Consider the following 135,844-nt stretch of genomic DNA (forward strand, 5'->3'; position numbering starts at 1 on the left):
CCTATCATGGTACCCAGAGGAAATGCACACCTAGGAGAACCATCCACATTATATATATATATATATATATATATATATATATATATATATATATATATATATATATATATACATATATATATTTAATTCACACAAAAAATACAAAAGTGCAAGGCCTTTTCCTTTTTTTCTCCAAAGTAATTGCCAGCAACCCAATAAAAAGAGACCCATTACCAACTTTTGTGTCCCGAACCAGGAGTGAAGAAGCCCTACTGGGAGGAGGTGGAGATGACTGAAAACATTCTTTTTTTTATTTAAATTTTTTTCTTTGGCACAGTTTAAAATACAACGAAACATAAAAACATCAACAGTGGACACATATGAACAGAATACACTTCAGAGGCATGGTAGGGAAAACCTAAAAATCCCTCAAGGGGCCTGAAGAAGAGGGCTCCTGATAAAACATTTAAACTTTAACTAAAGACAAATAACAATAATAATAATAATCAAATATAATCAAATCAAGACAAAACTAACATATTTGCATTTCCTGAAGAAAATGCAAGTGAGGATGCAGGTGCTGGCCCACCTCGCACTGCAATAGCTTAGCATTAGCATTGGCTTGTATTATATTTAGCGTTATTATTAGCTAGCATTAGCATTGGCTAGCATTAACATTAGAAATAGCATTAGTTTTAGCTAGCATTAACCTAGCATTAACACTAACCAGTAACATCACACACCACAGACGTGTTCACATCATTACTAATGTTGTGTTGATTTATGTTTTTTTTTTTTTGTGTAAACGGTAGTTTTCTTTCTAACATTGTGGATACAGATCATTAAGTGAAAGACACTGAGAGGTTGATCTGCATTAAAACATCTACTGACGTCTGTAGTAAAGTTCACTGAATACAAACCTGTGGATAATTTAAAGGAGGAAATGATAATTTAAATGAATCCACTTTTAAGGCTTGATTGTTGTTTTATATTGTTATACAGTTAAATCTGTAGATCGCGTATCTTTGAAGGAATGGTGGCACAGTGAATTGTGATGCTGCTGTTAGAAGAGATGGTCACGGGTTTGCGTCCCGCTTCAGTGTTTTTTTATGACATTTTTTAGGACGTTGAGATGACTCTGGCAACAATATTACATTAAAAATCAATATAAATGATGCGATATCAAGCGGCATTTACTGTCTTTATATCCAGTGTAACAGGAGGACTCTCTATGCAGACATCCTTTGCTGCTGCCACGTCTTCTCAGACACATTTTATTCATATTATTCACCGCTCGTCACTCACTGAAGCAATAAAATGATGAAGCGACCAAAAAGTGTGACTAATTAGAGGTGATTTAAGCCACTATAGTTACTAAAGACTGAACGCACCTTTAGAACAGGCTCATATTCCTCAAACACCGGCTTATTTCACCCATTACGGTGAATAAATCACTATTTTCCGGGTGGTTGCCATGGCAGCTCGAGTCATCTTCGATCCATTGATGATGGCTTTTTATCGCGCGTGAACGTCAGTAACCCAAGGTTTACACATACTATTTGTTTGCTTTAAGTTGGAAGTAATGATTTATTGATTTTACTGCTTCTTTGAAGGTTTGTTGTAAGCCTTTTCTCCCTTAGTTAAATGATTAGTGTTTAGATTGATTTTGTTTTTATTTTTGTTGTAATAAATAAACAACTTTATATCTGTTTCCTTGTCTTTTATCCTGGTTTCTGTTATTGTTCCTTTGCCATACTCTTTGACACCACCACAAGGAATTTAACACTAAGATTAGCATTAGTCTAGCAATAGAATTAACCAACCATTAGCATTCGCCTAGCAATAGCATTATCCTAGCATTAGGATTAGTCTAGCAAAACCTTTTGCCCAGCATTAGCAGAGATGCCAAGCCTCACCCTTTGAGCGTGACATTCACGCAATTTGACGCATTCTCACACCACACGCCACACTTGATATTTCTCATGCTTATATTTCCCCATTCGATACTCTTCTATATCTTTTTCATGATAATGAACTTTGGTCCTCGCGGCTTGCCGTAGCTCGAGTAACTCTGATTGACTGACCAAGATAACCAATCCATATTTCCTTGTGCCAAAATCTAACCAACCACAACAGTCATCACGCAATAATGAACCAATCAGAAGCAACGTAAGGCGGGTCTTGATGAGCCATCCCAAACAACACCTCACACAACACGCACCGACTCGTCAACATGCTTTCAGAGATGGCTGAGATGGTATGTAACTACCCAATTTTGTTCACTGTTTATATTGCTGTGTGTGTGTCTCTGTGTGTTATAGTGTTAGTTTACTCATTTAAAAAACTAACGCTGCATGTGTTTTCTTCTCGAACTAACTCTCTGTGTAGCAGAGCTGCTGCTGAGACATTCTTAAAGAGACAGTGTCCTGAATGTGATTTACTTTAAAAACTACTTTCAACAACTCAGACTGCCCTGAAAAAAACCAAAGTGACACAAAATGTTGTTATTGTGCTGCTAGTGATTAATAAAAGGGTCTTTGTGGCTCCACTGACTTTGACCCATTATTGTTTTTATTGTAAATCTATTGAAAAAATATAAATGGTTTATATCACCTATTGCCATTTTGAGGAAAAATATGTAGATATGAATATTGGTCCACATCACCCAGGCCTAATGTAACCAAAGCAGTAATGTTTTATCTTGTAAAGGATATGATTGTCTAAACTGTGTGAAATGAGGCGTTCAAACACTGCTTAAAGTAGGATTTTATTAATATGAGTGTGTTACCTCAATAACAAATATAAATCACTAGACTGATATGATGCCTTGTTATGTAGCAAGTGTTGCTAATGCTAATGCTACACCACTTTAGTTAAACAAAGTAAAAAGACTGTGTGTCTATAAGAACATGTCAGCCCTTCTGTTTGATGTTAATTAAAACTCTTATTCAGCTACTAGCAGTGTTATGAACACTGCTAGTAGCTGAATTGCACTTGTAGGTTATATCAGCATAAATGAAACAAATGCCTTGTCTAATCTAATAATCATTTGAACTGTTCTTATTGTAATAGTGTATTCTATGGACATTGAGACATTAATATAAAATCACTTGATGTTTTAATGTTTTTTACATGATTATCTTTTTAATGATCTCTTTCTGTTGCAGATAAGGAGAGCTGAGGTAAAGGTAGCTCTGCCTTGGGCCACAGTGTTTTAAGTGGGAGCCCCCTGCCTCTGTCATCATCAACATCTGTGACACACACCTACAACATGAGACATGTCCCCAGATAAATGATGGACAGTTGGTTGAAATGAAATATTGACAAATAAATGTCTCTTGTCAAAATTCTTGTTTTCGTTTCTAATTTCTGGTTGATTAAAACTAGCATTAGGAGGCCATGTGCAGGGAGAGCCGCTGGCATGGAGGTGATGACATCAGTCTGAAGGTAGAAGTCAATGTTAAAACAGGCCAAAGCCATGTTAAAAAAAACACTTTTTTTTTTCTCGCTGGAACGCATCGTCACTAATGTCTCTCGTCATTTTCTGAAACTTGGCAGCCCTGCATTAGCATTAACCTAGCATTAGCTAAGCATTAACCTAGCAATATATTAACATTAGCAATAAGGTTGAAAAAAGCTGAAAACCTTAAAAAGGTTGAATTGTGCTGAATGTATTATCATGTTAAAGGTTGAATGGTTTATAAATTATTTTTATAGATTTGAAGGTAAAAAGTGCAGCAGCAGCTCTAGTTTAACCAGCTGTCCATGCGAACAATGGGATCAGAGCTGAAAAGTCAATGCAGTTTCACAAAAGAATGAATAACTCAAAAAGTTTAAAAGTTGTACATTGTAAAAGTACAAGCATTGTACTCTGGAGTGTAGGAGGAGTTAAACGGCCAATGGAAGAAAAAAAAAAAAGATTAATAATAGTGAGAATGCCTCCTGAACGTCAAGACAGCATAAAAAAATTTGAAACGTAGCAGAAAACAGGAAGAAGTAAAACAATAAAATCAAAAGACGAGTAAAAAAACAGAACAAAAAGCAATCATTGTTTGGTTATTAATTAAGGAGGAGGTTTTTGATAGAATTTTTAAATGAGCACAGGGAAAGATGAGGAGGAAGTGAATTCCATATTTTGGGACCTCTGGAGCATTACAACCACATGCAAATACGTGTGTGTGTGTGTGTGTGTGTGTGTGTGTGTGTGTGTGTGTGTGTGTGTGTGTGTGTGTGTGTGTGTGTGTGTGTGTGTGTGTGTGTGTGTGTGTGTGTGTGTGTGCGTGCGAGCGTGTGTTGTAACGTGTGGTGATGTTGGTGGTGATGTATCTTGCCATGGACATGTGGTGCTGCATAGCAAAATGAGGAAGACACAGTCTTATTTATTCTATAATGGAAATATGACAGCTTCACCACTCGTAACAATCGGTCCGAGTACACGCGGTTGATGTTCACGACATTAAAGTAAAAGAGGGTGTAAACGAAGAAGAAAAGTGACCATACCAAAATAAAAGAGGCGCCACCTTGCAGTGTTATACACTCAAAAGTGACTGTTACAGTGTGTGTATGTAGACAAGATAAGATAAGATAAAAGATTCTTGATCCCCCAGTGGGGGATATTTAGAAGTTGCAGAAGCTCCAAAAAAACAGGGAAACAAGAACTATAACAGCATCAAACAATATTTAAATAAAGGAAGAAAAAATACAATAGAATTAAATAATACAAGGCATAAGCACTATCTACACTTTCACTTGTGGATCACACACGTACTAGACAACTATAAACACAATGTACTTTATACACTTTCACTTGTGGATAGACAGATCAGAAAGAAACATACAAAGTGAGCAGCATTAATACAATTGATAATTATTTAGTGGTGATGCTGTTGAACAGTCTGACTGCAGATGGAATAAATGACCAGTGGTAGAGCTCAGTCTTGCAGGATGGATGTCTCTGTCTGCTGCTGAAGGAGCTGCTCAGAGCCTCCACAGTGTCATGGAGGGGGTGAGAGGAGCGGTCCATGATGGATGTCAGCTTCACTAACACTTGTGAATGTAAAAGCATTGCTGTGCAGATCTTCCTCCCTCAAATATTGGCACACACACACACACACACACACACACACGCACACACACACACACACACACACGCACACACACGCTCACTGTGAAGAGGACAGACGCTTCTCTTTGTTTAACAATGCAGTGAGAAATGACAGCACACACTCAGAAATTTAGGAGTTTTTCAGAAGATGGGGAGAGGGTCGCAGCCTCCTGAGCTGGTCCTCTACTGGACAAAGATGACATTTGACTTGATGTAGGTTTTTTTTTGCCTTCATCCTCAGCTGAAAAGCTTCTGTGGATCAGTTGACGCATTAATCGCTGGAATGAAACACCCATACATCCTTCCAGCAGAAGAAATATATGAATCTGCTGTATTGTGCAGTGCAATGTTGGCCTCGCGCTTGGTTTGTGCAACAATGTGTGTGTGTGTGTGTGTGTGTGTGTGTGTGTGTGTGTGTGTGTGTGTGTGTGTGTGTGTGTGTGTGTGTGTGTGTGTGTGTGTGTGTGTGTGTGTGTGTGTGTGTGTGTGCATTTTTGGCTGCTATTGCAAGCATCACAGTGAAGAACAGAGATAACTGACCTTCTGATTAGTTTCAGGGATAGACTTTCTTCAGCATGTGTCACTTTGCAGAACATATGGACTAATGGGAAGTCATTACCTGGCCCCAAAGTCTGGAGCGTAGCCACTCACCCAACTATCAGGTTCCCTAAGAAGCAGGAATGTGGATGAATTAGATTAAGAGAAACTGGGATTATTTCAGGTCAGGAAACTAGAACCCACAAATCCATTGAAAAAAAGGTCAAATATGTTACTTTATTGTAAAAGTAATGATATGGATGGAGTGAAAGGACAATAAAAGAAGTTATTCGCTGCTAAGACTGATGCCAACATGTGTGACATCTTCAGTGTTTCAGGTCACAGCTGATAATAAATCCTTACGACCCATAAATCCTGATCGGTCTTTGGTGGATCAGTTTCCAACTTCAGTCATAAATTGTCCTCTTTGTGCTTTTTCTCTGTATCGGGCATCATTAACCAAGCAGAAATGAGCCGACAGGGCTGAACTAGCTTGATGGAGTGATGGCAGCTCAAAGATCTGTCAGCAGCAGCTAAGGCCAGAAAGAGATTGACTGAGGAATTATTGGAATGCACTCCAATGAAAAAAAAAACAGTACTGAAAGCATTTCAATCTAAAAAAGGAAATTTAAAGAATGAGCTTGTGCTTCTTGGGTGGAATCTGTGACTCAAACTTCAATCAGAAAATGTATGTATTGTCTAAAACACATGCCTGTAACTTAACAGGTGAGTTTTTTTAAACACGCAGAACTTTGATAAAAGTTTAAATACATTTTATGCAGGGAATGGAGTTTTGTGTATAGAATGGAGCCATACATTAAAACATCCTTTATCATGTGAATATTAAAGGTCCTATATCATGCAAATCAACTTTTTTGAGCTTTTAATCTTATTACAATGTTAATTACTTATCAAAAACACCCCCAAAGTATTATTGGGCTTCCTTCCTCTGCATCTCTGAGAAATCCTCAATAATCCTGCTCTCTGAGCTGCTACTCTGCCCTCTTCTGAAAAACGAGCAGTTCAAATGCAAAATTATGAACCACCCCCTCCATGAAATGCCTGCTGCCGGTGCCACGCCTTCACAGTGAACACTGCAGTGTAGGCACCCAGGGAGCAGACATCGTATCTCCTTTCACTTGATCTAACATGCTTTTGACCCAATGCAACGCAACGGTTGAGGTGATGAACAAATGATTATCACATTAAATGCACTATTCCTGTATTTAATAAAGATGAGGAGGAGAAGAAAGTGAATTAGCAGCTTTAAACTTTGAGTGTTTGACGCTACTGCTGCTGCTGGATGAACACACACAGCGTGAAGACGGACTCACAATCACAATAGCCGCTTAAATATCCATGTGTTTTAATGTAATGTGCAGTTTTTTGGCTGAAAACAATAACAACAGTGTGTGGATAGCAAAAGAAAATTGCTATGGTGATCACCAGTGTTTGGAATAATGGTGTTTAAAATAACGGTGTTAGGTAACAAGGTAATCTAACTAATTACTTTTTACACCGTTACAACACCGTTAACGTTACTGAATGTTAAATGCGATGCGTTACATGTATTGATTGAATAAACTGTTATCTGAAAACATCCCTGTCTTCATATGCAGCTGTAGTGAGGAGGTGGGTTAAAAACAAGGTGAGCGATTATGATTGGCTAAGGTGGCGTCATGTTTCATGGTAGCCAATCAGAGCCAGTGTTTTTACGCATGTACCAGCACACACACACACTACAGATTTGATGAAGCAGCAGAGATGGTGAGCGTGGAGCAGTCTGATGAAAAGTTGTCATTTTTAAGGTGGCGATACAAACACTACTTTAAATTAATTGTGGTCAAAGACAAGAACGTACATGTAAAGTGTTCATTATAACCAGGAGAGAAGACTTTGTCCACATCTGTTGTAAGCAACTCAAATTTAATGAAGCATCTCACAACGACACACACATCTAAAACATCTGAACAAATTTTTTTTTAACAGTAAGACAAATAGTTACTTTCCTTGGTAAGAAGTTACTTTTATTATAGAGTAATTCAATTACTAACTCGGTTATTTTTTGGAACAAGTAGTGAGTAACTATAACGAATTACTATTTTTAAAGTAACGTTCCCAACACTGTTGATCACTGATCTGCCTCAGAGCAAGTCATGCAGGAGCCTTTCAGGCAAGTCAGCGTGTAGACACACCCACTCATGAATATGCATAAGCAGGGAGCAAACAGCCCGTTGGTCAGAAAATCATTTTTTTTTGAAGCTAAAACTCCAGGAAACAGGTGAGTTTGGGAAAGTAAACCTCAAATGCTTTGTTTTTGGGATGCTTTATAACTAATCTGAAGCTTTGAAATAGAAACCACAAGTTAAACTATTTGGCTTTTATTAGATTTATGTTTTATTGTTTTGTTAATTGGCAGATTTCAAAACTTAACGCTGCTGGAGAAGATACAGTGGGGCAAAAAAGTATTTGGCAGCCACGGATTGTGCAAAATGTCCCACTTAAAAAGATGAGAGGTCTGTAATTTTCATCATAGGTAGACTTTAACTAACCTGGCAAGAGCCAGATTGATGTAGCCCCTCCCTCTAACTCGAGTTCTCCACATCAATCTGGGTCTGTATCTGGTGAATGCTTTCGGAACCAGGGAGGGACATGAACAGAATGCTTTAAGCAGATTGGGCGAAGAGCCTGTCCACCGTGATTTGTTTTAGCCAATCACACGGTAACAAATTATGATGTCGTCATTGGCAGAGACACTGCTACAACAACAACGCTCCGCTTTGCCGTCTTTACGGTCCAAAAATGCACAAAGCGCTTCTCGCTGTTGCTCATTCAAAAATGAAATGCTGGATTCTTCTAAAACTGAGTTTATAGCAGCTTTCACACGTTCATCCTCCTGCGTCGACATCTTTCTGTTTTGATTCGGAGCTATGCTAATAGTGATAGCCCAGCTAGTTCCTCTCCCCGTAAACTGCGTGTAAAACTAGTGAATGTATAATGCTGATGGATAAGGTCAAACCACTGTGGTGAGTCCGGTCAGAACTCAAAAAGCAGTCCGTAGTTGATTTAGATGGGTTTTAATGCAGACTTGAATTTGTAGTTTGTCCTTTACACTTTGATGCTAATGTGTGGTTCTAAAACAGAAATAATAATGTCAATCTCTAATGAATACAGATACTACTGCAATAAACTTACTGGTACAGCAATATTCACACTTTAAATAAACAACAGCAGAAGTAACTCCTCATTAAATGTTCATGTGAACTGAGAATAGCACCAACTAACAGTGGAAACGCTACATTTCACTACAAACTCGGTTTATAGCAATAAACACAACTTACTTGTAGTTCACGCACGAACACCATCAAAGTAGGGGGACTGACAAACAAACAAACTATGAACTAAACTCAAAGTACTTAAGAACTAAGAACTGTAAACTCTGATGTGTCTCCTTCCTCGTTTCTCCTTCTTTTCTCTCTCTTCCTGCATCCTACACACTGGTGGGCTAGGCTCCGTCCCTTAAAGGGCCAGCATGCCAGTCTTTAGACTGCCTTTTCTACACTGCGTATGCGCCAGTTTTGCTTCGGTGCTTCTGCCTTCGTCACACTCGGATATCCTGCCCTAAACCACAACACTGCATCATGATTGGTTCGAACCTTTTCAGTTCGGATTGGAAAGGCAAGGGTGGGAGCAGTACAAGATGGATTCTGGTGTTTGTGAACACCAGGAGAATCCATCTTGAAGGCAAGGTTATACTTTGAGACTGTGAGAGACGGAATGTGAAAAAAATCCAGGTAATCACATTGTATGATTTTTAAATAATATATGTATTCAATGGTGCAGAAAATAAAGATTTGGCCAATAACAAAAGTTCCACTCAATACTTTATAATGTAATCTTTGTTGGCAATGATAGAGGTCAAAGGTTACCTGTAGGTTTTCATGCACTAACACTGTAGCTGGTATTTTCTTTTTTTTTTTTCTTCTTCTCTTGTCTGCACATGCTGTCAAAGGTTAACACTACAAGAAGTGCAATCATTATGAGACAGCAATGCATGTTGGTATTGCAATAAAATAGATTGATTTATTTTATTGCTTAATTGTGACCATCACCAGCCCTCCCTAAGGAAGGGTAAGAAATCTTTTATTATAGGGAGGATATAAAAAGGGAGAGCAGTGTTACACCTAAGTGGAGAGGGAGGGGGAGGGGAAAGGGAGCAGGGAGGAGAGAGTCAAGGTAGGAAATAGAAAGTGTGGGGAAGAATAGATTGTTTTACAGTGAGGGTGAGATGTGAAGTTGTAGAATATATTGTGCTTGTTATGTTGTGTAATCAAGCCAGTATAGTGACAAGTGTGAAGCTTAGCTATATTGGTGGTGGCTATGGACAGGGGGAATGAGTTAGTGGTAGTACCTGTAGCTGGTATTTTGGCTCATTCTTCCATGCAGATCTTTTCTAGAGCTGTGATGTTTTGGGGCTGTTTCTGGGCAACACACACTTTCAACTCCCTCCATAGATATTCTATTGGGTTGAGGTCTGTAGACTGGGTAGGCCCCTCCAGGACCTAGAAATGCTTTTTACAGAGCCACTCCTTTGTTCGTGTGTTTGGAATATTGTGATGTTTCATCTTCAGTGCTCTCACTGATGGAAGGAGGTTTTTGGCCAAAATTTCACAATATAGAAGGACTGATAAGATCAGTCGTCCTGTCCCCTTTGCAGAAAAGCAGCCCCAAAGCATAATGTTTCCACCTCCATGCTTCACAGTGGGTATGATGCGGTGGCCCTAAAAGCTTACAACAAAACAGAAAACGCCTTGAGAGCTCACAACACAAAGCAGAATGACGAACACCACAACGCAACACAAAATGAAAGCGCACACAAATACAAACCCCACAACACAAAAGCAGTTTGGTAAAAATCCAAAAAGAAGAGTGACGGAAAGGATCAGCCACTTGAAAGGATCAGGCACTGACACCAACATTAATGTCACTCTTTTTTGTGGATTTTTTTTTAATGTGCCTTTGTTATTGTCACTCTTCTTTGTGGGTTTTTACCAGACTGCTTTTGTGTTGTGAGCTTTTGTTTTGTGTTGCATTATGATGCTCATCATTTTGTGTTGCATGAGACCTGAGGGCGTTTTGTGTTGTGGGGTTCTCCATGTGTGATTTTACGGCATCCATAGTATGGTGTTCTTCGGATGCAACTCAGCATTCTTCCCCCTCCAAACACGATGTGTGGTGTTTATACCAAAAAGTTCTATTTTTGTCTCATCTGACCACATGCCTCTCTCCCAATCCTCCTCTGGATCATCCAGATGGTCACTGGTAAACCATAGACGGGCCTGGACATGAGCTGGCTTAAGCAGGGGGACTTTTCGGGCGCTGCAAGATTTAAATCCATGAGGACGTAATGTGTTACTAATAGTTACTGTGGTCCCCATTCTCTTCAGGTCATTCACCATTTCCCCCATGTAGTACTGGGCTGATTCCTCACCATTCTCATAATCATTTGTACCCCACGAGGCAAGATTTTGCGTGGAGCCCCAGGTAGAGGGAGATTGTCAGTAATCTTGTAAGACTTCCATTTTATAATAATAGCTCCAACAGTTGATCTCTTCTCACCAAGCTGTTTGCCTGTTGTAGATTGGCTCATCCCGGTCTTGTGCAGGTCTACAGTTTTATCCCTGGTGTCCTTTGGCAGTTCTCTGGTCTCGGCCATGGTGGAGGTTGGAGTGTGACTGTTTGAGGTTGTGGACAGGTGTCTTTTAGGGTGTACTCACACTGGCAACCAGGGCCGTTCCTAAGCAGCTCTGTGCATGTGTGAAACCATTGTCTGGCCTGCGTAGGTGTGAACTGCACCGCAGGGGGGGTAACGGCCCGATGGTCCCGCTGGAAGAGGTGGTACAAACAGCGTGCCAGATTGGCACGCTGTTTGGACCACCTTATATATATATATAAAAAAAAAAAAACTCTTCCTCACCCTCCACGGGCGGTCTCTTTTTTCCTCCAAGCTCGGGTCCTCTACCAGAGGCCTGGGAGCTTGAGGGTTCTGCGCAGTATCTTTGCTGTTCGTAGAACTGCACTTTTCTGGACCGAGATGTCTGATATATTTCCTGGGATCTGCTGGAGCCACTCCTCCAGTTTGGGGGTCACTGCCCAGAGTGCCCCAATGACCACGGGCACCACTGATGCCTTCACCCTCCAAGTTTTCTCCAACTCTTCTCTGAGCCCCTGGTAATTCTCTAGTTTCTCGTGTTCCTTTTTCCTGATGTTGAAGTCGCTTGGTATTGCTATGTCGACCACAACGGCTTTCCTCTGCTCTTTGTCCACCACCACAATGTCTGGTTGGTTCGCCATTACCATTCTGTCTGTTTGTATCTGGAAGTCCCACAGGATCTTAGCTCGGTCATTTTATACCACCTTTGGAGGTGTTTCCCACTTTGACCTTGGGGTTTCCAGCCCATACTCTGCACAGATGTTTCTGTACACTATGCCAGCCACTTGGTTATGGCGCTCCATGTAAGCTTTCCCTGCCAGCATCTTACACTCTGCAGTTATGTGCTGGATTGTCTCATTGGCCTCTTTGCTCAGTCTACACCTGGGGTCTTGTCTGGTGTGATAGATCTGGGCCTCTATTGCTCTGGTGCTCAAGGCCTGCTCCTGTGCAGCCATGATGATTGCCTCTGTGCTGTCCTTTAGTCCGGCTCTGTCTAGCCATTGGTAGGATTTCTTGATATCCGCCACTTCAGTTATGTTTCGGTGGTACATCCCGTGGAGGAGCTTGTCCTCCCATGACAGAACCTCCAGCACCTCATCTTCTGTTCCCCATTGTCTGAGACATTCACTGAGCACGTCATCTGTTGGAGACTTGTTCTTGATGTACTTATGGATCTTGGATGTTTCATCCTGGATAGTGTCTCTCACACTCACTAGTCCTCGGCTTCCTTCCTTCTGGCTAGCATACAGTCTCAGGGTGCTGGATTTGGGGTGGAATCCTCCGTGCATGGTTAGGAGCTTTCGTGTCTTAACATCTGTGGTCTGTATCTCATCCTTTGGCCAGCTTATTATTCCTGCAGGGTATCTGATTACTGGCAGGGCGTAGCTGTTTATTGCCCGGGACTTGTTCTTTCTGGGAGTGAGACCCCTTCTGTGTGGACTACCTTCCCTCTCTTAGTCACCATCCGACCACATTTCTCGAGTCCGAATGACATCCCAATGTTTGCACTGGATATTTGGGTGGTATGGATCAGTGAGTCGATGTCTCGCTCATTGTTAGCGTACAGCTTGATGTCATCCATGTAGAGGAGGTGACTGATGGTGGCCCCGTTCCTGAGTCGGTATCCATAGCCAGTCTTGTTGATTATTTGGCTGAGGGGGTTCAGAACTATGCAGAATAGCAGTGGGGACAGGGCATCTCCTTGGAATATGCCACATTTGATGGAGACTTGTGCAAGCGGTTTGCCATTGGCTTCAAGGGTGGTTTTCCACAGCCTCATCGAGTTTGCAATGAAGGCTCTTAGAGTCCTGTTGATGTTGTATAGCTCCAGGCATTCAATGATCCAAGTATGTGGCATTGAGTCGTAGGCCTTCTTGTAATCAATCCAGGCTGTGCTCAGGTTAGTATGTCGGGTTCTGCAGTCTCGAGCGACTGTTCTGTCTACCAGGAGCTGGTGTTTGGCACCGCTGGTATCTTTACCGATTCCCTTCTGAGCTGTGCTCATGTATTGATCCATGTGCCCACTAATCTTAGACGCTATGGTGCCAGACATGAGCTTCCACATTGTAGAGAGGTAGGTTATTGGGCGATGGGACTGTACCCTTTGAGGGATCCTTCAGGATCAGGATTGTGCGCCCTTCGGTTAACCATTCAGGGTGGTTCCCATCTCTCAGCAGCTGGTTCATTTGTGCTGCCAAGAGCTCATGGAGTGACGTGAGTTTCTTTACCCAGTAGGCGTGTATCATGTCAGGGCCTGGTGCTTCAGTTTTTCATACCTGAGGCTCTTTCTTGGACGTCTGCCACTGTGATGGTAACTGGATTCTGTTCAGGGAGGTTGCTGTGGTCCTCTCTCAGAGCCACCAGCCACTGTGCATCACTGTTGTGTGCTGCCTCCTTCTCCCATATGCCTTTTCAGTACTGTTCAGTTTCCAGCCTTGGTGGGTCTGCTCTGTTATTGTTACCCTGCCACTGAGCGTACACTTTCGCTGGTTGAGTTGCAAACAGACGATTTACTCGTCTGGCTTCGTTGTCTCTCGTGTATCTCTTTAGGCGGCTGACCAAGGCTTGGAGCCTTTGTTTGGCAGTTTCCAATGCTTCAGGTATGGGCATCTGGCTCTACCTTTTGAGTACTTGCTTTTTCATTGCACCTTTCAAGGCCTCTGTCAACTGACTCACTTCTCTCCGTGCTGCCTTGATGGTAGCCTCCAGCCTTCTTTTCCATGGTGGGTATTTCATCTCATGGTCTTACGATAGCCAAGCGTCTCTAGGATCACTGGTGCTGTGGAGTATATCAGCTCATTGGTTTCAGTGATGGTTGATGTAGGAATTGCTCTCAGAGCTGCATTCACATCTTCTAGGAGACTTTCTGACAGTACTTCTCTTAGTCTTTGGACATTTTTGACATGATCTTATTTTTCAGGTCAGTCGCTGCCTTGTTCAGCGTGATTGCACTTATTGGGGCTTCGTATCTAATCTCCATTGGGGGGGCTGGTGTTAACTCCCCTCTGACCTGGTGTCCTGGCTCCCCATTGCCGGAGCATTGGTGTTGTACCTCGTCAATCTCAAGTTGTGATAGCAGTTGCCGTTTGTGGATGTTGGAACACTGAGCTACTAGTTGTTTCGCCGTGAGTTTGGACTGTGGGTTTCGAAGTAACCATTTTTCCCACATCCTCTGCATATAGCCCCTCTGACTCTATTGACAGTGCTGTATTTTCCAATGTTAGATTTAACCCTTTCTTGTATAAACACATTACTATGTCTTAGTTCATAAGCAGTTTGTTTGTATGTGAAACGTTTTTGTATTTGATACGGGAGTGTTTTAAGTGAGGCCCTAAATGCTAGAATTTGTGTGTTGTAGTGTATTATTTCTTGCAGTTTTAGGTATTTGGCCTTTTCAAATAGTTCGTTTGTGTGTGCATTGTGTGGTGCTTTATATAAAATTCTAATTGCTTTTTTTTAAGTTTAAATAAAGGTTCAAGATACGTTTTGTAGGTGTTTCCCCATATTTCTGAGCAGTAATTTAAATGTGACCCAACAAGGGAAGAATAGATTGTCTTCAGTGATTTGGTATGTAGTATTTGTTGTAATTTCCATAGGATGTAACTGCTTTTGGCAACTTTGTTTTTAACTAATTGTATGTGCTTTTTCCAGGTCAGTTTCTCATCTATCCACACTTCTAGTGCTCTATATTCTTTTACTTGTTCAATTATGTCCGTGTCTAGTTTCAGTATGTTTTCTTTTATTTTTTTATTTCCAAAACTGATGAAATTTGTTTTGCTGACATTTAGGGCTACTTTATTTACATTGAGCCTTGTTTGGATTTTTGATAGATCCTCATTCGTCGTTTCTATTAGAGTTTTAATGTCTTTACCTGAACATAGGATGGTTGTGTCGTCTGCAAACAGCGTTAGTTTGAGGCAATTTGAGACTTTGAAAATGTCGTTTATATATAGAATAAACAGTTTTGGCCCTAAAATCGAACCCTGTGGCACACCACATTGTATGATTTGGCATATTGATATGTTTTGTTCAAAGTCAACATATTGTCTCCTATTTCTCATATAACTTTTAATCCAGTTTAGGGCATTGTGCCTAATGCCGTAGTTTTGAAGTTTTTCTTCCAGAATGCCATGGTTTATTGTGTCAAATGCTTTTTTAGGGTCCAAAAAAATGCCGAATACAAATAAATTATTTTCGAGTGCATCTCTTATATTTTCCGTGATGTCAGTTATAGCCATTGCTGTTGAACGTCCTTTTCTGAACCCATATTGGCCTTCATGTAATATATTATTCTCTTCTATGAATTTGTCCAGCCTTTTCATGAACAGTTTTTCTAGAATTTTCGATAATTGCTGTAATATTAAAATAGGTCGATAATTATAACAAACAAAATAACAAATTTTATATCTTTGTCACACAATATCTAAGCTTCCGGTGAATAATTTGGAAATAAATAAAAAGTTCATAGTGAATTTTTTTTTGTATATTATTCACTGGAAGCTTCTCTGGTGGCGTGTGCAGTGGTTGTTGTTGTTGTTGTTATTATTATTATTGTATGAGGCCAACATTACTGCAGCCCTGCACATCATTGTTGTCCTGTTCCTGATGTGAGCTTGGAATGGCCCGAGCTGGCAGTATGAGTACACCCTACAGATAATGAGTTCAAACAGGTGTCATTAATACAGGTAACAGGTGAAGAATAGAAGAACTTCCTAAAGAAGAAGTAACAGGTCTGTGAGAGCCATAAATCTTGCTTGTTTATGGGTCTTACTTTACCGAAGAATTTACAAATACATTCTTTAAAAATCCTGGATTTTATTCTCACATTCTATCTCTCACAGTTGAAGTGTACCTACTATGAAAATAACAGACGTCTCTCATCTATTTAAGATAATTGACAGAGTATTAGGGCCACAGAAGAAAAAAATAATTCTGAGGCTAAAAAAAAACCTCATGTGCTTCAGAAAAAAAGTCAAAAATCAAAGTTCAGATTTTTTTAGGGTCATGGATGAAAAAAAAATATCAGAGGGAAAAAAAAAAATTGTCATGCACTTTGAAAAAATTCGAAAATCAATGTTGACATTTTTTTTTCAACGGAGAATGCAAAGCAACTGCACACTGCTGTAAGTTTCTGAAGTTATGCAAATGCATACTGAATTGATATGTGTTTCCAATCGTAAGTGTTATTAGTTACTAAAGCCAATTCTAAAATATAGTTTAACCAGTTCCTGAAACCGCCTACCAGGCATTTTGTAAAAAAGTCAGCATAATGAAAAAAAATAAGTTGACATTGATTTTAGACTACTTTCTTGAAGTGCATGATTTTTTTTTTTTACTTCCAACAATTTTTTTTCTTCTTCTCGAAATTCTTGACATTGTTTACAACTTTTTTTTAATTTTTTTTTTATTTTTACATTCGACATTTTTTTGCGTCCAATTTTTTTTTCTTCTGTGGCCCGAATACTCTTCCGTACCCTGGACAACTTTTTTTGCCCCACTATTATTTTTTTTTTCATCAGATAAAGACATACTGTAGACGTCATAGATTAATAAATCAAAAAAAATGAAAAAGATGTAAAAGGTTGAAATTCCTGCACAAACGTTTGTTTTGATCTCCACTGTAAACACTCCAATTGACAATGTCAGAAAAGTTCCTTGCATTGCATTGTGGGACACGGAGTCTGGTATAGAGATGCAAAGAAGTGATTTTACTCTATTGTTACTGTAATTTATTGTGGCCAAAGTGACTTCCCAATGGACTTGAAGTAAAGGCAAAAAAAAAAAATGGAGATGTTTATTGTGGGGCTTACATGGAAAGATCCGAATCAAGCAGGAATTGAACATCCCTATGAGTGAGGTCATATCAAATAATGGGAAAAAACTAGAACAAACACTGTATCATGTGAATCACTGTCCTCTTTGTCTGGTACAGAAATGCATCTGTATACAGGACTCCACATCCCACAATGCAATGCTCAAAATCTTTCTGACAATAGCTGTGTTTCCAATACCTTTTGGAAATGAGCAAAATCTAAATAGTGCAATAAAAACTGGTAATGGAAACACCTGCATTTCAAAAAATACTCAAATATTATGGAATCAGCATCATAGTGAATGAACTCTTGCAGGGTTTTTCACGAATGCACATGCTTTGTTTTGCAGTTGTATTTCAGATTCACAAATGCACATGATCTGTTTTGCAAATATATACACTATTTTATGCAAACTTGTAATATACATTTTTTTTTTTTTCTGTTGTCTGCACATGCTGTCAAAGGTCAAAACTACAAGAAGTGCAATCTTTTTTAGACAGCAATGCATGTTTTGTTATTGCAATTAATTAAATAAATGTATTTTATTGCATAATTGTGACCATCACCAGCCCTCCCTAAGGAAGGGTAAGAAACATTTTATTAAAGGGAAAATATAAAAAGAGAGGGCAGTGTTACACCTAGGTGAGGGGGTGGGGGGAGGTGGAAGGGGAAGAGAGGAGCGATTCAAGGTAGAAAAATGGAAGGGTGGGGAAGAGTTGATTATTGTAAAGTGAGAGAGAGATGTGAAGTTGTAGACGTGAGGCTTAACTATAATGGTGGTGGCTGTGGTCAGAGGGAAGGAGTGAGTGGTAATACTTAAAACAGGTATAAGGGATGAACGTGTCTAAAGTTAAGCCCACTACAAGTTTTATCCCACAGTCCAAGGCATGCCAGTGCATTGTTGACCAATGTATGTGCAAGAAACCGCTACTGCAAACCCAAGCGCTGCCCCAGACCCAAAGACGCAGCCAGGCTAGCAGAAAGAGCGGGGGCCAGGGAGCCCAGGGAACCCCCCCCCGGCCGAGCAGCCCTCCAGACGCCCCCAAGACACCAAGCCGAGAGGCAGCCACTGCCCCCCACATACACACCCGAGAAAGCACCAAGGAGCCATGGACCCAGTGCACCCCGCCACCGACCCCAGCCCCCAACCCCAAGGCCTCCCACCGACATGTGTGTGCATTTCAGAATTTATATTACAAGTTTGCATAAAATATATATTTGCGAAACAGATCATGTGCATTTGTGAATCTGAAATACAACTGTGAAACAAAGCATGTGCATTCGTGAAAAACCCTGCAAGAGTTCATTCATTATGATTCATGAGGAGGAATTTCAGGCGTTTCGATATTGAAATGTGTTGCAAAAAAAGCGATGAAAACACTTTTTTTGCAAATACACATCACAGAATGTGACCAGGACATTTCTTAGCATTAGACTTAAAAATTATTACTGCCACATTAGACATGAAACAACAAAGGAATACAGACTGTTCTAAAGAGGTTCTGAGCGTCCGTCTTTCTGTACCAAAGTTTCGCGGGAGGAAATTTCACGGGAGTTACGAGGCTACTGCCCAAAACAAGGTTCAATGGAAACACGTTCAAATTGCAATTATAATTTGTCAATATTTAGAAATATCGCTTTTATCTTGCAAAAATCTGTAATGGAAATCTATTAATAAGAGAGTGTGTTTACAGTGGAGCTCAATACACGCTTTTGACCTTTTACATGTTTGGTTCTCGAGCAAATGATCTTTGATGTATTGATCCATGTGGCCTACACTTTGTCTTTATCTGATAAAAAACATTTTAATCTCCAGCAGCGTTAAACAAGTTTAAATGTGATTGGACCTGAAGCTGATTGATCCTTTCTTATTCTATACTACAATTATGTTTTGCTTACCACGTTATAATTCCCCTTAATGCTGTTGGATGAGTGTGTAGGTGAAAACACTGACACATGCGGTGAGGGGGAAACCACACTGTGCTGTCGAGCATAAACACCTCCATGAGGAATTCCTGCTTTTGTTTAGCTCCTTCTGCCAATACTCCAGGTTTTTACTCAAAAAGCACATAAAATACAACACTTAAAACCATGTAATGCATTAATTGTTAGGTCATTTGTGATAATGTGAATCCTAATGTTTCACACATCTATCCAGCCAATGTACACCATTTGTGTCCCGTTTACCTCTTTGCAATTTTGTCAAATCAGGTGTACCCCCTTATATATCATAAGTACCCCCCTCCATAATTTAATATATGTTGTTTCATTTGTGCATCAGGGGTTTTCTTGAACTCTTTACTCGGATTAATACATGGTTCCCTTAGAGACTTAATCCACAAACTCATAATATTATCTTTCACGTGATTACTTCATTAGTGAATAAATATTGTCTTCTTTGTAAAATGTAACTGAGTAATTATTGTCTCTTAATGTCCTAAAATAAATAAATTAAATTAATAAAGTGTCCTTAAATGGCCTCTAGAGCATAAATTAATCCTGTTTTGATAAATTGAAAGAAAATACATATTTATTGAGCAATTTTATTGTTAGTTTGTGGTAAATTTGTTTTACTTTTTTTTATTTAAATTAAGTGTCTGTTTTTCTGTCAGCATTAACTCTTCCTACATGGTTTGTCCGATTTTGACAAATAAGCTCTAAAAACGTTCAGATTATTCCCAAGATTTATGTTTGTACTTTAAGAATTTGTAACTTTAATATAATTTTTGTGAAGCTGTATTGATTTTTCAGCTCTAATCCCATTGTTAGAGTGGACAGCTGTTAAACTAGAATGGAGCTGCTCCACTTTTTTACCTTCAAATCTTTACAAACAAATTACAAACCATTCAAACTTTAACGTGTTCAGATAATACATTCAACACATTTCAACTTTTTTTTTTTTTTTAACCTTTTTCAGCCTTATTGCTAATGTTAAGCTAATGCTAGGTTAATGTTCAGTTAATGCTTGGTTAGTGCTATTGCTTGGCTAATGCTAAAAAGCATTAAAAGCATTAACACATCAAGTGATTCTTGATTGAATGAATGTCTTAGCAGCAGACTCAAGGTCCATAGAAATACACTATTACAAAAATAATCATAACAGTTCAAATGAACATTCGATTAGACAAGGCATTTGTTTAATTTACTATGTATTTATGCTGATATAACCTACAAGTGGAATTCAGCTACTCGCAGTGTTCACAACACTGGTAGTAGATGAATAAGAGTTTTAATTAATCTACCAATAAAAGCAAGGAATGTCTGTGTGCGTGTGTGTGTGTGTGTGTGTGTGTGTGCGTGTGTGTGGAGCGAATATCTCCCTGACGCGGTTTGAGTTTGACCTGAAACTTAGTCGATGGCTTCCAAATACCCCAAGTGTGTGCATCTGTTATTTTGGAGTAATTTGGTGAAGCAAAACGGTCAAAACATTAATTTTATAATTACAGCTCCCTCGGTAAGAGCACAGTATTGAGCGCGCTACTTCTGGTTCTGGGTTCATGACAACACTGTGTCACAGTTTGTTTGGGTTAAAAAAAAAGGTCAATATTGAAAATGTTTTTGTACCGCTAAAAGTCATTTAAATGGACTTGGACTTGATTTTTGGACTTGATTTTATATAGCGCTTTATCACCACACTGAAACAGTCTCAAAGCGCTTTACATAACAGCTCATTCACCCAATCACTCTCACATTCACACACCAGTGGGACAGGACTGCCGTGCAAGGCACTAGTTGACCACTGGGAGCAACTTAGGGTTCAGTGTCTTGCCCAAGGACACTTCGACACATAGTCAGGTACTGGGATCGAACCCCCAACCTCTCGACCCACTACCACCTGAGCCACGGTCGTTAATATTTCATGGTTATTTAATAGTATTCCCGTGATTCCAAACTTACTTTAAATCTCGGGTCACGGACTTCACTTCCTCCTTCGTCTCCATGACTGTGGGCAGCGGCTGTGCTGACGGTCGTTAGCCGACTTTATCACAAACATTCTGCTTCTTCAAACAGAGGAATGTAATGTTTTTGTGAGCGGATGGATACACAACACGGCTCTACTATGATTATTGTTTGTTCTGCGCAACGGTGAGTGTTTATTTTTATATTATTCTATGTTGTTACAAGGCAAAGGGGTTGTGTCATGGCAAGCTTTGGTAGTGATGTTCTGAAATGTGTCGAGGCTACGAAGCGTGTGTCGAGTAATGGAGGGGGCGGTTCCACAAAGGGCGCATCGAGGCTTGCTTCATTTGGGGGAGGAGCCAAAATGAAAAATAGCGAGGCCTTGCTGCTGGCTGTACCATGTGACTGCATTAGGAAGCGGTTCAGAGTTTGTCGGATGGTCTAACAGCATTATAAGTTTTTGTTTTGATGGTTCAAATATAGTTTATAAAGCTTAGAAGGAGAAAGAGAGAGACTGAATATTTTTGATAGTGAGGAGAGTGTAGATGCATGCAGAAAATGAGAGATTAGTTTAATATATCTCATTATACGTCTCATTTAGCACTGCTATTTTTGAAATATGAAATCTCCATCTTTCCAAAGTGAAACAGAAGACATTACAAAACCACACTTTGTGGTTAAACTGTGGTCTGGGGCAGCGATTCTCAACTGGTGGGTCAGGACCCAAAAGCGGGTCGTGAACTTGTACTGGGTGGGTCACGAACAGCTGGTCAAAAATAAATAAATACTTAATGTCACTCTTGTTGGACTTGTCTTTTATTTTGAAAGAACCTTTTTTTTTTTAAAGGCATGCTGTGAAATGCATGTTGCACAGTAAAATATATAAATTTATGTTTTTAAAAAGATTACAGTATCTATGTGTGTGCCTTCTATTGCTATTTTTGATTAAAAAAAATCATGACCCAGTTTTTTCTAAACTTTTAATGACCGTGACAAAATGTGGGGCCCAGGGTCAGAACAGTTGAGAACCCCTGGTCTAGGGGTCAGAGAACAGGGCTGTAGAACTGGAGGGGTAGGGTTGAAATCCAGTGGGAGATTTGGGAAAGTGTATACACTCAGAAAAATTCTAAATTAATTTCATTTACATGTATTATTTATGTAGATACATATATTGTAAATATTATAAATATATTATTTATAAATGTGTAGTAATTCATAGTCATTCGCAAGAGCCAAACATTTACTTTTAATGGCCAGTAGGTGGTTTTGTGTGTATATGAAGCATCAAAAAATGAACCATTGCTCGAACCTATTGGCCAAAGTGTCATGATGCCTCACGAGGCTTTGTCTGACCATCACTAGGCTTTGGACAAAAACACTGTGAGCAATTCAGGTTCCAAAAATCAGTCAATTTATTTTCTGTTTTCAGTCCAAAACAGCATTTGTTCTTCGAACAACAGGAAAAAGAAGAGAATCTTTCAAAAACAAATAATCCAACAAAGTGTTCATCTCAGACCTGCTCAAAGATCTCCACTCCATGCATGCTGCAGGAGCCATTTTGGCTTTCTCTCCCCTTCACTTCCTGCTCAGTTTTATAGGCCTGAGGCTCCTCCTCCTCAATCTCTGCATTTCATTTTTCACTAACCAAAACTGAACCCTTTATAATTACAATAAAACAAGAATTTCAATAAAACAAGAATTTAACAAAATACATTAAACATAATTTTTCCTCTTGCAAAACAAATTAAATACATGTTTGATTTCTACATATAAAAGATTTTTTTTTTTTTTTTTTTTTTTTTGTGAGGGAGCTTTTGCTTCCTAACATATGTGCTAAGAAAGATGCTAGCAGCTACAATGCACACACACACACATGGCTGATGCACATGCACGGAGTAGGTTGATGCAGACACACACACACACACACACACACAAGCACACAAAACAACAACAAAAATATGAAAAATATTTATACAAAAAGTACACAAAATGACAACAGAAATGCGTAAAATTATACAAAAAGGCCCCAAAAACACACAAAATTACTCCAAAAAACATACATTACAGAAAAACACACCAAACAACAACAAAAATATGAAAATGACAAAATACACAAAACTAAATACTTATACAAAAAAATACACAAAATAACAACAATGTTTCCTTCATTAAGGCTGAAATGTGATTAAATTATGTAGTGTTGCTTCTTTTAGGGCAGCTCTGAGTTGTTAAAAGTAGTTTTTAAAGTAAATCACATTCAGGACACTGTCCCTTTAAGAATGTGGAAACAGCCCCGTTAGCTGCAGCAGCAGCATATCTCTGCTGAGGAGCGACATAGAGTTAGTTAGAGAAGAGAAACACATGCAGTGCTAGTTTTTTTTACACAAGTAAACTAACGCTATACACACACAGCAATATAAACAGTGAAAAAAATTGGGTAGTTACATGCCATCTCAGATGGTGTATGTTCTCTAGACACTTTCTTTCTGAAAGCATGTCGAAGAGTTGATGCGTGTTGTTAGGGATGGCTCATCAAGACCCGCCTTACGTTGCTTCTGATTGGTTTATTATTGTGTGATGCACGCCGTGGTTGGTTAGATTTAGGCACAAGGAGACATGGATTGGTCTGGGATTGGTTATCTTGGTCAGTCAATCAGAGTTACTCGAGCTACGGCAAGCTGCGAGGACCAAAGTTCATTATCATGAAAAAAATAGAGTATTGAATGGGGAAATATCAGAGTGAGAAATGTCAAATGTGGCATGTGGTGTGAAAATGCGTCAAATTGCGTGACTGTCACGCTCAAAGAGTGAGGCTTGGCAGCTCTGTGCTAGGTTCATGCTAATGCTATTACTTGGCTAATGCTAAGTTATTGTTCATGCTAGGTTAGTGCTAATGATAGGTTAATGCTATTGCTAGGTTCATGTTAATGCTATTACTTGGCTAATGCTAAGTTAATGCTAATACGAGGTTAGTGTTAATGCTATGTTAATGCTAATATTAGGCTAATGCTATTGCTTAGTTAGTGCTAATGCTAGGTCAGTGCTAATGCTAGGCTATTGCTATTATTCGAATAATGTTAGGCTAATGTTATTGCTAGGCTAATGCTAATGCTAGGTTAGTGCCAATGGTAGGCTATTGCAAGGTTAGTGCTAATACTAGGCTAATGCTATTGTTAGGCTAATGCTACATTAATGCTAATGCTATTGCTAAGCTGATGCTAATTCTAGGTTAGTTTTAATGCTAGGTTAATGCTATTGCTAGGTTAATGCTTTCGCTAGGATAATGCTTGGCTAGTCAACTCTCACATATTGTTTTCTGATTTCTTTTCTAATTGAAAAGCTCACAACAACCCCCCAGATCAGATAGCCCCTTAAATACTGTCAACTGGAATCAAACATCAGAACAAACCAGCAACACAACAAAACGCTTGAACAGCTTCAACCACTGAGGGATGAGTCAACTACAATGTTAGAGTTTATTAGTGAACCCAAAAACAATAGAGGAAACTGTTCAGCAGCTGAATCCATCAACGTGTTGCCTTGACACAATACCCTCAAACTTCTTTAAAACTGTTGTAAAGTCAATTGTCACTGATTTGTGTCAGATAATTAACTGCTCATTCCAATCAGGCACCGTACCAAAATCCCTGAAAGTAGCTGCTGTGAAACCTCTGTTAAAAAAGAGAACACTGGATGCCTCTATACTGGCTAACTATAGACCAATCAGCAACCTTCCATTCACGGCCAAGATCATTGAGAAGGTGGTCTTCAACCAACTGAGTCAATTCTTAACATTTAACAAAATATTTGATAAATTTCAGTCAGGTTTTCATTCTCATTACAGCACTGAAACTGCTCTGATCAAAGTGATCAATGACATAAGGTTGAACACTGATTCAGGAAAAGTATCTGTTCTCATTCTATTGGATCTAAGTGCTGCATTTGACACTGTAGATCATACAGTTTTGTTGCACAGATTGCAAACATGGGTTGGCCCTAAATGGAACAGTAATGCAATGGTTTAAGTCCTACTTGGAGGAGCAACGTTATTTTATAAGCATTGGAAACTTTAATCTGACAAATTACCAATGCCCTGTGGGGTTCCTCAGGGCTCTGTTCTTATACCTCTTCTGTTTAGCCTTTATATGCTTCCATTAGGCCACATTTTACAGAACTGTAAAGTTGATTATCAGAGCTACGCAGATGACGCACAACTATATCTATCGATGAACCCAGATGACCATGGTCCCATTGAGGTGTTGTGTGACTGTTTAGAAAAAGTAAACTGCTGGATGAGTGACAACTTCCTTCAACTAAACCATGACAAGATGGAGGTGATTGTCTTTGATAACAAGGAAAAGAGGACCGCTGTCAGCAAGTATCTTGAGTCTCGATCTTTAAAAGCTAAAGACCAAGTCAAAAACCTTGGTGTTCTGATTGACTCAGATCTTACATTCAGCAGTCAGATCAAATCTATCACAAAAACATCTTCTACCACCTAAAGAACATCTCCAGAGTGAAAGGTTTAATGGCTCAGAAAGATCAGGAGAAACTGGTCCATGCTTTTATATCCAGCAGACTGGACTATTGTAATGGTCTTCTGACAGGAATCCCCCAAAAGAGCATCAAACAGCGACAGCTGGTTCAGAACGCTGCAGCTCAGGTCTGAACCAGAACAAAGAGGTCCGAACACATTACTCCAGTTTTAAGTCTTTACACTGGCTCCCAGTCAGCCTCAGAATAGACTTTAAAGTTCTGCTGCTGGTGTATAAATCTGTGAATGGGTTTGGTCCAGAATACATCAGTGACATGTTAGTCAGGTATGAACCCAGCAGGTCTCTCAGATCTATGGACACAGGTCAGATAGTGGAGCCCAGAGCTCACAGTAAACATGGTGATGTTGCGTTTAGTTGTTATGCTGCAAAGAAGTGGAACAAACTGCCAGCAGAGCTGAAGTCAGCATCACATGTGAACATTTTTAAATCAAAGTTAAAGGAACTTTTTTTCTCTACTGCGTATGATTGAGAGAGTGATTTTGGTCATGTTGTTGATGTCATGTGTTTGTTGGTGATTTTAAATTATTTTACTGATAATTTTAAATTTTTGTTTTTGTTTTTGTGTTTCCAACTTTAATGTTCTTATAGATTTTAAGCTGTTGAATGGTTTCTGTTGCACTTTTTCATCATGTAAAGCACATTGTGTTGCCTTGTGTATGAAATGCGCTATACAAATACATTTGCTTTGTCTTGTGTTAAGGCTAGGCCAATGCTAGGTTAAAGGTAAAGCAAGCTAATAGTATGATAATGTTAGGTTAATACTAATGCTAATGCTATGGCAATGCTAGCTAATGCTATTGCTGGCTAATGCTAAGTTAATGCAGTGTGACGCGGGCCAGCACCTGCATACTCACTTGCATTTGCTTCAAGAAATGCAAATATTGTAGTTGATAAATATTTCCAAGTATCCCCTGCAATGTGCTCCTGTGTCCCTAGGGGTACACAAACCCCTGGTTGGGAATCACTAACTTAGAGTATGAAGCCACTTTTCCAGGTAAGAGACAGGGATAGAAGAAGGAAAAACAGGTTGGATTACATGTGCATCTTTTAACAGTGAAACTAAAACTGAATCCCACATATCAACTCCTATTTGTGCTTTCACTGAACCAAAAAAGTTGTCTCTCCTCCCAGTTGTTCCTGTTTACAAGGTTGTTTCCTCTGATGACGTTGCACTGACTATGTCACAGTTTCTTGTCTACTCACAGAATAACATAGTCTATGTGATGATGAGCACATATTTGCCATTTTGTGTGCTATTGCAAAGATCAAATAAAGTAAAAGTATTTTTGGTAAAAAAAATTGCATTGATGCATTTTCTTCACACCCTTTAAAAGTGAAATATGCGACTTTGAGTCTCACTGTACAGTACGGTGGAAAGCTAAAGCTGAAGAGCCTGTAATCAGAGCAAACAATCAGACAGGCTCAGACTGCACAGGAGTAAAGCAGAGTAGAACTCAACAAATACCACCATGCATCTGAGGATGGTTTGGATAATTCTGCTGTGCCTACTCATTATATTACAGCAATAAGTGCTTATCCCAGGCCCAAATCCCAGGGTGACAAGACAAGCCAGGAGAAGAGAAAGTTATGAATAGACAGTGCTGATAATTTCTGTGAATGTTTGAAGGAAATATGGCAAATGAAATAGAAACTAATACTCAAACTATGTGAGGATAGCTTGTCAGGTAGGCACAACGGTAAATGGGAGGAGGAGGAGTCCTGTTGAATGAACAGGTCTAATGGTTTAACAGGGGAGGAGAGGAAATGAGAGGATTGGAGTTAAATGAGAGGGTGAGAACATAGCATGAGCAGTTAAAGAGTCAGGGAGAATGGGAACGGGGAAATCCAGGCTTTACCTCCCAGGAGACAGAAGTAGGAGGGGAGGTGCCAAGACACGGGAAGTTGGCATTCAACAGCACCAGCAGCTGACTCTCCACTGCCGACAAGGGTCGCTGGGGACAAAACTCATTGGCGTCTGCAGTCGCTGTGATTTCCATTCCCTCCTACTCCAGATACAATGAAAATGGTGTCTGGAAACAATGCCATCTACTGAGACAGAGTGGGAAGAAACTTAGGAGAGGCCTGCACGTCGGCAGTGGAACTGTCTCAAGGATGTGATTTTCTGAACAACTTAACTTTTCTAGAGACACTTATCCTTTTGTTCTGCAGTTAGTTTTGGCTGAAGGTTATAAAAAATCATGACAATATTTGGAGAGGTAAAAAAGCTACAAAGTGTTTTGGCTGAAAAAATATATATACAGTATATATATATATATATGTACAGTATATTTATATATTGATGCAATGCAATAAAGTTTATTTCGAGTTGAGGACCTTTTGTCACTAAAATGCATTTGTTGGTTGGTTGGTTGGGCGGTCGGTTGGGCGGTCGGTTGGTTTGATCAATTGGTTGGTCGGTTGGTCAGTTTGATCAGTTAGTTGATTGGTCGGTCAATTGGATTGGTTGTTTGGTTTCATCTGTTGATTGATTGGGTCGGTCAGTCAGTTGATTGGTTGCATTGGTCGGTTTGATAGGTTGGTTGATTGGGTTGGTCATTTGGGTTGATTGGTTGGTTGTTTGGGTCGGTTGGTCAGTTTGATTGGTTTGGTTTGTGTGGTCAATTGGTCCGTTTAATTAGTTGGTTGGATGGTTGATTGGTTGGTTGGTTGGTCACTATGATCCGTTGGTTGCTTGGGTTGGTCAGTCGGTTTGATTGGTTGGTTAGTTGGGTCGGGAGCGTGCCTATGTTCCCACAGCCCCATTTTCCCACGTTTCTAAGATAATTTTCAAAATTAGGCCCTATATTCCCACAATTTTCACATCTCTACCCCTGGTAGTTAGAGGTTCGCCACTCAATCCCATGACTGGCAATTTGAAGGAGAGAGCAACCTTCTAAAGTCTTTTGAGTTCAACACTGCTACTCCAACATGGAGTTGCTGTGGAGTGACTAACCCTCATACCAAAATGAAACTCACTTCCATAAGTTAGTGCAATTTAGACCCAGCGCACTCTTTATTTCCACAATTCTTAAATTAACAGTACTCATCCTAACCCTAACCCTAACATAGGGCTGTGGGAACATAGGGCCTAATTTTTAAAATATCTTGGAAATGTTGGGGCTATGGGACCAATAGGTTGTGGAACATAGGGCTGTGAGAACATAAGGCCTAATTTTCAAAAATTGGTCAGTTGGTGTGTCAGTCTAATCAGTTAGTTGGTTGGTTAGGTTGGTCAGTTGGTTTGATTGGTTGGTTAGTTATGTCAATCGTTCGGTTGTTTGGTTGGGTCACTTGGTCCGTTTGATCGTTTGCTTGGTTGGTTGGTTCATTCGGTCAGTTTGTTGATCAGTTTAATCAGTTGGTTGGTTAGTTTTTGGTCTGATCGGTTGGTTGGTTGGTTGGTTGGGTGGTTGGTCTCCTTGGTTGGTCACTATTGAAATTAGGGCAGCAGAAATATTCTGGAGTGACCTTAATGTAAACCACACACTGGCTTTATATCTAGAATTCTTCATCTTAATCACATTGATGCTCCAATGACGTACAGTGAGGAAGTCTCCCTTCCTTGCCTCTTCCTGGACTCCACATGACTACAATGACATCTGCTTTGCTTCCCTCTCTCTCTGTTTAATTCACCTCCTCATCCTGCTTCTCCTCTGCCTCATCTTCCTCTTCCCTCCTCTGGGTTTGTTTGTTCTCCCTGTGCTCCCAGGTGTTTTCCTGCTCTGCTTCATGTTCCACTAAAGCTCAGCTTCCGCTCTGACTCAGGTACAATCACGTTGATGACTTCCCCTGACTGCAGCCTTTACATGATGCACAGAAACACAACAAATGCAATAACGCCGACACAAATCACACTCATATTTAACAAGTAGCGTACTTAATGCACAGGCCATATGGTTCACACTTATCCACACACATGTGCACACACACCTCCTCGTTCCAGTTTCCGCACATTTTTTCTGTTGTCCAACAATAGCACAGCAAACCTTGCTTCCTCTGTGTGTGGGAACAATAGTGGGATAGCTTTGATGCTCAGGGGTAGTTTATTGCAAATACTCACTTATCAGCTCTAACATCAACAGGTCAGCTATAGATCCTAAGAGTGAGTGTACCACGAGGCAGTTCTATCCTTAACCCAGACCTGGATCAGGATATGTAACCATCACTAACCCCCCAGCTCACATATTTATTATGTTGTCAGCTTCAAGAAGTTACTCATTACCCCTGTTTGAGTCAGCAAACTTGGCATTTATCAAATCAACAAACTTGAAATTGCTCAGTTTGTATATGGACCATTAAATACCTGAACAGCTCTAAACACCCCCCCCCCCCCCCCCCCCCCACTACCTAATCATGTATCACTAATTACATCCAGAGGTCCCAGAATATGGAAGTCACTTCCTCCTCCTCTCATCAAATTTTCCTCATGCTCAATTAAAAATCCTACCAAAAACCTACTCCTTAATAAATAACTATACGCTGGTTGCTTTTTGTTCAGTTATTTGTAGTTTTTTTGCTTGACTTTTTATTTCGATGTTCTGATTAATTTCAAAGTTTTCCTGTCTTGACGTTCCTTTATTTTGTTTTAACTTTATTATTATTATTATTATTATTATTATTATTATTATTATTATTATTATTATTATTATTATTATTATTATTATTTATTTTTTCTCTTTAGTTAAAGTTTTAATGTTTTATCATGAGCCCTCTTTTTCAAGCCCCTTGAGGGTTTTTTGGGTTTTCCCTACCTCTTTTTTTTTTTTTTTCTCTTGTCTGCACATGCTGTCAAAGGTCAACACCACAAGAAGTGCAATCATTATGAGACAGCAATGCATATTTTGTTATTGCAATAAAATACATTGATTTATTTTATTGCTTAATTGTGACCATCACCAGCCCTCCCTAAGGAAGGGTAAGAAGTCTTTTATTATAGGGAGGATATAAAAAGGGAGAGCAGTGTTACACCTAAGTGGAGGGGGAGGGGAAAGGGAGCAGGGAGGAGAGACTCAAGGCAGGAAATAGAAAAGGTGGGGAAGAATAGACAGTTCTTCGTATACCACCAGTGCAAAAAAAAAACAAAAAAAAAAAAAAAAACCGCCACTGCAAGCCCAGGTACTGCCCTGGGCCCGCAGATGCAGCCAGGCCAGCAGAAAGAGCGGAGGCCATGGAGCCCCAGGCAACCCCCCCGCAGTCGAGCAACCCCCCAGATGCCCCCAAGATCCCAGGCCGAGAGGCAGCCACCGCCCCCCACACACACATCCGAGGAAGCCCTAAGCAGCCGAGCACCCAGCGCGTCCCCCCACCGACCCCAACCCCCAACCCCAAGGCCCCCCGCCAGCATCCAGCCCCCCCCACCCACCCACACCCAAGCACCCAACCCCCCCGAGGGAAGGGCCCAGAGAGCCCCCCGCCCGAGACCCCAGCAGAGGAGCCAAGGCCCCCGCCCAGCAGACGGCCAGAGCCACGCGGAACGGGCAGCCGGCGGGCCCAGAGCCAGCAGGGTCCGGACCCCAGACCAGAAGGACCGAGAGCAGCGCCCCCAGGGACGACAACCACGCCCATAGTCGCCGAGGGCACCAAGGGGATGCTGCAAGCTGCCCCGCCGGCCCCCAGGCGCACCGACCAAGCACCCCAGAGCGCGCCAGATCGCCTTTCCTTGATGCCGCCCGCGCGATGCGCCCCAGACACCCCCCCCCCCCCCCCCCCCCCCCCCCACCAAAGGGCCCAGCCACACCGCAGAGCCCGGCTCACAGGGCGCCGCCCAAGCCGGGGCCGCACCCGCAGGTATGGTAGGGCGCGGCCCGTACCACCCGCCCCGGCAGACCCCCGCCAGGACCGGCCCAGCCAGCCGGCCAGACCTGCCGGACCCAAAGGGCACCACCGCAGGACAGGGAACCCCCAAGGGCGAGACCTCCGTGGGGGGCAACTCCCCACCCCGCAGCCCACGAACAGGCCACAACCCAGCAAGACCGCGCAGCCCCATACGGCACAAAGACAACTGCCCAGGTCCCGCCCCCCACCGGACAGCGCAGGCCACGGGGCAATGCCCCCCCCTGGCGCAAGCGCGACCGGCGGCCGCCACCACAGGAGAGAGGGACCCCAACGGCACACAACCGATGCGGAGCAGCAGCCCCCAGCCAAAGGCGCAGAACCCACCCACCCGCCAGCCCGCAGATAGCAGGACAGACCTACCAAGTGGCCGATACCGACCTCAACCCCCGGAACAGCTAGAGCCACCCCCCAACAAAGAGCACCACCCTGGAGCGCCAAGCAACCCCGCCCCAACCCCGGCGCAGACGCCGGCACCCCCCAGCGCGCCCACCCCCCACACCGGCGCGGCAAGCCTCCCCGGACCCACACGCCGCGAGGCACGCCCCCAAGGCAACCAGGAAACGAGACAAGCGCCAAGCCCCATCCGCAGGGTAGGGGCACCCCCACGCCCCACCAGGCCGGCACCGCCCGGAGAGACCCCGCAAAGGGAACCCCCAGTAACACCCCTCCACACGCCCCAGAGACTCACCGCCCCGCCACGCCCGACCGCACCCCCCGATCCCCACACGGTAGTCCAGCCATCAACAGACGGGCCGGGCCCCCACCCGACAGGCCCAGATGTGTGAATTTACCCACCACCCTGTTATGGTGCCTCTCCATTCCCCAATGGAGAGGCACTTCCCTATCCCCTGAGTGAATGTATGTGTTTAGTAAATGTATGAAGTGCTATTTAAAAAGGGTGGATGGAGGGGAGCGGTGCTCCCCATCCAGCCTATGTGTATATATGTGTATGTGGTGCAATAGCTCCGGAGGGTGGAAGTGATGGTCCCACCCTCCGGGGGGTGGTGTGTTGAGGTGTAATTAAAATTGGAGGGATTAGTTGGGCAGCCAGAGGTGGGAGTGCCGCCCCCGCGCCACTACTTAGTAGCGCAGGCGGCACCCAGAGACCCACCCCCGGGGCATCCCCGCCCAGACACGGCACCCACGGGGCCCCAGCCAGCAGACCAACCACCCCGACGCGGATCCGCCAGGACAGGAGCCACCGGCCGCGCCCCCACACACACCCACCTAGCACGGCCCAGGGGAGGCCCCAGTGTGGGCGAGGCCCCACAACTCACCCTTCCCTCCCCCCGAAGCTACACAAGCCAGCCCCTGCGGTCCCCCAAGTGAGCCCCCGAGGAGGAGGGGGAGGGGGCGGCCCGGCATACCGCACCAGCGGCACGCTCAGCGAAGGCGCGCCCCAGGGAACCAGGCCAAGGCTCCCAGACCGGCCGGCGGAGCAACCCACCGCACCACCCCGCCACCCAACAACCCAGGACGCAAGTGCCGCCCCAAGAGCAGCCGCCCCCAGCGCCACCCCCACCTCTTTCCCTACCTCTAAAGCAGGGGTCACCAACACGGTGCCCGTGGGCACCAGCTGGCCCTCATGTATGGAAGCCCAAAACACTCATAATTAAATAAATACATTTTGAAATAAATACCATTGTGATAAATAACAGACAAATATATAATTTGGTCATTAAATTGTTAAATAAGGTAATATTATGAAATACGTTTTATTATTCTTAAATATCTATTTCCACAATGGCCTTTTTATTTCATAATGTCGTTTTTCAGCAGAATGACTTCGGTCTGTCAATCAAAGAACGTAAGGCGGAGCCAGTGAAGTGATTGGCTGATCCTTTACACAGACATGAGCAGCAGCACTTGCAGTGTCGATTCGTGGAGACTTATCACTAATGCTGACAAGCATGAGCGCCACGAGTGCATCACACGTTAGAGTAACACAGTCTCATCCTCAACTTGTCACATATTGTCCATCAGGACCCCTTAGTGTCAGTGTTCGACGCACTGGGTACCCCTTTGGTGTTTATTTTCAGCGCTGAGGGTCCGTGTTCCACCCACAGGCAATGAAAAACATGGCAGACACGTATATTTTAATATTAAATTGCCTTATTTCAAGATAAATTATTGCTTTAGAAATGTTTTGATGACATTTCCAATGAGAAATGTACCCTTAAATTTCAGAGTATCCATTCGGTTTATGTAAACGATCTGTAATTTTGTCGTTACAACTTACAGTCTTCCAGAGCTGAATGTAGCTCCTCCTCTGGTGTTGAATCCTCAGATAAAAGTGGGACCGCGCAGAAACAACAGCTGTGTGGTGTTGGAGATCCTTACTTTATTAACTACCTGCACTGTAAACATAAACCTCGCTACCTGTCACAATCACCGTGTTGGACTGAACCCAGGTCACGTGCATGCACCCGCTCCCTTACTCAAAATGAACGCATTCAATCTAGACACATCTCACTGCACTTTTCTTGCTTTATTGTTTTTATTATTAATAAAACTTTTATTTATATTCCCTCCCATTGCTACCACTGTGTTGTTCAAAGAACGGCCATGACCAATGTCCAGGAAAACTAATCTATCTTAAAGGATCAAGCCGAGGTCCAACCCACTAGCTTTGATTGACAGACCGAATTCATTCTGCTGAAAAATGACATTATGAAATAAAAAGGCCATTGTGGAAATAGATATTTAAGAATAATAAAACGTATTTCATAATAATATTACCTTATTTAACAATTTAATGGCCATATTATATATTTGTCTGTTATTTATCAAAATGGCATTTGTTTCAAAATGTAGTTTTTATTTATTTAATTATGACTCTTTTGGGCTTCCATACTCATGGGGCCCTCAGGCTTGTTCTAACAGGAGCACTAGTCACCAATGAGCTCCTGCTATAATCTGGCTTCAAACTCAAATACAGATGACAGATGTATAGCAATAGTTGAGTAAAATACGGCTACATTTTGATACATTTTTGAATTGAATTAAACATCTTTAAATGTTTGTTTTCACTGAAAATTTGTGAAAAACTTGACTTTTTTTGTACTAAAAAAAATGGGATTGATATGTTTTTTAAGAAATTGCCAAGTGGATTTTTGAAAAATACACAACTGTTAAATTGTAAAAAAACATATCACATGTTTTATGATTAGTAAAGTTATTAGTTATTGGCTAGAAACATTGAAACATGGATTCCTATGAAATGTAATAAAAACTAGAGCACTTGGAGAGTGCAGACCTCCGCCAAGTACAGCACGAGTACCGGGCGGGACATACACACAATGCACTTCCCTACCACTACTACATTACCCATAAGCCGGAGGCAGAGCTGGAGCTCAAACTATTAAGAATGTGTTTCTTGGTGGTCTCTGCAGCACGGAACACAGAAGATGCTGTACGTTGACGGCTCTAAAAAAAATTGCTCCATCTGTAAATATTTTCTGCTGAAGAATAACAAAGTTTTGAAAACTTTGAGGCTTTTTTTTAACCGGACAGAACCTCATTAATCAGCAGCTGGACGTCAGCACACAGGCCGATCACAGTATGTTGAATAGACTAGTACACTTCACACATTACATTTAAAACTGATGATTATTATGAGTATGGGTTATTACTATGACTGGGCAATATATCGCTATTGAAGATATATCAGATTTTCTATTTTGGCAAGATAGAAAAAGACAATATCACTTATATCGAGATCTATCTATTTTTTATTTTTTTTACTTGTTTTTATGTGTACAATCACACAGTACAAATCACATCACACACGTATTTAATATTATTCAGAGTGTACAGTTAAACAGTGTCCATATTTCTGAGATATATTTGTATAGCTTACTTTGTATTAAAACACTTATTTTAGGAGTCGCTGTTTCTCAGAACAACATGTAAAGCTCCGTTAGATGGATTACTGAGTGCGTCCTAACCCAGACCTTCCCCTAAACAAGACACACTACAGAACTCACTCACATGTCCTGTCCCTTATAAGAGAAAAAGCCAAAAGTGGCAAATATTGTGCAGCTGTTTGTTAATAAATGTGCCTGTGAAACATTTTCCACCAGCAATTAAACCCAGAATTGTCTTTCTGGTAAGACTTTGAGTTAAAAATATGAAGATTAATATTGTGTATCGACATTTTGAGAAAAAAATATTGAGATATGAGTTTTGGCCCAAATCGCCCAGGGCTAGTTAATACTGTGAAGTGTAATGTCACCATTAGCACCAAAAGGATGTTGTATTTACAAAAGTCCTGTTTATTCTTCTCAATGATGGCTGCATTCCTACACTTAAAAAATGCGATTCAAAGTGGAAGTAATCCAAGTAACAGCTTGGCATCTGTGTGTCTGATGCGTGGGAGAAAGAGGAGGCAATGAGTCACTGCACACAACAGCTCCCCCTGTTGCTGGGGCAGGGGAAGCCCCTAAGGTGTGGGTGTATTGTCCCAGAGAACAGAGCTGCTGGTGACATCATAGAACATCTCACTCCCTCACACAAGCTCCTTTCAGAAGGTCTGAGATGAGGAGGCAGCAGGTCCTTCGTTTGGGCAAATTTGGGCTTTCACTCTTTCTCTCTCAAGCTCTTTTCTTTTTTTCAGAGCCTCCCACATCAGACCATCACTCATTCCTGAGATGTAGTTTCAGCTATCGCAGCTTACAGCTTCTATGAATGGGCCTCACTGTAAGAGTATATTTTGCTCTTTGGCATTTAGAGAAATCAGTGACTGAGGTATGAGGCAACAAAAAGTGTGTGTGTGTGTGTGTGTGTGTGTGTGTGTGTGTGTGTGTGTGTGTGTGTGTGTGTGTGTGTGTGTGCGTGTGTGTGTGTGTGTGTGTGTGTGTGTGTGTGTGTGTGTGCACGTGCGTGTGTGTGTGTGTGTGTGTGTGTGTGTGTGTGTGTGTGTGTGTGTGCGCGCGTGTGTTGTTGTTGTTTGGTGTGTGTGTGTTGTTGTTTGGTGTGTTTGTGTGTGTGTGTCTACATCAACCTACTACGTGCACGTGCATCAGCCGTGTGTGTGTGTGTGTGTGTGCAATGTTCTGTGCAGATATAATGCCTATGATTACCTTTTACCAATAGGTGATTCTATGACTATGAATGGCGGTTGGGTTAAACCATAACAAATTTTTTTGGCAAATTCTTAATAACTACTTTAAGGTTCACGCTCTCTCGCACGCCACACGATCCCCATATGCTGTGAAAAAGTCCTGGTGAGAACCCTGTTGTGGTAGAAAAAAATACTTGCCCAGATCAGAGAAATCCTCAGTGTACTGAAGTAATAGTTCTTCAGTACACTAAAGAATTCTGACATCATCACTCTCCACAGTGATGATGTCAGAATTCTACAGAAGTTTGTAGAAGTTCCACAGTGATGATGTCATCAGTCCAAGCTGGGAGCCAATACCATTTCCAAGGGGGCACTATTGAGTCATTTTGCCATTCACAAGTGCAATTCCCCCAAAATACAAAATTTTCCGCCAGTCCTAATGTGCGTTCAAATTTTCATGAGTTTTTGAACGTGTTTAGGCCCTCAAAAATGCAATCATTTCCTCTATAAGAAAAATAATAATTAAAACGAGGTGCATTACAATAGGGTCCTATGCCCCGTTGTGCTCGGGCCCAAGCTGGTAAGGGAACCAATAGGAAGTGAGCTGATTTAAAGAGCTAAGATGATCTTAGAAATTGATCACATGAAACCTCTGTGTATACAAAAATTAATACCATCCCATTTCAGTTTGATTAATGGTAAGTAAATATTAAAAATGTACTCATGATTTGTATTGTATTATATGATTACAGTCGACTAGAATCTTAATTTCCTTAAGTCAACCAAAACTAGACTATAACTAAAATAGTCCTGATGACTAGATTTTGACTTAAACTCAGGGTGCATTCACACTGATGGATCTTAGAGCAGTTAAAACACTCTAAGATTTGTTTGCTTTGATAGTCCACCTTGTTTGGTCGGTGTGAACATGTTAAAGTATAGAGCGGTTCCAACAGGAGGATTCTAGAGCAATCTCTGTGCGTTTCCAAATGAAGCCGAGAGCCTTTGTAAACACAACAGCTCTCGGAGCGGATCAAACACAGGAAGTATTGGCGATGGCGTAGAGCACATGGGGTTGTGGAAAAGACGGTGACGGCGCAAACCAGGGCTTTAAAAACACCAAAAAGCCCAACAACTTGCTGCTCCATTGTTGAATGTTGTGAAAGAACAAATGAAGAAGGAAGACGTTTCTGTGCACTCTTAAAGGGATCCTCCACTGTTTTTACAAATGTGGCCTAAAACCATAGACATTTCCTTATTAGAAGATTTATACCTAACTAAACGCATTATTTTGCATCATATTCATTTTGTTAACTTTTTAAAATGGGACTACTTTACCTTTTTCAGGTCTGTGCACCGCCGTGTTTAAATGATGTCATTGATGACGCCAATCACCCCTTTTAGTCTATTGAGTTCTATAAGAGGTGAAGCATTCAGTTTTTTTACTAACCCTAACTATAACCGTTACCGCCTCCACTTCCTGGCTAAATTCAAGGTTTAACTTCCTGGTTAAATTTGAGGTTTGTCGCAATGAAAAATAGCTTCCGCTGTCACGTCAGGGGCACATCCGCCCAGCCGAGGCTTGTGTCCCGTCAGGGGCTTACACTCCGGGGCTGCAGCTGGATTCTTTTGGGTAAATACAGGCCACCAGGATCGGACTTCTGAGGTCTGAGCAGCAGTCACCTTCCATAGAACTCAATGGGCTGAAAGGGGCGATTGGCGTCATCAGTAACATCATTTCAACATGGCAGTACACAGGGTGAAGTAGTCCCATTTTAAAAAGTTAATGAACCAAATATGGTACAAAATAATGCATTTTGTTAGGCATAGATCTTCTAATGAGGACATTTCAAAGGTTTTAGACCACATTTGTAAAAACAGTGGAAGATCCTTTCAAGTGCTGCTTTGACCCATAGAGGAAAGACTATTCTTCTGCTTTTATTTCTCAGAACAGCATGAAAAGCTCATTTAGATGGATTAATGAGTGCGTCCTAACCCAGACCTTCTCCATAACAAGCTACACAACAGAACTCACTCACACGTGCTGTCCCTTATAGGTGAAAAAGACAAAAGTGGCACATATTGTGCTGCTGTTTGTTAATAAATGAGTGTGTGTAGCATTCTACATCAGCAAATTTAACCGAGAAATGTTTTTCGGGTCAGAATTTATTTAAAATATTATCATATAGATTTATATCGTATATCACCATTTTGAGAAAAAATATTGAGATATGAGTTTTGGTCCATATCGCCCAACCCTAGTAGGAATGTTCACAGCATTTCATAACATAAAAAAGCTAGGCCTACCAGATTCTAATCACCTAATTATGTTCAGCAAGTGGTTGATAAGTGGCTATTTTAGATTTCTGTACACCTATCTTAAAATATAAGAAATACTGGAGCTTGGCTGGGTTGATGGGATGGATGGTAGAGGGCGTGAGAAAATTTACCATTTTTTCAAAACCAAAACTAGACAGGTATGACACATTTTAGTCAAAAGACCGAGACTAAAAGTAAATCAAAACTTGCTGTCAATATTAACACTGGTGCAGGTCCTTGGGTCAACGTTGCCCATGTTGGGGAGTCCCTGCACTAAGTGTGGAGTGTAATTTCCAGCTGGACAGATAGGACCACCTCTGGCCTCCTCACAAGGCAGAATCCACAGTGTCAGACGAGAATCGAGCCAGTGTCCCTAGCGACTGGCTGCAGGCCAACAATCTCCCCTCGCACCACGGCCTTGGCATTGGGTGTGTCTGCAGTTGCACGGGACGGCACAGAATGGACTATTGTTGATCACACAAGACAGAGGGCGAGGGGGAAAGAGGGGTGGAGGCGGCGACGGTGGTGGGAGAAGAAATTAGTTTATAACGAGTGAGTGAAAAGGGAATGGACAATGAAGCGTGGCTTCACTCCCACTCACATGCATGTGCACTGATGCAGAGCTACTGCTCATTTTGCCTCCATTTCACTTCCTCTCTGCAGTATTTCCTAGTATTAGCTTTGACGTTTACAATATGCAACAATCACTATTTTCCTTTAAAATGTGTAGACCTACAAACCATTGTTGAGAGGAAAAAACAAACAGGTAACCAATGAAAGCATTTACCTTCCAACTTGAGAGGATTGCTCATTCTAACCCTTCATGTCTCTCCTGCACGTCCTGAAGGCATTAGCTGCTTTAACATGCATGCTGAAGATCTACAAGACAGCTAAAGTCCTCAGCTAACAATGATTTGGTCAAATAATTATTTACCTTTTTTCACTATATTATTTAAACTTTAACATAAAACAAAGTAAAGACAAGGACTAAATACAAACAAATGCATGGTGACTAACTATGACTTAAATAACACACATAGTTATGTTCAGAGCTAAAAATAGAGTATTACCAGGATATTTACAGAAGCTGTTTGTTTTTAGTTCAGAGGATGGGAACCACAGAAGGACATTTTATTTACAACCTTTAAGCAGATGTGCATTTCTGTTGTTGAGGTCAAAATGTGGTGTTCTTTACACAGTGATATAAAGATCTGTTTGAATGTATTTCAGTTCAAGATAATGAACAAAAAGAGATCAATAAGTCAATATGAACATGGTGTTCAGAGTGTTATTTGTTTTCCTATTTTGATGCTGAAAGTAGGTGTGTAAGTCCTTGAAATTGTTCATGTATTATTTATTTCATTATTATTATTACTATTTTAATAATGCTGTAATATTATTATCTCAGTTAGTGTAAACTTGGCAGACCAATTAATTATATTTTAGATTGAGTAAGGGGCAGGCAATATAAGGTTATTTTCTTCTCCCTGCTCCTTTCTGGACATGGAAAAAATTGTGATTTTTACTATGACAAAATGAAAATAAATGAAGAACCAAAAAAAAAAAAAAAATTGCTCCAAACAAAGACACAGATGAAAGTTTGTCCAACTTTTAATTTTATAGTAGTGACATGCTAGATAAAAGGTGTGAAATTATGTAAAGCCAATTAGAGGTGATCTCTGTAAAGGAAGGTAAGACCATAGTAGTTTTAGTCGACTAAAATAATTTAGATTTTAGTCCACAGAAACTATAAAATCAAAAATAATTCAGATGACTAATCTTTAACTAAATCTTGATTACATTTAAATGTTTTAAACAAAATTTAAAGTGTAATATCAAAGTTGACATTCCATCACATTGATACAGATTTAAAAGGTCAACCAAACAAACGAACAAATGGTCCTTTTACAAACACTGATATTGATGGTTTTTGAAAGTTCTTTTTCTCACGTTTCATCTGTATCATGTGTACAGGCTCAGAGAGTCAACCAGCTCCCTGAAGATATTCACATGAAACCTTCTGACTATATTAGGCTTTAAAAATGGTGAGAAACTACAAGTAGTAAAAATGGCGACCGTTATCAAGGTCTTCTGTTTCTATTCATGCTGTTTTTAAATAGATGTTGGCACCAATTCTTAGCTTTTGTTTATCCCAGGAGGCTCTCATGGCTTTGAATCGACCAGTCCACAGCGAGCGGCTGAGCAGAGGTCAAACTCTCTGGCATTCAATGAGAATTATTAATAAAGAGCTTAATATCAGAAAGAAATTATATGATTGGCACTCAGTGGAGTCACTCGTTAAATCATTCTAACGTATTACTCATACTAAGTCTGACGTCCAAATGAGTATGTAGTGCATTCACATTAGATTGTATAGAAAGATTGAGTATGTGAGAAATAGCCAAATGTGTACTATATGGGGACATTTTTTAATCATTTAAACATTATCCGTACGATTGCCGTATTAATATACCAACATTCTATGTGTACGCAGAGCCCCCATTTGGCCAGTTCAGGTCACGTGATAGGTCAGTCATTGGTCAGTTTAGATCACGTGACTAAGACTAAACTTTACCCTAAACCTAACTCTAACCCTAAAAATTGTTGCGATATTGGGTTATAACCTAAACCTAACCTTAACCCTAAAGGTGCGTCCACACCCAACGCAACTGAAGTGACTGAAGTAACTCGATTACATTAAGATCAACGTAAATGACGCAACCTCAAGTTATCATTTGAAAAATCGGAACTTTTTAAGCGACTTAAAGCGACAGATCCCTCATCCTTCACTGTCTGTAGAGCGGAGGCTGCAGCCCCTCCCTGTTCCCTCCCACTTCAGTGCAGACGGTGCAGTGGAGGGCTTCCTCAATTTATTGGGGCAATTAAATTAAAGCGGTTAACTTCTTGAAAACTACAGTAACTATTGATCATAACACATTCTGAGTGAACTCATCCTTTAATATCTCCGTAAGTTGATCATTTAAACCGTAAAAGTAGAGCAAGAAGGAAAAGAAGTGATCAACCCTCTCACACACACACACACACACACACACACACACATACACACACACACACACACACACACACAAACAAACACACACGCACAGAGTTCCCTGGTGTTCGCGTCACTGGAGCGATGAAGTGATAGAGCGACCAAAAAGCACCACTACGTGCAAGCGACACATCAGGGGAGATGGAAGCTACTGCAGCGCTGCGGTCGCGTTCGGTGTGAACGCACCTTTAGACGCTAAGTACTTGTATTTTGGTAACAGTACCAATAGCACCGGGGATTGTACGTATGGCAACCGTACAAATAGACACTTTCTTTTAAGTATGCAGGGTGGGCACATTAGTAAGACTCATCTGTCCCATGATGCATTGCGAGCGGAATGTGAAATTGTCCTGTCAACAACTTCAAGATAAAAATCAAACATTCCCTTTTCAAAACAAAAGCATCTCTTCTCAGTATTTTTTTTAACACTTTTGTAAATAGGGCTCTTGTTTTGAGGAGAAGTCATTAGCACAATGGAGGGTCTCTGACAATCTCCGAAATGTGTTTCTGCGAGTTTCAGGGATCAAATGAGCACATGTGTATATTCTATTTTCTCGCTACTTTTTTGCTTAAATTGTTTTCAGAACTTTCAAAGGTGAAGAATCAACAGAGATATTTAGCCTCAGTGTGCTTCAGGTTTTTGTTGTTGTGGGATCCAAATGCATCTTGGGAAACTTAGATGCATACTTCAGTGGGAACGCTCATCATCCTAACTATACTTATAGTATATAGTAGACATATTCATTGAGTTTGTAGTGCATAGTACGAAGTATGCCATTTTGAACACAACCTATGTTTAGTGGCAGTTAGCTTGAACCAGAAGTTGTTTTTGATTATTCAAGGTGTGTTTTGGTCTATGGGTTCATACGAGAGGCCAGGGACTCTTACTAAGCACTAAACACCTGCAAGTATGCTGATCTAATCACTTATATGTTTATTGCGGAAGTACGTTTTTGGTAATCTTGTCGAAAACTTGTGAATATCTGGATTGTGCAGGTGGAGTAATAACTTTCACTTATCACATATCATTTTTATAAAACATGTCCTGGAAGACAGATCGGGCCAGAGCTTATTTGAGTTTAGAACATTCCCATCCTGTTCCTTTACTAAGCAAAAAACTCATTGATATTAAAATCTTCTTTTCAAGAGTGTCCCAGAGTGAGAAAAAAAACATAAACCACAAGAAATTACAGATGAGAGAAATCACAAGAAAGAAAAATGAACAAGAGAACTTTTTCTCCATCTACAAATGTAATTTTATTTACCAAAAAGAAAAGTCCGGTGAATCCAGTTACCTAAAAAAAAGTTAATAGTTCCAGCAAGATTAATTTTGTCTTCTTTTTGAATAGTTTGTTAAGTTGAGGTTTTTCAGGAAATTTTTACCTCCTGACATGTTTTGACTGTCAACTGCCAGTCTTTGTCAGAGGCATCTGCTGATCACCTTTCATGGTTCTTTTGAAGTTTCACTGGAATTCCATAGAGTTAATGTCTAAATGCCGCTTATGTACAGTAAAGATACGGTGTATTGACTCTAAATGTCTCTTATTCTTGTGATGGACTGTTTGAAGTGGATGTTGAGTTAGCTCCAATAGACATACTTTACAAATTTGACAAATGACAAAAACACACTTTACACAAACTTCATACACTTCACAAACCTTACACACTTTGGCAAAATCACAAACTTTATGCTCTTTATAAACTTTACACATCACAAACTTTAAAAATTGAAAACTTTACAAACTTTTGAAATGTCACAAACGTTATAAAGTTTACAAATTAAGAATTTTTGTAATTTGAATACTTTAAAAATGCTACAAACTTTATGAATGTTATGAAATGACAACTTTACACACTGGGAACTTTACACACTTCATAAACTTTACAGATGTTGCAAACTTCACACACTTTACAAACTTTGTGAATTTTAAAAACATTATCAACTTCACAAACTTTGCTTTTTTTTACAAAAAATATGAAAATGTTGCAAACATTTACAAACTTAATTAACTACAAATTGCTAACTTTACATAAAATGCATACTTAACAAATGTCAAACTTCACAAATTAAAAACTGTACACACTGTGAACTTTACACACTTACACACGTCATGAACTTTACAAATGTTGCACATGTCACAAACTTTATAAATTTATGAACTGCTAACTTTACATATTTTACAAACATTACAACTTTTTAAAAAAAACTGAAGGCGTGGTGTGGTTAAAACTACATATTGTTTTGACTTAAATGCATAACAACTGAGTAAGTTATCAAAAGTGGATGGGGGAGAGGAATTTGAAAAATAGACCGGCATACCTACTTCTCTCTGGTCTGATTTCACGTTTCAGAGGCATTTCCTGATGTCTCTCACATTTTTGAAATAAAGGCTATCAGAGTGATCCTTATAAAGTTGGACAATGATAAGAAGGGGAACTCAATGAAAGGCTACAGAGTTTTGTTGACCTTTCAGAGCTAAACTGGTCCTGGCTTCGGTCTGTGCACCGCTGAGCCCATTGTGTTCCCAAATCTTATCATTGTGTTGCAGCTTCCTCTCCTTGCTGTGCGTGTGTGCACATGAGCACGAGGGTGAGTGTATGTGTGTGTGTCCATCCTTGTGTATTCATGCATTTGTGTGTATCCTTTTTTTGATGACAGGAGATGCCTCATCTCAATATAGACCCAACAGAGACCGACTGCCTGACTGATAGAAACAGTTTCACACTCCATGGTCACATGCTAACACGCTTCACAGTAACTGGACAGCTTGATTGGCCCGTTTCTCAAACAATGTGTCCGTCTTTATTTATTGAATAAAACCTCACTTATTTTACTATTCAAGCAAAATGTGCCTTCATGTCTGTTAGCAGCATATGTTGCAACAAAACTACTGGTTTAAATGGTGAGTGGATCTCAACTTCAGCCACATGCTGTGATGGTAGAAAAAACCTCTTGAAAATACAGGGAAACCATGCAAACTCTTCAGAGAACGCTCCAGAAGCACATTAAGGCTCAAACATATTGGGATATCCACAAACAGACACCTTTCGTAGCTCGTCTGCCAGTCTCTCCTCTAAGCTTGTGTTTATCTCTCCTGCTCTGTTTCACCAGGTGGTGAAATGCAGGTCCGTGTTACATTTAATGCGGGTCGATACAGTGCTGAACAGTGTTATGTGTGACATCAACTACACAGACAACTCCGCTTGGTCATAAAATCTGAACTTAATTACAATCAATTGGTCAATTGGCAGCTGAGATCGGTAGCCTGTGTTAGCTCATAGCGGGGGAGGAGTTGACAACAGCAGTCACTGCTCAGGGCAGTAAAACTCTTCAATAACACAAGATAATGTCCCTACATTTGTCACTAGTCTATTATATAAAAGCTCCACAGTTGTGAGAATTCATGAGGATACCGGTAAGGGATAATAGGTTTGGAAACAGGGAGGGTAGGGGTAGCGTGGTTGTTTCTATACAAGTTTTGTGATTCTACATACTGCAGCTTTAAAGATTGACCCCAGAGCATTCTTTCTGTAAAGCTTAATATCCCGCCACTAACACACACGGTGGTTAAAAAGTGTCCAAAAAGAAATGCTGTAAACATCAAATTTGATACACTTCACAGCCATGTTGGTTAATTATTTAGGTTCAGCATGTAAAAAGTGTTTTCCTTCATTCTTACCGTGATTTCTTGTGTGTCTTTGCCAGACAAAATGGGGATTTGCTGAATGCCATTTTTGTTCTGGTTTATTTATAATGTTTTGCTTAATAGGTCCAGTATGTGATACATTAAATTTATGCCATATTCAGATGTTTCTTTGGAAAGCTCCAATATCAACATCCGTCATTGTTATGACACAACTTTGTATCTGTGATACCAGTGACACGCACACACGCACACCTTGCATTTATAGAGAGATACATCTTGCATCCAATACTGCACTGTTCATATTTTTTATTTTAAACATACATGTTTATTTGATGGTGTTATAAAACAATCTTGACAATAAAGTTGGATCTTTATAGATTGAAATATTCCTCTTAGAAGCCTGTTCACTAGGATGATGTGCTACACTTATGGTAGTTATTAAGAGTTTGTAAAGCTAAGTAGATGCTAATTAAATATAGCAGCTTTCATTTGTATGCCAAAAAAACGAGTTATGGTTTAACCCAACTGCCATTTATAGTCATAGCGCCACCTATTGGAAATCATAGGTATCATATTTGCACAGGACATTACAGGAAAGTTAGTGATATAATCCTTGAAAATGGTCCGCTACGTCTCAACACTTTAAAATTTCTGCCACGCCCTGACATGCAACACACCTCAACGTGTGCCACGTCCCGACATGCGTGTTGTTGCAAGGGCCCATTTAACGCTGCTTGCAGCTTTAATTTAATATTTTAAAAAAAGCTACTTACAATCCCACTTTTCTATAGCAATACATACTTCCTACTGGCACTGCACTAGTAGATAATAAAACTGATAAAAACAGTTATTATAAAAGACAGCTTCACTAATGTCTCCACAAAGATGACTGGTAACACAGTCTCTTGTAGCTTCTAAAAGGGTCTGAAATTTCCCCGCCTCCTCATTCATCACAAGATGCCTGGATCCGTGGCACATGATGACGCTTCCTCCATTAGCCTATCTATTGTACTATCTACTGTAACAATCTGCTCCTTAGTGCCACCAGCACACCCCCGATAACGCCCAACTCTCCTCATTGTCCCATAACGTAAATCCCTGCCACCAACACATCATCAGAGGCTCTTATAGTGTGCCCCAGCCAGTCGAATTATGTAATTATCCCTTGTCTGATTGTGTCAAATGTAGCTCAGAGGAGGGACAGCCTTTGTGTGGCTGGAGGAATGTGGTGAAAGTTGGCATTTCTCAGCGAAAGGGCAGCCAAAAAGAAAAATTAGAGGGTGAGATCACAGCTGGTGCCCACTCTCTATCACATAGTCAATCTTTTTGGGACTCCCCTATCTGTCTCTTTTGGATAGCATTCAAACCCCCACACCCATAGTACTGTATATAGGCCTTAGAAAGGGGCCGTTTATGCTAGCTCGCAGATAAACTGCTGACTTTTCCATGTGGAATGCACAGGATTTGTCTCTCCTGCTGTGATAAGATCTGACAGGTCGTGCCGGCTGCAGCGCTGCCACTTCTACGTCTGATAGCGCAGTTGGAGGCGACTATACTTGATAGGAAAACTCTGCTTTTGTTTCTGCTCAGAAGCTGTTGAGGGGATAAGAGGTACCAGGGCCCAGGCAGGTGTTAGGAGAGATAACAGTCCTAGAAAGCAAGTGTATATGTCCGTTATATAAACTACGCTCTCCAACTCTAGTGTACAATAGAGTATCCAGACATTTTTCTGACATTTAAGTCAGGGGCCCCACAATATACTGGTGATTTGATGAGGTGCTTTAGTTTATCGGAGGTCTTTTATACTCACTAATGAAAACAGCAGGGTTATGGTTGCTATGGCACCAAAGCTAATGAATTCCTCTGATGTTAATTTCACTTTCTAAACTAAATTAAAAAGTGTGAAAATACCCAAGTAAAAAAAGAAAAGAAAATGATAATCTTTATAGCAAGAACATTGTAAACCTATCATATATGGATAGACTGATATAGTAGAATGGTCAGGGCTCTACACTAACTTTTCCAGTGGTGGCACTGGTGCGACTAACTTTCTCAGTTGGTCGCACCAGCACAGAATTTGGTCGCACCTTTTTTTCCTTTTTTGAGCGGGGGTGGGGAGAGTGTTCATCATAGACATGCATGCTGATGAATAGTTGACTTAACTGGCGTACTGTAGTTTTGTATGAAGTAAAGATTGACAGTGACTCGAGATATTGTTGCTAAATGTTTTAATGTCAATATTAAGTTTTTCTGCAATAAGCAGTGGCTGAAATAATAGCTAATTTATATAATTTTAAAAGAAGACGTAACAATTTTTTAAATAACAGCAAAGCATAACAACAGGTTACATGTATTCTGTTTTTTATTTTACAGAAAGGCTGTACTTGAATTAAGTTAACCGTAGCATAACCAACTTAGCATCTGCATTGTTTCACCATATGGAATTAAATTCAGAGGGTCCAGCTCTGATAGTGGGGTCTCCTAACCCTCTTCCCCTGGTCAGGGGTCTGTAACCTTTACTCTACAAGGAACCATTTAACCTCATCTCACCTGGATTAAAGTCCTCCTGGAGCCATAAATACCTTCTCTATGAAGACAATACAGTGTATTAAATTATATACAGTTATAATTATGTTAATGTATTTGAAAGGCTACAAAAGTAACTTGAATTTGATAACACATGATCATGTGATCAACACATGATAATTACTCATTTCTTGCCACACATAAAACATGCATATTTAACCTGCACATTGGTGGTTAAATGAATCTGTTCCTACATTATTAAAATCTCTATTTTCTTCCAGAATAGTGTTTTTGTTAGTTTAGTTATCTTACCAGGGATTTAAAACTCAGTCATTGCACAATGTAATTTATTTTAGGTTAACAAATTATTATATCTTGATTTTATTTGTCATTAATCATTAATAGCCTCTGTAAAAAAAAAAAAGATTATTTCAGTAGTTTTTTTTAAAGCTATAGGGAGCCATTGCAAAAGAGTCAAAGGGCCACATTAGGCCTCAGAGCCACAGGTTGCAGACCCCTGCTCTGGGAGAACCACAGCTGAACATCTGTCCTGGTATCACAGTTCATCAGTTCTGGGCCCTCCATGATGATTCTGATGAGCGTGTACACTATCGCTGAGCTCAGCACGTTCTTCCTTTTTACTGCTGCCCTCAATGTGAGCACACACTCCTCCCCCGCAGCACTGCGGTTAAGCCAGCCTCCACTCCAAAATCCTCGGTCAATCTAGCTGCTAGCTAATTGAGAGGGGTCCAGCTGCAGAATCTCCATGCCCAGCTCCTCCATGCTCAGCTCCGGAAGCTAACCCTCCATATTTGGGCTCCTGCACAGCAGCTTTTCTACTGAAGGTGGCAGTAATGCAACATTTTGGGTGCCAACTGCCTTCAACAACCAAAGAAGAAGAAGATACTCCTCCTCCTCTTCTTCTTCTTCTTCTTCTTCTTTTTCTTCTTCTTCTGTTAGAAGAGACAGTAGTGGTAACAAGTTTTTTTTTCTTGGATCAGCCTTTCTCAGAACATGGTAGATAAAGAGTTTTGTTTGTGTTAAATTATCGATAAAATTATTAATCCTCAACGTTCACAGTGTTCAGACGAGAGGGGTCCAGCTGCAGACTATTACTATTTTTTCTTTAAAATGGGTACAATTTTAAAGCTTTCTATTATGTCATGCCATTGACATTAGTCGCAATGGTTCATTTTGATACCAGTTTGTTGTAATAACAGTCGTAATCAAGTGCGTTTTTATAATAACGGTTCCACAGTTTACCCTGGGAAATATAAAAATATCATTTGAGTTATTATTGTCCATTAAAAAAAGATGGCATGGTTTGTCGTATTTAGCAGAGGTTCGTCATAATGTAAATTAAAACTGTACACGTTTTAAATGTAGATTTGAAAGTTTTGTGTCGATTGTTACATAGAAATCATTCTCTGACCAAATTTTGTGTTATTAATCCGTGTATCATTTTTCATTATGTAACAAAAACATGAAAAATGAAAAAAAAAAAAAAAAAAACTCATTATTTGATATTTGTCTCCAAAACCAAAATGAAAAAACGGAAAACGCCTTGTTTTTCAAATTCAAGCTCCTTTGCTTCGGTACAGAAAACGAAAAACGAACACCTTTATTAATTTTCTCAATTACCGATTGGCCAAAGTACGTGACCCGGAAGTGTACTCTCATCCGACGCTAACGACTATGCTAACAACAGTTCGGCATTACAAGATCGCTGCTTCCAACTGTGCATCAAAACGTGTCTTTTTCTCTTTAGCTGGTGTTGGACACAGAACCTCCTCACGGACATTTCAGAGGTTTAGAGACTCCTAAGTGTTGCAGAGCTAAAGATATCTCGGAATGTGTTACGCTTCACTTCCGGGTCACGTACTTTGGCCAATCGGTAATGGAGAAAACGAATAAAGGTGTTTGTTTTTCGTTTTCTGTTTTTTCATTTTCATTTTGGAAACAAATATCAAATAATGTGTGTTTTTTTTTTTCTCGTTTTTCATGTTTTTGTTTCATAATGATGAACGAATGATACACGGATTCGTTCTTTGGTTATTTAGTTTGAAAACCAAATTAAAAATGTTTTTTTTTTTTTAATTGTTTTTCTGTTTTATTAATTTAAAACCGATGTATTTCTGATTTGTTTTAAGTTTAAGATAACTACAGTCATTTAAGTTATATAAGTTGGAGAAGCACTTTGATGCCCATGTGCAAAATACAATAGCATTTAAAGGTAAGATTCACATGGACGCAGACAGCCTATTGTGTAAATACACATCTGATATCAATGCTGATTTAAAAAAAATGCTCCTATTAGTTATACAAGTTATTTTTGTTCTTGTTCTATACTTACTTTGTAGTAATTATTTTATTTTGCTTCCATTTGTTTTAGATATGTTGATTTGCTGTTGTACTTTACGGTGCAGAGATGTGGGTCATATGGAAGTTCACCTCAATATGTGCAGCTGTGCCCAATGTCTACCTAGCTCTACTGAACCTATCCTAGTCACTCCTTCTCCTTCACAACCTGCTTCAACAGCTGCACCAGTTCCCACTCTTTCACCTAAAGTACAGTCTAAAATGGTCAAATATCCTCACTGTAGCCTCTTATTATTCTGAATAAATGTCCCTACACATATCCAAAAGAAACACACAACACCATCACCTTCAGGAGGAACCTGGTAGACTACGCTCTTCTCATCATCAATGGTGACCTGGTGGAGAAAGTATGGTCCTTCAGGTTCCTGGGTGTTCACATCCAGGAGGAGCTCTTCTGGGCCACCATCAGAGCCATCCTCTCTGACCCCTCCCACCCTGCTCCCCTCTGAAGGAGATAGAGATCAATCAAAGCTCCACCTCCAGAATGGCAAACAGTTTGTATCCCTGGGCCATGAGAACCAGGCAGTTTCTTCTCCACTGTAGCTGATGCTTGTTTATGTGGAATTGTTTTTTTATATTATAAATTTTGTTATGAGCACTATGATGTGACTTTTTCTTTTAGTTGTTTTTTTGTAAATAAAGTTGAATTGAAATTATATTAAACAAATACACTAAACAGATGTCTTCCTTAAGTTTAATCATGTTTACAGCCCATTGTATTTGTTTAATATTGTTTTGTGTTGATCTTACATAACTTAATTTGTACTTTTTTTGACATTACTAAATATTGCCTTTTGTCAACCACTTATTTGTGTCTTTAGTTAGCAAAATATTATCATATCACTTGCTTATAACTTAAACAATACTGGTTTGATACTTTTTTGGTACAAAATTGTAGAAGGATTTTTGTAACATTTACTGTTAGTGCTCGCCAAGGTAAGTTCTAGTGGTTCAAATGTATTTGTATCTGGCATTGTATACTTAATAGGTTAATAAACAACTGTAACAAAAAGTACATTTTTGTATATTTTACTGATGTCGCTAATATTAGATTTATGATATATATATATATATATAGCAATAACTATATTCCTTGAGGTCTACTTTGACTAGATCTGTGGTATAAGCTGTGATTTTACTTAAAGACAATATACAGTGATTATCAAGCCACGTGATTCTGCAAATGGTTAATTATTTCTAGTGTAATGTTAATGCAGATGTGAATAAATTATGAGCATGAGACACCATCCGAGTAAAACCTTAAAATCGCAATTTTTTAAAAAAACATTATACGTAAAACATTAACACAAATTGTCTAACGTGAAACCACATCTTGAACGTTTTGATATTGTTTCATAAAACAATTAGCTCTGGGCTGTAAGAATTATTTTAATCACAAAAATTATATATATATATAGAAAGATACTATACATAACTGTGACACAGTTACCATAAAACGGACTTAATGAAATATTTTACCTTCATGTGTTGTACTTAAAGTTTTAAGGTATTACCAATGCTGTAAATCTTTAAACATTGAATCCTACATTTATCCCTGTTTTAAAGTGAAAACAAAGAGGTTGTGATAGGACTGCAGTACAAATAAAACGATTGTGTCTCTAGAAGAAATCCAAATGATGAAAATCATTCACGGAAATGCTGATCAATTTGTATGTTGTGGATGAGGTGCATTATACTTAGTTTTTTCAATGTAACACTGCTGAGGAATCCGGTTAACAAAGGTATTAAAACGCAGAGAAACCTTTGGTTAACAAAGGTATTAAAATGCAGATAAACCTTTGGTTAACAAAGGTATTAAAACGCAGAGAAACCTTTGGTTAACAAAGGTATTAAAATGCAGGGAAACCTTTGGTTAACAAAGGTATTAAAACGCAGATAAACCTTCCGAAAATGCCTAGCTGACATGGCAATGCTATCGGTTTTATTTTGTATTTTTTTCTTCATTTCCTGAAGTCACTTCTGGAGCTGAACGTGGAGGAGCTGGGCATGGAGGTTCTGCAATCTGTAAGTAAGTAAGTAAGTATTTATTTATAAAGCGCTTTTCGCAGATAAAATCACAAAGTGCTGTACACAGAAACAATAAACATACATTTACATCACATGTGTAGCATCATAAAAGGGCAGTAAAAATTAAAAATAAAATCTTGTTAACTAAAAGCTTTTTTGAAAAGCGAAGTCTTCAAATGTTTTTTAAAAGTGTCCACGCAGTTCATCTCCCGGAGAGACTGGGGCAGACCATTCCAGAGTCTGGGGGCTGCAGCCTGGAACGCCAGGTCTCCTCTGGTTTTAAATTTAATTTAAGCTTTTCAGCTGAAAAAAGTGGTTTTAGAATGCACTAACACTTTTAAAGGAGCTTACGGCAGTGACACAACGGCCGTTAGTGTAACAGCAGACATCAGCCAAGCCAGCGCGGGGGCGTGCATCAACTCTTTAGCATCCCAGCTGGGGGTACGCGATGGCACTACAGGGAGTACTAGAGAGAGAGTGTGTGTAAAATTAACAAATAAAATGTCAGTCTTGGTTCCACCCCAGGCGTGATATGACCGGAAATGATGAAACTATAGAAATAAATCTATTCAGGAGCCACTAAATCAGGGTTTTTCAACCTTGGGGTCAGGACCCCATGTGGGGTTTTCTAAAATTTCTGAAAACTGAAAACACATTTTTCAATTTTTCAAAATATTATTAAAGTACAATTTTAAACAAATGTATTGCTATACTTTCACTTTGTATATTATAAATCTAGTTCAATTAAAATGTATTAAAATAAATATATGTGCTCAAACATGATCAAAAACAAATTCAAGAAAAAAAATGTCTTTGGTGTCACCAGAAATTCTTGATATCAAAATGGGGTCACGATCCCAAAAAGTTTGAGAACCACTGGACTAGAGGATGGTTACCAGACTGAAGCCCAATGGGACCCGACGCAACTCGACGGTTCGAATTTGGACAGAAATCTATGTTTGCTGCAGGCAGGACCATGGAGCAGAGGAGGACAACTATTCACTGTTGAAACAATCCTTTTTCTGCACAAGAACATGAAATGACTTTATCTTTGATACATAAATTATGGAAATAGATCCACTGGGTCACTTGCATGCATTGCTCCCCGTTTGTGTTTGACGTTCGCATCTTGCCGCGTGCACTGACCTGATGCTGATACTAACAGTTGTTTATTTATTTATTTTAATAAAAGTGGTGCTTACCACTAAAACAAACCTAAATGTGTCATTAGTGTGAGGAAAAAAAACTAGGTTTTAACTGTCAGGTCAGTCTCGGATGAGAAAATGTGGCCAAATCCACACTTTGACTGTGACACGGTTATTTATTTTTCACCATTCACATGAATGTTTACTGCAAGACCTCTGAGCATGCCTCCACAGAACCAGATGGCAGTTTGGTCCACCATACTTGTCTTCTTTCAGTCTCCAAGCCGTCTTCTCCTTCTTTATTTCCAGTATAGTGGACGCCTTTCCAAGCCGTCAAGAACGCGCATCACGTCACGTCTGCAGAACTGTACGGGAAATTTGGCCCCAGAATTGCAGAACAAAATACATCACAAAGTCTGTTCAAGGCAATAGGGAGAAATGTGTGTGGGCTCGTTCTCTTTGGTTTTCAACGCTTCATCACCCATTCACATTAAAAGACTTAAAGGTCTCATATCATGTTTTTTCTCACACATCTCCATTTGTTCTAAGAACCCCAAAAACATAGTATTTGAGGTTAAATTTCCCAAACGTGTCTGTTTTCCAGAGTTTTAGCCTCTGAAAAGTCACTTTCTGAGCAACTCTGCACAAACAGGCTGATTATAACGTATGAATATTCATGAGTGGCCGTGTCTATAGACGGAACACTGAGTTCCTCCTCCTCGCACGGTGACGTAGGGCCAGAGGACGGCCCGCCCTCCTCCACCCACTCAGTAGCTGAGCTCATGATGCTTTATAAACATGAGACAGAGCGTGGGGGCGGGGCGTTCACAGGTACATACATAGACTGTAGAAAATACATACATAGCACTGCGTGAAGGACACTGAAACGCTCACCTTTGTGGGTGTGTCTGTTTACATGTCAATCACACAGAGAGTTTCCTGGAGGCGCGGCTTCTCCAGCTCAGTGCCGCGTCAAATTTGTCATCAAAGTGGGAACACGTCATCAAATTGTAGCAAGGTGTTTGTGCTCACCCGGCAGTAAGGAAGGAGCAAATCCCCCTCTAACTAACGATTGAGGAAATCAATGAAAATGTGTGTGAAGCCCTAATAGCACTTTATGATGTTTAAAGCACAGAAAAGTTGAATTAGCATAACATGGGCACTTTAAAGTGAATGTTTATTTTTTCACAAATCCTGACCTATGCTCCTTTAAGAAATTGCAGTCCACGAAAACCATGAAGAACATTTTTAGTCAACAAAATGGACAATGGTTTGCATGTTCTCCCTTTGCTTTTGCATGGGTTCCTCTTTGTACAGCAGTTTTCCCCACGTTCAAAACCATACATGATTGGAATTTGATATTGGCAACATCGAGTGCCTGGTAATGATTGATTAACCGTAAATCTGTTGACAGTCACTGCACAGTTTACACAGGAAAAAAATGTACCTAACAGTCCTGGAAATTTTCCCATAGAGATTCCAAGCTGTGCATCTAATCACTCATCAAACTCCATCTGCTAATCACACTGCATGGAGTATGAGAAAGAATGCTGTCAGAACTTTGCAAGACACTGGGGGCCCAGTATTCCCAAAACAAGAGCGTCTCCAGTGAGTCAGGGAAACTTAAAGTATTGAAATACACAAACCATGATAGAGCCAGTAAAGACTGCAAACCAGTAAAAAACACAGAGCTTGAAGAACAGGAGAGAGAACCTGATGCAAGAAGATGTGTTCTCTGCTTTTATTATCACTGATTACACACAGCTGAGGGAGCTGCATTCTATAAATCAGAGCAGAACTCTAGTAAAACTGGAGAATCAGAAAAGAAAAACATGCTGCCACTGCCTCAGAGCTGTTTTTTACATCACTAAAGAAATGAGCAGCCAGCATGGCTCACCAGTGCCCCTAGTGGCTACTCACAAGTCCTCAAATAAAATACACATTTAACAGATCACTTTATCCATCATGTCATGGGAGCCAATCCCAAATATTCTAATATAATCTAACTTCTTTCACTTTTCCTTCCTTGTGTCATCATACTGACGGAGAGACAGACTTTTTTTAAAAAAATACATGAATGCTAAAATTGTAGCTTTGAAAAAAACATGTTCAGGTCTGTGATAATAAAAATAAGCAGTAGCATTTTTGCATTAGGGCCAGTGGGCCACGCCCCCACCAGATGTCGCTGTTGTGCAGAATTATGCTCATCTGTGTTCGACACAATTATGTTGTTCAGCGAAACCTAAAGAAAACCCCACACCCACTTTTTTTCTGCTGAATACATATGTATTTGTGTATTAAGTAGTGCTGTTGATTGATTCTAGTCCAACTTTTAACATTTTAAGTATTTTAATTTAGCATATTTTGTTGTCAAATGTCAGATATACCGGCCTCTAAGGGTACAATTACATTTTACAATTAGTTGAGACGGATTATTTGGACCATCATGCATCACCAACTGTAACTGTTGGCCCCGCCCCTCCTATAAAAGCTGCAAGGAGGGAGAAGGATTTCCTCCAATCACAGCCCTCAGTGAACATTGATTGACAGCCTCAATGAGGAAGTCCACTGTGTTCTGTGTGAAACAGCCGCTATATGTACAGTGTATGTATGGATGTTTTGATTCTGAGTTTCTATAAAGAGCAGATTATGCGCTAATCAGACGATTCATTAAGCTATGTGTGTATGTACAGACATCATGTGTGTATTCCCGTCTGTCTGCGTGTGCACAAACGTGTGTGTGTATGTGTGCGCGCTTATGGGCTGTGCTGTGTGTAATAGTTGAACAGGTAGCGCTCCGTCACTGCCAGCACTGACCAGCTGTCTGAGTGGGCGTGTCTTAACTGCTCCAGAAGTAACAATACACTGCTGCGCGTGCTCAGCGCACATTTAAACTTGTCCAGTGGGGCCTGACATCCAGGGCCCCAGACACTTTCCTATTGGTCCATTTGATGTAAGGCGGGTACTAGTCATCTCGAGCTTGTCATATATTGACTGTGTTGTTTACCCTGTGAGTTCTACATTGTGTTGGTATTGTCATGATGTTTGACTATTAAGTATTTGATGTTGGGAGAGCTTTACCACTGTTCTTTGGTGGTGGTGTTGATATGGTAATAGACCGTTATTAGGTCGGATTGTTGTGTGATTCTTGACGGTGTTATTGAGCTTGGATTTTGCCATCAAATGTATTGTGATCTCCTCGTCACATAACATTTAACTATCTACTCATATATCCCTGTTTCCTGCCTTTTTTTTTTTTTTTTTTTACTGATGTTCTTTCTTTTTTCTGATTTATATTTCTTTGTTTTCAACACTTTATTTGCTGTTGTTGTTTTAACCTGTAAAGTGTCTAGTTCTAGAAAAGAACTTTTGTTATTATTATATAGAATGATATGTTTGGATTGCACCAGATTTTCTTCCGTTAACCTAGTAAGGCCCCACCAGAATGGCCATAGCAAAAACAGCACTGAAAAATCAGAGTAATTATTCTGGGTAAGATAATAAAGGAAAAACACACCAAATATTTGAATAACTGATGAATTCTTAAGTTACTCCAAAGGGAGAATTAACAGATGTCTAATCAAATCAAAGCCACCATGTGTTTGTAAATTCATATTGATCTTCAGTGACCATCAGAGGTGAAAGTAATGGATTACAAGTACTCACGTTACTGTAATGAAGTTGCTTTTATGGGTACTTGCACTTTTTTGATATATTTTGATTTTTTTTTTATATATATTTCTAAATCAGTGATTTTACTTGTACTTAAGTACGTTTTAAAATAATTATTTCATTACATTTATAGACCCGACCATTACTGAGTAAATATATTTTTTTTGTTTTAAAATGATCAACGGACATTGTGAAATTTACAAAAAAAAAATGACATGACCAGACATCAAATACATCACATGATAGCTGACCAATCAGATTAAACATAATGCACCGCATTGAATGCTGGTTATTTTACCACTTTCTGTGGTTCAGGTTGTGGTTTCTACCCGTTATGTTGTTATGTTATACTTAGAGCCTGAGAATTTTTGCATTTTGAATTTGATTTGTTATTCTTTTTAGAATTGTACATTTTGCTAAACTTTATTTTATACAGATGTCTTTGTGGGAAATTAATTAAGTTCCAATTGCACAAGATTTTGTCTCTTCCTTTTAAGTTTATGCATGAGATTAAATCTATTACCAAAAATAAAAGTGGGGAGTGAAAGGAAAGAGTAACTTTTACTTTAGGTATTTTATGAATGATTTGCTTGTACTTAAGTAAAAAGAACACTGTGCACCAACATGCTTTTACATAATAGACCCAGTCTCTCAAATGGTTTACAAACTCACACAGCCAGGGTTGGGATCAATAATATTTTTCAATTATCCATGTTCAATTAAAATTTAATCATGATATCAGTTACCAGCATTTTTTCCAATTACAATTATTTTTTGAATCAGAAAGTCAATTACAATTACATTCTCAATTACTAAAGTTTACAACTACAATTAATCATAATTGCTAAGCCTGAAATAAATAACCTAATAAAAGTTAACCTTCCTCTTGTGTTAGCTTTCTGTTAGCATCTCTAATGATAACTGGTCCTATATCAGCTGTAAAATACACTAAAAACATATATCTATAATATCTATTGGGTACCTTGTTAGGCTTCCTAATGAATGAAAATATAGGTTTTAATATTAATGTGTGGACATCTGGGTCTTTTTTGTGTCAGTGTACATCTAAATTAAAAATAAATGTTAATAGTAAAATGTGGGAAAGCTTGATATGAAACATTTTATTAATTGTTAACTACATATCTGTAGAAACTGTACATAGAACTAGCTCGCATTAAACTGAAATTTTTGTTAATTATTTGTAAAATAAAATACATTTTAATTGTAATTGTAATTATCAATTACAATTAAACCACAAATAAGCACTCAGTAAAAAGCAAATGTTCAGTAGGTTCTTTTTTAAATTTAATTCTGAGGTATGATGTCGCAGGTACCACATCCAAGCACCTTGATGTAACGAGCGCTGTGTGTGTGTGTGTGTGTGTCTGTGTGTGTGTGTGTGTGTCTGTGTGTGTCTGTGTGTGTGTGTGTGTGTGTGTGTGTGTGTGTGTGTGTGTGTGTGTGTGTGTGTGTGTGTGTGTGTGTGTGTTTGTTTGTTTGTTTTACAGCTCCAGGTCGATCTTCACGTTCAACTTGGCCTTGTATGGCTCCAGCAGGGGGTGAACTTCTTCTGACAGGAACCTGGAAACCTGCAGAAAAGCAGCACAGCTGGAGTTAGAGCTTCATTTGTAGAGGAAACAATGCAATTAAATGAATTAATTTATTCTATTGCATAATTGTGACCATAACAGCCCTCCCTAATGAAGGGTAAGAAACACTTTTTTAAATTGAGAGGGCAGTGTTACACCTAGGTGAGGGGGAAGGGAACAGGGAAGAAGGAGTTAGGGTAGGAAAATGGAAGGGGTGGTAAGAGTGAAATGTGATGTAATAGTTGTGTATATTGTGCTTATTGTGTTGTGTAATCAGTTCAGTCAGTCTGGTGATAAGTAGTCCCCCCAGAGAACCCAGGCCAAGAGGCAGCCACTGCCCCTACATACACACCCGAGTAAGCCCCACACACCGCAGGGACCACCCCCAAGACATGAGGCCAGCACCCAACCACACCCGAAGAGGACAGGCACCCCCACACCCCGCAAGACAAACACGGCCTGGAGAGACCCCATGAAGAAGCATCCACCAACACCCCCCGTGGCCTGCCCAGTTACGAGGAGTGACCGCGCAACATTGAAACCCGTGCACATACCAGGACCAGCACAGGCCTGCACAGCCCCACGATACAACACCGTTCACAGCGACAGCCCCGGTAAAGGTGTACCCCATGGAACAAAGCCAAAGCACCCAGACAAGCCGGTGGAGCAACCCACAGCAACCCCCCACTACCCAGCAACCCAGGATGCAGAAGTCGCCCACGAGCAGTATCTACCCCCCGAGCCACCCCTATCCCCGTGTCCCACCTGCTGTGGAGCTCGGCCAATGAAAGTTGTTGGGTCTAGGAGGTCGTCCAGTTGTCCGAGGATAGGTGTGAAGTAGGGGTCTCTCTTCACCCGGGCCAGCAGGTCGTTGTCACCGCCCTCCTGTTTGACCACAGCCGCTGCCTCCTGAGACAGGACTCGGATCTTCTCGTGGCAGTCCTGAAAAGTTTACAATAATCTAAAGATATCAACCTTGTTTTTTGTTTATTTATTTCATTTAAGACATTAAAAGTAATTTTTTTCTCCTCCACATTGAAAAAAAAAAGAAAAGATAAATGAAAAGGAGCAGAAAGAAGTAAAAAACTTTGGGTTTTTTTTGTTTTTCTGTCTGGACATACTGTCAAAGGTCAACACTACAAGTGCAATCTTTTTTAGACAGCAATGCATTTTGTTTTGTTTTTGTAATTAAATAAATTGCATTATTTTATTGCATTATTGTGACCATCACCAGCCCTCCCTAAGGAAGAGTAAGAAACACTTTATTAAAAGGAGAATATAAAAAGGGAGAGCAGGGAGGAGCGATTCAAGGAAGAGAAATAGAAGGGTGGGGAAGAGTTGATTACTGTAAAGTAGGTATTTGGGATCAACGTGTCTAAAGTTAAGCCCACTACAAGTCCAAGGCATGCTAGTGCATCGTAAACCAAAGTATGTGCAAGAAACTGCCACTGTAACCCCAAGCACTGCCCCGGACTCGAGGACGCAGCCAGAATAACAGAAAGAGCGGGGTCCAGGTAGCTCAGGCAAATCCCCCCCGGCCAAGCAGCCCCCCAGACGCCCCCAAGAAACCAAGCCAAGAGACAGCCACCGCTCCCCACATACACACCCGAGAAAGCACCTAGAAGCCAAGGAGCCAGCGCACTCCGCCACCGCCCCCAACCCCCCCCACCGACAAGGGCGAGACCCCGGGTGAAGCCCCCCGGGGAGCACAGCCCCAGACGGCGCAAGGACAGTAGCCCAGGCCCCACCACCCACCGGACAGCGCAAGCCACAAGGCAATGCCACCCACCGGCACGCGAGCGACTGGCGGCCGCCACCGCAGGAAGGAGGCACTCCAATGGCACCCACCCAGTGCGGAACAGCAGTCCCCAACTAAGGGCGCACCGAACCCACCCACCGATCCGCAGAAAGCAGGACAGACCTACCAGGCAGCCGACGGCAACCGCAACCACCGGAACAGCTAGCGCCGCCTCCCAGCAAACAGCATCATCTCGAAGCGCCAAGCAACCCCGCTACAGACGCCAGCACCCCTCAGCACTCCCACCCCCCACACCGGCGAGGCAGGCCGCCCCGGGTCCGCACACACCGAGGACAGCCCCCAAGGCGACCAGGAGACGAGACAAGGACCAAGCCACACCCATAGGGAAGAGGCACCCCCACTCACCGCCGGGTCAACAACGCCCGGAGAGACCCCGCGAAGAGAGCCCCCAGCAGCACCCCCCACGCCTCCCGAGACCCACCGCTCCACCATGCCCGACCGCACCATCCTTATGTATTTGTATTCTACACAATGGCCCAGCCATCAACAGAGGGATCAGGCCCCCACCCGACAGGCCCAAATATGTGATCCTACCCACCTTCCTGTTATGGTGCCTCTCCATTCCCCAATGGAGAGGCACTTCCCTATCCCCTGTGTGAATGTGTGTGATTAGTGAATGTATGAGGTGCAATTAAAAGAAAGGGGAAGGAGGGGAGCGGTGTTCCCCGTCCAACCTTTATGTATATACAGTTGTGTGCGAAAGTCAGGGCACCCCATTAAAAACAGCATATTTTATATATTTAAAAAGTTATATTCATATTTACTGTCTCTCTGGTATATGTGAAAAAAAGACAATATTGTCAGGAAACATTAATGCATAGTTACATTTTATTTTATAAATTGAACAAAATTACAAAAATGAAAAACATAATTTTGGCATGTGCAAAAGTCGGGGCACCCTGAGAGTTTCAAAGTGTCAGATTCTTTTTACAAGCTCAGACCTCTACCAGCTCATTGGTCCTGAAGCATGTGTCAACAATTGTCATTAGGGAGTGCCAGCTGGTGCCAATTTGAGGGTTTCTTAAATACGGCGACTCCACAAACCTTGTACAAACACTCAGCAACCATGGGTTCCTCTAAGAAGCTGTGTAAGACAGAAAAAATGAAAGTAATTGATGCCCACAATGCCGGGGAGGGCTACAAGAAGATAGCAAAGCGTTTTCAGCTTGCAGTTTCCACAGTGCGAGGCATAATTAAGAGATGGCAGGTGAGGGGAACTGTGGAGGTCAAGAAGAGATCTGGAAGACCAAGGAAACTCTCGGAGCGAACAGCTCGTAGTCTGGTCAGAAAGGTAAACCAAAACCCACATTTGACTTCAAAAGACCTCCAGGAAGATTTAGCAGACTCAGGAGTGGTGGTGCACCCTTCCACTGTGCGCCGATACTTGCACAAACAAGACCTTCATGGAAGAGTCTGTAGAAAAAAACCTTATCTACGACCTCATCATAAAATACAATGTCAAAAATATGCAACAGAACATCTACAGAAGCCTGATGATTTTTGGAAGCAAGTGCTGTGGACTGATGAAGTTAAAATAGAACTCTTTGGCCACAATAAGCAAAGGTATGTTTGGAGAAAAAAAGGAGCAGCATTTCATGAAAAGAACACCTTGCCAACTGTTAAATATGGGGGTGGATCCATCATGCTTTGGGGTTGTGTTGCAGCCAGTGGGACAGGAAACATTGCTCGGGTGGAGGGAAGAATGGATTCAATTAAATACCAGCAAATTCTGGAGGCAAATATCACAGCATCTGTAAAAAAGCTAAAGCTGAAAAGAGGATGGCTTCTACAACAGGATAATGATCCTAAACATACCTCCAAATCCACCATGGACTACTTCAAGAAACGCAAGCTGAAGGTTTTGGAATGGCCTTCACAGTCTCCCGACTTAAACATTATCGAAAATCTGTGGGTAGATCTTAAAAGAGCTGTGCATGCAAGACGTCCTAGGAATATTGCAGAACTGGAAGCCTTTTGCAAGGAAGAATGGGGAAAAATCCCAAATAATAGAATCCAGAGACTTGTTGTTGGCTATAAGAAGCGTTTACAAGCTGTGATATCTGCCAGAGGGGGTGTTACTAAGTACTGAAGGTACTGATGCTGTAGGGTGCCCCGACTTTTGCACATGCCAAAATTATGTTTTTCATTTTTGTAATTTTGTTCAATTTATAAAATAAAATGTAACTATGCATTAATGTTTCCTGACAATATTGTCTTTTTTTCCCATATACCAGAGAGACAGTAAATATGAATATAACTTTTTAAATATATAAAATATGCTGTTTTTAAAGGGGTGCCCTGACTTTCGCACACAACTGTATGTGTATGTGGTGCAAATAGATCCGGAGGGTGGAAGAGGTAGTCGGACCCTCCGAGGGGTGGTGTGTTGAGGTGCGATTAAAATTGGAGGGATTGGTAGGGCAATGGGCAATTTGAGGTGGGAATGCCGCCCCTGCGCCACTACTCCGTAGCACAGGCAGCGGCACCCTCCACCCTCAGCCCCACCATCCAGCCCCCCAAGGGTTGGTATGGGTGTGTGGTGCACCAAGTGAGTGAGCCAGACCAGCTGGGAGTGAAGTGAGGTGTACATTTTAGGAGGCCTGTCTGGTGCGAGCCTGGCCCGTCCACAAGGCGGGCCACCGGAGAGGGTAGATGGCGCAGACGGGCACGCGGCAGAGCGGACCCCAGGGACGCGCCGAGCAGCACGGCCGGAGACCCACCCCGCGACACCCCCCAGACCACATCGGCCCCACGGGGCACGGCGGCACCCCCACCCCCCAGACGTGGCCAGGCACCAGCCACACCCCCCAGCATCCCAGGGGGCTTCCCCCGCTGCACACTAGCCCGAAGCGACCCCCCCACCGCAACAGGGAGCGGCCGGGCAAGAGAGAAGCCCGCGCCCGCATCAGGGCCAGCACAGGCCTGCAGGGCACCACAATACAATGCCCTTTACAGGGAGGTGGCCCCGGCCCCCCCGACAAGAGAGGACATCATCAGCTGCACAAACAGGGCCATCCCGCCACCCACCAACTGGCAAGCGGGCGAACCCAAGCACCCCCAGCCAGGTCCCGCCAACCCACACCAAGTGCCACCAGCAGAGCCCCCCCTCCCCACGAAGGCCACCCCCGGCCACACACGCACTGACACGAGACCCCCCCCCAACGCCAGCACAGTCTGGAGGACGGCGGGCCCAAGGCCACCCGCCCCACTCCGCCAAAGGCAGCGCGGCGCCACACCGAACGGCAGCCAGTTCCCGGGCGGACGGCAGGAGAACGCGCCCCAAGACGCCCCAACCAAAGACCCACCCCCGGGGAACCCCCGCCCCGGCACAGCGCCCACGGGGCTCGGCGCACCCAACCAGCAGACCAACCACCCCCGACGCGGATCCACAAGTCATTATAGAGGGCCAAAGTTGAAAAAGTTCTGTTTCGTCGCTCCCTTTTTATTCCACATTTTGTAAAAAGTCGGCTCCAAATGGGCAAGTTGGATTTTTCTAGCGTTGACGTCACCTAGCGGAAACTCCTCCTCCAGACAATCCTGGCTCCTCCTACCGTATAAAAATGTGAGTTTCTCCCTCCCAAACTACCTCAGAGGTAAAATAAACACTGCAGTTTAATATAGAACATACTGTACATTATACTTTGTCATATATGTCAGTCTACATACACTAAATGTGTTCTCTGTATTTAACCCCTCCCTGAGGAGCAGTAGGCAGCCACGGTGTATCGCCTGGGGAGCAGTTTCATTTTTAGTATCCATTATAGCGCCTTGCCTTTGACTTGATCTGACATGGTTGTGACCCAATGCGACGTAGCAGTTGGACAAAACAAATGATTATCACTTTAAATGAACTATTCCTGTAGTTAATAGAGATGAGGAGGAGGAGAAAGTGACTTAACAGCTTAACACTCAGGTAAGTGTTTGAAAAAGCTGAATGACTCAGCTCCTGCTGTGATAAATAACCATGTGTTGTACTGTAATGTGCAGTTTTTTGGCTGAAAACAATGAGTGTGCCTGTTTTTAGAATTGCTCAGAAAGTGACTTTTCAGAGGCTAAAACTCTGGAAAACAGGCGAGTTTTGGAAAATATACCTAAAATACTATGTTTTTGGGGTTCTTAGAACAAATGAAGATGGGAGAAAAATAGCATATTACTGGACATTTAAACGAAACAAAACTGCAACACAGTCAGTGTTACATCTCATTTGAGATGAACAGTTACACTTCTGCAACACAATACATTTCACATTCTTTTTAAACATATTAAAGGATCTTGATGATTTGTTGTCATCATTTAGATTGTTCCAGAGTTTGACCCGTGAACTGAAAAGCACCTCTCTTTTGTCACTGTTCTTAACTCATTCAGTGCCACCCATTTTCAGATGTTCTACCCCCCTCAGTGCCAGCCGTTTTTGAGCATTTTGACTGATTTTTAAAGACCTACATATTAATTTCTACTATGACTATCTGAAATCTGACACCGCATTCTGAAAGATTGAAGCCTCTACTTCTACTTTCTACTATTTGTTTCTGGCTCGTTTCATTCTTTTGTAATCAGCCGTTGAATAGAGCAAGTTTTATACAAATCTTCAGTTTCAGAGCAAAAAGCTTTTTCTAACAAAACCCTGTCAGTGACTTTAAAGCTATTTTTTTTGCTTTAGTGACAACTCTAACATCTGAACATTGTTTCTTTTTATAAAACAAAAAAAAAAACATTGAGACTGGGCATTTGATGGCAAAATTATTATTATTTATCTATCTGGGTCTGAGTTTAATGGCATTCTTACTGTATTTTGGCTTTCCTCCAACTTTCTCTCCCGTCAGTCTGCACACGCGCAACTTCCTCTTCCTCCCGGACATACAGAGTGTCACTGCATTCCCAGTTTTTTTTTATGGTTTTATCTCACCGTCGCCACATTATCCATGAGTTCCACACATGCTCTGGTCGAGTGTGCACTGCGGGGAACGTCAACTTTGTACGTAGCGCCATTTTCTGTCTCATAAACACCTTTCCTCCTCTTCCTCTGAGCTCTGCTGAGCATGGATGATCTCCCATCCAAATGTGCGCTGCTACCTCCTACATGTCACCTATTATTTTGCTATCTGGCTCACAGGCTGGGGGTATTTTGTACCCCCCCCCCCGACACGCAGCGATGACCCGTTTGGCCCTGTTAGTTGATGGTTTTATCTCACCATCTCAACATTATCAATAATCCACTCAGGTCCACACATGTTCTGTGTTAGTATGTGGAGCTGTGAGCTGCTGGATACGTCACAATATCACTCTGTAGCGCCATAATCTCTCTTGTTCCTGCTTCTCCTCCCCAGCTAATGGTAGCATCAGTGGCCAATCTCTCATCTAAAGGTGCACTGCTGCCACCCTCTGGGCACAGTTGGTCACTACATCACCCCACAGCTTAGATATTGATGAGGGACCTCCACCAGGGTGTTTTCCAGTAATCCCCGAGAAAAAAAGGCAAATGACGAGTTATCTCGTCAATGGCACTGAGTGAGTTAATTTGGGTTTTTCGTTACAATTACTTTTGCACGTGAGTCTAAGTTTTTTAAATGACTCTTGCACATGGTTTTTAAAATGTTGTATTCTACCAAATTAGCAATTTTTAAGATTTTTTGCTGTATAAATATTGGGTTTGTATGTTCCCTGTATCCACTTCCACTAATAATTCTCAGTGCTTGTTTCTGTGAAGGAAAAATTGTGCATGATTTACAAGCACTGTCCCACACATCAGTACAATTATACAACAAGTCAGATGCGGAACAATCAGCGAGTTACACAATATATACAAAGCCTTTTGATTTCGTGACTGCTTTACCTGGTGGAAAACAAAATCAAAACCAAAAAAAAAAAATCATAAATTTAGTTTTACCACTATTTAAAGACAACCTTTTAATATCAAACCATTTTCTTTCTCTACAATTTCTAAGACACGTTAATAAGAAGGAAGTATAATCTGAAAACCTCAAAAAGTACTTGAGCAAAATGACAAAAACAGCTCAACTGAGACTCTTGTATGTAACCTTTGCTAGGAGGAGGAAGACGTGATTTAGAAGCTGCTTATGGAACAAAAAGCATGATTAGGTGTTTCTATCGCTCAGATTTCATCACGTCACCCACACCTGTCTCTCCTCACCTGTCTGTTTCCTCCAGCCTTCACCATGGCCATGATGATGTTCTCCGTGGCCATAAAGGGCAGCTCGTGGCGGATGTGCCTCTCAATGACTTTTGGGTAAACCACCAGACCTTCTGTGATATTCTGCAAGGTGCTGAGGATGATGTCAGCAGTGAGGAAAGACTCGGGGAGGGAGATCCTCCTGTACAACGAAGTTAAGAGTGAACGTGTGAGTCGGATTTAGGAATAACTGAAAAGCAAAAGCAGATTAAGAAAAGACAACAAAAATATACAAATAGACGACAGAAACAAAACACAAAATTACTCAAAACTTCTAAAGTACACAAAATACACAAAAAAAACAGTATTCAGAGAAATGACTCCCAAAAAAGACAAAAGACAAAATATATAAAGAGCATGTACTAGCTGGATAAGTACATCCGGGATATCTGTTAGCTTCACCAAACATTCTATGTCAGAAAGCAGCTGTACTATGAAGTGGGATATAAATACGTTCAGTTAAGACAGGTGACTTCAGCCTGGCGCACTCTAGTGAAATGGGTGGTGATTGCAGCGTAAGACCAATCACAATCACAGATAAACTGTGAAGACTAACGTCACAATTGAGGAAAAATTCTTTAAAAATATGAAGAATAAAAATCAACAATTCAGGCCAAAAACAACACTGTTGCTGCAGAAACAGCAGGAAGAAACGAATGCAGGAATTGAGCATTAATGCTTAAATCAGAGAGATTATATACCATAATCCCTGAACTATAAAGCGTAACAGCTGTATTGACCGCATTCCAATAATGTAGCAATTTTCCAAGACATATCCATACATTGGCCACAACGTCACACAGGCCGCATCCTATTAGCTGATGAGGGTGCACTTCAGATGACTCGGCCAATCAGAACGGGCAGGTAGGCGGGCTGTTATAGTCCTGTTTGCTTTAATGGAGATTTCCGTGTAGCCTCACTATTCCAGTGTGTTCTGCCTATCAGTCCATTTCCAGCTTTTTTATGGTCACTTTTTACTGTAAACAGACTGATACACCGCTCCTTCTGTCCGAAGTACGCAGCCTTTATTAGCTGACTAATGTAGGTGATGTTACCCCCCCGTGCTTTACAGTAGGTATGGTGTTCTTTCCCCTCCAAACACGACGAGTTGAGTTTTTACCAAAAAGTTCTATTTTGGTTTCATCTGACCATATGACATTCACCCAATCGTCTTCTGGATCATCCAAATGTTCTCTAGCAAACTTCAGACGGGCCTGGATATGTACTGGCTTAAGCAGGTGGACACGTCTGGCACTGCAGGATTTGAGTCCCTGGCAGCTTAGTGTGTTACTGATGGTAGCCTTTGTTACTTTGGTCCCAGCTCTCTGCAGGTCATTCACGAGGTCCCCCCATGTAGTTCTGGGATTTCTGCTAACCGTTCTTGTGATTATTTTGACCCCACGGGGAGAGATCTTGCGTAGAGCCCCAGATTGAGGGAGATTATCAATGGTCTTGTATGTCTCCCATTTTCTAATAAATGCTCCCACAGTTGATTTCTTCACACCAAGCTGCAGATTCAGTCTTCCCAGCCTGGTGCAGGTCTACAATTTTGTTTCTGGTGTCCTTTGACAGCTCTTTGGTCTTGGCCAAGGTGGAATTTGGAGTGTGACTGTTTGAGGTTGTGGACAGGTGTCTTTTATACTGATAACCAGTTCAAACAGGTTCCATTAATACAGGTAACGAGTGGAGGACAGAGGAGCCACAGGTCTGTGAGAGCCAGAAATCTTGCTTGTTTGTAGGTGATCAAATACTTATTTTACCAAGGGATTTACCAATGAATTCATTAAAAATCATAAAAGGCCCTAAATGACAACAAAAAATACACAGAGAGAGGTAAGGCACGGTAAGTCACGCGAGATGTTCTGAGAGTCACGTGACAGTCTGTGAAAATTCAACATGGCGGCTTGCTGCCTTGACTAGCATACCAACTTTGTTTATTTGCACATATTAACACTTCATACCGTTAAATCCACGCAACAAACAAGAGCCGACCACGCGCCCTCTCACCAGCCAGAGTGGAGGACCTCGAAGACTTCATCGACCGATATTACGCCGAGTACGTAATGGAATCCGGACCGAAAGCCGCGAGCACATCAGGTAAGTCCGCAAAACGTCAAAAAAATGAATCAACATCAACAGACACGTCAGATCTGGAGGCAGAATCCCACACCGAGGTCCTAAAATCCATCAATAAGAGGCTGGGTGTGGTCGACTTGCTGCACCAAGATTTTCAGGAAATGAAAACCAGCCTGGAATTTGCATACCAACAAATTCAGGACTTACAGAAAGTCAATCAAGACATCCATTTGGTTTTATCTGCGGTTACCACGGAGGTAAAAGAGCTGAAAAATAAAAACAAGCTTCTTAAAGAGACAGTCCTGGATATCCAATCTCACAGTATGCGAGACAACGTAATATTCTCAGGTATTCCAAAAACCCCCAACAACGACCCAGAGGCTCTGCTGAAAAACTTCATGTCGTCTGCGCTTAAAATCCCAGCAGAAACCGTGAAAAACATCACCTTTCACCGTGTCCATCGTCTCGGTCCACGCAGAGGTAACCACCCACGCCCTATCATTGCCAAATTTGAACACTTTCAACAGAAAATCCAGGTTAAAAGTAAAGGTAGGGAACTTAAAGGTACGCAATTCGGCATGAATGATCAATTCCCTCGAGAAATAAATGAACGCCGAAAAACCTTATATCCCATCTTCAAAGAAAACCGACAGGGAGGCCGTAATTCCAAACTGGTCGTAGACAAGCTTTACATTGATAGCCAACTGTTTAGGGATTCTAACATCACCCCTGGCTCTACTAAGAAAATTAAAATAAAACATATAAAAAAAAAAAAACAGATGATTTATGAGTTAATATTGAAAGGATAATTCTCCACTCATGGTGTAGTTAAGGTAGCACTATTTAAAAGGTAAAATGTGTGTGTGTGTGTGTGTGTGTGTGTGTGTGTGTGTGTGTGTGTGTGTGTGTGTGTGTGTGTGTGTGTGTATATATGTATTCTATGTGTATGTATATCTAAATATGTATGTTAACAAAATTAAAAAAAAAAAAAAACAAATAAAAAATGAAATATAAACAATATAAACAATAATAATTAAAAATGTATGTATATATATATATATATATATATATATATATATATATATATATATATATATATATCTAAAATAATTGAAATAATTCAAAAGATAAAAAAAAATACAATCATGGATATGTGTATATATACTAAGTGTGTGTGTATGCTTGCTCAGATGTTGGTAAACACGTATAGGCTCGTACAGTTTCACAGGACACTCTCTACCCCCATGTCACCTCTTTCATCTCCAACCCCTAACCTTTTTTTTTCTTTCACATCCACTCAATACCCCCCCACTTCCTACGCTTTATATAATTACCCGTTGCGTGTTTAATTCTTTTGGTACTGGTTGTTGTTGTTGTATGTTTATGCTTCTCACTAACCTTCTCAACCCAGCCCCTTAACCTGTGGTGGTATCGCATGATAAGCATTTCTTCTCTTTCTTTCTTGCATCGAAGTCTATCACGACACAGCTGTGCACAAATGCTCACAGACTCTTGGTTATGCTCACATTCGTAAGGACTAAACCGCACTCCTTTCCATGTCTCAGTTTACAGTAACATCTTGGAATGTACGTGGCATTCGCTCGCAGGCTAAAAAGATCAAGATATTTGATTATGTATTAAATGCAGACATTGTTTTCTTTCAAGAAACTCACTTACTTAAATCAGAAGAAAAATCTCTGACAGACTCAAATTTTAACAAAATATATAATTCGTGTTTCAATTCCAGGCAAAGAGGAGTCTCGGTTCTTTTCAACAAAAGGTTGCTCTTTAACATAATCAACTCCATCATAGACCCAGAGGGTAGATATATTATTATCAAAGTGGTAATCTATAATAAATGTTTCACAATTCTAAACCTCTATGCCCCCAATAACGACGACCCTGAATTCTTCCATAAAGTTTTTTCGGAGTTATCGGACCTATCTGCAGATTCATCTGTAATCATCGGAGGTGACTTCAATCTGACACTCAACACATCATTAGACAGATCCAGTAAGTGCCCAAATACAAAACCGTCTCGATCTGCTAAAGTATTAATGAATTACATGGATGATCTTGGAATAGGTGACGTATGGAGACTGAACAATCCAACCAAAAAAGAATTCACCTTCTCCCCTGTGCATAAATGCTTCTCCCGAATTGACTTTTTTCTCTCAAATAAATCCATAGCACATAAGATTTCCTCTAAAATACATCCTAAAAGCATTAGCGATCATATCATATCCCTCACCCTGAAGTGTGACTCTAATCAGAAATTATCCTCTCTATGGCGCTTTAATACTTCATTACTTAATGACAGTGAATTTGGTAAAATGATAAGAAAAGAATGGGAGGACTTTCTATTAACAAACGATTCTCTGGAAGTGTCACCGTCCTTACTCTGGGAAACCGGCAAGGCTGTCATCAGAGGGAAGATTATATCATACTCTTCTTATAAGAAAAAAGAAGAACAGATAGCAGAAAAAACGATTGAAGAAAAAATTAAGAAACTTACGGAAGAATACGCAGCTAACCCGTCTGAACTTTTATGGAAAAAACTCCAAAATACAAAACTTAATCTGGACATAATTTTATCTAAAAAAACGGATTTTATTTTACAGCAATTACGATACAAAAACTTTGACTACAACAATAAATCAGGCAAATATTTAGGAAATCAGCTTAAACACAACAAAGAAAACTATTTCATAGCGGCAATTTCTGATAAATTCAGGTCAAACTTTAAACTTACCTCAGGACATTAATAAGGTTTTTCATGATTACTATCAAAACCTATACTCATCAAACTTAAACCCTGATCCTAAAGATATGAAAACCTTCCTCAATAACTTAAACCTACCACAGCTCACCATAGAGCAGAAAACCACTTTAGACTCACCATTAACCTTACAAGAACTACAAAATGCTTTGGATAGCATGTCAACAGGCAAAGCACCAGGTCCAGATGGGTTCCCTGCTGAATTCCTAAAACATTTCTGGTCAATGCTCGCTCCGCTCTTTTTCAGAATAGTAACAGAGATTAAAAATAAAGGTTATGTAGGAGGTCACATGAATACAGCAAACATTAAATTACTACTTAAACCAGACAAAAACCCCATGTTACCCTCAAGTTACCGTCCCATCTCACTTATTAACACAGACATAAAAATTATTTCCAAAGCGCTCACTTCCAGGTTAGAGAAAGTAGTACAGTCAATTATATACCAAGACCCGACAGGATTTATTAAAAATAGACACTCCACAGACAATGTTAGAAGGCTGTTTAATTTGATCAACATGGCACAGAACTCTAAAAAGAAAACAATAATCTTGTCACTAAATGCAGAAAAAGCATTTGATAGAGTCAACTGGTCATTCCTCCTTGCTGTCCTTGGCAAATTTGGCTTTGGAGAATCATTCATACAATGGATCTCCACCCTATACTCTAAACCTAAGGCCTCAGTAACCACAAACAAAATAACATCCCAAAGCTTCACACTGCAGAGGGGAACGAGACAAGGTTGCCCACTCTCACCTTTGCTTTTTGTAATATTTGTTGAACCTCTCGCAGCAGCTGTTCGTCAGAACTCTTGTTATTAAAGGAATCCACTCATCCATCTCAGAACACAAAATTAATCTTTATGCGGATGATATTTTACTCTATTTGGAAGAACCCCAATCCTCATTAGAAGAATTATTTAAACTAATAAACAGCTTCTCTAAACTATCAGACTATTCCATTAACTGGTCAAAATCTTCAATCCTTCCTTTAACGAAAAATTAATGGAACCCAGCAACCCAAAACCCACAGTACCCCTCCCCCACAAATAGAATTAAATATCTAGGGATAAATATATCACCAAACCTAAATGAATTAATTAAACTGAACCTAGACCTACTGTTGGATAAAGTCACAGAAGACCTGCGGAGATGGAACAATCTTCCCATCTCACTCCTTGGCAGAATAGCCTCAGTTAAAATGAAAATATTACCTAAAATAAACTATCTGTTCTCTATGATCCACTGAAACCACCAACGCAATGGTTCAAAAGATTAGATTCTGCAATTACAAAATTATATTCTAGAAATAAAAAACCCAAAATAAGCCTTTCAACTCTTCAAAAAAATAAAAGCGAGGGTGGGTTGGAAGCCCCTAATTTCATTCATTATTACCTAGCAAACCAAATTCTATATTTAACAGAATGGCTAAAACCAAAAGAATACCACAACACCTGGCTAGAAATAGAACAGCTAGACTGCAAACATATTAAACTCTCTGATCTCCCTGACCCTCAAATGTCATAACTGCTTTAAAAACCCACTGATTGCCTCCACCCTGACTGCGTGGTGGAAAGCCCTGGACATTACAAATGTTCAATTAAAAACTAACATGCTGTCTCCAATCTGGCACAACCCTGACTTTAGAAACAGAAAAACACTGCTTTATCTAAAAACATGGGAAGATAGCGGAATTATTCATCTCCAAGAGCTCTTTGAAAATGATAAGCTCAGGACATATAACAATCTAACCCAAACATTTAATGTAAATAAAAGTAATTTTCTTCAATACCTACAAGTAACAGAGACAATTAAGAAAAATACGGCAATAGATTTAATCACCTTGCAACCTCCAGAACTGGCCATATATATGAAAAATATCTCAACAAAAACAAAAAAACTCTCAAAAATATACAGAGCACTCTTGAACACTAACTCTAATCACTTACCAATCGCTAAATGGGAAGCTGAACTCTCAATCACCACGAACACCGATTTCTGGACAGAAATTTGCTGCAATACCTTTAAGATGACTAAAAACACAAATCTTCAGCTAATTCAATACAAGGTCCTCCACAGATCCCACATTACCCAACAGAAAATGTATAAAATGGGCTTCTCCCCAACAGACATCTGCTCTCAGTGCACCCAGGGAACAGCTGATTCATATTTACATGCCGTATGGCTTTGTTCGCCAGTTCAACAGTTTTTGTTTCTAATCACTGAAAAACTGTCCTCCATTTTGGACTCCAGGATCCCTCTATCTCCAAATCTATGTCTGTTAGGAGACCTGACTATGCTTGATATTCCAGCAAACCAATCACAATCCATCCTTGAGACACTTGCCATAGCAAAAAAAAAAAACAATATTAGTGAATTGGAAAGATAAAAAATCCTTAAACATAAACCAATGGCGAAAACTTCTCATAGAATTTATTTCCATGGAAAAGATGTCTGCTCTCAGAAAAAATAAAATTACCTGCTTTGAGGAGCGTTGGACTCCTTTTCTAATTGCATTGAATCTTGATTTTTCATTTTTAGCCTGATGATCTAGCCTGCAAGCAACTGCCAGCACCACTCTTTACTAACACACTGATCTAACTGTAGTCCTGGACCTCCATGGGCTTGTGGGGTGGCCTTGACCTGGGTGGCTTGAGTGGGTTGCTGGGGTGTTTTGGGTGCCTCTGTGGGGGCGTGCGTCCCTTTCGGGTGCTCTCGTGGAACCCTGGGCGGTTTGGTGTTGCTCTCCTGCCTCCTTCGTGCACGTCTGGGTGGCCCTTGGTGCCGGGGGCCTGCGTGTCTCTCTGCCACTCTTTCCTCTTGCTCTCTGTCCCCCTGTCTTGTCCTCCCCCCCTCCTCCGCCTTCGCTCGGCGCCAGCTCTCCCGTTGGGTTTGGCGTGGGGGGCTCCTGTCGGCCCGGGGTGCTGGTGGGGGGGCTGTGGCCTTCGCTTGGGGGGCGGGCATTGCTGCGCTGGGTGGGTGGCTCGGGGATTGGCTCGTCTGGGGGCCTGGGGTGGTGGGGTTCGTGGCTTCGGGACGGGGGGGTCCGGGATGGGGGTGGCTGCTCTTGGGGGCGGCACTTGCATCCTGGGTTGTTGAGTGGCGGGGTGGTGCGGTGGGTTGCTCCGCCGGCCGGTCTGGGCGCCTTGGCCTGGTTCCCTGGGGCGTGCCTTCGTTGAGCGTGCCGCTGGCGCGGTGGGCCGGGCCGCCCCCTCCTTGGGGGCTCACTTGGGGGATCGCAGGGGCCGGCTTGTGTAGCTTCGGGGGGAGAGAAGGGTGAGTTGTGGGGCCTCGCCCACGCTGGGGCCTCCCCTGGGTCGTGCTAGGTGGGTGTGTGTGTGTGGGGGCGCGGCCGGTGGCTCCTGTCCTGGCGGATCCGCGTCGGGGTGGTTGGTCTGCTGGCTTTTAATTACACCTCAACACACCACCCCCCGGAGGGTGGGACCACCACTTTCACCCTCCGGAGCTATTGCACCACATACACATATATACACATAGGCTGGATGGGGAGCACCGCTCCCCTCCATCCACCCTTTTTTAATAGGGTGGTCTGTCCTGCTATCTGCGGGCTGGCGGGTGGGTGGGTTCTGCGCCTTTGGCTGGGGGCTGCTGCTCCGCATCGGTTGTGTGCCATTGGGGTCCCTCTCTCCTGTGGTGGCGGCCGCCGGTCGCTCTTGCGCCGGGGGGGGCATTGCCCCGTGGCTTGCGCTGTCCGGTGGGGGGCGGGACCTGGGCAGCTATCTTTGTGCCGTCTGGGGCTGCGCGGTCTTGCTGGGTTGTGGCCTGTTCGTGGGCTGGGGGGTGGGGGGGTGCCCCCCGCGGAGGTCTGGCCCGGAGGCTCGCCCGTGGGGGTTCCCTGTCCTGCGGTGGTGTCCTTTGGGTCCGGCGGGTCTGGCCGGCTGGCTGGGCCGGTCCTGGCGGGGGTCTTCCGGGGCGGGTGGTACGGGCCGCGCCCTGCCATACCTGCGGGTGCGGCCCTGTGAGCCAGGCTCTGTGGTGTGACTGGGCCCTTTGGTGTGTGTGGGGGGGGGGCTGTCTGGGGCACATCGTGTGGGGGCGGTGGCTGCCTCTCGGCCTGGGATCTTGGGGGCATCTGGGGGGTTGCTCGGCCGCGGGGGGGGTTGCCTGGGGCTCCCTGGCCCCCGCTCTTTCTGCTGGCCTGGCTGCATCTGCGGACCCAGGACTTGCAGCAGCATTTTTTTTTTGCACATATACTGGTATACGATGCACTGGCATGCCTTGGGATGTGGGATAAAACTCATACTGGGCTTAACCTTAGACACGTTAATCCCAAATACCTGCTTTAGGTACTACCATTCACTCATTCCCCCTGTTCACAGCCACCACCATTATAGCTAAGCTTCACACTTGTCACCATACTGGCTGGATTACACAACATAATAAGCACAATTTATTCTACAACCTTACATCTCACCCTCACTGCAAAACAGTCTATTCTTCCCCACCTTTGCTATTTCCTGCCTTGAGTCTCTCCTCCCTGCTCCCTTTCTGCTCCCTTTCCCCTCCCCTTCCCCCTCCCCCTCCACTTAGGTGTAACACTGCACTGCTCTCCCTTTTTATATCCTCCCTATAATAAAATATTTCTTACCCTTCCTTAGGGAGGGCTGGTGATGGTCACATTTGAGCAATAAAATAAATCAATGTATTTTATTGCAATAACAAAATATGCATTGATGTCTCATAATGATTGCACTTCCTGTGGTGTTGATCTTTGACAGCATGTGCAGACAAGTAAAAAAAAAACAAAAACAAACACAAAAATACACAAAATGACTCCAGATACACACAGTGACAAAAATATGAAAATAAACAGACAACAAAACAAATGAAATTACTGAAAAATACACATGACAACAAAATTTCTCACAACTTCAAAAACACATAAAATGACTGAAAAATCTACAAAAAGGCAACAAAACCACAGAACAAATTCATCAAATCACTCAAAAACTAAATGACAACAAAAATATGCAAAAACAGAGAAAACCATTTGTTCTTTTCTGTATCAATGCTCAGTTGGTCGTTATTCTAATTACTGACATGTATGTTGATAATATGGCACTCGGATTACAATCACACTTCCATGGCCCCCTGCTGGGATAAAGTGTGGAGCAGCAGACCCACCTGTTGGCACTGTCGTCCAGCGTCCTCTCCAGCCACTGAACAGCAGCCGTCTGCAGCGGGTCGGCCATCAGCGCCACCAGGTGTCGAGCAAGGCTGCAGCAGCGCTCGGCCCGCATCGGGTTCCTCTTGTACGGCATAGCACTGGAGCCTGGAGAGGAAGAAACACATGTTGATATCATTAAATCATCCAAGTATTTAGGCACTGTGTTTGATTCCCAGCTAAAGTTTGATCTGAACACTGAAAGTATTGCTAAGTGAAGTCAACAAAGAATCTTTTGAGTCTTTTAATGTCTGGAACACAATGCTGGGTATTTTTACAAGTCCTTTATTGAAAATCTTTTGACATTTTCCTTTATTTGTTGGTTTGAGTTCAGCAGGTAGGAGAACAAATCTTTATGCAACATATTTTATTTTTTCTGAAATCAGGCTATTAAACCTGGATAAGAGTCTGATGGACTGATAGGATTTGAATTATTTATTTATTTATTTTCAGCCTGTGAATGTTGAACTACATGGTAGATAGAAACTGATGTGGAATGAACATCTGTCAATGTACTGACTTTTATTGTTGTCTTGTCTGCTGTTTTGACTGTATGTGTGCCCTGGTGGACTGCAAAAACTGAGTTGCCCTTTGGGATATATAAAGTTATCTAAATCTAAACATCATGTTTCTGGACTTATGATGGTAGCTATGCTCTGAATGACTGTGAATGAGCTCAACGGACCAATCTGCTCCTTCTCAAAGGGCTCCTCGATCTCCTTCAGGTTGGCCAGCAGGCGGATGTCTGTGCAGATCTACAGCAGCACAATTAGAGGAGAAGGAAGTGAGATGTGATTTATTCATTTAATCAGGCTATTATAGACAAAATGAGACTTTTGATTTGATATCTTGTAAAATGTAAAAATATGCTAAGTAATGTCTTGGTTTTGATCTGGTTAAACAAGTGGTTCTCAAACTTTTCAGCCTGTGACCCCCAAAATAAAGGTTCCAGAGGACCCCCACTGTTACTGAAGGTGGTTGAACACAGACATGAACATTGAAGAACAGTCATGTGGAAACAGGACCATCTACTGTATAAGGGAGAATAAAGATTTTTAGGGTCCATCCATAAAGTCAGCAAAATGATGGTCCATTGTTCTATGAATCTGTGATAACCACATTTATTTATTTATCTGAATAATATCCACTGTTATCCAGGACGTTTACTATTAATATTTGGGCCATAGTATATAGTCATCTTAAAGATGTAAATCCTTGTTTTAATCAGAAATGAAATGGGTTAAATGTAACCAAAAATAATGGAAAAGTTGAAGAAATGGGATTTTAAAAGCCACAGAAATTGGTTAAAAATTGCAGAGTGACAGAAAAAGTGGTGAAAAGGATTGAAAATGCTAACATTGGTTTAAAAGTGGCAGAAATGGAGGGGGGGGGGTAATAAGTAAGAACAATTAGTTAAAACCCACAAATAAACGGGAAATATGGTGAAAACAGGTTAAAAGTGACAATACTGGGTCAACATATGTAACATTAGGTGGGAAAAGTGAAAATAAATGGTTTATAAGTGCCGAAAATGTCTTGAACGTGGAAGAAATGTGCAGAAAAGGCATTGAAATTAGATGAAGTGGCAGAAATGGGAGTAATGTAGGAAAAATGCATGAACAGAAGCAAAAATATGGCAAGAAAAGGTGATGAAAATATGTTAAAATATGGCAAGTTTGGTGTAGTTGTGGAAAAAGTGGTAAAAAGAAGAAAAAAAATCCAAACTGGGATTAAATTGTTCAAAAAATATTCTTAGTTTCTTAAAGGCATCTGGTGACCCCCTCCCACTGTCTTGTAGACTCAAATGGGGTCCTGATCCCAAGGTTGAGAAGAATATAGAGGTTTAAATAAATAGAAAACAATGTGTCACAATGTGTGACCAAAGCTGGAATCCTAATATTCACCACTAGATGAAGCTCTTTACTAGCATGTCTCCACTTACCTTGTGAACAGTTGATCCCAAACTAGCAAGACTGGACAGACAGTCGATGTCCACCTTCCTACTGTATGTCTGCCCGGTGACCAGGTACGCTCTGGGTAACAAATACACCACAGTGACAGGGGTCAGGAACTTATTTACTTGTTCTAGTTTATTTTGAGTTGGTTAAAGGTGAAGAGGATGGTGCAATTTCCTCCCACTAACAATGTTAACAATTAGTTATGTTTACTAGTTCAATGTTTTATTTGTATGTTTTGGTGCTGATTTGTTGTTGAGTTGCAGGTGATGGCTCAACCTGTGACCAGTTGCTCTGATTGGTCAGCACTGGTCAGTCAGAACAAGATACAGAGCTAAATGGAGAGAAGCTCAAGGCAGAAGCAAATGCACTTTCTTTTTTGCACCAAAATAACTACTTTTTTTTGAAAGAATTGAAAATAAAAGGTTGTATCAACACCTACTTCTCTGTAATAAGTGTCTTTCCCTCTTTCATCCCTTGTGTTTTGGACTGAGCCGTAACAATAGGCTCAGTATAAACCAAGTGAAAACTCTTTCAATGGGCATATTTGTAAAATGCAATTAAAGTTACCTGTAATTGTACTCTGATCAACTCTATGACGACACTGTTCTTTTATTTGTATTTAGTTTCTTAAGCCAACACAAAGATGCACCTTCAAGCAGGAAGTAGCAGGCTAAGGAATAAGGATGATAATTTTGTCTTAGGCTGTGCTGTAAATGTCATACTAATGTACTACTCATACCAAGTCTGACTTCTAAATCAGTAATGTATAGTGCGTTTACATTAGATAGTATGGAAAGAGTATGCGAGAAAAACCCAGATGTATACTATATGGAGACATTTTTTAAGTGCGCACAGTCGGCACATTAGTCATTCTCAACCATCCCATGATGCATTGTGAGGAGAATGTAAAATGGTCCTGGGACCGGCTTCAAGCTAATAATCAAACATTCCTTTTTCAAAATAAAAGTATGTATTCTTGTCTACCATTAGTTTTTTTTTTTAAGCTTTTGTAAATAGGGCTCTTGTTTAGAAGTCAACAGGTAGTTTTGTCAGTAACATAATGGAGGGTCTCTGAAAATCTCTGGAATGTGTATTTGTGAGTTTTATGGATCACTGAGCACATGTTGATATTCTACTTGGTCACTTTCTCACTTCAAATGTTTTCAGAACTTTCAAAGGTGGAGATATTTAGCTTCAGTGTGATTCAGGTTTTTGTCGTTGTAGGTTCCAAATGCATCTTCGGAAACTTGGAATCCTAAACCCAATCCTAATCATACATATGTCCCTGCTGCAACACAACTGAATCAAATGAATGCTGGTTATCATGCTTCTGCAGAGCTTGTTGACAACACATTGTTCATCAGAAGAAAAACATTTTTGGAGCTTGTTTCGTTCTTTCGTAATCAGCAGTTAAATAAAGCAAGTTTCACACAAATCTTCAGAGAAAACAGGCCTTTTTCTAAAAAATCCTCTTAGTGACTTTGAAGCTATATAATAATTAATATATAATAATCCACTCAGGTCCACACATGTTCTGTGTTAGTATGTGGTGCTGTGAGCTGCTGGATACTTCACAATATCACTTCATAGTGCCAGAATCTCCCTCCTTAGCTAATGTTAGCATCAGTGGCTAATCTATCATCCAAACTACATCAACAGAGAAGCCTTATATTCACAGTAGAACTCCGTCACAGTGTACCCTAGCAACTTCCGTGAAAAAACACAATTGACGTACATATCCATCAATGGCAGTGAATGTTCGGATTTGAAATTATGTATATGTACGTCAATGGCAGTGAGTGAGTTAACGTAACATTCACAGTGGGAGAGCAACTTTTTTCCCCGAAAGTCTTACTTTTTAAATCCGGCTTTTTCTGTCACCATCCGGTCCAGCTCTTCCACCTGTAGACACAAAGCAGCACATCATCATCATCAGCATCACACAGGCTGCTTTACTGCTCAGTCCTTCATACCTTGTCATGGTCCCCTTGAAAAAGCTGCAGGAAGCTGGCCTGGGTGCCGGTGGTCCCCTTCACACCTCGGAAACGAAGGTCGTCACGAGCTCGCTCCAGGTTCCTCATGTCCATGCACAAGTCCTGCAGCCAGAGACTGGCTCGCTTACCGACGGTGGTCAGCTGGGCCGGCCTGCACGCACACGCACAAAAACGCAAACACACATGCACACACACAGCTTAGAAGACAAAAAAACGACAAAAAATACAACTTTAATGAAATGAAGAGAGAGGAGTGTGTGTGCACTCACTGATAGTGTGTGAAGCCCAGTGTGGGGAGGTCAGCGTATTTCTCTGCAAAGTTTGCCAGCCTATCAAGGACTCTTGCAAGCTTCAGAATAAAAAATAAACATTTTAGATAATCAATGACTACACATTGGAACTCATGCAGCAATATTCTCATATTTCTCTCACATTTTCTCTTAATTTTTTTGTGAAGGGAAAGAATGAGAGGGTTTGCTAAATGTTGAATTGCATTTGATCATAAATTGGATGACATACACAGCTGATTAGCATATGTGACACCCACTAAACACCATATAAGGGCAGGTGTTGTGCAAACAGCAAACTCGAGTTACGCCACCAAGGAGCTGAGACGTATGCCAAGTTGTTTACTGAGGAACACGTTCCAGACCTAAACCCAAACCAACTATTTTCCAAATTTAGGGAGCTGGCATGTATAGCAGATATTTTTATATATTCTGAGATAGTAAATTTAAAACATCTTATTGTACAGTAGGGAATTATTTCATAGGATGTGATTTTTTTAAATTTGATCTTAGTAAAAGCACCCTCAACCACTCATTTAATTTTCTCTTAAGAGAATTAAGATAAAAAAAACAAATAAACCCCAGATACTAACAAGTGGAGATGACTTTCACCTCGTTACCTCATTCCTAAACAGCTGGGGCTTAAAAAGAGCTGCTGCTCCCTGATTCCCACTGATTTAACAGATGCACAAAAGCATGAGTGTGCATGTTTGGTGTAGAACAGCTGAGTCTCACCTTAGGCAGGAGGATGTCAAAGCCATCACGCAACATAATGAGATCCTGAGGGAAACAAACCAATGCTGAAAAAAGCACTTTATGTGTTAATAGAGAGACAGAGAGAAAACAGAGGGCTTAGTTACAGTGTTGTCTCCCACGTAGCATGACGTAGCTCCGAGGTGGATGATGGGCGCGGCGGTGGGGCAGTAGTGTGCAAAGGTGTGGACGTGAGCCATGACATCGTGCCTTAGTTTTCGCTCCTCATCGGCCGCCATAGAGAAGTCTATGTCTTCTGCGTGAGTCTCCATCTCTGCTATCTGAGCATCTGTAATGGGCAGCCCTAGAGCCTACCAATGACACAGAACCACAGTGAGGCCATGACGAAGAGGAGATAGGCTGTGTTCCAAATCACATACTAACATACTACTCATACTAAGTCTGACATATGAGTATGTAGTGCGTTCACATTAGATAGTTTGAATATGTGAGAAATACCCAGATGTATACTATATAGGGACACGGTGGGCCAACGAGTCATACTCAACGTCCCATGATGCATTGGGAGCACAACGTAAAATCGTCCTGGGACCAGCTTCAAACAAAAAATCAAACATCCCCCTTTCAAAATAAAATCTCTTCTCATCCTCCATTATTTGGTTATTAGCACAATGGAGGGTCTTCGAAAGTCTCCAAAATGTGGGCATGAAGTGTGTACAGGTACATCTCAAAAAATTAGAATATCATGAAAAAGTTTAATATTTTTGGTCACTCATTTCATAAAGGCAAACCCATACATGATATAGGCTCATGACAGAGTGAAATATTTCAAACCTTTATTTCTTGAAATGTTGATGATTATGGCTTACAGATAATGAAAACCCAAATTTTAGTGTCTCATAAAATGTGATTATTAGATAAGATCAATAAAAAAAAAAAGATATTTTAAACAAAAATGTAAGGCTTCTGAAAAGTATGTTCATTTCTTTGCACTCAGTACTTGGTTGGGGCTCCGTTAGCATGAATTACTGCATTAATGCGGCGTGGCATGGAGGCGATTAACCTGTGGTACTGCTCAGGATGCTTTGAGAGCAGCCTTCAGGTCATCTACATTGTTGTGTCTGGTGTCTCTCACCTTCCTCTTGACAATAACACAGATTCTCTATGGGATTCAGGTCATGTCAGTTTGTTGGCCAATCAAGCACAGTAACACCATGGTCATTGAACCAGGTTTTGGTACCTTTGGCAGTGTGTGCAGCGTAGTCCGCAAGGAGTACGCCGGACCAATTAACTGCAAAGTTCAGATTTTACGACCGCAAGGACTTCTCCACGTAGTTGATGCCACACATAACACTGCTCAGCATTGTATCGACCAGTATTAAATGTAACACCGACCTGCATTTCACCGCCTGGTGACGCAGAGCAGGAGAGGTGGACACGAGCTTAGAAGAGAGACTGGTAGACGAGCTACGACAGGAGCAACACCTTTAAAACAAGTCCCAGGAGTACATGGACTACAGATAAGTGCTAAACATCATGGGACATGTAGGGTGTTAATGGAAACTACTATGCGGCGGTGCACCCCCCGTATATGTAAGCTCTGAGTAGAGCAAACTGTCCACACAGAATAAAATGTCTTTGATTCCACTCAGTCAGTTGTTGCCAGTTCTGTTTTCCTCCACTGTCCATAGAGTGGCACCATGTCCATGGTGTCTAATAATTAGGATAAGTGACGTTACGAAATACATTATTAATTGGGAACTTTATGAACTCAGTGTGAACTCGCTAAGGGTTTTTTTTAGCAGGAAAGCTAATATTCAATTGTGTCTAGTCAGCATTAACACTGGTATTCACACTATTACACATTTAATGCTTTTTTTCTGTTCGTCTTTTTATTCATAATCTGTTGAAACAAGTTTGTTCAGCTTTTTAAAGACCCACAGAATATTTTCTACTATGACTACCTGAAATCTGACACCTCTACTTTCATCAAAAAAAATCATTTGTTTCTGGCTCGTTTCGTTCTTTTGTAATCAGCCGTTGAATAGAGCAAGTTTTACACAAATCTTCAGTTTCAGAGCAAAAAGCTGAGAAAAAAGCCTTTTTGTAAAAAAAAAAAAACCCTGTCAGTGACTTTAAAGCTATTTTTTTTTTTTGCTTTAGTGACAACTCTAACATCTGAACATTGTTTCCTTATATAAAACGTAAAAAAAAAAACACTGAGACATGGCTTTTGATGGCAAAATTATTATTTATCTATGTGGGTCAGAGTTGAATAGATTTCTTACTGTATTTTGGCGTTCCTCCAATTTTCTCTCCCGTCAGTCTGCATACAAGTAACTTCAGAGTGTCAGTGCTTGCGGCGGTTTTTTTTTTTTGTTTGTTTTATCTTACCATCGCCACATTATCCATGAGTTCCACACATGCTCTGGTCGAGTGTGTGCTGCTGGGAACGTCAACTCTGTACGTAGCGCCATTTTCTGTCTCATAAACGCCATTCCTCCTCTCCCTCTGAGGGAGAGGAGGAATGGCTCACAGGCTGGGGATATTTTGTGCTCCCACCATCTCCCTAGCATTTCTGTCTGCTATATATGAATAAAGTCAAATGGAATGACAGTGCCAACTGTTAAAACACCTGTAGACACAAATTAAACTGTCCTTCATACGACTTATTTACTTAAGTTTCCGAGGCTGAAAGCATACCTGTACCGGTTTACAACATGAAATGTGTAAGCATGATGTAAAGAAACAGTGTTCTGTAAATAACAGTGTTAATAATTAAAAACTAGGGGTGTAAGGATACACTCAACCAATGATTCAATTCAAACTACAATTTAAAAAACAAAAACTCAAATCAAAGATTTTGATGTAGCAATGCACTTAACTCTGTTCAATTAGAATAGATTGAAATCATGTTTTGGGGAAAAAAAAAACTAATATATGTTCTTCTGATAACCTTCTTACAAACCTTTTGAACTGTTTGAGCTCAAACCAAAATGAACTGCACATTTATTCATTTATCACCATGCAAAGTTAAACAAAATATTTTTTTTTAAAAGCCAGGGCTTTTAAAAATGGTCGCATATGCGAGTATATTTTCAGTGTGTGCGAGTGATAATTGTATCTGGTCGCATCCGTGCGAGTTCGTATGGTTGACCTCATTTTGGACGGAGCGGCTGAGCGCTCCATCACGTCCCTGTGTATTCAGTGATGCTGAGATTTCCCATGAGATTTCCCATGGCCAAGAAGGCATCATGGTTACGTGCAGCTTTCTCTGCCAATGTGTGTCTTTGTTTACATGTGTTCTGAGTGTTGATTGGCTGGGAGGCTGGGGAAAGGTAAATGGTAAATGGACTTGATTTTATATAGCGCTTTATCACCACACTGAAGCAGTCTCAAAGCGCTTTACATATCAGCTCATTCACCCAATCACTCTCACATTCACACACCAGTGGGACAGGACTGCCATGCAAGGCGCTAGTCGAGCACTGGGAGCAACTTAGGGTTTAGTGTCTTGCCCAAGGGCACTTCGACACATAGTCAGATACTGGGATCGAACCCCCAACCTCTCGATCAGAAGACGACCCACTACCACCTGAGCCATGGTCGCCCATGGCTCAGGTGGGCGACCAAAGGGAGGGCGTAAGCGGGGAAAGGAGGGAACAATTCTGTTCCCACCTTAGTATGGGTGTGTTCTTTGTGTGTTTGATTGTTTATTTTTGGCGTGTTACTACAACCTCCATTAAAGCCTGTAAAACTGTGATAACAGCCTGAGTCATGTCATTACAACACCTTTTGGGCTGCTGTGAGTGTGTGTTCACCCTCTAGCTTTAAAAAAAAAAAAACTATTGAAATTAAGTTATTTATTACAGAAGCTATTAATGATTAATGACAAATAAAATCAAGACATAACTGTAAATAACCACAGGTATATTTCTGTTTATAAACAAGGTTTAAAGTGTTTTATTTTGGTGCTTATCATCATTTTTTGCAGTTAGTTTTAGTTAACTTCCGGTTTAAAAATGTAATGCTTTTATTTTGAAATCATCACTTCCTGTTTGCCGTTTTATGCTTGAGGTGGCTTGATGGTGATGGAAACACACGGAGAAGTGTGAGAAAACAACACGGAGCGGTTTTAAAAGTGTTTTTATGTTTAGTTACCCCCTTGAAGAGGCACAAGGTACGTTTAAAATGTTTGATAATGTTGCATCAATGTTTGGTGTGTCCAGAGTTGTACTTTTGTTGGGTTCTGTGATGTTTGTTTGAACTTATGCACGTGTAGGATTTTATGCAGAGATGTAAGAGCTTAGCGTTTAGCTTGTACTTTGTTTTTGTATGTTTCAGCTCTTCAATAAACCTGTTTCATCAGTAAAGTCTCAACCTTCATTGGGGGGGTATGCTACAATAACAATTTGTTGACCTAAAATAAATCACGTTGTGCAATGACTCAGCACCTTCCTGCAACATCTACAGATCATCAACGTTCCTGCACCTGTGGCTAATCTTAAGTTTTAAATCCCTGGTGAGAAACTAAACCAACACAAACACTATTCTGGAAGAAAGGAGAGTGTGGGAACAGATTAATTTAACCACCAATGTGCAGGTTAAATATGCATGATTTATGTGTGGCAATAAATGAGTAATTATCATGTGTTGATCACATGATCATGAGTTATCAAATTCAGGTTACTTTTTGTAGTCTTTAAATACATTAACTAAAAAATTTGAAGATGCAAGATACTGTTATATTTCTTGATGACAATTTATTTTAATTTTAAACTGTTTTTAAGTTTACATTTACATGATCAATATAAATAAAATCAAATAAAATCAAACGTTATTCTATATAATTTTAACTGTATATAATTGAATACACTGTATTGTCTTCATAGAGAAGGTATTTATGGCTCCAGGAGGACTTTAATCCAGGTGAGATGAGGTTAAATGGTTCCTTGTAGAGTAAAGGTCACAGACCCCTGACCAGGGGAAGAGGGTTAGGAGACCCCACTATCAGAGCTGGACCCTCTGAATTTAATTCCATAGGGTGAAACAATGCAGATGCTAAGTTGATTATGCTACTGTTAACTTAATTCAAGTACAGCCTTTCTGCAAAATAAAAAAAAATAAAATACATGTAACCTGTTGTTATGCTTTGCTGTTATTTAAAAAATTCTTTTAAAATGACATAAAAGAAATGACCTGTTATTTCAGCCACTGCTTGTTGCAGAAAAACTTAACATTGTCACTAAAACCTGAAAACATTTTTCAGATATTGTTCTGCCCTTAGTTTTCCTGTAATATAAGTGCTTTCTGTTGTGTTTTTCTTAGTTTATTCTGGAGGTCTTATTTTGAAGATCATGCTTTTATTTTGAAGGTCAGTTTTGGGCATTAGACAGGAAGTCTTCCATTTTGTTTAGTTGTTTTGTCAGTTCCATGTGGGAAATATCATCTGCTGCAATCTGCATCCCTGTTCAAGCCATCGAAACCACCGTCTGTAAGTTTTGATTGATATTTGGAAGTGTTATTTGATTCAAACCTTATTTTTGGTGAATGATTATTGAAAATGTGGATTTGATTGGGAGTGATGTTAAAGGCATGCCATCATGTGACATGCTAATTTTTCATGTAAATTTTTTGTGTATTAGCCCTCTCTTGTAATGTTATGCTTATGCTAATAGTAGCTATTTGTTTCTGTATTGCAGTTTTACTCCATGTTGATACATTTGCGTGGTTCGTCTAAATAAAGTGGAGCTAAGGAAGCTACATCCTGACCCGCGTATCTATTCAAGTGGAGTTAGGCACACTGTTGAATTGTGTTGGACACACACAAGGAGAACAGGACAGTAAAAAGACGGTACGCAGCTGGCTAAACAATGCTACAGCAGGACGCTAATTCAAAAAACATGGATGAATACCCCAAAGGTGCGAGACCAAAAAGCTCTAAGCATTCTCAAGATGGAGCATTAGATAAAAGCTGCAAAAGCGCTAGCTCAAGTTCAAAACGGTCAAGTGGATCATCAGTCAGTGCTGCAGCAGCACGCGCGAGGGCCAAGGCAGAAGCTGCTCGTGCACACGTTGCATTTGCACAGAAAGAGATCAGCATTAAAGTCGACAAGGCAAGACTAGAAGCTAATCTTGAAGCTTTAAATCTGGAAAAAGAAGCAGCAGCTGCTCTTGCCCAAGCCGAAGTTTTGGAAGCAGCAGCAGAACTAGAGGATGAACAACACCGTAGTTGGAAAAGCCTCCCAATTACGGTGCAGAGCACGCATGAACGTGTAAGTGACTATGTCAGAGACCAAACTGTGCACCTTAACCAACAGACAGAATCAGGCAATTTGTCACAGATATCAGAGCATCCTATTGAGAATAACTTTCATCCATCAGCACAGCCATATAGCACAGACCGCCTCCAAGGTCAAAATGAGGTACGTCTACAAGAACCGAAGATCAGGAGTCTTCACTCAAAGCCCAAGTTATCTTTTCCTCCGTACCCCGACACTTCTCATGCAAACCCTCCAGAGTCTTCAGCAATGATGAACATGGCAAAGTACTTGGCACGCAAAGAGCTTGTGCACACTGGCTTATCACACTTTGATGATCGTCCAGAGTCCTACAGGGCATGGAAGTCCGCCTTCTTCAACACCATCAGGGATTTGGATCTTACGGCCAGTGAACAGTTGGACTTGCTCTCAAAATGGCTTGGTAAAGAATCATCTGGATATGTCAGGCGCTTAAGAGCAGTTCATATTGACAACCCAAATGCTGCACTCAGAATGACGTGGGACAGGCTTGATGAATACTATGGTTCCCCAGAGGTCATAGAAAATGCTCTCTTCAAGAAGTTGGACAGCTTTCCAAAAATCACAAACAAGGACAATCACAAGTTAAGAGAACTAGGAGATCTTTTGATGGAACTTCTTTCAGCAAAGGATGACGGCTACTTGCCTGGCTTGGCATACTTGGATACTGCCCGTGGCATCAAACCAATCGTGGAAAAGTTGCCATACAACCTGCAAGAAAAATGGATCACTCAAGGATCGAAGTACAAAGAGGACTACAGGGTTGGTTATCCCCCTTTCGCATTTTTCACATCCTTCATCTGCTACCAAGCAAAAACAAGAAACGATCCTAGCTTTGCCTTTTCTGGAAACAGCTCTTTCACAGAAAAGCCGACAGCGCGCCACACAAGTTTCAGAACTCCAGTCTCAGTGCATCAGACCAAGGTCACTTCTGTTGTTACGCAAAACGAAGCCGCACCTAAAGATGATATAGCTAAGCATTGCCCCATTCATAACAAACCCCACCCCTTAAAGAAGTGCCGTGGCTTTAGGCTAAAGACTATTGAGGAACGCAAAACTTATTTGAAAGATCAAGGCATCTGTTTTAAATGCTGCTCGTCTACCTCTCATCTTGCACGTGACTGCAAGGTGACCCTGAAATGTGATGAGTGCGACAGTGACAAGCACGTCACGGTTCTTCATCCTGGTCCACCACCATGGTCCACCAAGGCCTCAAATCCCCCAACAGATGACGGCGGGGAGTCTGAAAAGGAGGATGCTACCCCAGAACCAGTCGTAAATCCTCTGTGCACGGAAGTTTGTGGTGATCGCTTCAAGTCAAAATCCTGTTCAAAGATTTGTCTTGTTAACGTCTATCCAAAAGAGCACCCACAACAAGTTATCAAAATGTATGTTATGCTAGATGACCAGAGCAACAAATCTTTAGCCAGGTCAGAGTTCTTTGACCTATTCAGAATCAAAGCGAGCTCATACCCTTACACCCTGAAAACTTGTGGTGGCTTAACCGTAACTACAGGCAGGAGAGCAAATGGCTACCAAATCGAAGCAGTCAGTGGTGGAGTTAGCCTTCCACTTCCAACGTTGATTGAATGTGATGATTTACCAGACAATCGTGATGAAATACCGACACCTGAAGCTGCTCTCCATCACCCGCACCTCAAGAGTCTTGCCAGTGAAATCCCACCTTTGGACAACAATGCCCAGATCCTTCTTCTGCTCGGCAGAGACATTCTCCGGGTCCACAAGGTGAGGAAACAGATCAACGGTCCTGGCAACACTCCCTTCGCACAAAAGGTTGATCTTGGATGGGTGTTAGTGGGTGATGTGTGTCTGGGAAAAGTTCATAAGCCCATTGTTCACAGCTATAAAACAAACGTGCTAGGAGATGGAAGACCCTCACTCTTCAGACCCTGTACAAGCCACATCCATCTCAAACAAACAGTCGACTCCAGCCACATCAAGAGACTCAGTCACGCTATAGTGGACAGTGACTTACTTGGCCTCACAGTCTTTGCAAGAACTGTGGATGATGACAAGCGCTCCATCTCCATGGAGGACGAACAGTTTCTGCAAATAATGGACAAAGAGGTTTTTCAGGATGAGTCCAATAGCTGGGTGGCTCCTCTTCCTTTCAAGTCCCCCAGGACCCCTCTGCCCAACAATCGTGAGCAAGCCATGACACGCCTCTCTTCGCTACAGCGCACGCTAGAGCGTAAGCCTAAGATGAAAGATCAGTTCATTGCCTTCATGCGCAAAGTATTCGATAACAACCACGCAGAGCTAGCACCCCCACTCCCAAAAGGAAAAGAGTGTTGGTACTTGCCGATGTTTGGGGTCTATCATCCCAAAAAACCCGACCAACTCAGAGTTGTCTTCGATTCAAGTGCGCAGTACAATGGCATCTCACTGAACAATGTGCTACTCTCAGGACCGGACTTGAACAACAGTCTTTTTGGCCTCATTCGTTTTAGGAGAGAGCGAGTAGCAGTTATGGCTGACATCAAACAGATGTTTTACTGTTTTGTCGTGAGAGAAGACCAACGAGATTACTTACGCTTCCTCTGGTATCGAGACAACGACCCCAGCAAGGACATTGTTGAGTACAGGATGAGAGTTCATGTATTCGGCAACAGCCCTTCTCCAGCTGTAGCAACATACTGTCTCAGGAGAGCTGCAAAGAAAGGGGAAAAACAGTACGGATCGGACACCAGACACTTTGTAGAACGCGAGTTCTATGTAGACGATGGTCTTGTTTCCACATCAACAGAGGAAGAGGCAATTTCTCTGCTTCAGAAGACCCAAGCATCTCTCTCAGAGTCGAACTTGAGACTACACAAGATCACGTCCAGCAGCAGAGAGGTCTTGAAAGCATTTCCAGCAGAGGATCATGCTAAGAACATGAAAGATCTCAACTTGGATGGAGACATGGTACCCACACAGCGAAGTCTTGGCGTAAGCTGGAATGTTAAGAACGACACATTCACCTTCCAAGTGTCTGCCGATGACAAGCCGTTCACGCGACGTGGTGTCCTTTCCACCATAAACAGTCTTTACGACCCAGTTGGCTTCGTCGTTCCTGTGACGATTCAAGGCAAGTTATTGCTAAGAGAGTTAAACCGTGATGGAACTGAATGGGACAGCCTACTCCCTCAAGACAAAAGAAGTGTGTGGGAGACATGGAGAGATTCACTACAAGAACTACAACATCTTCACATCCCTCGAGTTTATTCTATCACCTCCTGCTCCAATGCCAGTCGGAAAGAGATGTGCATCTTCTCAGATGCCTCAACCAAGGCAATCGGTGCTGTTGCATACCTCAAGACAACAGACGACAATGGCCCGATCCATGTAGGTTTCATCCTTGGGAAAGCTAGACTGGCACCTGTAAGTGAACCTACTATACCCAGACTGGAACTTTGTGCCGCAGTGCTCGCAGTAGAAACGGCTGAGCTTATTGTTCAAGAGATTGACATCCAACTTGATGCAACTACCTTCTACTGTGACAGTAAGGTGGTGCTGGGCTACATTCATAATCAGTCCAAGCATTTCCATGTGTACGTTCACAACAGGGTACAAAGAATCCGCCAGTCCACAGAACCAAACCAATGGAAGTATGTGCCTACAGAACATAACCCAGCGGACCATGCTTCCAGGTCAGTCCAAGCTTCACAGCTCACCAGAACCAACTGGCTCACAGGACCAGCATTCTTGTACAAGACACAGAAAGCCAGTGAGCAACAAGAGACCTTTGAGCTTATCAGTCCAGATTCTGATGAGGAAATCCGAGCTCAAGTGACAACTTGTGTTATGACACAAAAGGACAAGCTGCTGAATCCAGAGAGGTTCACAAAATTCTCTTCCTGGAAGTCCTTACAAAGAGCTGTTGCAACACTGATCCATGTCGTTCTGTCTTTTAAATCAACAGACAAAAGTGCAAATGGATGTAGTGGTTGGCACTGGTGTTCAAAGCCTCACACCGTTGATGAGTTGTCCAGGGCGACTAAAGTAATCCTTCTTGCTGTACAACAAGACTCCTTTCCAGAAGAGTTAAATGTCCTCTCCAAGGGAGCTGAGATCTCCAAGAGGAGCTCACTGACCAAGCTAAATCCGACTGTAGATTCTGACAGCCTGCTGAAGATCGGAGGTAGGCTGAAGCTAGCTGATCTCAGCGACAGAGAAAAGCATCCAGTCATTCTGCCAGGCAAACACCATGTGTCCACATTGCTCATTAGACACTACCATGAGCAGGTTGAGCATCAAGGTCGTACCTTCACCGAGGGTGCCATTCGAGCAGCTGGTATATGGCTAATTGGTGGCAAGCGATGCATCAGTTCCGTACTTCACACATGTGTCATCTGTCGGAAGCTTCGTGGCAAAAGAGAGAACCAAAAGATGTCAGACCTTCCACAAGAATGACTGAGCACTTCACCACCCTTCACCTACACTGGTGTGGATGTTTTCGGTCCTTGGGTCGTGACAGCCAGGCGCACAAGAGGAGGCATGGCTCAGAGTAAGCGTTGGGCTGTACTCTTCACTTGCATGAGCACACGAGCAATCCACATCGAAGTCATTGAGTCCCTGGACACTTCTTCATTCATCAACTCCTTGAGAAGGTTCTTTGCAATCCGTGGCCCTTCTGAACAGCTACACTCGGACTGTGGGACCAATTTTATTGGTGCTTGCAAAGAGCTGGAGTTCCACAAAGTGGTGACAGAATCAGAAGTGCAGAGGTACACCAACAATCAAGGATGTACGTGGTCTTTCAACCCACCTCACTCTTCACACATGGGCGGTACCTGGGAACGCATGATAGGAGTTGCACGGAGGATCTTGGACTCGATGCTGATGCGCACTCCATCATCCAGGTTGTCCCATGAAGTCCTGTGCACTCTGATGGCAGAAGTAACGGCCATTATCAACTCCAGGCCTCTAGTTTCTGTCTCGTCTGATCCAGATGTCCCTCAGATACTTACCCCAACCATGCTTCTCACTCAGAAGCAGGGTGTTCCACCTCCTCCAGGGACATTCACTGAGAAGGACCTGTATAAGCAACAGTGGCGCCAGGTGCAAAGATTGGCAGACCAGTTCTGGAATCGTTGGAAATGCGATTATCTTCAGACACTGCAACTTCGTCACAAATGGCAAGGTTCCAGTCCCAACGTCGAAAAGGGTGACGTCGTCTTGCTGAAGGATGACCGCACATGCCGGAATGACTGGCCCATGGCTCTCGTATCATGGGAAAGTCCGGAAAATCGAGATCAAGGTTGTCAAGGACAGAGCGGCCAAGAAGTTTCTTCGGCCTGTAATGGAAGTTGTCATGCTTCTAAAGAACAAGGACTGAAAAGTTATTGTTGTTTAAGATATGTGCCATCTTCTCAGATGCCAGGCGGGGAGTGTTCTGCCCTTAGTTTTCCTGTAATATAAGTGCTTTCTGTTGTGTTTTTCTTAGTTTATTCTGGAGGTCTTATTTTGAAGATCATGCTTTTATTTTGAAGGTCAGTTTTGGGCATTAGACAGGAAGTCTTCCATTTTGTTTAGTTGTTTTGTAAGTTCCATGTGGAAAATATCATCTGCTGCAATCTGCATCCCTGTTCAAGCCATCGAAACCACCGTCTGTAAGTTTTGATTGATATTTGGAAGTGTTATTTGATTCAAACCTTATTTTTGGTGAATGATTATTGAAAATGTGGATTTGATTGGGAGTGATGTTAAAGGCATGCCATCATGTGACATGCTAATTTTTCATGTACATTTTTTGTGTATTAGCCCTCTCTTGTAATGTTATGCTTATGCTAATAGTAGCTATTTGTTTCTGTATTGCAGTTTTACTCCATGTTGATACATTTGCGTGGTTCGTCTAAATAAAGTGGAGCTAAGGAAGCTACATCCTGACCCGCGTATCTATTCAAGTGGAGTTAGGCACACTGTTGAATTGTGTTGGACACACACAAGGAGAACAGGACAGATATCTCAAGTCATTGTCAATCTTTACTTCATACAAAACTAAGGTACGCCAGTTAAGTCCACTATTCATCAGCACAGTAAAAACTACAGATATGGCTGGTCACTAGCTGGGTTTCCATTATAGATTATTGCAAAATAAAAGTGATAATTCTAAATGTCGACAAAGTATAATTGCGCTTTGAATGTGTTTCCATTCAACGTTGTTTTGGCAGGAGCCTCACCCCTCCCGTAAAATCTTCGCCGCAGGAAGACGGACGCTCAGAACCTCCTCATAACACTGTGTATTCCTTTGTTGTTTCACGTCTAATGTGGCAGTAATAATGTTGAAGTCTAATGCTAAGAAATGTCCCGATCTCTTCTGTTTACATGTACCGCGTCATGTTTTCTCAGAGAGAAGTGGTCATGTGACCAGGTAAGTCATGTTGTGAGACGTGTATTTGCTGAAAAAGTGTTTCCATAGCACTTTGCGTCATATTTCAATATTGAAACGTCTGAAATTCCTCCTCATGTAAGCGTAAAAACTTTTTAGCAATATTTTAGTGTTTCTTTAAATTCAGGTGTTTCCATCACCAGTTTTTATTGCTCTATTTAGATTTTGTGCATTTCCAAGGGTAATGGTGACACAGTTACTGTGATGAAAGGGGTGCAAGAGGTCATCTGTTGGAGTGAGAATAGGATAATGTCAGCAAGGATAGTAATCATCCCATTCTAGTGATTCCCAGGTGTAAAATGCTCCAGGAATGTGCAAGTTTGCAGATTAGAAGTGGCCACCATCACATGATCTATGCTAGATCTGCACAGAGATGTTCTCCACAAGCTCTTTATGGAAAAGGTTTCAGACAAGCAGAAAACACTTCAGATTAGAGGAAGAGAAGAAACAGGTTCAGTCTACATCAATGGGCTTTCCTCTTTATTTAAAAGCTGTGCCACTCCAGGAGTCTCAGTCGTCCCTTTTAAGATTGTTATAAGAGTTGCATAGAGTTGTTATAACAGAAATTCTGAGAGTTGCATGAAGTTCATCAGATAAAAATGAGTCCTGAGAACTAATGCTAATCACCTGGTTGACCTGAGAACAAATGGAGGACATGAGCAGTCCTGACTATTGAACAAGCATCTGCTTTCCTCGTGAGAAGACACTCAATAGCCTGATTAGATCAGGTCTTCCTGGTAATGAAGCAGATGGTGTCATGTGACTGGACTAAACTGGAATAAACAATGTTTGCTTTCTATTAGGGCTGGGCAATATATATCAAGTTTTCTATTTTGGCAATATGGAAAATGACAATATCACCTATATCAAGATATATCTAGATCTCTTTTACTTGTTTTTATTTATACAATCACACAGAATAAATAAAATCATAAAAGTATTTCACATTATTCAAACAGTGTCCTTTACAATGTTCCCATATTTCTGAGATGGATATTTTATAGCTTATTTTGTATTAAAATACTCATTTTAGGAGTTACTCACTCACACGTGCTGTCACTTATAGGAGAAAAAGACAAACGTTTGTTAATAAATGTTTAATATGTTTAACCCAGAATTAGTGATGAAATTTGTAGCCGAAGCCGAATAAAATATAAACGCTTGGCCGAATACAGAATATGGAAAGCGGTTGTTAAGTTTTTACATTTTAATAGTACATAAATAACCTAGAATACATTTTTAGACATTTTTTAAAGAAAGTAAATGTTTATTGAATATTCTGACATTTTTTAGATATTCCAGTAGCCTTTGCTTAAAAAACTAAAAAAACAAAGTTTTTCATTTATATTAGCCCTTCAAATAAAACAAAACATGCATTTAAAAAAAAATCTAAAGTGCATTAAAAGGGAAGTATGATGAAAAAAATCACTTTCTAATGGTTTTGCTACAGTGATCCTTTAGCCTCCCTTGTTGATCCCCATTTTGTAAAAAGTCGGCTTTAAACGGACAAGTTGGATTTTGCCCACGTTGGCAGGCGACATCACCTAACGCCTCCTAGAATGTGAGCTCCTCCCTCTCCAACTATCTAAGACCTAAAACAAACACTGCAATTTAATATAGAATATATATTGAACTTTATTGCCATATATTTACATACAAACTGCACTACTTTTTCTGCTGCTGATCGTGTTGGGAGTCACTGCTTGGAGCCACGGACCCATTGTTTACACTAGGGATGTTTCGATACTACTTTTTCACTTCCGATATGATACCAATATTGCAGCCTTGTGTATCGGCCGATGCCGATATTAATCCGATACGATATCAACACGAATCATACATACTTTTATTACTTATTTTGTTGTGTGGAAAAGGCTTGATCAAGTGATGTTACTCAAACAAAGAACAATAGTCAACAATAGTAGGTTACACATCAGCTGTTAGCACTCCATGCTAATGCTACACCAGCCTATGCAGCGACATCCGATGTAGTGTAAGGAGGAAATGATGGGGATGTTTACGCATTTGTGGCTCACAACGCTAACAATGTACTTGGTTGTGGCGTTGGACGGTTTCCAACTTTTACACGGTGACGGAGTGCGATAAGCGGAAAGGAGAGAGTCTGGTTGTGTTTGTGTGCGGAAAGGAGGAGCTGCTTCTGCTGCAGCAACGCGCACACACTTTTCCAACTCAAAATCACTGCACGTTGTTTGATTGCGTCATTGCGTCGCATGCTACTATTCGGCCTTGCTTTTAACTCACTAAACCGACGGCCAAATGTGGCTTTTTTTTTGCAATATTCGGTAGCCGAATATATTGGACCACCAAATATTCGGTGCATTCCTACCCAGAATTGTCTTTCTGGTTAGACTGAGTAAGTCAAAAATATCGTATATTGCCATTTTGAGAAAAAATATTGAGATATGAGTTTTGGTTCATATCGCACAGCCCTATTTCTATGTGTGAGACAGCAATGTACCACTTTAATGTATAAATAAAACACCATATTTCTCTGCACAAGTAAAAACCAAGTAAAGCAAAGATTTCCAATGGACTGTCTCATGTTACAAAGATATTCTCCTTTAGTTTCCCCATTAGTAACAAACACTGACCCATGTCAGTCCACAGCACAGCCATGAGAACCTCAAACCTCAGAAGTCTGACTGGCGTTGGTCCGTCTTGGTTAGCGGGTCATATAAGGAGAACCATGTGAGCGACATAACAGCTTTTTTTTAGCCCCTTACCAAAATGAATAATTAAACTTAAAGAACCACTGAGTACACGTGGGGCCTGTGGAAGCATCTCAACAGATGTTCATGGTGTGCCTGGTTAAACATCTTTGTAGAGAACTGTGGAAGAAGTGAAGCAACAAATTAAGAAAAGGGTCAAACAGATGTTTAGTTTGGGAGCAGGATGTTAAAAGAGCTGACCGCCTATCTCTAATAAGGCTTCTTCTTCATCATCATCAATAATGGCTGCATACACTGTATATACAAACATCTGGAGGTGAAAACTAGAACTGACATGTCATTACAGAACCTCTCCTGGTGAGTTCTGGTAAAAATGACTGCCATCATGTAAACATGGGAAAACGTATAGGGCTGAACGATTTTGGAAAATGATCTAACTGCGATTTTTTCGTCAATATTGCGATTGCTATTTAAAATGTGATTTTTTTTTTTTTCAAGGGCCTCGTCATGTATTTTTCAATGAACACAAACAATAAATCAATCTGTTTCATAATAAACAATTTCAGATTTATTTGAACTTTAAATAGATATGAAATGTTAATTTTAAAGCACACATTACAACAATAAAGCAAACAAATCTGTGGCTTTACCTCTTCAACATTACAGATGGGTATACGACGACTCATCGATCCGGTACTTTATTGATATCTTACTTTTTTAAATCAATGGAAAAACACAAAATAGCAAAAACAAATAATGAACATCAATCTGTTTATTTTTAAACAATTTTAACAATATGGCACATATAAAACCTAAATAGTTATAACACTATAAATGTATAAATAAACCACACAAAAAAATACCGTATAAATAACTTTTTTATATTAAAAAAATACTAAACCAACTATCACAACAATACAAATATTCAAATGAACCATATCAAACAACTTAACAATGAAAAATAGTGCAAAAGGAGAATTAGTGAGCTGTGCCTCTGATGGCTACAGCAGCACTGGCTCGTGACAACAAGGATAACTATGTTGATTTATCCCTGTTTTACCATATTAACTTATAACGTTTTAGCTGTAAGATAATATATGATGACAAGTCACTACTCCAACTAAACGTTGCCGGCAGCCGAGGCACGGTAGTGGCCGATGTGTGGGGAAACCTACGCAGCCTAGGACTGCTACGCGACGACCAAGCGCGGCGTGACAGATGGCAGAAGCGTAGTGCCACGGAGGACTATCAGCTAGGCCAGGGGTCTGCAACCTTTACTCGCAAAGGAGCCATTTTGCCTCATCTCGCCTGGATTAAAATCCTTCCGGAGCCGAAAAATGATCTGCTCAATGAAGATAATACAGTGTATAATATTCAATACAGTTAAAATAGTATCGAATAATTTTATGAGTTAATGATTTGAAGGGAATAACTTGAATTTGATAACATGATCATATGTGACATGCTACTTTCTTGCAACTTATCAATGTTTATTAATGTTGGCAATTAAATAAATCTTTCGCCACACAAATAAAATCTTTATTTTCTTCCAGAATAGTCTGTTTGTTTAGTTATCTTACCAGGGATTTAAAACTTAAGGTTCGCCGCAGCTGCAAGGAATGTTGATGGTTTGTAGATGTTGTAGGAGGTGAGAAGGTGGCTGAGTTATTGCACAATGTGATTTATTTTTAGATTAACTAATTTATCATAATTTTATTTGTAGTTATTTTTACTCATCAATCAATACCCTCTGTAAAAGTTATTTATTTATTTTTTAAAGCTACAGGGAGCCATTGCAAAAGAGTCAAAGAGCCACATGAGGCTCCAGAGCCGCAGGTTGCAGACCCCTGAGCTAGGCTAACGGCTAAGCCTTGGAGAACCCTACATGGCGCGCACACACAACTCATCTGCTTCTGCTGCTCTGGTTCTGCAGCGTCACACACACTTTTCTGACTCAAAATCACAATAGCCGCTTAAATAGTCATGTGTTTTACTGTAATGTACAGGTTTTTTTTTTGGCTGAAAACGATAATAAATGTGTAGATAGCATCTACAGACACGCATACTCATGAAGCGAGGCGAGCACTGTCTACAGTAGCCCCTCCCATCAGTCAGCTCCGCATGTGGGTTATTAAGGAAGACTGGGAGGCAACATGGCAGTATCAATGCTTGACTGAGGCTTGAGGATTAACGCCACCTTAATAATACCGGTAACAGGGCCGATAAGGATGTAGCTTGTCTGTCCAAAAACAATAAATAAAAAAACTGCAGCCTTTGCGATTAGAAAATCGCGTTTCATGATATCGCGAGAATATCGCAAATGCGATTAATCGTTCAGCCTTACGTATCACGTCTATCAGCAGAAACACACAACAAACATTTTATTGTCGGCTATAACACAGAAGACCGCACATGAGAACTGTTTTCACCTTTATTTTGATTGTAGTTTTGAAGCAGCAGCTCGACTATAACACACTTTGGTCCACAGAAAAGCCCACAAAAACCCAGTAAAACTCCAGAAAACAATAACCTGGAATCAATAGTTGCTCCCTGGTAAATATAGTAGTTCTAACAACCATTACAATGATAAACTTGGTGATATTACAGCCTATGCAGCAGTATGGGGACGCATTTACTCCATCTCTTAGTATCAACCATCCAATGACGCCTGTTCCGTTTGCTGATCTCCATGTGTGTGATAAGTAGGGATGTAACGATTCACTCAACTCCCGATACGATTCGATTCACGATACTGGGTTCACGATACGATTCTCTCACGATTTATTTTACAAAATGGGACTGTAGACAAATTTTTTTTTTGGGAAAAAAACTAGAAAATACTGTATTATTTTCCTTTTATTTTTCATTGTCAAAAGAATTCTTTGATAAACTATTCAAAACAATGCAATTTAACTAAAAATAAATCTTGAATGAAATAAATAAAGGAATAATACAAATGAAAATGAAGCCTATTAATTTAAATTCTGGTTCTATAATAAACAATGCAAAACTGCATAATAGTTCTTTTTCTTTTAAAAGTGCAACTGAAAATGTATTTTGTGCCTTAACAATTGGACTTTAAAAAAAAAAAAAACAGTGATTACACTGATTTACGTCATATTTGTTTGGACCAGCAGAGGGCGCTGGTAACACAGTGGTCGGTTGGCATGCAGATATCTTGCAGTGAAGAAGAGAAGCTATGCTAGCAGACAGAGCTAATAGCAAAACGTGACTTTTACAGATATTCAAGTAATATTACAGATATTCCTTCGGTGCTAAAGGGGTAATGAATCATTTATTAACATATTTAAGACTAGAAGGCAGCCAGAAAGAAAGTAGTAGCAGACTCCGCCCGCCGCCTACACTTGTGGATAGCCCTCTGCTGGTTAAAAAAAGTACTGCGATTCAATTTTTAGAAAATCGATATCAACCGTGATACCTATGAATCGATTTTTAACTGCCATACGATTAATCGTTACATCCCTAGTGATAAGTCTATGTGTAACAACATCATTATCAGTATTATCATTTTAACTAAAAAAATAAACTCCATATTTTTAAGGTTTTCATTTGTTTATTTTACACACACTATCTCCTCTCAAGTGTCCCTTGTAAGTGCCATTATGTACTGTACCGGGTACCCAGATCTGAGAAACAAATGGCCAGCTCTGAGATTTTGAGTTTGACTCTAGCTTTAAGTCAACCATGCTAATGGGGAGCTCTGCATTCTTTGTACTCTTGAAATGTGGACTTAAAAGAAAATATTGGTTATCAATCATTATATCAATTAAAGGTGTAAGAAAAAAACTATTTGGCGATATATCGCCACACAACTATCACATCAATCCAAAAAAAATGTTAAACTACCTGACTCCTCAATGCATTTTAGCAGGAAGTTGATTGCACTTTATTTTAATTATATATATATATATATATATATATATATATATATATATATATATATATATATCAGCACAAGGTGCAAAGGGCAAACTAGAGCATGTTAACCTCTGAGCCTGTAAATCCTAACATTTCACCACTTTTTTCAAGGAATGTCTCGATACTTTTTCACTTCTGATACAATACCAATATTGCAGTCTTGAGTATTGGTCAATGTCGATATGAATGCGATATAATATCAGCACGAATCATACATATTTTTATTACTTGTTTTGTAGTGTGGAATGTTAGAAAAGGCTTGATCAAGTGATGTTTCTCAAACGTAGAACAATAGTCAACAATTCAAGTTCACTTCAGTTATTTTTTACTGTCAGTATATGGTGGGAACAACTGAGGGCAGGAACAAAAACAACAAAAACTTATCGAAACGCTTATATCGGAGATTTTAGATGCTGTGTGTGTGCGCGTGTGTGTAGTTGGGGTGTGTATTGTCTGGCATCTGGCAATAAGATTCAAATCCCGATACATAGGTCACAATACAATACGATATATCCCGATATTAAAGCATGAGGCCATTACTGCAATTTTTGTTTATATCTGATGTAAGAAACAACTAATCTGTAAATGTGTACACCTTCATGAGAACATTATGTATGAAATATATTTTATTGGCATATTTTACACTCAAACATTGGCTTTAACATGCCATGTGCCAACAACTTAAAATAAAAAAAATAACATACAATCTGCCTGTGGCTTTTAAACCATCTTTGCCTTTAATGCAACATAACTGAGGTATATGCCTAGAACAACAAATAAATGCAGAAAGTTAGTACTTTCTTTTTAGATTTTACTGAAAAAACACAAGCTGGTAAACATGACAAGGTTTCAGTGCACTTCTTTGTGTAGTTACAATGTCTCCTGCAGTGGAAAATAATTTCCTGTTTAAATAAAGGTAAAAAATAAAAATTAATAATAAATTAAACTAAATTAAAAATCGATATGGATGTATCGGGCAACGTAATATTGCGATATATCGCTGAATCAATTTTTTTCAACACCCCGAGTTTGTATAGTATACAATAACTGGAAAGGGTGGGAAAAGAACAAATAACTGAATTGGAATAAGAAATCAAATCAATTTTTTTAAAAAAAAAGATAATTGATGACAGAAAGAAAAAAAGCAGATAAAGATAAATACATTTATTAAATAAATTCACCTTGAAATTAAATAATAATAAATTAAAAACTAGCCATGAACTTAACAGAATCGGAATCTGTTGTCGAAGCAAAAGTGAAACTTTTTTGGAAAAATTTAATTTAACCACTTGTTTTTATATTTGTACTTGAATTACATTTAGTTACCATTTACTTGTTCTGACAAGTTTAAAAAATGAAATCCATTCTATTTCATACCATTTTCTAATTGTAAAGGTAAAATTTGTTATTATTGATATTGTGATATATCGTATTGTACCGTATATCGCATTGTTTAGTACCGGGATATATTGTATCATGACGTCAGATACACGGCAGTGCATACCTCTACTACCTATTTTTAAAATAAGGAACAGAAAACTATTAAAATATGTTTAAATAAATGAATAAAAATGTATTGTCACAAATATTCCATGTTTTAAAGATGTAATTTAATTCTTCGCCACAGCAACATAGAGAGTATGTTTTAATAAGCATGTTTTCCATCTTAAAGTCTTCAACTCTTTAGTTTCTACATGTTGGAGAAGAGCCTGAGCTCCTCCTTAGAACTAAATATAGACCACGACACATGATAGTGCTCACTGAAGGTCAACTACAGCTCACTGACTACATCCAAATATGAAAACACTATGATCCATTTGATTTGTAGATATGTGTGTGTGTGTGTGTGTGTGTGTGTGTGTGTGTGTGTGTGTGTGTGTGTGTGTGTGTGTGTGTGTGTGTGTGTGTGTGTGTGTGTGTGTGTGTGTGTGTGTGTGTGAGAGACCTTCTCAGCCTGAGCAAGGTAGATCCACAGCTTCCTCCAGGTGCTGAACTTCTTCCTGTCGCTAAAGTTAAACGCCATCTCTTTGCTGGCGTACCTGGACACCAGTGGGGAGCGGTACTTGGAGAACTCGTCGGCCAACGCCATGGTGGTCTCTGGAGGTCTCGGGTCCCTGATAGTGGAGCGGTTTACCAGGTTTCGGCAGCTCTCACTCAGTGAAGCTCAGACTCATGGAAGAGTGGTCGATGTTACGACACTTTCACCACATGTACGGCAGGAGGCGGAGCACGTGATCTCTGTTAACGGCGCTCTTTCTTCCTGACGTAGTCAACAACAAGAAATATGATTATTATTCATGATTATTACAGTTTCCTACCTTTTTAAACAGGCTAATTTTATTTTATTTTTAAATAATAATAATAATAATAATAATAATAATAATAATAATAATAATAATAATAATAATAATAATTTCAACTCATTGATTCAATTATTTACTGAAAACATACAAAATAAAGAACAGATTTGTTTGGGGAAATTTAACATTAATGTGCCCCTGTTTGCACTTTCATTAAATTATTTGAGTATATCAGTCCCTGCAGGATCTTCACTTAAATTTCCCTGATTTTAGGGACTTTGAGGAAATTTCCTGGAATAATTTGAGAAAAAATTGCCAGATTTTGAAAACATTGAGAGTTCTTTTGATCATGATTGTATTATTTTTAAATTAAATTCATTGGTGTTATTGTTTAAAAAAAATAATTGTACATTTTGTCAAACCTTTTATTTTATACAGATGCCTTTGTGGAAAATAAATGAAGTTCCAATTGTGATAGATTTGGTCTCTTCCTTTTTAAGTTTATACATGAGATGTTTACTATATGCAAGGGAACCATGGCAACAATTTATTACCAAAAATAAACATGGGGTGGTGAAAGTAACTATTAACTATTACTTTAAATACTATTTAATTGAGCTACTTTTTACTTGTACTTAAGTATTCTAAGTATGACTAACTTGTACTTGAGAACAATTTCAACCATAACACTACTTCTAAAAAATATCAGTACTCTTTACACCTCTGGTAGATAGATAGATAGATAGATAGATAGATAGATAGATAGATAGATAGATAGATAGATAGATAGATAGATTCTTCATTCATCTCCAAGAGAAATTCATATTTCCAGCAGCTTGACAAAGATGTACACACAGGGGGAATGCAAGGTTCTGGAAAACAATGTGGTAATCAAAAAATGACAAATAGAAATCCAAAACACTGCTGAAAATCAACAGATAATGTCATAAAGGCTGAATTGGATCTCATACATCCAAGAGAATAAAGAAGAAAAGTGGTGGCAACTGCAAAGTAGAAAATTAAGAAAGTTAGAATACATTTACATCAACTGAACAAGGTCGAGAGATGATATTACCTATAAACTATGAAATTAATTATAAATGCAAGTTTACGCTCATCATGATCAAATATTGCCTGGTTTTCTATATATATATGTTTTTGGCAATTAGATAAGATCAAATACTGATGGAACTTAGTTGCACTTGAACTTACTTTGTTATTATTATTATTATTATTATTATTATTATTATTATTATTATTATTATTATTATTATTAATTGTGCACGGTGACATAGTGGTTAACACCCCTGCGTCACAGCAAGAAGGTCCTGGGTCCAAGCCTCTAATGCACCTGTAGGAGTGAATGTTAGTGATTGCCTGTGTGTGTGTGTGTGTGTGTGTGTGTGTGTGTGTGTGTGTGTGTGTGTGTGTGTGTGTGTGTGTGTGTGTGTGTGCGTGCGTGCGTGCGTGTGTGTTGTCTTGCGATGGACTGGCGCCATGTCCAGGTTGTACCCCCACCCTAGTGTCCATTGAGAGCTGGAGATAGGCGCCAGCAGACCCCTGCGACCCAGAACAAAAAGATGGAGCAAACTGATGAAAAAATGGATGGATAATAATAATGTATATTCATTTTATTTAAATGAGCAATTTCAACAGCTAACAAGGTGTAATAACACCAAGCACTAAAATGGTTCACTACAGCCTATTTCTTCCTACATTTATGTAAATCAATGGCAAGTATAGATAAGACTATGGCAGAATCAGAATTCTCTGTTTTGTCGCAGAAGATTTTTATCATAATAACTTATCGCCTTTTGTCCAAGACGTTTGTAGTGTAAGTTGTCATTTTGTGTATTGAAGCCATCTGCTATGACATCCCCTATATTTATTTATGTGTATTGTATATGTATTTATCCATGTGTCACTCCTGTAGTGGCAAACTCTCAGACTAATGTTCATGTTTTACTGCAGTAGAAATGAAGTCAGTTATTTTCTATCCACTTACGCTTTCTCTCCACATATGTCATCAAAGAAGGCGTTGCAGGCAAAAGTCACATGATGTGTGACAGCACCAGAGAAAAATGTCTTTATGTTATTGCCAAATGATGAGCTCAGAGTTCAGGATGTACAGACCACCCATACATGAGAAATCAAAGCTATCATCTTTACTGTCCCAAAGGTGCTTGACTTCCTCGCTTGGGTTTGTAATGTGTGGCTCCAAGCTTTGAATCCATGAATGCCTGCAGCACACACACCCCCGACCTGCTTTAGAAGGTTTCTATATTTGCAGGCGTTATATAAATAGTTGACATTAGTGTGTGATGCAGTAGCTACAGCTGGGGAACACAGACCAGCTGTAAACAGGAAACAAGTGATCTCCGCATCTCTCTCTCCTTTTTACTCTAATTCCCTCTCACACAACACATCTCTCTCTCTCTCTCTCTCTCCTTTTCCCTGCCTATCCATCTCTCTATCTGTCCTCCTGACTGCAGTCTGCATCCACTGCTGCTGCTGCTGCTACTGTATAATTGGAGCGAGCTGGAGGAACAGATTTCTCTCTTTTGCCTCCACAATGATGAGACATCCTTCTGGAGCTGCTGCAGGGGTGGATTCTGCCTCCAGACTTCTACATTGCACTGTGTTCCCTCTTTGTTTGGACAGATAAGTAAGAGACAGAGAAAGAACCAGAAGAAAGGTTGGGGAAGAGGAGCAGTGGGTTGAAGGGTTTTTTGGAAAAAGATTGGAACTAAAGAAGGAGAGTGAGTGGCTCAAGGGGGATGAAGGCGAGGAGGTAGGCAGGGGCAGACAGGGGGAAAGTGAAGGCAGAGGGGGCTCCACTGCAGTACAATGACAGTCAAAGGGAAAGAAAAGAAGCATCAGAGCTGCCAGCCTTTCACACTTGCTGCTTTCTAAAGGAGAAAGCCAACGAAGCCACGGTGGAGGCGAGAAGAAGAAGGAGGAGGGGGGCGACGGAGGAGGAGGAAGCCAGAGGTTCTACACACAAGATGGCTGCTGTGTCCTCTGCCTCTGACACTGGTAAGTGGGTTTTGTTTCATCATTCTCTGCACATCTTGCTGCATTACCCCCTGTTTATCCCACAGCATCCGGGATGCGAGCCCTTCAGGGTCGTCTGTTTGGAACAAACCACGACACACAGAGAAACTGTTGCTCACGTCAACTTTCTAAAATTAAAAACACAGAGAGAACTCTCTGCAAAAGCAGAAAGAGATGAATGAACTATTCTCCTCAATCATCCACACACAGTTTGCATCACTAATGAATGAATAATTTCGATATATCCATCACTTCACATTGTTGTCGCTTTGTTTAGATGAAGTCCACGATCCTTCCTCTCTGCCTCCAAAGGTTTTCAAAGGAATGAGATGAATGTAAGCAAAGTCATGCTGGGAGGGATTTTAGGCTCTACAACAATAATAAACGGAGACCCTGTGAGGGAAGAGTGAGAGTGGGGTTTCAAAAAGGGGAGATTTGCTGCAATAGAAATGTTATTATATCAAGAACCAGTTTGTGCTCAATGCTCTGAAGATCCATCCAACTTCTAAACCTGGATCACATTAAAGCCACTAAGGACGTAATTCAAGGTGCACCCTGGAGGGATTGCCAGTCCTTAGTATGGCTAAAACAAGAAGACAGCCTGACACACACACACACAATCAGACAATTGACCATAGAGAATGGACAAATGTAGCCTCTGAAGGGGGAGGTAATCAATCAGAATGTAAGATTCTACCAATTTAGTGAAAATACCAGGGTATCCTAGTCCTCCTAAGTACTATATGCAAGGTGCCAAAGCGCAGTATACACTCCTATCAGCCTTGGTTGTACTGTAGCAGATACTGACACCCCCTGGAAAAGTGGATTTTATAATGAAATTAATGACAGCATTGCGTCATTACAGCTGAGTCTACACCCACTTGTAATGTTTCCTATAGCTGGGTAAATGACTTGTACTTACTTCAGTTTGGTAGTTCATTTAAAGAAATACTCAGTATATGTGCAAATGAACATAATCTACTGGCTGAAACATGTGTCAAGCTCTTTGATTATTAGGGGCAAACATCATATTTACATTTGCACTCCACTGATCGCAAAAAGGCAGGCATACACTGTGCAATTTTTGACCCATTTTGAGCCGATTATCGACTCGTGCAACTATTTGTGGGATCGTGCGAGTCTCTGCTAGATCGTGTGTCGTGCATAGTGTAGTATACTTGGGGTCACGAGAAGCAATTAACACCTCACGACCAGCTCCCGATCAGCAATCGTAGCAAACATGTTTGAAATCCAGTCGCTCCTCGTGAGGGCATCGCACAGTTGAAGCAGTGCCACGGACCGGCTTACCGTAAACGCTCACACCGTAGGACCTCTGTAAAATTGACAAACTGTCGTGCCGACGTCTGTCCAGCCAGCTCCTGGTCCATCACGTCTCCGTCTTTTCTTTTTTAAAGCTCTTTTTGCTGAGATTTGAGTGTCTCTCCACTTCCAGGTTTTTCTTCTTCCACTGTTTCAATGGTGACGCTTCAGTGTTCTTCTTCTAATTTGTACGTTGCATTTTTGGAAACAAGACCCAGACGTGTCGTGTATGAACGTAAAGTGTGAGCAGTCAGATCATGTCTGAGTGTTGTTCCGTACAGTGTGAGAACATAAATCTCGAGCTGCGCACATTCGGGCTCTGCACTTGAGTCGCACAGTTTGAGCTGGAGCTGAGTGCAACGATTGAAAAACTCGCACAGTGTATCCCAGACTTAAGAAAGTTGTGATGGTTAGCTTTTTGAAACAATCAACTCATACTCCATGTATGACACGTTTTGATTGAGAAAGAGACAGTAAATAGGACTTTAAGATGAAAAACTAAATTATACATTGATAATAACAATTATTGCAAGATAAATTGTTGTCAAGTTAGCTCCTTTCTAACTTCTTCATGTTTTATACCTGATGATGTCATTAAAATGTTAATTAGCATTGACATTATTTACCTGACCCAAGCAATTAATGTATAAAAAGTGTTTAGGGTTAGGGATTAGGGCTAGGGACATCTCCTCAAGGGTTCAGAGTCACAGATCTCTGAGATGAAGAACAAATGCTCTGCTTACCAAACTTTTTACTGTTACTATTATTGCAAAACTTTTTTTGGTTTCTTAGGTCATTTCTTTCTCTGTTACAACAGGAGACTCCAGAAGCCGCCACCCTCCTGAGCGCAGGTTGCTGCTTTTAGGTGGCCCCCAGTCTGGTAAGACCTCCACAGCAAACAGCATTCTGGGAGATGAGTTTTTTGATGCTGGCACAGAGACTACCCACAGCAACGTAGGCCAGACAGAGATCTACGGCAGACGGGTCACTGTGGTCGACACCCCACCCTGGGCCATTCCCACTGAATCGGATAACGACACAGAAACAGATGAGAATGACAACACCGGCGCTGAGTCAGACACTCCAGCACAGCCCCCACCCAGCCTGGACAGTGAAGGACCATGTATGGGGGCAATCCTATGCCCGCCTGGACCCCACGCTATCCTCCTGGTGGTGTCGGTAACCCAGCCCTTTACTGACATACATCGGAAAGCTGCAGAGGAGCAGCTGGGGGCGCTGGGTGGTGGCACCTGGAGGTACTCCATGGTTGTTTTCACTGGTGTGGACAAGCTGTCCAAAGGTGTCTTCATTGAAGAGCACATAGCAAACACGGGAGAGGCCCTGCAGTGGTTGGTGGAGAGATGTGGTAGCAGGTACGATACCGAAGCACTTTGTTTCTCATCTGTCTCTAATTTCTGTCTTCGATTGTTCACCATATCTATTCTTATGTCTGTTTGCTGGTCTGTACTATATATGTTGAGCAGATACTTGGTGTCTCTTCTAACACTGTCCCATTGCTCCAAGATGTAGTTGAGTACAAGTGTCGAATGGATCAAAATTCTTCAACTGCACACAGTTTTAGGATTTTTGCAACTATAGATAACCTTTTGTGAAGAAAAAGTCAAGCTGTTACATTTTGACATAGCTCTGAGCAACTCAATAGTACATGGCGAGAGTTTCTGGTTATTAAGTACATCACAGTTTCTCAACCCTTTTAAGAGTTACTAAACCCAAAGGTTTTGGGTCTGTGGGCTTCTTGGAGCAGTTAAGACACGTTCCGTATATAAATATTCAAAGAACAATCTGCTATGCTAACTATAGTAGCTACTCAATATTCACTGTACCTCTATTCACAATTATCTCTCAATCCAACCTACTCAAAACAGATTACAGAGTCAAAAGGTGCTAGTTTTTATAGGAGGGGCGGGCCGTATGAAGCCTCCAAAACCATTCTCAGCGAATAGCAAAATCAGATAGAAATAGCCAGGTTTAATCTATAGAGGACACTCTTACATTTTTTCAACACAATATGCCAAACTGAAATACTTTTCACCAGAAAAAAGTGGTGAAGGGATTCAGTTTTTCTTGAAGCATCAATTACCTCTTTCCACGCTCATGGAAATATACAAAATGTTCAATTTAATTTGAAGTCATGAATCCTTCTTGGAAGTGTAATTCTGACAGGTTAGATTTTACCAAAAAACACAGGCAATAGAATCTAAATATCCCTGATGACCTCTGTGATCCTCTCCCAGAAACCTGCAGAAACCCTTTGTAGAACAGTTTTTTCATCTTCAACTATTAATGCCTATTTTTGCTGTGGGCTTTCCCCCTGCAGGTACCATGCTTTTGATAACACACGAAAAGAGACTGAAGAAAACACGCAAGTACCTGAGCTGATGGAGAAAGTGGAAGAAATGATAACTGACAACCAAGGTTTGATGTAGATCTTGTTCATTATTAACCAATATGCAGTTTGCGCTCCACAGCTTACTATGAACTGCTTGGTTGAATAATTGAATGCCACTTGTCTGCAGGCTGGTACTTTGAGGTCAATGAATTGATTTTACTAGAAGAAGAACAGGCTAGAAGAGCTCTGGAAGAAGAGAGGATGAGGATGGAAGAGCATGCTCGGCAGAGAGAGCAGATGATCGGTGGGCCTCCCAGAGGTAAGAGGCAGCTACGCATGTGTAAGTGTGTAAGTGGGTGAGTCATGCAGTGAAGGAGAGAGATGAGTGCACACACTGTTCCGGGGGAAGCAAAAGCAAACAAATCTCTGTTTCCTAATTAGCTTTCTGCTTGATAGCTGCACGCTTTTCATTATTCTCTGTTTGTCGTTCTCTCGTTGTGTCCGTTTCTTTTACGTGTCTAGAATTGAGGCTGCTGTTGCTAGGCTGGAAAGGAGTTGGAAAAAGCTCTGTGGGGAATTGCATTCTGGGTCGTCGATTCTTTGAATCGGGCCAGGAAACCGACCTGTGTCTCAGAAGGCAGGCACTCGTATCAGGTCGCCGTGTCACCATTGTGGACACCCCTGGCTGGGATTGGTTTTCAGTGAGGCGAACCCCAAAGCGTATCCGTCAGGAGTCCCAGCGCGGGGCAGCCCTTCTCCGGCCCGGGCCCCATACCTTGCTCCTGGTCCTCCCGGTCGTCTCATCCCTCACTGCCAGGAAGAGACGGACGCTCCTGGCGCACATAGAGACTCTGTTTGGGGACAGTGCGTGCCTCCACACCATGGTGTTGTTCAGCTGTGGTGATTGGCTGGGACGCACGCCCATTGAGGAACACATCCTCAGAGGAGGCAGAGAGCTGCAAAGACTGCTGGAGTACTGTGGGAACTATTACCATGTTTTGGACAGTAAGACACCTGGCAAGGACCGGAGCGTGTCCGTCCTCCTGGATAAGATAGAGGAAATGATCAGGGAGAATGGAGACAAGGCCTTTCTCCCTATACAGACGGAGTGGTGTAAGTCAAGTAGTTTTTCTCATAGATACAGTCTCCAACTTTTAAACAGCTCTTCTGTTCCTAAAGACTATCCCAAACATAACTTTTCTCTAAGCCATGATTAAATTTCCCGATCTGCAATGAAGCCACAAAGAAACAAGCAAACCCATTCCAAACTGTAAAGCTGATGGAGACGATAATCTTTTATTCGAAAAGTTTTCACATTGCATTTTGGGATATGGAATCCCGTGTATGGATGCATAGAAGTGTTTTTACTTTATTCTTAAGGCTCAAACATAAGACCCCGCGCACAACAAACTCTGCAAGGACTGTCAGACCTCAGAGCTCACATACTTGGGCGCACCGCTGTGTAGTAGTTTCCCACAATTCTTAGCATTTCTCTGCAGTCGTTGTACTCCTGGGATGTGTTTTAAAGGTGTTGGGACTCGGTACTTTTGTAGCTTGTCTGCCAGTCTCTCCTCTAAGCTCGTGTCCATGTCTCCTGCTCTGTTTGTGGAATGCAGGTTGGTGTTACATTTAATGTGGGTAGCTACAATACCGAACAGTGTTTTGTGTGACAACAACTACGCAGACAGCTCTGCACGGTAGTAAGCTCTGAGCTTTGCAATTAATTGGCTCGCTCGAGTACGTTTCAGCCTTTATTGTGATTTATTGTCTTTTTCCACCAGTTGAAACTGTTTTGTTCTAATTAGTTCCCAGCATTCGTCGTGATATCACTTCACTCCCTGAGACATTCAACTTTGACCTAATGCAGATTTTTCCATGCGAGCCCAAAAATAAACATCCGCTATAGTTTTCCCATAATCCAGAAAAGACAAAGAAAAGGTGTTGGAAATCAATTTGGTAGAGTTTTTGAGGGCAAACACTTCAAATCATGATAAGATTGAAATAAAAACACTTCTCTGCATCTACTCAAGTTACCATCTACCAAGAAAAGTTACTGAAGATGAACCCCTCCTCACCCAAATTGGCATTTTCACCATGAGTTTTTCTCACAACACAATTTTTACTGCGTATCCATTAGGCAATTGTGCCATATCATGGTTTTTAGGACCAGCTTATGTACTACTAAATTCAGAGCTGAGCAGTACCCAGAATGAGATGAAGGACATTAGAGCGCCCTGATCTGTACATGGGCTTTCCTTATGCACCGTCATCTTGTCATCCTATCTCTTCAGATATTGCAGTTTTTTCTGTATCCTTTGATTTCGCTGCCTTGCAGAATGTTTGTTCTTTTTTTTTATCCTGCAATCAGGCTACAGAGCAAGAAACAAGCAAATCCATATCAAAGTTTATTAAAATATCTGTACTTGTGACATATTTAGAAGATTCTATGTGCAGCAATAGACTTCCTGCACTAATATATATTGGGATTTGTGGCCTGCTTGATTGACACTCATGTAACAAAATTCATTAGAAGCATACTTTGAAAAATGCCCAAGCAAATAGCAAAAATACAACATCTTGTTGTTTGATGTCCTGTACTAATTCTCTAGCCTAATGCACACTTTGTTGCTTTTTCACAGTAAGCGAGGAGAGCTCCTACTCTTCAGACAACACGGAGCCAGAGGACGACTGTCGAGGATGTCAGCTCCAGTGAATTAACAGAACTTAAAAGGGAATTATGTCTTTAAAAAGCCCAAACATCCTCTCATGCAACTCAAACCTCATCAAGATCTTCCTCTCTAGTGCTGAGGGGTTTCAGGGAAAGCATAAGGAGTCCCAAGACATGAAGAAACCAAACTCACTGTCAGAACCCAAGGCTGGAGAGTGACTGTTCAAAACAGGCTCTTTAAACACAAAATAGGGAAAAAAACCCAGGAGACTTCAGCTTGACCTCTGCTAAGCCCATTAGCATGTCCACAGACTTCACCTGCTGCTGCTGCTCCTGAGCCCAGGATTCAATCTCATCCTAAATCTATGTCCAGTCCACGCTGATGAGCCTTTTTCTACAAGTTTGATGATATATTATCCCAGTTTGTTCAAAAAAAAAAAAGTTGGATGAACCAGTCAGGTGTGAGGGGCAACTTAATGTCTGCAGCAAATCAGATTAAACTACTAATAATCGGTTTACTGATAAAATATTGAAACAACAGACAAGTTATCGAGTGTTACTCAAAAATATCAATATATTTTTATATAGTTTTTGTTCACGTTTTTTTTCTTCCTTCAATTAGTCAGAGTCGAGCAGGGTTGGGGTTTATTTCATTTTTCAGTTACGATTACGTTTTTAATTACCCATGTTCAATTACAATTCAATTACAATTACAGCGACCAGCATTTTTTCCCATTACAATTACATTACAATTACTAAAGTTCAAATGCAATTAATCACAATTCATGAGCCTGAACTAATTAACCTAATAAAAGTTAACCTTCCTCTTGATAAAGCTTTTTGTTAGCGTCGCTAATGATAATGGGTTCTAAATCAGCTGTAAAATACACTAAAAACAAATATCAATCATCAATTTTTTTTCCCCCCTATATATTCCTAATCTATGAAAATATAGGTTTTTGATATTTTTGGTGTGGGCATCTGAGCATTTTTTGTGTCAGTATACCCCTGTATTTAAAAAATGCTAAAATGTGGGAAAGCTTGATATGCAACATATTTTAATAACTGTTAACTAAATATGTAAATTATAATTGAAAATTTTTATGTATTTTTCATGACAATTACAATTACAGTCATTTATCTGAACTCAATTACAATTTAATTACAATTACGATAGCAACAGTTTTTTTAATTTCAAGTAATTATGCCATAATTGTAATTCATTAGCAATTACAATTGACCCCAACTCTGGAGTCTAGTTATTGTCAGTTAAAAAACATTTTGATAAAAAGAAATGAACACGCGCTGCAGGCTTGAGTCCCATATTACTGAAAATGATTTACACAGAGGCTGTCCTTGCACTTCAATGGTTATGCTGGATTCATTCGCTGGTTGAAATAAAGCTGTAAAGCAGCTCCAGCACAGACAGGGAACAGCAGCACCATTCCCAGAAGCCTGGGCTAACATTGCTTTGCTCTCCGTGCTCCTGTTTCCAGTGCGTATAATGACATGGTGGATTCAGCAAAGAGCCTCAGCATCAAAGCATATAAGAGTAGGTGTGCGTCCCTGCTTCTGTAGGGTTAGCATTTGGTCAGCTCCATCAAGCTTTAGCATGTAATGGAAACAACATAACCCCATGAAGCATTTGAGCTCACGTGGGCTTTTACCTCCTCTCAACTTTTTCTACATTCTCAAGACTTCCTGCCCTGACAACAGTAGTGGCATTTATATATATACAAATAGTCAGCTGTCAGAGGCATGTTTAAGACACAGCATGCAGATACATGAGTGCCTATAGAGTTAAAGGCCACATCACGTCTTTATTCCTCTGACTCTTGTTTGAACATTAAATCTCTGGTACACCATCAAACCTTCTACCTTTACAGCTGCAAAAAGATTTAAAAAACAGAGGAACAAAAACAAAAAAAAAACAAAAAGCCAGGCCTTGAAAGGTACTAATAACAGCATTCATACGTGACCGACATCACTACCGTGTTGTAAAACGTGTCTTTATTCAAAACAGAAACCCTGACACTGGTCCTTCTATGTTTTACTGACTGTGCTTAAAATAGTGATGTAGGCTACGCAGCACTCGATGTGACACGCATGACTTTAACACTGGATATCAGGATCACACAGACATTGGTGTGGAGTGACGCTCCACCTGTGACTATGTTGTAAATGCATTGTATACTTACTGAGTGGAACATGGAGAGTTATTTTGCACTGTAGGTTCAACCACCTCACTGTAGACAAGGTGACGTTACTAACTGTGTAGGCATAACTATATGGTGGTTGCTTCATCAGTACTTTGTTAATTCTCAGACAACAATAAAGGCTATATGAATACATTGTTGGGTGTAATGCCTGTTATTATTCCTATAATCAAAAAAGCAGCCAAGAGACCAAAATGCTAACAGTGGAGTAGCTAATGGTTGACGAGAATTGATTTAAAACTATGGTAACAAAACAGAAACATTTTGGCGTCTTTACAACCCAATCCAATATTACAGTATCTACACCTTTAAAATACATACAGGCATGGAGGTTTGCATTTTCAGCTCTCAATCATCTTAGCATCAATGTGTCACAAGTTGGGGTTGTGGATGAGGAGGACCCAAGCGCAAAGGCAGAAACAAGCTGCAGACAGGCGTAGCGTTCATTCAGAGTCCATTTTATTGACAAAAAACAAAATCCATTATTATTCAGAATCAGCTTTGTCATTGCACGTTACAGAGCAACAGAGCAACAAAATTTCATTTCAGTTTTGTCCCGTCCAAAGAAACATGAGAAGACAATCACATGATATAACATGGGAGGACAAGAACGGGAGAACTGTGGGTCGCAATGGGTGGCGCCCCGTATTTAGATTAAAAGTGGGAGAATTATGTTGAATAAAACATAATGCGGCTAAAAATGTCTGTCGCTTTTTCTTGAACGTTAGTGTGTTTTATGTCAGTTATAATCTGATAATATGGCTTACATCTAATAAAAAATGGGTTTTAGATTATTTAAAGTTGTTCAAGGCATATTATTGCATTAACTTACATGATCTGTCCCTTGTCGATCATTCTGAGTTTCCGTAAGCACTCAGGCGTGCATGTACCTTTAAATGTTGTCGCCGCAAGGAATAGTGGGTCAGCATTATGTGGTCTTGTTTGGTAAAGGATGCATCAGTGTTTCCTAGGCTAAAGGAGGTTGTAAAGGAAGCATTGAACCTCCTTTCCTCAGCTTAAAGAGAACTTGAACGCTTTTGATCATGGCCACCTCTTAGACACTTTCGGGGGTGAAGGAACAGTGTATAGGAAAGGAGATAGGAGGGACTATTCAGACACAGCCACTAACAACCCAAACACACTGACATCACTGGGAGGAGGAGACACGAGCAGGAATACAGAACAAAAAGAGGACTACAAGAACTACAGACAACAAAACTAAACAGAATCTGACATTTATAGCAGACATGGGCAACAGGTGGCCCCCAAAGAAAACAACTCAAAGAATACACAAATGGACTCCAAAAGTACAAAACAACATGAAATAACTGAAGATTTGGCAAAATGTGGTAATTGTTCGTGCATGGAAAGAAAGATTTCAAAAAAAGAATGACTCCAAAAAAAACCTACAAAATGACAGAAAAATACACTATACGATTCCACACCCACACAAGAGAACAAGAGCACACAAAATTACCCCAGAAACTTAAAAAACTACATTGACAAAAACCTTAAGTCTTTAGGGCACATATTTTCACCACACACACATTCACAAGAAGTACATGTTTTGAAACGTAATAAAAATCTACTTTTAATGTACTAAGTATGAAACCTGGGCCTGTTCAGTTCAACACAAAGCTGACATTTTTTGTAGGAATTGAAGAAAGACACAAAGATCTACCTAAACAGCTCTGAGTCGGTCTCACTAGCAGTTATCCTTGAAAAGCTCACCTCACATACAGTAGGTACCGAATGTATTCAGACCTTTTAGGTTTTTCACTTTTTAGTATATTGCAGCCTAGAATCATTGACAATATCTTTTTTCTGAGTAATGTACACACCTCTCCCCAATTCAACTGAAATAAGCAGACATATAGACCTTTTTGAGTTTATTAACAAATAAAAGTGAGTTAGTTCTCAGACCCTCTGCTGTGAGACTTGTATATTGAACTCAAGTGCTGTCAATTTCTTCTGATCATCCCTGAGATGGTTCTGCACCTTTATTGGAGTTCAGCTGTATTTAATTAGATTGGACTTCATTAGGAAGGGCACGTACCTTTCTATATTAGACCTTGAAGCACACGCAGTGTTTATCCAAGAAACTGAGAATCATGAGGTCAAAGGAACTGCCAGAAGAGCTCAGAGACAGGATTGTGGCAAGGCACAGATCTGACCAAGGATACAAAAGAATTTCTGCTGTACTTAAGGTGCCTAAGGGCACAGTGGAAGACCTTCGGGACAACAGAATCTTTATTTTTAATTAAAGAAAATAAATTGAATACCCCAGCTTTACCCATTCACTCTTTCTTTTGAAATGTATGTTTTAATCAGTTTTTGCTTTTGTTTTTTTTTTTTTAACTGTAAAGTGTCTGAGTTTCCTGATAAGCGCTTTTAAATAAAATGTATTAATATTGAGAAAAGGTCTACATGTCTTTCGTCAAACTGGGGAGCTGTGTACATTACTCAGGAAAAAACAACTTCAATGATTCTAGCAAATAGCTACAGTATACTGAAGAGTGAAAACTAAAGGGTCTAAAAAATGTTCTGTACCCACTGTAGATAGGGAGCACAAGTGAAATTGGTTTGTTTACCAGAAGTTGTCCAACTTATAGTTGATGATGTGGCTGTTGAACCTTTTCATGACAGTCTGGTATCCAAGTCTGTTCAAATGACAAATTATTGTAATTATGATCATAAAACACAATCAACTTGATTTTTTTTTATAGTTTATTTGAGATAAATGATAGATAATATACAGGGGACTTAGATGTTAGTAAAGGTCCAAACAAAGAAAACACTACTTCACAAGTTTCTATACTTGATAAGCTCATGCTTGTTATTTGTAAGCTTAAAACAGTATTAATAGATAAGATAAAAGTGTATAAATTATTTCCCACAGACATGCTATCTGAGCAAAATGTGCCATATTGACATTTACATTACAAATGTTATATCATCTTTTCTACATCCAGCCACTAGAGGTCAGGACTCAGGCCTTTCTTGATCTTTGCAAGGCGGACCTCCTCCATCAGCTCCTTCAGGTACTCTATCTCTCTGGCCATGGACTCGGCCTTCTCTGTCAGCTCTACGTTCTTCCTCTCTAGCATAGCGTGCTCTGTAGCCAGGGAATCGTGCTCAGCTCTCTTTTTCTGTCTGTAACGTGTAGCAGCTGTTTTGTTTTGCTCCATCTTCTTTACTTTTCTGTCCTTAGGGGCTTTCAAAGAAGAAGTAGCCCTCTCAGCCCCATGCGCACCACGGGGGCTCCGGACCTTCACATTGATTGTTTTGGATGAGGATGGACCTGCTGTAGGTTCTGGGTAGGGTCTGGTTGCTATCTGTGGTGGGGAGGCTGAGGGGGAGCAATGAATGACCTTGGGCACAGCTGTGACCTCAACCTTGTTTTTAGGAGCCAGCACCAGAACGATGCGGGTCGGTGAGAGGGTAAGGATGAGCTTTGGGAGATGGGGGACCACCACCGGCTTCTCTTCAACCTCTGAGACATCCACCTCACTGCCCAGGTCAAGGGTGTACGTGGGAGGATCCATCTCTGAAGATGAGCCTGGAGAACTGGGCTCAGATTTGATCTCCAGCTCCTCCTGTGGCTCTGGAACGAAGGAGGGAGAGGACGGCACCTCCTGTCCATCAATGTAGAGCTCAGGCTGGTTTACTGTGGAGATGGGGTCTGGACACAATGAGGGGGTAGGAGAAGGAATATCTGAGGTCACAGGATGTGAGAAGGATGGCAATGGAAGGGAGTCGAGCTCCATGGGACAATCTAGGGAGGTCAGGAGGTCTTCAGGGGAGGTGGGGGACTCTACTGTGGGACTACAGGCCTCAATCAGAGAGTCCAGGTCAAACTCATTCAGATCCACCCTCTCAGCCATCCAGTCCAGGTCACTGAATACGTCCTCTGGAAACAGAAACACACCAGTTACACCATCATTACTGCAACTTATTGGAATTAAACAGATACAGGTGAAGTTATCTACTTTATTCACAATGATTTTCCAAAACTTTTTACTTAATTTTCATCACTTAGTTTTGAACCACTAACATCTATTCAAAACCATTACAGTGCAAAAATGGTGGTTAGTAGCAAAAATATGGCACAGGGAAAGCAAGTTGTCCTTCACTAGTCTATCATATAGCATCGGATAATGACGCACTGGCTATTGAATGTAACATTAAACTACTAAGTGCTAGCTAGTCGACTCCATGAACTGTGCAGAGCATAATACTTTACACTGTAATATAGGCAAGCATATACTGTATATAGTGAAAGTCTTTATTTTATTATTATTCGTCTTAGTTACAAATATGCAGTTTATATATATTTATATTCAGTCGTTATTAAAAGCCCTTTGTGCAGTCACTCCTGTAGATTCTACGCAGCTCAACTTATGCTGAGTTACCCCGACTACCTGTCAACATTGAGATGACCTTTGGAGTCTAACATCCAAGTAAAATATGCTGTATTTCCAAAACAGTTAAAATATTCTTAACTTTTCAAAACTTGAAAATCTTTGTTTTTAAATTCCATAACTTTTCCAGGAATTTCATGACCATGGGGGCCCTGTATTACTCTACCTTTGTTGTCCCCCATGAATATGTGAGAGCCTCTCAGCTGACTGGGCTGATTCAACCATGGGATGGACAGCAGTTCGGACTCTTCTGTCCCAGCTTTGACCTCATCGAGGAGGGGGGCCAGCGGCGATGGTGGAGGGGAGTAGAAGGGAGGAGGAGAGGAAGAAAAAGACAAGAATGAGGAGGCGTGGGGCGACCCAGGAGCGGAGGGTCCTCCTCCGCTCTGTGGCTCTTTATCAGGGTGAACAAACAGGGAGTCCACCACGTCAACCATGGGAGAGAAAGGGCCCCGGAGAAGGGCCTCCATGTCTTCCAGGCCAAACTGTGAGCTCGTCATCGTCATGGTCATAGTGGCTGTTGTTGGTCACAAATGGAGAGTTTGCAGGTATTAGAGAAGTGTCGTTTATGCTGTCGAAAGCAGCAGTGCTGAGGGTTTCCACAAAGGACCTGCAGATTAAAGAAAATATGCAGTGAAAAAATGTTTATTTGCATTTTAAACAAGAATTCAAACCAAAAATGCCAGTAACAGTTGCTTAAGGCTGTGCATTTAATCAAAATTTGATTACGATTTTTATTATTACACAACGATTACAAAAACAACAACCTTTTTTTATTCAAATGCTACAGTTCTGTGGCAATTGTCCGTAGCAGTTTAGTTGCAGTGCACTGCATATGTTTACAAAAAAGAACATACTTGAATAATATTTTAATTAATATTTTGAACCTTTTTATTTATTTGCATTCAAATTTTTTTTTTGTTTTGTGCAATATTGAACAGACTAGATTTTAGTGTTTGGAGGATTGTATTTTATGTTTAGAGGATATATTTAACATTGTTTTGTACAAAAAAAAAACATTTTTTCTGTAGTGTTATCTTGACCAATATCTATGATTTATTTATTTTATCATTTAATTTTATTGTACAATTTAATTTTGTCTTTCAGTATTAGTATTTAGCTTTCTTGTTTGTGTCTTTGGCTGTTGTAGCATGTGACTTTCCCCACTGTGGGACAAAAAGGCTAATCTAATCTAATTATGACTAAAATAATAGTGATTATTATTGTTTTCTATAACTGAACAGCCCAACTGTTGCTTTAAGGTATTCTGATGTCAGATAAACTACATTTTTAAACCTGCTGTTACACTATAGTGACTTCTGGTGGACACAATTGGTACTACTGATAAAGAAAAACAGCGCACCCTGGCTGAAGCAATGTTGCTCTTACGTCACAGTCTCCACCCCAGCTCCAGGTCATGTGACTGTGACGTCATTACGCTTTAACCAGGTCAGTATGCATCATCCTTGCCGTCATTCCTCTACCGCAACCACGCTTTTTGTTCTCAGTCCGACTTTACGAGGCCGCCATTTTAGCCCCGACAAACAAGCCTTTAACTGTGTCATGTTGATTTTAGGACACGCAAAAAATTCATACGCTTTATTTTAAACCCATAATTACCTAATAATTAATTTAGCATCGAAAATACTAATATTAAAGCGATAGAGAACAGATGAGGAACGAGTTTTGAGTCAGACACGTGCTACGCCATTTTAACAGCTGGTTTCACTTAAGTTGCCTACATTGTTGACCATGAATTACATCCAGAACAATAAATAGTGCATTCAAACCATTATCGATGATTGTCATCGTGATATTGTGTCTATTAAAGGCAGAGAGCGGATTTAATGCGTCACCAGTCAAAGCTAAAAATACAAAACACTACTTACGACATTTTGGCTGAATTTGAAGTGACTCAGTGCACTTGCTGGATGCACTGTTTGGTTGGATGCTGCGGGGTCGCTGCACACGTTCACGATGCCATTTCGGCAAATGTGGATTTGTCCAGTGTCTCTGTGAATGTTGTCTGTTGACCTCCGGTGGGAAAATGGAGTAGGACGGTAGTGCAGCGGTGCTTGTAGACGTCTAAAGCGAGGGAGTGGTGGTGTCCTTCCGCGGAGGAGATTAATATTACTCCGCTAATGTTTGTTTTCCGTGTTCCACGCGGCCGTCGATACAAAAAGTAGTTCTACTTTTTCTTTTATGGAGTTTATTGGCGGGTGGCACTCAACTCAAGGTGCAAAAAAGTAGTTCTAGAATTTTTTAGAATTTGTCTTTATTATTTAATTAAAAAAAAAAAAAAAAAACTTTTCAAAGAAAAGAAAGTGTTCAAATGCAATTATTTGTGTCTCAAATGTTTCTTTGAGTTTAAACATTTTTTCTTTGATTGACAATATTTATTTTTGATCAAAGTCCATCCATCCATCCATCTTCTTCCGCTTAGCCGTTTCCGGGTCGCGGGGGCAGCATCCTCAGTAGGGAGGCCCAGACTTAGCTCTCCCCGGCCACTTCCTCCAGCTGTTCCGGGGGGACCCCGAGACGTTCCCAGGCCAGCCGAGAGACATAGTCTCTCCAGCATGTCCTGGGTCTTCCCCGGGGCCTCCTTCCGGAGGGACGTGCCCCGAACGCCTCACTAGGGAGGCGTTTGATCAAAGTAAACTTTTTAATTGAAATTTTGAAAATATACATATATTTATTGAATAATAAAGACACAAATGTACCTTCATATTTACATGCGGCCCTCGGTCTAATTTTCTGCAGCCCCAGAAGTAAACAAGCAAAATTACCAAAAAACAACAACAAACATACAATTGCAGAAAACTAAACAGAAGAACAACAACAAAACTGAAACATACAGTATGTAAAAAGACTAGAAAAATACACAAACTAAACAAAACTAACCAAACCCCCCTTTAAAAAAAACCAGACAACTAAAATTACATAAATAACAGAGAAATTCACAAAATAATGACAAAAAATATACAAAATGACGTAAAAAAAAAAAAAAGAAAATAATACACAAGAATGGTAAAAAGGATCTACGGCTTGACCTGCTAAAAAGGTACATTTCTGACGCAGTGTAAGTTGTTTTGCCGTACGTGTCAACATTGAATTTGTGCATCATTTTATTTATTCTCTTTAGCTGAAAAAAGTAAATGTAATAATGTTGTATCACAGTCTGAATATGAGGAGTCTGTACAGTCTGCTAGTGATTGTAACTACTAGCTATGATAACATGTGTATCTAGACATGTAATTAGTCAATTATATTTGAAATTCATACTTGTGACCTTTGTTCAGCAAAATCCTGGAAACCATCTCTTTACCCATTAATGTGCCTTGGCTTTGGGCTTCACTCAAAATGTTACTTTACTGTTTAGGAACGAGTGATTCAATGTTTAGTGACTTTATTCTTATTCATTTCAGGTCTCATTGATACACTGAAGCAGAGGATGGGCAGAATGTTCTGAAAGTTCTCTATTACATGGTTTCCCTTTTCATCTGTGACTTTGTTATTGTCTGCACTGTGTCAGTACATTTGGGGCCAGTTGTATTGAAGTGATTGCTCACATTTGACTCAACACAGATTTATGTAAATTCTTAATAATATGAAACAGCCATTTGCAGGGTTGGGGTCAATTATGATTGTAATCACGTAAATGGTAACTAATTACAATTATGGCATAATTATAATTGAAATTGTACTTTGAAAAAAATTGTTGCTATTGTAATGGGCGACCGTGGCTCAGGTGGTAGAGGGTCGTCTTCTGATTGAGAGGTTGGGGATTCGATCCCAGTACCTGACTATGTGTTGAAGTGTCCTTGGGCAAGACACTGAACCCTAAGTTGCTCCCAGTGGTCGACTAGTACCTTGCATGGCAGTCCTGTCCCACTGGTGTGTGAATGTGAGAGTGATTGGGTGAATGAGCTGATATGTAAAGCGCTTTGAGACTGCTTCAGTGTGGTGATAAAGCGCTATATAAAATCAAGTCCATTTACCATTTAATTGTCTCACAATGGGCCCCCAATGGTTTCACGACCTGGGCTGCAATTGTTCAACTGGCATCCTTGTCTACTGTACCTCCTAAAGGTGGGTTAATCCCAACATATTAATCAGGGTTGGTTGTTGCATTCAATAGGTGTGCATTCCTCAGATGCCATAGTGAATAATACCTTGTGAATCTTCACACCCATACAGGTAGTAGGTATGACAATTTTTCAGCATGGATCATGGTCTGCTGTACCTCATGGGCAGTTTTTTTGAATTTTTTATTTATTTTATTTTATCATGGATTGGCTGTTATGAGCTATGTTATGAAGATAATTTTTTTATTTAAAAAGTAGAAATAAATCAAGGGGTGTAGCCTTGATTTAAGCCTAACAAAAGTGTATTTTACAGCTGATTTAAGACATGGTTAAGACATTTAATAATTGAGAGCGTAATTGTAATTGACTTTCAGGGGGAAAAAATCATTCTAATTTGATTGTAATTTAAAAATATAATGGTCAGCGTAATCATAATTGAATTGTAATTTAACATGGATAATTGAAAACGTAATTGTAACGGAAAAATGTAATTGACCCCAACCCTGGCTTTTTGCACAGACATTTGTTTGAGTGGCAAGTCACATCTTTTGTTTTCACGCTTCAGTTGCAGAAATAAAGAGAAAAGGAAATGACTGATTTTTATCTTGTTCCACATCACATCTCACATTTTTATTTGGGTCAACATTATTTTGGGGTGTACATGTATGAGAAACGTAAAACATTTCTTTCATCTAGACCTTCCATGAATAACTTAGGCTTTTAGGAGTTTTTTCCACCTTTTAAGTTTTAACTATAAAGCAGCTCTAGTGATCTTGTCACTCATACAGTAATTGTAACTTTTTTCCTACTGCTCTCAGAACACGTCTAGTTAAAATCCCTTCAAGCTCGTGTTTATCACATATGACCCATGACCCCTGACCTCACCAGTGTGCATCACAAAAGGGTTTATTCATTAGTGATAAGAATTTTATTGTACAGGTATATTTTTCAATAACTTACATTTCTTTATTAAAACTCAAAGATTCATATTTTTGAGAACTTACAGATAACGTGACATTGACTTACATGAGAAGGTATCATGAAGAGTTTTTTAAATTGTCAGCTGTTGAATAAATCCCACATGTCCGTCAAATATGTCAGTTCATCATTAAGATTATTGGCCAGCAGAGACAATCTACCGGAAAATCTGCTCTTATTTGATTTTTTGAGCTTCTCACCATTCCTCTCTGAGAAGTACTGAGGCATTTCTTTAGCAAAAGCTTGTAGGAGAGTGTCAGATGTGAGGACGGCAGATGTTCCTCCACAGTTTTTCATGTTACTTCTAAACACTGCCTCTGCCTTGTGTGCCATCTTCAATGAATCCAGGTCAGCTCCAGAACGGTGTAATCTGGCAACGTCATGCCTACGTAGCTCATTGAATTCGCCGAGGATAAAATTCAGGCAAAGTTCCAGGTCAACAACTTCTGTCCTATAGTCACTAACTAGGTTCTCAACAGTTGTCCTGTTTGCAATCTTCTTGTCAGCTTTGGCAGCGTGGGCACCCATACCCCCTGCAGATGCCACCATCCCAGCACCAACAACTGTGGCAATCAGTGACCCCCCCAGAGTGATGGGGGCGAAGGCCAGGCCCATCAGGGCAGTCATCCCTCCTACAGCTCCCGTGGTGCCGCCGGCGATGGTGATGGTTTTGTTCTTCTTCTGGATTTTGTCCAGTTTCGCACAGATCAAGTTTAACTTTGTGATGATGTTCTTTAGCTTTTCTCTGCGAGTCATTAAGAGATCATTATAAAGACACAGGGCCTTCGTCACATGTTCAGCTCTCCGATTAAATGACCTATAAAAGAAAAGAGAGATCAGACTTATATGTTCAGGGTCATATCAGAATTTAGTAGTAACTAGTTTTGATGAACTACAGCCTGGCCTGCGGAACATCTCTGCACTGAATAGCATGTTCCCGAGAATTCAGTAAAATGACTCGGTTCCACAGAGTAAAACAAATGAAATTGTGTGATGTAAAATCGTAATCTACTTTGAATTGCCTTTGAAACGATATATCACCTGACTATGTTCCGGTAAATTTAGAAATTACTGGAAAAGGGGGTGGGCCCCTGTCCTCCCCTCTTTCAAAAAGGTCTCTGAGAGGCTCTTGATATCCGCTCATAGAATATCCATGTCAAATTACAGCCCGATTCAACCAGCATTAACGGAGGAGTAGTCATTTGAAAAATGGGCCCCCCGGGGGCTCCCGTGGCACATACGGAGTAATGGACCCCATTCATATATTGGTATGTGTCAATGATTCGGTACCACCAACTCTCGCAATATTTGACTCACAAATAAGTGAGAAAACGACTTTAATAGAAAGTGCCTAAAATAAGGGGGGTGGCCCTTTGGGCCCCTAATCTACTTGTGCTAGACATAATCGTAATCTACGTTGAATTACCTTTGAAACAATATATCACATGACTATGTTTCCATAAATTTGGAAATTACCGGAAATGCGTGATAGGCCCCTGGGCCCCATTTCAAACAAAAAGGGCTCAGAGCGTCTCATCATATTCATTCATAGAGTATTTATACCAAACTGCATTCTGATCTAAGGAGAACTAACGGAGAAGTAGTCATTTGAAAAATGGGGCCTCCGGAGTCCCCCTGGCGCCCTTGTGTCACCTAAAAAGTAAAAATCAGCTGGTTTATGATAGAAATAAACAATAAACAGCATAAAGTTACGTTTGTTCAGAAGCGATCGGGTCCGTATTCTGACTCAGAGTCCAGACTTGACATGATCACTCCTGAGGCGATGGTGCGCGGTATCCAACAAAGCGATATCTCAGTCTGGTTCCAGTAAAAAGTGACTATCAAAAGCTGTAAATGGACTGATATGCAGACGCAGGGCAGTGATGAGGTGATTTAATGCGGAGAGGAATACTCATCCATTGTAACTGATCAGAATACGCAGAAATACACGCAAACCTCCGTTAACAGGAGTGTAGTAGCCCGCCTAGCTGAATTCATCATTGGAATTCGGCCAATACAGCGACGCGTTAAATAGCCCAGAAAATACGGTCCATGGATTTATTGATCTTTGAATCATTTAGGTTTAAAAGTTGCCGTTCATGTGTTACCTTATCTCTTCTTCCATGCTGAGTCCATACTGTGACGGAGCCCTGAAGCCATTTTCTGTGATAGGAACAAAGGTAAATGGTAAATGGATTTTATATAGTGCTTTATTTTATATAGCGCTTTATCACCACACTGAAGCAGTCTCAAAGCACTTTACATATCAGCTCATTCACCCATTCACTCTCACATTCACACACCAGTGGGACAGGACTGCCATGCAAGGCACTAGTCGACCACTGGGAGCAACTTAGGGTTCAGTGTCTTGCCCAAGGACACTTCGACACATAGTCAGGTACTGGGATCGAACCCCCAACCTCTCGATCAGAAGACGACCCACTACCACCTGAGCCAAGGTCAGGTTCAAACAATTGGCAGATTTAGTAATAGCCTGGCAGATATGTACCAATGTTAAATATAAGATGTTCACTTCTGGAATAAAGCATGGAAATGTGTACATGGGAGTTGTTGAAAATGCTGAATCCATTCCCAATGGGATCCACGCTGGCAAACCAACGGTTCCCACTCAAAATCAAGAAATACAAGATGGCCACCGTCAGTATTGTGAATTTCAATCTTACCATAACTTTGATTCTGTTAGCCATCTTTGTGACAAATTGTAAGTTTTTGGGGACAAGGATTGTCACAAAAAGCCTAAAATATTGTAAATTGCATCCAGAACAAGACATTTATATCTTATTATTCTTATAAGATTGCCACTACAACGCTTTACACATGAAAAAGGGGAAATTTGCAATTTCTTTGCAGCCACAAATGTGTGTGACAAAGATGCCCTTTAAAGGGTGAGCAATTTGATTTAAATCTCCATTAAACATGAATTCATATATCTATTTAAATTTATTTTTCAGGAAGATTATATCCATTGTGATCCTTGTGCATGTGTGCATAGGTATTAATCTGATTATGTGTTATGTATGTATTTTGCAGTGCTTGCCAACATGTACGATGATTAAACTCAAACTTTTGATTAATTTTCTGATTCATATTTAAATGAACATTACAAATGTTTCAGTCCCTTTCAGGAAGATAAGGTGGTAATGGTTCCATAGCCTGTGTGACATAGTTGTTTTCTGTCTGATTCTGGATGTTTGTACATTCAAGAATCATCTGAACTATTCCCATCAGGGAAGGTGGATTGTCCTCATACTGCTCATCTATCAACGATCCTGTGAATTTGTAGTGTTATGACAAAATATCCAAATTGACAATAAGGATGGTGGCCATCTTGGATTTCTTGATCATGATTGGGAAGCATTGGTTTGCCGGCGTTGATCCCATTAAAAAAGGATTTGGCATACTCAAAAACCCCCATGGTATGTACTAAATGTTCATGCTTTCTTCAAGAAGTGAACATCTTTTTGACATATCTCCCTGGCAATAAAGTTATTGGCATAAGAAACCATTTACAGTATTTTTACTCACTTGACATTCTCTTCAACCATTTCACTCGTCCAGGGATGCGCTGTGATAACAAACAAAAAACACACGAGTTGTGAACGTTTTTTTCCTAATTTTTACATATTACGGGCTGCCAGAAGCATTATTTCATTCATGTACAATTTTTATGTTTGTGTGTGTCTTACAATGTCTTCTGATTCACTCGGCAAAACCTCAACGTATTCAGGCAAATCGATCTCGCTGTAGAGCGATTCGCTGCTGTCGGACGAGTCAGGTAATGGAGGATATAACACGAGTTGGTCTGTTCTGCTCTGTTGAGCACAAAATAAATCACTTTATTGCCCTGAATTCCCAAATATATGAGTCATTGTGTTTAAAGGAGAGAGATCTGTACTCATCTTACTCCTAATAAGTTTATATATGGAAACAAAAGGGTTAGATAATAATAATGACATGACTGGCATGATAACCAGCTACACCTAGGGCTGGGCGATATGGACTAAAACTCATATCTCAATATTTTCCCCAAAATGACGATATACTGTACAATATATCTCAATATTTTTGAACTCAATTAAGTCTTTAAAAAAATTTTGCTGATACAAAATGCCACACAGATACATTTATTAACAAACAGCTGCACTTTTAATTTTTCTCCTATATGAGACAGCATGTGTGAGTGAGTTCTGTAGTGTGGCTTATTTAGGGGAAGGTCTGAGTTAGGACGCACTCAACAATCCATCTAACTGAGCTTTTCATGCTGTTCTGAGAAGTAGTGGAAACAGCAACACCTAAAACAAGTGTTTTAATGTAAAATAAAAATATATTGTTATGATATACTTTTCTATATCGCCAATATAGAAAACTCAATATACAGCAGACAGGCCTTAGACCATGGATAGAGAAACAGTGTTACGTCCTTGCTTATATATAATATTATCTAATTTGACTTAATGTGAAGATAATCCCCAATGGATAGAAGTGAACTCCTAAAGCAGGATTTTAAAACAGACGGGACGTGTATGTATGTATGTACAGTATATGTATACTGTATGTATGTATGTATGTATGTATGTATGTATGTATGTATGTATGTATGTATGTATGTATGTATGTATGTATGTACAGTATATGCATACTGTATGTATGTATGTCTGTATGTATGTATAGAATTTGTATACTGTATATATGTATGTATGTATGTATGTATGTATGTATGTACAGTATATGTATGTATGTACGTATGTATGTATGTATGTATGTATACTGTATGTATGTATGTATGTATGTATGTACAGAATATGTATACTGTATGTATGTATGTATGTATGTATGTATGTATGTATGTATGTATGTATGTATGTATGAATGTATGTATGTATGTACGTATGTATGTACATTATGTACAGTATATACTGTATGTATGTACATATGTATGTATGTACATTATGTGCAGTGTATACTGTATGTATGTATGTATGTACATTATGTACACTATATACTGTATGTATGTATGTATGTATGTATGTATGTATGTACATTATGTACACTATATACTGTATGTATGTATGTATGTATGTATGTATGTATGTATGTATGTATGTATGTATGTATGTATGTATGTATGTACATTATGTACACTATATACTGTATGTATGTATGTATGTAGGTAAATTATGTACAGTATATACTGTATGTCTGTATGTAACATAGCACAGCATTACTTAGTTTGTGTTGTGAGAATAATAATAATACATTTTAGAACGTGTCTATTCGTACGGTTGCCATACAAACAACCCCCGGTGCAATTGGTACATTTACCGAAGTACACGTACGTAGCGTCTTAGGGTTTGGGATAGGCTTTAACCCTATATCGCAACAATTTTAGGGTAGGGTTAGGGTTAGTCTTAGTCACGTGACCTAAACTGGCCAATGAGGGGAGCTGCATACAGATAGCCACTGCCTACATTTTATTACCTCTGCCATTTTATTTGTCCGTCTGTCTGTCAGTTAGCAAGATTACTTGAAAATTTATGAACGGATTTGGATAAAACCTTCAGGAAAATTGATAAATGGGACAAGGAACAGGTGATTACATTTTGGTGATGTTCTGGCAACCAAAATAAAAAAAAAACATATTCTGTATATATCATTAATTTTCCATCCACTCTGTGGAAATGTTGTTGATGATGTCATCGGTTCTCTCAGAGTCAACAGCTCAATGTTGACAGGTATTCATGGTAGTTTATCATGTTACTGTGACCGGAGCATGTTAGCTGAGCTTGAGCTGCTTGGCGGAGGTCTGCGCTCTCCCAGTACTTGTACTTTAAATTACCGTTTTTCAAAAACTCAAAGACACTTAACAGTTCAAACAATTACACACAAGTGAAAAAAGAAACTATCAAACACTAATGTAAATAAAGAAAATGTGTAAAATCACAAGTTAAAAATTTGTTTAAAAAGGTTAGTTTTGATGAGTGATTTGAAAGTTGGAGGGTACAGTGTTGAATGTCTAAAGGGAGTTCCCTTTAAATTGACGTCAACACACCATCTCTGCATCATACGCTAATGCTCCACAGCTTTAAGCACAAACCTGTTTGAGCAAGTTTCCTCTGCAATGGAAAGGAACTAAACATTGTTGGGAGTTTGACGGATGCACAGCTTCACCTACTTTGAGAATCTCCACTGAATTTCCAAGATAACTGGCAAAAGTATTGTTAATATTTGTTAACTGGTAATATTCTACATCATTGATATTATTGAACTGTTTCTTAAATTTTTACATTATTTCATTTAATATTTTTTAATGAATACATTGTTGTTGTTTTGTAAGACAAACTATTTCCAATAGAAACATCAAAGAATATTGTGAATTTTGTGAGCTTGGTTTTGCTTTAAAGTCTTCATCATGATTTGGATAATTTTTTTTAAAAAAATACATTATTGATACACCTTAAAAATATCTCTAAACTATAGTACTATAAATATTAATTCTGTTAGGCCTATCAGTTGCAGTCAGTTTTCACCGTGTATGGTTGACTTTGACGCTCCTGAGCTACAGGAAATACAAGCTTACCAACCTCTGCATACCACGACTATAGTTATATTACATAATAAAGACTGTTGGTCAAGTGAATGCTACATATTGACATTGTAACTGAAGATTACTTTGCACTAAACCAATTATATCAGATCTATTTCTCTATTGTTTAAGATTGAATCCCAAAATGGGATTTTCTTACAGGTAAATAACCTTCAAGCTGAACCTTATCCAGTAGAAATTACTTCATCTTCTATTCGAAGAAACAGTATAAATATACGTGTCTTTTCTGCAAGTCAACCAAATTCCACATTAGATTTCAATCATTGAAGTTTTTGATGTTCTAGATCAGGGGTCACCAACACGGTGCCCGTGGGCATCAGGTAGCCCGCAAGGACCATGTGAGGGGTCCTCAGGAGCTCTAGACACCAATGAGCTTCATCTATAATCTGATTTACTTTCCAGGATTCAAACTCACAAAGATAAATACTTATGACAGATATAATTAGTACATTAGTATTATAAATGTTACAAGTTATACCATCAGAGCTGTCCAATTTGGGGCCCGCGGGCCAAAGTTGGCCCACAAGCGATCAGTTTTGGCCCGCCGCTCATATTTGAAGTTGTTGTTTTCATTTTGTTTCATTTATATTGCACTGAATGTCTTTGAAGACATTTAGATGTTTCATAATTGGCAGTGGCTATCTGTACGGTTGCCATATCAATATACCAACATTCTATCCGCACGCAGCGCCCCTCAATGGCCAGTTTAGGTCACGTGATTGGTCAGTCAATGGCTAGTTTAGGTCACGTGATTGGTCAGTCATTGGCCAGTTTAGGTCACGTGATAGGTCAGTCAATGGCCAGTTTAAGTAACGTGGCTAAGACTAAATCTAACCGTAAACCTAACCTAACCCCAAATTTAAAAATTGTTGCGATATAGGGTTATAACCTAACCTTAACCCTAACCCTAACCTTAACCCTAACCCCAAACCCACCTCCATTACCTTCACATAGTTATTCCTATGCCTGTCGGTGGTGGCCGACGGTCCCTAGTCCACCTACTACTGGGCCCCATATGAACTGCACTTGACACACACTATACTGATCCACTTCCACATACTTTTCTGATGAATGTGCACAGTTTGGTGGGGTGCAAGATGACATACACCGGCCGTGCCCTGCCTTTGATTCCCTATTCCAAACTGAATAGTCCGAGGACTGTTCGGGCGGTTTCATCGAGTCCCATAAACAATAAAGCTAACCCTAACCCTAAACCTAAACCTAAACCTAAACCTAAACCTCAACTTCAACCTCAACCTCAACCTCAACCTCAACCTAAAACACTACGTATGTGTACTTCGGTTAACGTACCAAGGGCAAATGGAGTTTGTCCGTATGGCAACCTTACAAATAGACACTTTCTTCATAATTTTACTTATTTTTTATTTATTTATTCAGTTTATTTCCGACATGGTTACATTCACTTTTTTTTACATTTTTTTAAAATTTTTTATTTGTACATGCCGAAAAAGGAGACGAGAGAAGCAGTTTGCTTATCTAGGTCCCGTCCCCTGTTTTGTACACCGAAAATTTACATCAAAGCTTGTCTCTCCGGTCAAACCTTTTTTTCGCATGGCGTGCCTTCCATGCGATGCTTGCGTTTTGTTTGTCAGGTTTTCATTTATAAACACCTTTGTTTCCTTCAGTATTTTGCCTTGCTTCATTAGTTTATGCCATGAAACACAATAAAGAAAAGTGTTCTTCAATTTCAAAACTACTTTAAGTGTTTATTTTGCACAGTTATGTTATTGGCATATTTAATTTATTGCACTGCAACGTAAATGTTTAGTTTTGGCCTGCGGCCCTCCACCGGGATTAATTTTTGGCTGTTCAATGAAAAGAATTTGGGCACTGCTGTGTTCAGTTAAAAGTTGTCTGTTAGCAACTCATAAAATAGGAAAATGATAATTTTCTATGAAATGTAATGAAAATGAAACAATTGCATTCTTACTCTTTAATTAAAGTGAAACCGTGAACGTTTAGTATTTAAGTAGTGCGTTTCTAACTGTAGCCCTTCGGACTATACAGTACTTACAAAGTAGCTCAAAGTTTCAGAAAGGTTGGTGACCACTGCTCTAGATCTTTACTTTCTGTTACGGCAACTGTCAGTAAAAATAAATTCACCTTTGTATCTAATCTGTCACTGGTTTTCATACCTGTGGAGGTGAAGCTTCATATCTCGAGGAAACGTTGGGCAGCGACAACTGCCGAGGTGCCGGTACAGGTCGGTTTGGGCCCTGGAACGTGTTTGTTTGTGCTTTTTAGTCTTTGGCATCGTGTTTTCTAGTAAATGAACCATTTTGCAAGTAAAACAAAAGAAACGTAAAAGTAAAAAAATATATTAGATGGTCAAACACATCTCTTTTTTTGTGACTCACAATTTCACTGTAGGTGCCGTAGACGTTCTCCACTTCATTATAAAGGTTTGTTGAGGCAGAGGTTTGTGTAATGGGACTGAGAGGAGAATATTGTGGTAGCTGGTTTACGCCATCATCACTCTTCAATTAAAAACAACAAATTACAAGTTGTATTAAACAAAGCTTCAGGTTTCAGTTTACATCAAATTCAGCATTTTATCCGCTTTTAAACCAATGAATATTGAACAATGCAACACAATGGCTTACCTTGGGAGTTGGAAACGTTGGAGGTAATCTGTCACAATAAATGGGAGAAGGTGGTTTAGGAGGTGGAGGAGGGGGGCGCTCACATGGCGGGGGGCGAGGAGGAGGTTTTTTCAGAGTGTTATGATTTGATGACTAAAATAAAGGAGAAATAAAAAAAAACTTCAGATAACACAAACATACACACATCAACTTTCTCCACTTTTCTATGAAATGGTCAAAGCAGATGTTCAAATCAACATAAAGTGTTGATGACTTCACTAACTCACTGGTTTCCTGATATGAGCTAAAGCTAAGATTGCTAGCCTCTAGCTATAGCTACTTAGCATGCTAACAGTTAGCCTGGTTAGACTCAGAGGAAATGAAATGTGTTGATTCTGGAATGAACTTGAAGAAAGTAATTAGTGAGTATGCAAGAGGCAACCTCACTATTTTTATCTTTAAACTTAATTCTGGAAATTATTATTCATCGTTTTCCATCTTACTCATTTTACTCTCACATTTTTCAACTGATTCTAACAAGTTTGGTGTCAAAATGTTCAAATAATTTCTGGACATTCTGCTATGTATTAGCTTCAAACATGTTCAGTTGTCTGTTCACTTTCAGCTAAAACCTTCAACCCATTTCAACTTTTTTCATCCGTTTCAACCTTTTTAAACCTTATTACTAATGTTCAGCTAATGCTAGGTTAGTGCTAATGCTAGGTTAATGCTAATGCTTGACTAATGCTAATGCTAGGCTAATACCATTGTTAGGTTAATGCTACCACTAGGCTAATGCTAGGCTAATGTTAAAGCTAGATTAATGCTAGGCTAAATTTAATGCTAGGTTAATACTAAATTGTGCTATTTTTTTTGTTAGGCTAATGCTAATGCTAGGCTAATGCCATTGTTAGGTCAATGCTACCATTAGGCTAATGCTAATGCTAGGTTAATGCCATTATTTGGTCAATGCTACCATTAGGCTAATGCTGGGTTAATTTTAAAGCTAGATTAATGCTAGGATAATGCTAATGCTAGGCTAATGTTAATGTTTGGTCCATGCTACCACTAGGTTAATGCTAGGCTAATGTTAAAGCTAGATTAATGCTAGGCTAATGTTAAAGCTAGATTAATGCTAAGCAAAATTTAATGCTAGGCTAATGCTAATTTATGCTAATGTTTTTGCTAGACTAATGCTAATGCTAGGCTAATGCCATTGTTAGATTAATGTTAGGCTAATGCTAAGCTTATGTTAGGTTAATGTTAATGCTAACTTATGCTAATGCCAACATTAATGCTAACGCTAACGCCAATGCTAATGCTAACTCTAGCACTAACGCCAATGCTAACGCAATGCTAATGCTAAAACTAGCAAACGGTAACGCATGCTTATGTTAATACTAGCTAATGCGAATGCTAACTTATGCTAAAATAATTAACACTCAATTAACATTAACTAAAAAGAACAACAGAGACAAAACCATTTGTACTTTCCTGTATTAATAGATTGGTCATTATTCTAAATGCTAACATAAATGTTGATAATGTGGCCCTCGGATCAGACAATCAGTTTTTTGGGGGCCCCTCTCTGATAGAAGTTGCCCATCTATGCTTTATAGAGTTTATGTTGATCAATACTATTTGTCCTTTGCTAAGCAATCAGGTTAATTGTCCATAAATGCAGGATCAAAATATACAAAGATGAGTTCAGAACAACGTGTTGGGATTTCATACAATTTAAAAAGAAAATTTCTATATTTACACTCGCACAGAAGCTTTTTCCTCTGACTGCTGCTAGAGCTGGTGCTGGAGGTCTGGGAGGTGGAAGAATGTGTTTAGCTTGGTCGTCAATACTGGAGGATGCCTGGTTAAAAAAAAGAGCATTTAATGTTCATTTTAACACAATAACATGATCTGTTTTGGTGTGTCATACCTAAGGCCCTGGGACCAAATCTGGCCCTTCAGATTCGACCCGCAGGAGACTTTACTCTGCCACCATGATTACAATCCATCTGTAATATGTATGTTTGTATTTGTATGTGTAT

General features: G+C 40.4%; 4 protein-coding genes and 1 long non-coding RNA gene across 8 annotated transcripts in view; 1 reads left to right on the forward strand and 4 right to left on the reverse strand.

Moving 5' to 3' along the window:
* Positions 1–23,264: 23,264 nt before the first annotated feature.
* Positions 23,265–24,610, reverse strand: LOC114469033 (uncharacterized). Its single transcript, XR_003674700.1, has 3 exons — positions 24,599–24,610; positions 23,526–23,528; positions 23,265–23,415 (listed from the first exon to the last, which is right to left on the reverse strand). It is a non-coding gene; the product is annotated as an uncharacterized LOC114469033 (long non-coding RNA).
* Positions 24,611–58,550: 33,940 nt separating this feature from the next.
* On the reverse strand, positions 58,551–103,405 carry adsl (adenylosuccinate lyase). 2 transcript variants are annotated; one of them, XM_028454697.1, is made up of 12 exons: positions 103,125–103,405; positions 82,004–82,207; positions 81,879–81,923; positions 81,126–81,205; positions 80,836–81,007; positions 80,718–80,764; positions 78,847–78,937; positions 77,590–77,659; positions 76,865–77,012; positions 66,827–67,007; positions 59,622–59,798; positions 58,551–58,856 (listed from the first exon to the last, which is right to left on the reverse strand). In XM_028454697.1, the coding sequence occupies exons 1-12, from the start codon at positions 103,266–103,268 to the stop codon at positions 58,770–58,772; spliced, it is 1,446 nt and encodes a 481-aa protein (XP_028310498.1). In that variant the 5' UTR covers positions 103,269–103,405; the 3' UTR covers positions 58,551–58,769. The 2 variants fall into 2 exon arrangements, with proteins under 2 accessions (XP_028310498.1, XP_028310499.1); XM_028454698.1 differs by lacking the exon at positions 59,622–59,798.
* Positions 103,406–105,926: 2,521 nt separating this feature from the next.
* LOC114468055 (GTPase IMAP family member 8) lies at positions 105,927–113,822 on the forward strand. The gene is made up of 6 exons (XM_028454696.1): positions 105,927–106,515; positions 108,671–109,226; positions 110,192–110,289; positions 110,391–110,522; positions 110,726–111,316; positions 112,843–113,822. The coding sequence occupies exons 1-6, from the start codon at positions 106,485–106,487 to the stop codon at positions 112,914–112,916; spliced, it is 1,482 nt and encodes a 493-aa protein (XP_028310497.1). The 5' UTR covers positions 105,927–106,484; the 3' UTR covers positions 112,917–113,822.
* Positions 113,823–117,796: 3,974 nt separating this feature from the next.
* On the reverse strand, positions 117,797–121,602 carry atf4b (activating transcription factor 4b). Its single transcript, XM_028456100.1, has 3 exons — positions 121,398–121,602; positions 119,675–120,118; positions 117,797–118,997 (listed from the first exon to the last, which is right to left on the reverse strand). Exons 2-3 carry the CDS (start codon positions 120,018–120,020, stop codon positions 118,063–118,065), a joined length of 1,281 nt encoding a protein of 426 aa, XP_028311901.1. The 5' UTR covers positions 120,021–120,118; positions 121,398–121,602; the 3' UTR covers positions 117,797–118,062.
* Positions 121,603–124,506: 2,904 nt separating this feature from the next.
* Positions 124,507–135,844, reverse strand: part of LOC114468594 (proline-rich receptor-like protein kinase PERK1) — a 21,134-nt gene continuing 9,796 nt past the window's right edge. Inside the window, exons 4-11 of one of the 3 annotated variants that reach the window (XM_028455580.1) lie at positions 135,562–135,663; positions 133,821–133,952; positions 133,575–133,694; positions 133,353–133,433; positions 128,279–128,404; positions 128,118–128,157; positions 126,680–126,734; positions 124,507–125,388 (exon numbers count right to left, since the gene is read on the reverse strand). In XM_028455580.1, coding sequence (XP_028311381.1) covers positions 124,653–125,388; positions 126,680–126,734; positions 128,118–128,157; positions 128,279–128,404; positions 133,353–133,433; positions 133,575–133,694; positions 133,821–133,952; positions 135,562–135,663 — 1,392 coding nt within the window. In that variant the 3' untranslated portion in view covers positions 124,507–124,652. Of the gene's footprint in view, positions 125,389–126,679; positions 126,735–128,113; positions 128,158–128,278; positions 128,405–133,352; positions 133,434–133,574; positions 133,695–133,820; positions 133,953–135,561; positions 135,664–135,844 lie in introns of all 3 variants that reach the window. The other 2 variants (XM_028455582.1, XM_028455581.1) reach the window with 2 other exon arrangements.

This window comes from Gouania willdenowi, chromosome 8 (genome assembly GCF_900634775.1).
Source record: "Gouania willdenowi chromosome 8, fGouWil2.1, whole genome shotgun sequence".
NCBI lineage: Eukaryota > Metazoa > Chordata > Actinopteri > Blenniiformes > Gobiesocidae > Gouania > Gouania willdenowi.

Coding starts and splice junctions, on each gene's coding strand:
- adsl (XM_028454697.1), bottom strand. CDS start 103,268: ATGGCGTTGGCCGACGAGTTCTCCAAGTACCGCTCCCCACTGGTGTCC. Junction 80,765..80,835: donor TTCAAGGGGACCATGACAAG/GTATGAAGGACT, acceptor TTGTGTCTACAG/GTGGAAGAGCTGGACCGGAT. Junction 77,013..77,589: donor CTTTGAGAAGGAGCAGATTG/GTCCGTTGAGCT, acceptor CTTCCTCTCCAG/GCTCCAGTGCTATGCCGTAC.
- LOC114468055 (XM_028454696.1), top strand. CDS start 106,485: ATGGCTGCTGTGTCCTCTGCCTCTGACACTG. Junction 109,227..110,191: donor GTGGAGAGATGTGGTAGCAG/GTACGATACCGA, acceptor TTCCCCCTGCAG/GTACCATGCTTTTGATAACA. Junction 110,523..110,725: donor GATCGGTGGGCCTCCCAGAG/GTAAGAGGCAGC, acceptor TTACGTGTCTAG/AATTGAGGCTGCTGTTGCTA.
- atf4b (XM_028456100.1), bottom strand. CDS start 120,020: ATGACCATGACGATGACGAGCTCACAGTTTGGCCTGGAAGACATGGAG. Junction 118,998..119,674: donor ATTCATGGGGGACAACAAAG/GTAGAGTAATAC, acceptor TTCTGTTTCCAG/AGGACGTATTCAGTGACCTG.